The sequence below is a fragment of the Tympanuchus pallidicinctus genome, unplaced genomic scaffold (genome assembly GCF_026119805.1).
Source record: "Tympanuchus pallidicinctus isolate F22 unplaced genomic scaffold, pur_lepc_1.0 scaffold3, whole genome shotgun sequence".
Lineage (NCBI taxonomy): Eukaryota > Metazoa > Chordata > Aves > Galliformes > Phasianidae > Tympanuchus > Tympanuchus pallidicinctus.
In genome coordinates, this window is record NW_026294747.1 from 46,951,602 (window position 1) to 47,073,497 (window position 121,896).

Below are 121,896 nucleotides of genomic sequence, written 5' to 3' on the forward strand. Positions count from 1 at the left end.
GTAAATCAACAAAGCTCCTTTGATTCAGTTTTCACAAGGATGTGGCTCCAAATCTCTAAGCATTTGTTCAATAAATGCACAGTTAATGTGGAAGAAAATACACGTTATTGTTATTTTGAAGACTTAGGATTTTTATTCAAGAAATATACTGAGATAAGAGAAATCCCACAAAGAAATCCCAAGGGGGAAAAACAAAAAAGCAAATAAACATGTAACATTTAAAATTAACTTGAAGATTTATATCTTAACACAGAAAAAAAAAATCCTGCTACCATAGATTTAAGATATTAATATTTTTTTCCTTTATGCACACTAACTTGAAAAGAATACAAACATCATAATCTGGATTAAAATTCCTACTCTATTTGAGATACACATTTTATAACCAAAAACATCCAGGTTCCCCTTTCACTACCACTGCTATGTTCCCTAGGGGTTTGCCTTGCTAAAGTTAACTCATGCAGGTAGAAAATTCAGGCATAGCAAGACATAGAGCACCAGCATGCAGGGCAGGAATCTGTTTATCTGAAAAATGGATGAACTCATTTTAAAACGAAAGATGCACGCTGTTTCTTAAGGTTTGTCTCTTGCCTCTCCTGGGTTCTCAGAGTTTCAGCTCCTTACTGGATAATCACCAAGGCAGCTTTTGATAAGTATCACGCTCAGTGATGGAAGCAGTTCAGAGTTTCTGAAGGTAAATAGGCTTCTGTTAATTGGAAGGAGCACTCTAATTACTTTTCTAGTCTGGACTAGCCTATTCTAATATATATCATAATTCAGAATACAGTATACTAACTAATGTCTACAGAATTTTCATTACAGAGGGTGAAGAGCTCACTCTTTTGGAATCAAACATAGTTATATTATTGATTTTAACAAGGTCAAGAATTCACCACCGTAAGGAATGACTTTATCTACCTAGCATACAGTGCTTATGTGAGCAAGAGCAAGTTGCTTTCCAGGATCCTGCAGTCTCTCTCACAACATGTTTTACATTCAGGCCCAGGGACTCTTTTCCAGATTTGTTTGACACCAGACTTAGTATGGTGGGAAGACTGGTAAACAAAAGGTCTCAAGATGATTAAAAATAATAATAATAATAAAAACAATAAAATCAAACTAGTATAAGACAAGATTTCTAAGCTCTAAATACGAGAGGATAAAGCCATCTCTGGTTCAGCTGGCAAGCTGCCCAGCCTCTGCCTGGTGATCGATGCTAAGGAAAATAGTAGATAGAGGAGATCCAAGCCAGACAGACAGTCTTTTCTCTAGTCTACCTCCCCAGCTTGCACCAATCAGTTTTAAAGAATCTGTGAAAAGCAGTTTACTTCTGAAACAGACAGTTTAACAGCCACGGATGAACTTCAATGAATACGTCTAATCCTTTTTAACCAATTTTTACTTTTCAGTTCCAATATACTCTAGACTACATTTTGCCAGTGCAGCACACACACAAAAGACCTTGTTTTTTTCCACTTCAAATCTAAGTTTCAGTGGACTACGAAAAAGAGAGAATGATTCTTTGTTAAACCCATTCTCTCCTCCATTATAATATAGACTTCTGTCCTTTCTCTTCAGAAGCTTTTAAGACAAAGTCCAGCTATTTAGTCCATACTGCGTGCAAGTTGTTCCTAAACCTATAAAACACACCACATTTCTGTGTGCTCTTTTCATTTTATCTCTTAAGAGATAGGGTAACCATAACTGCATTCAGTATTCAAGATATAGAAAGTCCACCAATATGCATAACAACATGATGACTCATTTGATTTATTCCTCTGTTCTTCAGCTAATCATGCCTAATATTCCCTTCACCTTTTTTCAGTTGATCCTTTTGATCAATCCAAAAGGATTTCAATATCTGCATATTTATTTCATCCCGCCCATAGATATACAGACAGGAATAGAAAAGGGTTTTAGTTGGGGGGGGTGGGAGGGAGTGGAAAACTTTCCCTCTATACAACCACTCCACAGTTACCACCATTGAATTTCATTTGCAGTCTTAAAACCCAGTCTCTCAGGTTCCTGGGATCCTTCTGTCAAAGCTACTAAATGAATGATAGTCAAAAGTTAATTTTGGCAATTGAGACTTTTAATCATTTTCCTTTACAATAATTGACACTATTGTGACCACCTCAACTCCAAGTTATTCAGGAGTCTGACAAGGCTGCAGAATCTCCCTGGAGTTCCTATTGAATATAGAAAATAATATTGATAGCACAATAGATCAGACTGATGCAATCTGATAGGAGCAGACAGCGTACAAGACAACTCAGTTGATGCTCCATGTGGCAATTACAGAATTTTGCTGTAGCACTTCGGTTGAATACTTGTACCATTTCCTAATTAAATGATTCCACTTCACAGGACAGCCATACAGTCCTTTGATTGAGTAAATAAAGGACTGTACATACTTGCATCAACTTAGAAAAGTTTTTTTCCCCTTCTTTTCTTTTTGGTCTTGCATTATCCTACTGCTTCTGCATCTATCATAAAGTAACAGATGCAGGAATGAAAAATAACTGTGAAGAATGCATATTATAAGATATTATAGAACTCATCATCCCTGTGTCACAAAGAATTTAAAAGAACCATTTCAAGATTAATGAATTATAGGCTAATTCCTACTTAATTCTGATTAAGAGACATTCCATTCTTTTCCAAAAACACACACACACATATGTATATACGTGTGTGTGTATATATATATAAAATCTGGATATTTTACATATACATCTAGCATAAGAACAGCAATAAAGTGAACATTTTAGAAGACCTTGTTAGAAGTTCACCATCTTTACTAGTACATAAAATATTATACATACTAATATAATATAATACATACACTTCTATAGTGTCCATCTTCATAGGCAACTTCAATGCCCTTGTAGATAGGATCCTGGAATCACAGAACTGCCACTCACCTCACTTCAGACATTCACAGAAAGAATCTTCACTTAAGCTAGTTACTGCAAGTTCCATCTAAACATTTAAGAGGCATCTCCAAGAGTCCTTGTGTTTCTCCACTGATGACAGAAGTATCACAGGGATAAAGGGAAGGATCCACCCTACAGCATGTTGCTGAAGGTGAGACATACAAGCCCGTACTGGTCATTCTAGAATACTATCATATACTTATTTATATCTATGATATAAATTATATAGGTATTCCATAGGCCCAATATAAAAATATAGGGAATATTTTTACTATATTGTCAGGGACTAAAGGAGTTATGCCCATGGTATGCTGTTACCTAACAATTTTATAAGGAACACAGCAAATATACAACTAGTGGAAAAACATGCAGAGATCATAGCTCTTCACTTATTTGAAATACATCAACATATATAACATTCCACCTCTCTCAAGCTATTACTTTAGCATGTAAAGAGACTGAGCCAAATTCACCTCTTCCGGAACATCGCTGAATTGAATGGTACTGGATGGTGGGTGAATTCATAGATTGTCTTATGCTTAAACATCACATAGGGTTTATAATTGACTGGCAGTCTTCTTTTAAAACAAGCCTCATATTCCGCCCTCTGTAATTGCAACTTCTATTGCATAGCCTGGAACTGGCTTTTGCAAAGATGCAAGTTTACCTTGTACATGTGGAGAACCCCAAAATAAGGTTATCCTCTGTTTACAGAAGAGAAATGACACATGTGGTTTACAAAACTTTTCCCCAGAAGGAGAGTGCTAAACATCTGAGTAATGTGTAAGATTTACAAAGTAAAGCCTACTAAAGTGGTTTTCCAAGAGCAGCAATGATTAACACAGCTCAGAGCTTTATTTATTAGTTGGGCCCTCTGTGCCAACTTCAACCACAGAGTTGAAGGCATGAGCATGCATGCACTCACACACGTGTGCACACATACACACAGTGCACTTGTTGTTCCAACATGCTATTAAGATATTTCCTTCCTTTCATACAGAAAGCATTACAGAAGATTAACCTGCCCTCCCTTTTCTTCCCAGCACACTGTGTTCCTTCAAACTCAGAATTCATCTAATTCTGAAATTCAAACTGGAGAATGTTTCCCTTATTTTCTCCAGATCAAAAGAAAACAGACAAAAAAAATGAAATTATGCCTCATATACAATGCAAGGGCCTCTTCATTTCTAAGTTATGCAGATGACCCCTTCACAAAAATAACAATCTCTAGGAACTTGGAAGAAGAAACTGTAGTCCCAGTTGCTTTGACCTAAATAAAGTGTCTGTGTAATTATCTTCAACAGGGCTTGCCAAAACATCATTTCATACTGTTCAAATGCATATTCTAAGAGGGGATGGAAATTTGAGGGACAGGATGGCAAGCAAAGTACATTTTATTTCTCTGAACAATTAGAAAGATTATAATAATACAGCAAATACTGTGCATCCTGCCACTATGTGCCATCTTCCATCCCAAAGGATCTCAAAGAGACTTGTCACTAATTCCATTTTTCTTGTTCCAAAAAAAATAACATGTCAACCTTTAACTATTTTGTTCCATGGGGTGCAATACATTCTTAAATTTTCTACTTCATTTCTCTTTCCCGTAAAATAGCCAATACTCATTTGTTTGTATGATGTTCTTTTACTCAAATATTGGAGATGCTTCTGCAATTTTAGTTATGCAATAAGAAAATGAATAAGATTTTTTTGAAAGGATTTACATGGAAAAAAAAATTAAAAAGAAATCAACATACTGGGTGAAATCCTAGGAAGTAATTAGCGGAAACTCTCATTTTTTCATTAACATTTCCTTCTAAAATTACTTTCTCAAATCGAGATGTCTATTACACAGAAAAAAAAAAAAAAGAAAAAGAAAAAGATATTTTAAACTGAAAACTAAAAAACATGATTTGCAGAATGATGTAAGAGTTCAATATCATAACATTTTCTTCATGATGGAGATATAAATTGATTTGTGAGATACACATCCCAACAGCTGTGTGAAACAGAGGATATGACAAAACACTGGAGAAACACATTCAACATTCTAAAGTCTTTTCCAGACTTTTTTTCCTGTAAAAGCTGAACCTATATTTCCTCAAAAATAAGAAGAATAAAATATAATAGGGAAATAAAAAAAGAGAAAGCATCTTAGACTTTCTCCTAATTATCTTAAGCTGACATTTCCTTAACCTGTCAAATTAAATTCAAGAGTCTTTAGGACTTCACTGTTCATAACTTCAAGAGGGATTTTTATAGACAGAAAATTATTCTCTGATTTGGAATCTGGCCAGGGCACCGCAGAGAACAGCATCTTCAGAAGAGAAATGATCTGGTCAAAACAAGGGATATGCTCATGCTAAACTGTTAAATATAAAACCCTCCTCCTGGAAACTAGACAAGCTGTCAGACACCACCACAGTGACCATCCAAAACAAAGCAGTAAAGCATTTCATCACAAACATTATCCCACACTCTGTAATTGCAGACAATAGACACAAGCTTGCTCACAATGACTTTGTGCAATTTACCAGGAAATGTGAAAGCTGGTCAAGTAGAGAAAGGAAAAAATTTCCAGCCTATTACTGAAAACCTCAAGGAGAAAATAAAGTAACAAAGAGAACATCTCTCTCACATAAGGCCTTAATAGGCAGATACCTAGATGCATGCCTATATTCCTTCTAGTTTTAGAGGTTTTTCAGTCATCAGGGGTGACAAGATAAGAGAAAAAAACTGAGACTTCCAAAGTTCAAAGCATACTGTAGTTGATGAACTAGCGACATCTCTAAACTACCATCAGCAGACCCCACTGGGATCAAATCTAATCTCAGGAGAAATAGTATATTTGGGCTGAAGGTACATATGTAGATCAGATAAAGCTTCAATCACATAACACAGCAGTGGCTGGGCATATCATTCACAAATATCACAGATGCACACCTATTACAAACAAAGAACATTAATATCAAGGTGGTACTGAGGCTCAGTCAGGAGGATATGGAAAGGAACGCAGCAGACAATTAACGAGTAAAGATCAGAACAGACTTTCAAAACACCCCGCTAACAAAAGAACCGAGTACAAGTCAGTCTCTTATCATCACAAGAATAAATTGCATTGGCACCAACATCAAGTTGCCTGCAAGGTAAACATGAGACTTTGTACAATACTAGCATGGAAAAGGTAACTCTTAAACCCAGAAGAAAACACAGTAATTCTCCAAGAAAGTTATGGAAGCAAGCTTATAGAGCACATAAAAGAGAGAACTCGGCGTTCAAACACTGTTAAGTTAGATAACTGATGGGAATTTTTAGTACACGAGACATTTCTGCTAAGCACATTTAACGTGGCTATTTTAAGCACAGCAAGGAGCATAGAAGAGAAGGTGGCCTCCCAGTAAGGGATATTGTGTTTTGTGACAGGATGCTTAGGTGATACATTTCTGTTTCCTATCTAATAGAACTCTGCTTTCAATAACTACCTCATGAGAGAGGACACTACATGTAGGAAGGACTAAAACCTGAACCCTGCACTGCTTTTGTGCTCTCTCTTTTTGTGCTTGAACATCAAACACCAAGGACATCACTTCACTTAGTTCACCTTTTTAGCTTATCTGATAACCCTTAACACTTCCATTCAGGGAAGTGCAACTTCTAGCAGCTGCCTCTTCTCCTTTCTTCCCATGAGTGCAGTAACGATGAAGCTACTACTGTCCTTCAAACAAAATGACAACAGCTGTAAAAGAAAGGGCATTGTCTGGGGTTCTGAAGAGACATGTAACTTGTCACCTTCTGCGTTACCTGTTAGTGCTGTGCTGACTTATTGCTTTTTTTTCCCCCTCTTTAAAGTGGTTTTCGCATTTTTCTCTAGCAAATCCTTTGGCTTCTGCAGGCCTTTGTTTTGTTGCTTTTGTTTTTATCTGCAGGAACAATGCATGCTGTTTTTTCCATGGTGTTCTTGTACACCATGACCCAAAATCTAACACTTCAATTTCTTATTATCTACAATGGAAAATTCTGATATTTTGTATCAGCTCTTCTTTTGAGATCAACCTCCACCCAGCACAGGAACAATCAAGTAGCGCAATGTCTATACACTATGTTGTGGGTAGATGTGAACATGTTGCCAATGTATGAAGCCAACCACATTCCAAGTAGCCATAGTAAGCAAAGCATAAAGCTTGACATCATAACATGAGAACTGTAATAAGGCAGACACCCTGTCCCTCAGCTTACAATGTCCCACTTTTTACAGTTTAGCAACATTATGTTCTCCTACATGTCAAATGAACATGCAGTTCGCTCACCGTGTGAAGGCGCTCACGTCCAAGAGGAAGCCAAGTCAATGGATTCATTCTCTGTAACCACAGTTTTTTTGCAGTGAGCTAAAATACACAATCAGATTACATTTTTCCTCTGCTAAGACTCATGCTTAAGCAATTTTTCACTTCCTTTTCCAGATCACTTATACCAGGCAGACTGGATGTATGCTAGAACAGTATGTCTCATTTCAGCAGATACCTGGTTGGAGATGCCACCCAGCTACCTAGCCAATTTCTGCAAGAGAGAATGGAACACAAGGTTAGAAGAGCTAAGAATTCCATTCAAAGTCTATGTGTACACGTGGTAGGTAGATTCAAATATGCATAGCATACCTACCCAGCTGCCATGTCTAATCAGAGCCTCTGATTCTGACCCCAGGCAGAAAGGACAGCTTGCAATGGGACAGCAACTAGAGCCAGACTCAGCAATCTAAGGCCTGAAACCAGCCTGTCTCAACTCAAATTTCAGACAAGTAAAGAAGCTGCTGCAGATGCCTTAAATTGTTTTACATTGTTCTAAAAGGACAGGTCAGCATATGAAATGCACCAACTGCAGGAGGGAAAAAGACAGGCAGCTCCCCAGCTAACAAATAACCCTACTGAGCCCTGAGCCCTCCCAATAAGCTCTTCCTCAAACTTCATTGAGACAGAATTCAGAGGGACAAAAAAACTCCTTAATTATTTTCAATAGAATGTTTCACAAACATCTCTTGCTCTGTGAAAAATTGTCTCCATCATACCTCAAGAAAAAAAATCACAGTCAGATTCTAAGAATCAATAAAAAAAATATCATATTCAACAACCTCTACAACAGATTGGATGGCTCTTGTATGTAAATGGTTGTGGGCAGCAAATTCCAAAAACTCATTATCATTTCCATTTTCCCTGTGCTATTTATGTCAGACTGTATTAAATGATGGCTGTTGGTTGTCTGAAGTTTAATTTTCAGGAGGATTCTCTTCAAAGCCCCACTTCCTAAAAGCAACTGAGAAATTTGTTGTCCCTGCTGGAAAGAGTTCCTTATTTTGGGAAGTATTGGAATTGATTACAATCAATCCTTCTGTGTGAAAATAATCTCTCACAGACAAGTAGTCACTTGCACTTATGGGCTCAATGAGGTAGCAGAACTGAAGAATTTCTTCATCTGGTCACAATTTTTTTTCTTCCTATCTATAGCCTTCTCTGCACAGAAAGTGATTTTTGCTGTCATAGGTTCATCCTCACTATGTAAGTTAAAAATATGCCCTGTTTCCACTACATGATTACAGGCAGAGTTTCAACTCTGATAGTCTATGAGCTAAAGTCAAGGAACTTGCGCCAGCTGTTACAAAACAGTTTTCCTGGAAAATAGCCACCGGACCAGCAGTCAAACTAGGACATTCTACATACAAGGAAGAATAATAATAATAATAAAAAAAAAAAAAAAGCAGAGCAGTACAACACATGATTTTAATAAAGTTAGGAATGCCATGAAATGTCCAGAAGAAAACATGTCTATACTAACCAACATAAACTGATGATCCATGAACATTCACCATAAGAAGAGTACTGTGGCACTGAAGCACTCACCCCAGCATCTTCACTTTCCTTTGAAATCTCTTGTAGCAATTCAGGTGTTGGTCTGCCCTGTCGAAGCTTGGATATTTGCTCATCTGACTATTTGAGGACATCACATTATGTGGTGTGTCTCACATCCATCACATGTTCTTTGTTCTCTCATCATCTCCCCATGGAGGAGGAGGATGTGGCGCCAAGCCTCTTGTTTTTTCTAGGGATTTTTTTTTCTGGTTTTGTCTGCACATGTTGCTGCATACTGGATAAAGCAAGGTCACAAGGCAAGTTTCACACTTGGAGTGAAAGGCTGTGAGGCTTACCATGGCCCTTTGCTTCTTAGGCTTTAGTTTTTATTGACAGAGAGCTTCCCTAAGATTGTGCTTCCTGCACATTTATCCAACTGGAAGAGTGCTCCCTTGAGCCAGAAAAAAAATGAAGTCATCAGTGTCCACCACGAGAATGCTATTTATGGGACTTCCTGCAAAATTCAGTGCAAAAATCCTAGGTGTCCCCCAAAGAGTCCAAGTGAGGAACTGTGGTCTAGGCCTATTTCTGATCAGAAATGAATAAACTTAATGATCCTCATACTATGAACCATAAAAATAAGAGAAAATGCATGTATTGTAGCTTTACTTAATCCCAGAAGGCACGTCTGCAATAGATATTCACACTGTTCAACTCCAGGAGAGAGCTTTGTTGAATTAAGGCTCTGAGCTCCCCAAGCATTCAGAGGCTGCAGGTTCAGAGCTAGTAGAAAATGAGCTTGAGGACTCAGGTTCCTCTAGACCATAATGCTACAAAAACCCAAGAGGAGCAGTAACAGGATGAAGGATAATGCTTCATGGCCACGATTGCTGACATATAGCATGAAAGAAAAGAGAATGTTTAGTCAGCTTGTCCAGGATGTATTGAGAGCTGTTGGCAGCTGAGAAAGACTGTTTTGGGCAGTCATCAGGGAAATTGCAGGTGGAATAAACATTTTGGAGAGTCTGGGTATCTGAGCTACAGGCAAACAAACATCTGGGAGGAGGAGAAAGAAGAGAAGGGGATTGCGAGCACTCTCACTGCAGCTGGGATGTGCTTATATGGGACTGTCTACAGCTGACTGGCTGTCTTGATGGTAAAGCAAAGCCATTTTATCTTTCTGTTTTAGGGTGCAGAAGCCAAGGGGCACAGGAAGGCATTGTTAATCGTTTGCGTTGAGCATATCTTGGTTATTCTATTGCAAATTGTCCAAAGCTACTGGTATCCCAAGTGAATGAGGTTCAATGTGGAACTATGAATTTACATCAAAGAAAGGGAGAACTCCCATGCTTGCGTGGGTAAATACATCTATCAGTTGCCCTAAGTAATTAAAACAGTATTAAATACTTTAAAAACAGGAAAGTTCACATATAAGACAATGAAAGCAATGTCAGGCCACCAAAAAAGAAAAAAAAAAAAAAACAACACAGCCCACACATACATTCGCATGTTTAGCACGTGTATATCAAGGTTTCCAACATTATCAGGGGGGAAGTTCTTTCAAGAAATGCAAAGCATTCTGATTTGGCTTGAACAGAAATATTCCCTTAGAAATGCTAATCAATTGGGTGAACATCTATAGAAGATTATCTTGGATCTTTACAATACAGGTCTTTTGTCTTAGATTTGGATGAAACAGACATAGTTTCATGATGAGATAACCAATGCATTCCGTAAACCGGGCTCAGTATAACATCAACACTAGCTCTACCTTAATCCATGAAAACACTCCTCGTATTTTTGTTGTTAGCACAAGCATGAGCATTTTACTGAACGTCACAAGCATCATTTCAAAGCATCATTCTATACGTTATTTCTAAACATGCACAGATGTGCTTGGATGGGGCAACACGGGTTAATCGTAACTTTACCAGATAAATATTACAAACAAAACACTGCCAATAAAACAAGCGACAGAAAATCAATATAGTGTCAGACAAATTAATTATCAATGGCATATGGAGTTAAAAATAATGGAATGAGATCATCCACTTAGTTATTTTCAATGGTCTGCTTCTCTGTCAGTCTCTTCCGAGTTTAGAAAATTCTGCACAGATCTGCAAATGCAGAACAACTACCTGTTCAATCACACTCCCTTCCCCACCTGTCTCTGCAATGAAAACCAGAACACTAGCATCACTCTTAGCCCTTCACCTCAGTTCATACCACATTCTGTCTTGCTGGGACCTCTTAGTACTCTCATGGCTTATTATCCCAGCCAGGCTATGAGCACCTCCAGTTTCCAAATGTTTCCCCCTTTTCTTACTTCTCTCTCAGGTGCCTGGCATTGAAACCTCATCTAACTCAAAGTCATTCTCTTTCTCAGGGTTCCCTGCTGAAAGCCCTATTACTCTCTGTTTCTCTAGACTGCATTTCATTCCCCTGCTTCCTTCATTCTTTCCCTACTTCTTTTGTTGTATCCCATTTTATATATCTTCCATATGACTCAGATTTTCCAAATCTTTCCCTCAGTTCTCTTTGCAGGGCTTCCATAGCTCCATCCCACTTGCAGCTCATCTCCCATTATCCTCCAGACATCTCCTGCACTTTACACCTTTAGGCCATATTTCCAACTTGATGAATACTTTCCCAAGACAAAAAAACAAATATCTTTGGGCCAAATCCCAATTTGATATGCATCAGCTTGGCTCCACTGACTTCAGGGGAAATGCAATTTCAGAGCAGCCGATTCTGATGCTCAGCTTTGCCCTTGGAGATGACTGCATAGCACTGTTACTTGGGTTCTCATTACCCCATTAAAGCCTATGGTTAGTTCTGCCTAAAAGCCAAAGACAGGAGCTGGTATATTGTGTTTATATAGCTGTGGGTCATTCACAGTTCTGTTAGATGCCCAATAATCACAACAGACTTTGTTTGGCTGTTTTTAAAAACTTGGAATCGCTCAGGGGAAAAATGAGTGAAAAGCAACAAAAGGACTTAATTAAAACATATTCACTGAGGTCACCAAGTTATGACACATACATTTGGTTAAACAATTACATTTTTGTTCATTGTTGCAGGAACTGGCAGCATGGATTTACAAGGCCAGTTTCTGGCTGTGAACTCTGTGGGTCTGTCTGGAGTCTCTGTAGCATCAGCACGTGAAAGCAGTGGCCTCCCACCACCAGTATTATACACAACATGTGACTGCAGAGTCCTTCTGCATCCTAAATCACCAGCTCTAACTTACCAGGACTCAGCAGTCAGCAGTTCTTTCTGCTTTGTGAGACCCTTTAATCAACAAATTACAGTCCAGATCATGGCTTAAGGCACAGCCCAGGGACAGCAGCAGGAGATGACAGCCAGCCAGCCCAAGAGCAGCCCTAGGAGGCTAAGCAGCTCCAAGACAGCCTGTGAGGTGCACAGACCTCCTTCTTCCCTTCCCCAGGGCCAGAAAGCAGTACCCAGCAGCAGCATGCAACCTCTCTGACTGCTCCACATCCCACACACCTGTCCGTGGGAGAAGGAAGCAGCTGAGGAGCTCCACCCTTTGCTGCACACCTGGGCATGGGCAGACTCAGAACACCCTCACTCCTCTGCACGGACATAGATATCTGCCCGAACAGGTTTCTTTTCCCAGCTGCAAAATGACTGAAATATTCTGCAGATGATAGGTCTCTGAGCAAGATAAATGAATTAAAAACCAGGGCCAAACCCTCAGCTGGGGAGATTTAGAGCTGTACTGATTTGTTGCAGTATGGAGATTGGCTTTTTTAAAAAAAAAAACAAAAAACAAAAAACTCCTATTTCCTAGCAAATCAAAGGTATCATCCTGCAACAGATTCTTATGTAGTAATCTTAAGACTAGAGATGATGCTATTGCTTTGGTCATCCTTCGTCGTTCCACTCTTTTTTGCATTCTAACACAGTGTATCATTTGAATAATAATTAAAAAAAAAAAAACACGCTGCTTACATAACTTCCACTGTGTGCTTCTGACTGATGAAATCAAATCTCAGCATAACACCCATCTGAATAATGGTGCCATAAATGAAGAAATAGAGGGTGCTTAGCAGAAAGTTGCCAAGAGAGGCTGAGGAAGATGTGTCTGAGGAAACAAAGAAACTGCAGAAGATAAGAAGGCAGATATACAGATCTAAGCTCAAGAAATAAGGTTGATTATTTTAAATTGGGACAGTTATAAAGACAGAGAGAGGAAATCAGAAAAAAACAATATTGAACTTATCAAGACAACACTGAACAAACAAAACAAATCTTGAAAGTCAGTAGTAGGAAGAAAACACAAGAGAGGGAAATATTGTTTTTATTGCAGTGCCAAGAAAAAGAGAGAACTCAGTAAGTGACAGGGCAAAAATCATTAAAAGGACTGGAGTATTCTACAGAGACTCAGAGTTCCACGTTTAGAGCATCTAGTCGAGAAAAGAGTTTTTGCCTTCAAAAAGCATGTCTGAAATCACAAATGAATGAAATGCGTGGCCTGACCAAAGCGTACAGTAGGTCAAGGCACTGGCAGGCAGCTGCCTTTGATAATCCATGGAGCAGCCTGTCAGACAGCAGTGTGCCCTGTCTGATGTCTGTTTGGTGTCCTGGATAAAGAGCTGTGGGTTCCTGTTTGCAGGAGATATTTGTCTCTCTCATAACAAACACCAAGGCAGCTGGCACAACTGATTCTCTGAGCAGAGATGCTAAAATGATTGGACACAGAGAAATTATTTTTTTTTTTTAAATACTTTGAGCCATAGTAACACATTTTCTGAATGAACAAATACAACATCACAGCATCACAAATGCAAACATGCAAAGTAACCCAGACTTTCAGGGCCTTTTAAGGCTGTTTCAGAAAAATGCCATGAAGGACATACACCACTCAGTCTAATTTGAAATTTGACTATCAGCCCTCAAACATGACCACTATAATGTTAAAACATGGTGGAAAGTATTACAGTAATAACAAGGTGGCAAAGACTTTGGCTGTAGTAAATAAGAACAAGCCCAAACGCAACAGAAAAAGAAATGAAAGAAAAAAGCTTCTTACCTTTAGAAGACAGCAAGGATCTCCAATCAGAGATACTCTTCCTTTCACTGTCAAGCCTTGAATGAGGTCTGGGAAGGGGTAGATCCTGGCTCCACCTCTTGCAGTCACTCAGGTGCATTGCATGCACCTGAGCTCCCTAGGGTTGGCCCTGCCTTCCCACTGGGTGCTCAATCACTCTTTCAGGCCATGACTCAGCATTTCCTTTACAACCACAGAAGCACTGTAAGTAATTAGTTGTCTGCATTTGCTTTTTCCAACTTCAGCTAAAAACAGTTGCTCGGGAAGAGTCTAAGATTCATGTAATATGCACAATATTTCTCCAAACAGTCTTCCAGCCATTTGTGGCTCATTGACTTCCTAGCTCAGAGATGGTTTCTGTGTGTTCAGGAATCCTCAGGGGTCTTCTCTTCAATGAGCTTATAAATGCTGTCCTCTAAAGCATGTAAATCTTTATAAACATGCATCAAGGTATTCTGCAGCTTACCTGCACACAGGGTGAAGAACAACTTCTGGCTTCAGCTACTGCCATCTCACCCATCCTTACCTAGCCACACAATTTTACCAAAAACAAATTATGGCTTTCATTGTCTGAAGAGACATAATTTTATTCACTGCCTGCTTTCCACACCCTTGATCTTGCCTGTACACCTTCCCAGGGTAAGAAACATGTAGAACCACTAGAAATAGCAAGTATCACCAGTGGTCTTTGTAACTAATTTGTGGATCAATGGAAGACAGTTGGATTAATGTTTATTTTCTAGGACAGAACATAGAAGATTAGAAAACACTGGGCTGGGTGAAAGTACGTACAAGGAAATTAATTTATTTGGTACTGATGTATGTGTAGGTGTGCACTGGAGGCCTAACAGTGTGTTAGTGTAACGCAAGTGGCTTGTACAACCTAAAGGGCAGAAGAGCCTTTCTCATCCCATTTGAAGCCACGTGGTCCGGAGCAGCCCAGCAGAACAAGCAGCAGGTGCCAGACCTCAGGCCAGCCCTCCTTCCATCCTGCCTCACAAACCACTCCAGGCAGCCATGACATCCATGAGCTGAAGGCCCTTAAAATTGAAGCAAAATGGGGCATTCCTCCTACTGAACAGGAAGATATTTCTGAGCTGCCTGGGTAGCTTCATTCTGTCCCTTATTCAAAATTATTCTCAGAGGAGGTGATTTTGCACTGTTCTTCTCTTAACCTCCATTAAACTATCTTTAACCATGCAGTGGCCCTTAATCATAACGAGATCAACCACTGAGTAGGATACTATTACGTGCAGGAGTGACTCTACCTTCTATTTTTTCCACTAAGATTCTAAGCTCAGGAAAATAATTCGCAGCTGATACCTGTTACATTTCCCCCCTCCCCCCCAGCATTCAAAAGGTCTGTCTATGTGGCCATAGTTTCCACTTGTCCTAGTCTAAGCAATTAAGTCTTATCCTTATCTAGGTTGGCACAGCAACTCTGGCATTGCCCCAAGGGGCAAACCTAGAGAAAAAGAAAACCCTTGTGAACCCTTCCATCCTCTTCCAACACCACCAATAACCCTCTCACAAATTGTAATTACTAGCATGGTGGGTAAGGGCTTCAATTAGATAATATGCAGAGGGCAAACACTTGGGCCAAATCTTGGAGGCTCTGATTTTTTAGCAGCTAGAGATCTGGTCTGGGATCTGCTGTCTCCTTGAGACAAAGGTGAGAAAGAGTATGCCTTATACTTCCGTTAGCATCATTAGCATTAAGCACGTGCAAATGTGCTTAATATTAGAAGCCAGTATGCATGTGGTTGCTTAGGAATGAGAAGCATTCCTTCGATATGCCCTCCGATATGCGCTGGGTTGCTGTGGGATGTTTTTGTGCATTCTACTTGAGCAGTTACCAGGGTCTGGAGTCCACAGGAACATGACATTGTAATCTTGGTCATGTTTTATTTATGGGGAATAGTGCAGCAGATAGGGTGTGTTAACAAACAAAGATGATTGCTTCAGGGGCACTCTCTTGTCCTGAGGTAATTAAGACAAAGTAGTTTCACTGGTTGGGGGATTCATGCTGCAGACAACCTTTCCCCTGCTAAAAAGATCTGCGGCAACTCGGCCAAAAAGGCTAAATCAGAAGCAACTCGAGTAGTGCTTTATCTTTGGTTAAAGGTGCATCATTAAATGGCACTGGCATAAATTATACTTCTTAAAAACTCATACTGCAGTGAAGAAAATGTCAGGCTTAGAGTTGTACAGATTTCCAGCTGGAGAAATACCTGAAGAATTGCTGCTGCAGCCCAGCATCTTTCGTGGTCTGAACTAAAACAGTGGCTGCCACTGAGGCTGCCCTAACCACAAACCCTGAGAGATGCCAGCCTGACACAACATGTAAACTTGGAGTCAAGCTCAGCTGTCAGAGAATCTCAGCATCACAGGGGAAATCTGTTTCACCATCAAAGGTCACAACTCAGAGACTTATGGCTTCTCACATTTGTTGGTTATTTGCGAACTGTACAGCTATGATCGCAGCCCTGCAGTACTCACTCCAGAGAAATTTACAGAAATACAAACAAGGCACAGCCCATCTTTCACTAGAAAATACACTAAGATCGTCCTCCGTGTCCATCCCCTTTTCTCCCTTCTTTACCCTCTCTTTCCACCCTTTACACTGCAGCAAATCCAGAAGGAAGCCTTCCTCAGTCCCTGTTTGCCCTCTTGGTGTGTAAGGCAGTCCCAGTAATGGGCAGGGCCCTTGGCTGCCTGCAGTAAAGTTGGTCTTGTAACATCCAACGTAGTCACACAGAATCACAGTCACTCCCAGGGAAATGAAAGATGGTCTTGCCCCTTGCAGATTTTAATTTACTGTTGAGTTAAAGGGAAAATTTTCACTGATTCGGCTGGGCTTTCACTAAAGATTATATGGAAAAACATCTTATCTGGAACTTTCAGTTGTCACTTGCCATAACAGCTCATTTGCAAAAGGATGGATATTCTTTTAGGATTGAGTAACAGGACTGGAATTCACAGGAACTTCACTCAGGAAGTCTGTACAAAATTTCTGATTACTTCACAAATATATTTTTTATCATATTAAACAAACCACTTTTCTGTGCTCCTGACTCCCATTCATAAAGCCAGTTGAATGACACTTTTGTTCTCCTACTGTTTATATTTGCTGCCCTAGATGTTAAGTGTTTCACAAAGCCAGAGGTACCATGCTCTACTACTGTTTTCCTAAAACAGTTATGGAAGTATGGGCGATTTCAGAAGCACCATCAATAAAATATTTTATTGTCAGGATTCCCAGTCTTTCCTTCATAGGCTACGTTTGCTGTTTTGGGTGCTTACAACAGTACTACTGTCTTCTGTCACCATTAACCCAGAATAGTGGTCTGCTCAACTGAGAGACAATTTGAAAGGAAAGAATAAATACATTTAATGAAACGTGACAGGTACCTTTCACACCTTTCCAGGGAAAGACATTAATTGCCCCCTTTGCTTTTAACTGTCCTACGTTGATATTTTAAAATAGATCAATATAGTATAAAACCAGAACCTTGATTGCTTGAACTGTATGTTTAATTAGGCTAATTTGCATTTTTCTCGGAGTTAAATTAAGGGCTAAATTCAGGTTTGGTAGAAGAAAGAGGAACTTTTTCAAAGGTTATGTAGCACCAGCTTAAATCACATCTGAATCTGAACCACAGGTTGCTACAGACATTTGACAAACCCTGGGTTCTCCACTTCATGTGGAGGCAAGTATTGCCTTTGTTTAGTAAATATTTGAAAAAATCTTTGCTCTTTCAAGGGAGTCATGACCACTGGCTTGGGAGGAAGGGAAAGAATTGCCAGTAAAAGGATCTTACAGCTTCATAAGGTGAAAGTCCTTGTGAAGATACACTGGATGCATTTATTTTTTTCCAGGGCTATAAAAACTGGAGGGGGAGAACATGTTTACAGCGTGTTTTTGAATAATTTCCATTAGTCACTTTGGCTCCTTATTCTGTTGTTTCTTAGGGTTTGTTTGTTATTGTTTTTTGCTTGTTTGCTTGCTTGGTTTCTTTTGGTTTTGTTGTGTTTTTTTTTTGTTTGCTTGGTTTTTTGTTTGTTTTTTTTTTTTTTTTTAATGGATAAACAATCCAAATGATTTCAATACTTCCTCATCAAATGTTCGCTCTATAATTTTGATCATTTCCTTCCCTCTCCTCATTACTTCTCATTGAAACAAAGTGTTCCCGTCATGTTTTACAGTAGGTGAAGCATTATGCATCTTCTTTTCTCCCTTCTGAAATCCACACCCACAATGCACATCAGCATATCTTCTCTGTCTGAGGTCCTTGGCAAGACATGGGATTGGGAAGATATCCTAGACAGAAAGTGAACAGCACACAGGAAGTCAAACGAATGGAAATGTAATGTGAGGCTGGAAGATACAGAGGCAAGCCACACTACACTTGCAGGTACGTAGGTTGCTCATGTGTCCTTTGTGCTCAGAGGATCTGAAGTTATTTTTGCCTAAGCTCTATAAGCAGATGTTGTGTGGGAGAATTGCAGAAGCAGAACTTCAGTCCTCTGGGCCAGGAGTATTTCACAGGAACCAAGAAACTTCCTTTGAGGCACAATTATATGTACAAATTAGTTCACATAGCAGTTCAGGCAGAAAGCAAAGTACACTCTTGCACATCTGCTTACACAGTTAACAAAAGCAAGTGTCTCTGAGTGCAGAAAATCATTTGAACTCAGTGGCAAAAGATTTTAAATATCAGGACATACTTCTGGAAAAAAAATTGCTTGAGAGATTATGCCAGACTGGAATGACAGAAAAAGCTATTTAATTCTGCTGTCTGATCATTCACATACACCACAGAAGTTCCTACTTCTACATAGTCAACACGATTTACAAAGAGCTACTACTTCCCAGTACTCTTCTTCAGAATTCATCCACTGGAGAAGTCACACTCAGCATCACAAAGCAACTGATGTGATTTCATTCAAAACAGTTCTTGCTTTCAAAAATCTGGTGAAAACCTTAAATAAGACTTTCAAAAAAAAAAGAAGTATTAGAGATTACAACAGCTTACCAAGTTGCGATGGTTAATACAAAGTATAACGTGACTCTCATAATTATTTTAGATAATCAGCCATTATAAATAAGCCTGCTTGCTCTGGCACAACAGAACAATACTGATTTATACCTGACAGTGGTCTATTATGGTTTGGAGAAAAGAAGGAAAGAAACTTAGACACTAGTAGTTTGTTGTTTGTTGTTTTTTTTGTTTTTTTTTTTTAATGACTTCTTCAGGAGTTGTTGCAGTGAGACAAATTATGGATCTGAATTGGAACCTTCTGCACACAGGGAAGTTCCTACCAGGATGTCATTCTGAGAGTTTCTCCATAGGACTACTGAAACACTTATGAGCTGTATTGATCTGGAAATGACTCTGGTGCTTTTCATATCTACTGAAATCACCCTAGTTCTTGCTACCTGTTGGGTACTACAATGGGTTTCTACACCTGAAAGATGGGGATTCAGAATTTATGTTTCTCTTTGAAAGATGATAAGATAAGGCCAAGTTACAGAAAGAGAATGAGGCTGGCATACCAATTTTTCTATGTTCAAAAATGTTCAGACATTAAAAATATGGGCAGATTGATGTCTAAAGTAGGAATTTTTTATAAAATAGTATCGGACCAACACTTTATTTTCAAAAACTATTTGCAAATGCAAACCTTGTTAAAAATCTATGGGATTTACAACTCAAGTTACCTCCAAAATGGGATTTAAACTCCCATTTCACTAAGGTATTTTGAAATGTCTAACTGGCTTGATTCGCCAATGATTCTCCAACAAATTTCTTTCATCTGAACATTATTACCACGTGAAACATGATTTTCTCTCTTGTTTATATCTTTTAACATCTCCTCCCCTCTCATCTTCTAATTCTGTAATTGTGTCATTATGTTCTGTCAGTCATTGTGGGTATTTTGCAGGAATGGTGCTTTTCTCAGTGAAGCTCGTACATTATGTTACATCAGTGCTAAAAATTCAAAGTATTCTGTGATAAATGCCTGGTTTCTTATTAGATTGCTGCAGCCACATCCTGAATAGAAATCACTATTACTATTAATGTCAATTTTCCCTATTTTTGCTGATAGTTCACATTGGGAATATATCAGATAAAGATATTCTTCCTTTGGCCTTCTTCCTCACTCCAGAAATTCTTCCCACTCATGGAAGTGCCTGTTTGTTTCTTTTTTCTCTCCACATCTCACAGCAATGGGAAAATCCATGCCACATGACCCACATGAGGTGAAGCCTCACGTGACCCCAACATATGGATAGTCATATCCATCTTCTCACATAAGTTGGTAAACATAATGAGGAAAAGAATTACCAATATACCTAGCAGATGTACTTTGGTACTGTGGAAGCTTAAAATGTGCCACAGATTGGTCTGGCTTCTCACTGTATTCTGCTCTGTTGCTTTCTGGTATTAAATCCTTTGGGATTTTAATACAGCCTACTAGAATGTCAAATAGATATTGGTCACATGCATGGCTACTCCAATTGTGACTTCTGAAGGGAACACAGGTGCCTTCATTTATCACTGCAATAATCATTTTAAATCAACTTTACTAAAATAACTGGCAGTGTTGAGGGCAGAGTGCTGCGGGCTTAAATCACCTCAGTTATACTTCTGTGCTAATTAGGAGCAATTCAAATGAAATTAATATTGTACTCTAACTTTCTAGTTTCACATGAAATTTGAATTTAAAGTTATATACACTGAGTTTCTACACACATTCACGTAATTTGTTAGTCACTGGACATCCATTCTTTATGCGTTTCTGAAGAACAATATGTATTTTTTATTATTATTCTAATTCCTTGCCAGCTTACGGATGAAAGAAACCTGTAAAACATTATTGTTCTCCTTCACATGTTGTTTTTTTTTTCTTTTCTGTGATTACGCTTATGACTTTTAATTAGCACTGGCATTTGCCAGCTCTATATGAAAGTATGTACGTGGTCTTCAGTTGGAGAGGAGGTATTTCACAGGTGTCCTGATAGATTAATAAATAAATAAAACCCATATCTAACTTCTGTGTAGTAAAAGCAATCTGTAAATCAGTACAGTGTCTGCAATCGGCTTCTTACTAGTATGGGAAGTAGAAGAATTAGAACCATATTTTTTGGAACTAGCTTCATCCTCAAACTACAGTCCAATAAAGCCCTGAGGCATGTGTCCGCTTTCAATAAATGTAATACCATATTGTTATATTCCATGGTTAAATCCATGGGGGAACAGACAGTGACAAAACTGGATGAAGAATCTTTTTTACACTCCAGTGATTATTTTTTTCAATGGATAGGCAGAATATGATGTTTTATTCTATTCAGCATGAGACCATGTTTAGGAAATATCCTGAAAAGACTCATCTTTCATTCGTAGCGAATGGACAAAAGGAGAGAACACCTCCAACACGTGTGCTCCCTTACTGGAGAGCAGTCTGTCATCTCTCAGACAGTGAAATCCATGTTGTCACTGAGTAACTAAAGGTCAGCATTTAGCTGAGCTAGGAGAATAATTCAGAGCAAATCAACTATTAGGCAAATGTTGCCTCTTTTTTGCTTACAAGTTGTCTGCAAATAGATCACAATTTTCTCAAATATATTCATTATTCAGAATTATTTCCTGAATGATTTTGGTGTATAATTATTGGTCTGTTCACAAGCCTTTCATTTTGAATACTCAGTTTTCAAGCTGTTCTAATTGGACAGATGGATCACGTGGTGTCTTACAGTGCTTTGATAGGGTAAGTGTAACTCTTCAATTTCACTTTTAGGTGGAATCATCTCAATTATGAAGCTAGAGATTAATGGCCACTGCTATTGTATTATATGTTCTTGTAATTTATGTGAAGTTTTACATGTAAATCAACATATCCAGATTCAGTCTCAGGTGTACTTCCATAAATAAGGAGAAAATCTATTGAACCCAAAGAAGTAACATGGTAGAGAAATAGTATGAAGAATAAGGGCCTTGAAAAATCAAACCAGCATTATAACACATTTCTTTATTATAGTGACTATAATGCTGACTCAAAGTACTTCTCATTCTGTAACAAAGTTTGAACTCCATTGAACTGATTTTGGATTTCACAAAGGTTTTTCTAAACATTTTGCCTTTACTGGTTATAATAGAGTTCTTCTTTGGTTACACAAGCACGCATGAAACAGGAGCATCCAACTCAAGGATGATGCAAGACTCCTTCAGATTTGTTTCCAGCCTTGTTTGTGTCATTTCTTACATTTCCTCTGTCAGTAGCTCCTAATCCTGCTTTTCCCCTCATGCACAATGTGTGTGTTATAAGGGTTCTGATAGACATGCTCTACCAGATCCAACAGCAGTGACTTAAGGCATTACTACGTCCAGGCTGCCCATGATCCTCCTTGCTGGGCAGATAACACCTGCCCTTGCAGAGGCAGTGGATAGAAAGCTCTCTCATGCTCCCAAACCTGCATAGCCATGACCAGAATGAGCAGCAGGAGCCGCTGCATCGTACAACTTCAGGGCCACATCTGCAAAGCCTGCAGCACCTTCAGAACTAATGAAACAACAGAGCTGTGTAAAACTCCCTTAGAGTAAAATCCTGTTTATGGGGTGTCGAAAACACCCCTTGCAAAGGGAAACTGTACAAAATTTAGAAGAGATCTGTAACAACCTCTACAGACCACAGCAGAACACTTTCAAAAAAGTGTGACATTTGGAGTACTACAGTGTGAACTAAACACAACTGTCAGTCAGATTCTGATTTCATTTGCACTGTTTTTTCATGACTGCAACTTTCAAAGCCTGTAGCCTTTATACTGTTCTGAAACCTTGATCCAGCAAAGCGCTTACGCACATACCTAAATTTAGACTGTAGATTCAGGGAGCCTGAGATCAGGAAGGGACCATCTGTAGGAGCTTCTCTGTAGCCCAAACCACTGAACTTCCCCTCCTGACTTCTGAGTTGAGTCAAACACTTTAAAGTCCAGGAACAGTTCCTTTGAAATGAGTTTCAATTACCCACCTGCTTTGAATCACAAACTTGTTACATGGTTTGTTGGATCATCGCCTCCAGGAAATCAGAATCTGGTCTCCGGCACACCACATCTTTCCTGAGCTTTCCAGTAATGGCTTGAATACAATCCTCTCATTTAAGATTCCCATGCATTTTGCTATCAGGTTGGCTTGATAAAGAGTATCAGGACAGCAAACTGCCTGAAGCTGTCAGCTCTTAGCCTCAAACTGCAAACTGTGCACAACGCTGCCTGTGAATGTGCATGCCTTTGTCCCTCACTGAGGAGGAAGAGCAGATGGGAAGCTGAAGTTATATTTCGGTGCTGCTCACATGATGACACAGTGTGTGGCCCAAATCCAGCTCCTGGTTAAATCAGTACATATCATCCTGGTTTACATTGCCGTCAAAGAAGCTAAACACATTAACCAATGTTAGGGGCATAAGAATACTGGTAAGCACACCATTAACTTTACAGGGGTGGAAACACAAGAGTAAAGCTCTTCTCAAAAGAGCTTTGAGCTTTCTGAAGCTCAAAAGCTTCAGAAAACTGTGGTAAATGCCCCACATGTAATTTTATATGAGAAATTTGACTACTCGAAGGATTAGACTACAACCTTTTCTCAAGACCTCTACCCATGAAACTGCTTTATGTTATATTTGAGCCCAAGGGAGGCGAGTAGAATTTGAGCACATGCTTAGCATCACACAGGTGCTTACATGTCCTCCCCAAACATGACTTCTCTCCTGATGGACTACCATGAGAACTGACAGAAAACATTGCACAAGTTCTATCATCCTTACTGAAGCTCCAATTCCTCACATCCTCCTGCTCCTTTTTTCCTCTTCCCACCCCTCAATTTCAAAAAAACAGGAAAGACAAGATTTGGAGATCAAGTCAAATGTCCAATTTATTTTTATAACTTGAAACTGGAACAAACGTTGTTTTGAACGAGCGTACAAATGAAATGGTAGACACATGCTGAACTCAACATTGTGACAGTAAGGGAAAAAAAAAAAAAAAAAAAAGAGGCCAAAAATCTTGTACAGAGAATAAAAGGAACAATAAATATTTCACTAAGCCATATTGAAATGACCTCCAGCCATCTCAACATTTTATCCATAATAAAAAAAAAAAAGTGCTCTTGTTTTTTAAACAGAGCACAAATACCAAGCAATAATAAATAGTTCCAAACTTGTAGTAAAAGACAAAACCTCCAAGTAAACAACAAAAGCTCATACAATAAGTAATAGAAAAAGGTAATAAAAATATTTTGCCTTGCCGGTACAAATGCAAACAACTTAAATCAACGTTACTTTGCTTTGCAGTTCTAAAATACAAAGAGCACCATAAAAATGAGTTTGCCTGTGATAAACAAAACCTTGGACTGTCTTTTACATAGGACTGGGATGAAATGCTGATTTTTTGACCCTTTCCTTAAAAAATCAGTATTTTTCTTCCTCAAACCAGGTTCTCAAGCCTGTCCTGTTGCCAAGGGAGTCACGTGGAGATTTGTTCCAGACTTCAAAGGCATCAGGACTAGACACAATGAAAGTAATAAATTCCACCTTAAAATAATAATAATAAAATCTAGTTAAATTGTGAGAAAAGAGAACTACGGCAGCATTCTAGCTATTTTACCTCTATGCTATATTGTGCTTATGGCCTAGTAAACTACAGTTCTCCTAAGCAAGAAGAAAAGGAGAGCCATTTCGTTATCACTACAGTCTGCAGAAACACAACCCTTGTGCTTTTGGGGTGATTTACTGTTAGTTTCAGTGATCTAAGTCACAAGACTAGACAACTGCTGGTGTTGGCTATCCTGGATAAAATAAAATAGAGACCGGAGCTCCTTAGCAGCTTACACTACAATGAAAGGTGAATTCTTTCTTAAAGCAAAGAACCATGGACTGAAAACCATTGAATTATGGACTGTTAACTGCTGATCTGCATTACATTGATGCACGTCCAGGGGATTCTGCTGAGCTCTGCAACATGTCTCTGGTTTTGTACAAATGTCAGAGATCTGAATTTTCACCAAAAAGTGAAAATGTGCCTTTAAGGGATCAGATTCCAGCCTCAGCTGCGCTGGTGTAATCCAGCAGTAAGAGTGATGAATAATTCCTGATTTTTATCAGCTTGAGATCCAAAATTTGTCCAGAAGTCTTGAGGGTACGTTGCTCAAGTCAGGAAGACATATCTGGTAGCTGGACCAAATTCTCCCTGCTGTCACACCCATGCCTCTCCAATTGCTCCAGCCGTTCTGCACCGATGAAAGCTGCAGAAGAATTTGGCATGGAAATTTCTTTTGTTTGCTTTATTTTTACCGTCATTTCCTCCAAGGGTGGTGAACACTTTCTCCTTCTCCCCTTCACTAGGCATCAGTGCCTCTTCTGTCACCTGTCTTCCCTTTGACCCAACGGGGAGAGAGCGTGAGAGAGAGAGAGAAAGAACAGCAAAGAGACATCAAAAGGCACAGAATTTCATCCCAGTCCCTCAAACATTCAGAAATTTATGGAATGTACAATTCGGAGTGAACAGCAGCAAAGCAGCTAATAACATGGACTGGCAAGACCTGTACACGGAGTAGGTCCTGTTCTGACAGGGAAGAGAAGGGCTGTGCCTGGACCAATTTTACGTCAACCCAGTTACAACTGTACCGACAGCAGATCATTTTACCTGTGTCAAAGCGATGCGCCACGCTTTTTGCTATAAAATGCCTTTCTTCCAGAGGGCGGTCGGGCAGGGAGCAGTGAGTGGGGTGGCCGGGAGAGGGAAGATGTGTTGGACATCTTCTTGTTTGGAAGGGGGGGAAAAAAAAATCTCTCTCTCTCTCTCGAACCTGTGGGGAAGCTGCGGGATGTCACCTCAGACACCTTTACGGAAACTGAATTTCACTTCTCACAAATAGGTAATAACCATCAAGCCTGGTTCAACCATACCTGGTAAAACCTTGATGCAAGGGGGCCAGGCAACTTTGAAGATATTTAGAGCCCTGTGGGAACAGCACTTTTTTGTAGGCCATTTCTGACAAAAAAATATATATATATACAACTAAAATTATTTCTGAACAATGACAACAAACAAAAAAAAAAAAAAATTAAAAAAAAGTACTTAATTATTCTGTTTTGTTTCTTTTACTCAAAGGTCGTCTAACAACCCCCTTTTTTCTTTTTTTCCTGTACAATAAGGACTTCACGTACAAATTTTTTTTTTTTATTTTTGAAATATTTTATCCTGCCAAATTAAAAAAATATATTATGGCAGCCTGTTTGTTTGTTTTTATTTTTATTTCCAAATTCACTAACAAAAAAGTACATTAAATCCCTTTAAAAGGACAAGCGTACAGTTAAAAAATTACAAGCTTCAGTAAAAATACAGCAAGTGCCTACATCATATGAATCAACCAATATCAATATCCATTCCAGAAGGGGAAGGGAATGGGGATGGGGGAAGAAAAAAAGAGAAAAATAGGTACAGGTCAGAAACGTGATTTTTTTTTTCTGCAAAGCAATAACAATATTAAGCACTTTTTTCTACATACTTTTTCTACTTGGTGTAGCAATCACCTTTTAATCCCCGAATACAAGATTCTATACATTTTGGAAATAAAAATTCAACACCCAAGGCAGAAAAAAATTTACTAAAACTCAAGACTTTACAGTTACAGTGACAAGAACAAATTTATAGACCCACCATTTAAATTTTACTGCAACATTTTCAAGGAAAAAAGAAAAGGTTTTTTTTTTTTTTTTTTTTTCTTTCTGGTTTTGTAAAATGCCCAGGCATTCTCCATTATTACAAATACTGGTCCACTTTTACAGTAATCAAGAAATTTTAATATATATAATATATACTAAAACCCCGTCACCAAAAGAAAACAATATACACATGGCCATTATGGCATTTTTTTTTTAATAACCTATTAAGCAAACTTTGAAAAAAAAAAGATTGCTCAAACACACATACACACAATTTCTTTTTTACCCTTGTATGTATTCAATACTGTAAACGTATTTTAAGACAGAGTGCACTAAATTTAACTTTAAAAAAAATTAGCCGTTGTTCCTGAATTGTTTTTTCTCATTCAATGATAACAACTTGTAATTTGTGTCATTTGAGTTTTAATTCAGCAGTAAATCATTTCCATTCCATTTCCTAAGCAGCGTTGTCCTGAAAAAAAAAAAAAAGCTGAGAATAATTCAGCTAATGGATGTCCGAAGTTGTGCTGGGTATACATCTTCATTTGATTGGGTCTTATGGCATTTTCATGTCCACTATCTTCAACCAGTAATTTTTTTATTTTTTTTTTTTCTAAGTAAATGTGGCTCTTTTTTTCTAAAGAATGTACTTTTCTTGTTTTACTTTTTTTTTTTTAAAAGTCTTTTCATTTCACAAAAACATTTTGCATTTGTCTCAAGAGACTCAAATAGGAAGATCAGTTTTCAAGGCACTCACGTCAAATTGAATGGCAGTAGAAAAACTGTCCAATAAATTATTTTTATTTATTTTTCTTTATAGTGCCAGTATTGTGAATGCCATGCTTAGCAACACTGACACTTAATCTCAGCTGTTCCCTTACAGTTTAACCCACCTTTGGGCCAAATAGAAGAATATGACGTAATTTCTTGTTGAGAAGCCATTTTTGTCTTAACCACAAACAAAAGCTTTAAAGTGCGGGTCAACATAATTAAAATCTCTAACCATAATTGTCCACTGTTTGCTAATATTAGGCATAATGAGCTTTGAAAAAATTGGAAATTTGAAAGTAGAGCAGGTGCATTTTTCTGTTCTTTACTTTTTTCTGTTGTAATGCTTTTCTCAAAATACAATTAACTTCTGTTCTTAATTAAGTCAATGGGAAAATTCCTACCGACTTCAGTAGGAGCAGAATCTTGCCAAGATAAGTAGATAGACTAGAATTTATTTTTTCCTTCCTTATAATAGCATAACACCATTGTACATCATATAAGATAGTTTTGATATTTCAATCCATAAACCAAAAGACTATGAGTCAAGTCTTTTCATTGAGAAATTGCCACTTGCCCATCCTCTAGTAATTCTTTTAACTACAGCAAATTTGGACTAAAGGAGAGGCACGTACAGACATCCTAGACTCAGTTTTTTGTTAATGAGGTTTAAAATGAAAAATTTGGCTCCTCTGATGTTTGTAAAGAATATTACAATACTTGAGATGTACTTTTACTGTCTCTGGGAAGAGTGGCAGAAGAGGAAGAAGGAGGGAAAAACCCCCAAAAGTGACAGTGTGGCATCATTCTGTTGCCATAGCTTTAATAGCAGGAAGAAACTATCCAGTAATAATGCACAATTAAGAATGTTAACTGTTTTTTGAATGTAGCTGCCTTTTGCACCTATGACTTTTTAGTTGACATGACTTTAATGTTGAAATCCATCTAGAAAGGCCTCTATCATTAGTGACATTGTCAGTGCTACATATTCCATCCAATTCCAAAAGAAAGTGCTAATTTTAAAGATTGTTATCCGCTGTACAATTTTGTTTTCCCTAATCTTCAGGGTTATTTAAAAAGAGGAAAGGAAAAAAAAAGGGGGAGGATGGGTGAAAGAAAGAAAGATCTGTTAAAATGCTGGCTTCTTCACAAGAAATTACACATGCTTAGCTTAAATTTCAACAAAGCAGCGGCCCAAAAATTATAATTTAAAAAGATATGTTTCTCCCCTACAATGCAAGTAATCTCAGGCTACGACTGGGTAAAATTAAAAAGGGATACCCAACAAAATTTAAAAGAAATTTAAACAGAAAGAATAAAAAAAAGTACCTGCACATGCCAAAAAATTACAAAAACCCAATAAATACAGAAATTATTGCACAGTTAAAAGGCTCCACAATTTTTACTGCCTTAATCAACCCTCGGGTTTAATAGAACTTTGTAGACACAGGTTATATTTAAGTGCCAAAGTCTGGCACCTACCATAGTTATGCTAAGTAATGTTTACGGAGGCAAGTTAGGTCATCTTTTCTCAGTTGGCAATAGTTAAAACTGTACAAATAAAATGTTACCTAGACCCCTGAAATTTAACCTAGCGGGGGAGGGGAGGGGGGCCTTAGCTTCTTTCTGCCTGCTCAATTTTGACGTCATTTGTCAGCAAATGTTCTCCATGCCACTTTTTCATGTGTTTCTCCAGGGTGCTGTAAACACTGAAGGGCATCTGGCAAATGTCGCAGCGGTAGACCTCCTTCCCTATCTGGCCATGCGTTTTCATGTGACGCGTCAGCTTACTGCTCTGGGCACATGCATAGTTGCAGAGCTCGCATTTGTAAGGCCGCTCTCCAGTGTGGCTCCGACGGTGCACCGTCAAATTGCTGCAGTTCTTAAAGACCTTGCCACAGTACTCACATGTATCGCTCCTGCGCCCTTCCTTCGAACTGGGTCGCCCAGGACCTGGGCCGCTGATGTGAGGGGTGCTGCCTCCGGAGGCCGTGCCGCTGCGCCCTGAGAGCCCCCCGTCCAGCATGTCCCCCGGCGGGGTGGAGAAACGCAGGCTCCCATTCTCAGATGAGTGCTCGGAAGAGGTGGCGAAGGGAGATTGTCGGGAGTCTGTGAATCCTAGAAACGGATCCTTCATGAAGTGCCTCGATGCTGCGTACCCTACCAGCCACTGGGAGTAAACGTTTTCGGAAGGTATTATTGTTGCTGGTGGCAAGTCCAAATCTTTCTCAACTTTTATTCGTTTAGATGAGTTGTTTAAGCTGGGGCTTGTGATAGGTGTTGGCTTTCGGGGGAACAAGTTTGGAAAGGGCTCACCTGGGCCAAAGTTTCTTCCGTTGACCGTCCCCTCCTCGGTGCGGTCCAGCTCTCCTACCACCGAGTCTTCATCACCTGTGTCTCTTGGACAGAGGTCTCGTGGACACAGGTCTCGCTGGTCAGAAGACCTTTTCATGAAGCTACTCCTCTTCTGTTTCTCAGCTAGCATGTCATTGTATTGCTGGATGGCACCGAGACTTACATTCTCTATCACTTTTCCCAGGACGAGGGATTTCTCATCTGGCAGTGATTTGGAACCATTTTCTCGGTTACGACTCAGCTCTGAGTCCATACTGAAGCTTGACTCTGGCCTGCTCTCATTTTCCAGTTCCTCTTCCTCCTCCTCCTCCTCTTCCTCTTCCTCATTGTCATGGCCAAGGGAGGGATCGCTCTCATTCCTGAAGTCTGTCTCACTGGATTTCAGTCCCTCTCCAGTGAGCTCACTCGTGCCTGGCTCAGGAGAACTCGTGGTAGACAGTCCATCATCTGACCTGCCTGTCATGGAGCCAGCTTTATGCATATGCGTTTTCATGTGACGCTTTAGCTTGCTGGCTTGGGAGCAAGCATGGTCACATAGCTGACATTTGTAGGGCTTTTCTCCTGTGTGACTACGCCGATGGACGATAAGGTTGCTCTGGAACTTGAAGGTTTTGCCACAGAATTCACAGGACTTACTCTTGGCCTGAGGCTGGGGAGGCGTAGTGCTGCTTGGAGGCATGGGGGGCAGTGGTGGGGTGCTCAAAAAAGGTGATTTAGGACTTGGCTGGAAAGGATTCAACAGGCGATGCATAGGGTTGGTGCGACTGGGCGAGACTGGCGGAGGGGTGGAACTGTTTCCTGCCAACTCTCGAAGCCTTCTGGAGAAATCCATCGCTGGGGACTCAATTGCCATGGGGTTTAAACGCATAACTCTGTCAAAGGCACTGGGATGCTGGGCAACTAACCCCATTTCTTCGGCACTAAGGCGATGTGGATCCAGATGATGACGAGGTGGTGGGCTGAATAGCGGAGGTGTGTTTGGAAGCCGACCCTCACCAAAGCCAGGATGTTCACGCAAGATGGGTCCTGTCATCCGCAGAAGATTAAAAGGGTTGTTGTCTCCAAGGAAATTCATCAGAGGGGACTGTGCAACAGTCTCTGGTCCCAGAGGAGGAGGGATGGTGATGCGTGGAGTAAGGGAACTGTTGGAAGGGCTTGTTTCCAGGTAGATGCGGAATCCATGTGTGTTCTGGGCATGCTGAAGCAAGAACCAAGCGCTATTAAAAGGCTGCTTGCATGTTGTGCAAATATAGCTTGAAGGCTCATCTTTACCTATAAAAGAAAAACAGAAAGAACACTCAAAAAATAATACAGTGGAGAACATTCAAATACAGTTGGCATGCTCTTTATTTTGCTAACACATTTCCTCCTTGGCATTTCTGAAAGAAGGACTTAATTGCAATGTATTGACTGATATAAATTGTTGAACAGCACATTTACTCACCACACTTATTCAGTTAACATGTATGACAAATATCACACATACACATTGGTGCTGTATACGCTTATACCCTCCAACCTGCAAATAAAACCTTTTATGACGCATGAGGATCCAAATCCTTTCATGTGTTTATTCCACAAAAAAGGAATTTGTTTCAAGGGATTTATGGCTATGTATGAAAATCAAAGAAAATGCAGTATGGTAGATTTTATGGGGCACCTGCAGGAGCTTCAGTATCATTTCCACTCTTTTGTTTTGTATTTTATATACTCGGGGCAGCAGTCCACTGAGATCCTGCTGAATTTAATATATACATGCTTCAGTCATGCCAGAGCTTCCATTTTTAAAATAGTATGTAGGTATTAGCTGCTCAAGCTCTATTTGAGTCAACAGGAGCTTGGAAAACGTATCCTTGCATAAACCACTTTGACATTCTCTTTGCCAAAACACCAAGAAGCCACTCAAATGAAACATCCAGTAATCAAAGCTGACAGCAGAGCTGCAATTAACAGTAACAAATGTCGGGCCGTGCTTGAACTGGGTCCCAAGAATTTCTGAGCCTAAGCCTGTTCTCCAATGTAGAAATGCTCACTGGGGCCAAAAACATTGTTCTGTTTGCCTTTCTAGGCTCTTTGAACACTGCATAAAGGTGGAAAGCATTCCTTTAACCTTGATTCAGCTTTACATAAAGGACAGGTGTGGACAAGTCTGTGCTACAGTCATAATTTTGCTAGCTAGAAAATTCCAGTCCTGGGCACAATATAAATTATATGCTATCTTTAAAATGCACTTTTTCTCCCCCAATCCTTTTTCAATGCCTCTTCAACATTCCAATAACTTTATAAGTACATGTCTACTTGAAAGTTGTGATCTGGTGTTTGTTGTTTTTAAAAGAAGTGTGAGGTTTCCCAAAAAACAACTCTCCACTTTGAAAAATCTACAATTAATTTTTTGTTAGATGGCTTATTTGTCTGTTTGCTTGTTTATGAATTTTACCCCTCCTGCACCCAAAGGCACTGAACTTCCTGCAAGTTCTGAACCCAAACACAGCTCCCCTCAGAGCCTGTGAAATGCCCCAAGCACCCTAGCCTCCCCACTGCAGCATGAGTCTGAAGCTGGCAGCCCATTGGGGTATCGCAATCAAAGTTTGAGCTTTAAAATAGAAGAGTTTATAAGGTGAGCAGAAGCGTATCATCAAAACTACCTTTGTAAAGAGAAATGACTCATAGCAGCCAAGAAAAAAATTACATCTGGGGCACACAAGGAAAGGAAGGATTGCTGCTGGCTGAATTCCCCTCTTCTGGCTGTTGCGGGAATGGCTGCTGCTAACAAAATCTACAAAACCCTAGACAAGGAGGCTAGAGGATTATCTGCCTACCTATCAGCCTGTCAGTCTATCTAATCTTATCACCCAATGAACATCCATAAAAGCGTAAAGGAACAAGCATCTATCAGACTGGGACTTCCATACAAAGGTATGTGATAAATGTAGTGCAGTTCTTCCTGCTTCTATTGATTTTGCAAGGCTGTTGCTGTGGATAGCACTTTCAGACCCCAATTTCGGAGAATCCAGCTGTCCACAGCCAAGAAAAACTCTACCCAGCACAGCGAGTGTTTCTGACTGACACAACCCCACACCCCAGCCCTTCACACTGTGCTGCACAGGATGCGCTCAGATGCTCTGATTAATCTCTAGCAACTACTGTTGGAGAAGAAACAAGTTTGGGAGCAGTACTGTGCTTGGGAAAAAGAAAAAAAAAAAGTGCCTGTAACTGCTATTGACATTAATGAAAGCCACGTACAAACACTGAAAGGAACTGATACATTATCCCTTAAAATCTACTCAGCACTCAGGCAGTTAGGGAGTTTTATGTCAGCTCTGCAGCCAAAGCAACAGTAAATGCTCCCATTATTACTTCAAATATTTAAATTTCTGTTTCTTACAGAAATATGATGAAAATGTCTAGACGTTTAACTTTTCTTGCACAGCAACATGTGTAGTATAAAAAGTGACAGAAATCATTGAAGCAGACTAAAGTATATAACATACTCTGTCAAAAGCTTTTTTTAACAATATGTTTTACCTCAGCTCACCCTGGAATAGATTTTAATAAAACCCCTTCTGAAGTGTGATCTAATAGCAAATGAAGTGCAGCATCTTACAAGGTCATATATCTTCAAATTAAAGAGTGCTCTGCACCCTTCACCTTCATTTTATCCACTCTAATTAATCGATTTATTACCCACAGCTGTTCGATTCTTTCATTTTTAAAGTCACAGCATGCATTCTCTTTCGTTGGTTTCTTTTTCTTCCTTTAAAAAAGTGTGTGTGTGCGTGTGCGTGTGCGTGTGCGTGTGTGTGTGCGTGTGCATGCATTCTCCCTGCTTAGCTCAAGAGCTGACAGGGGGAAGAAAGCAGCTGCGCTTTAGATGACAGCAACAGCAACACGTTTACTTCAGCAAAGGCACATACGTAAAAGAGAAGAATTCCTGAGCAGGCTGAGGATCAAGGCCAATCTAAAACTGAAATGGCTGATTAAAAAAATTACCCTCAAAATGGCAGCCAGCTGGATGCTTGCTACTACGTGTTACGTGGAACTGAGATGTTTCATTTTGTTCTCCAAAACTTCACCTCCATGAAATCCAAGTGAGGAAAGAAAACTCTCTCCTTTTCACTTTTCTTTCATATAGAGCAAATTAGTGCTATTAGTGATGTAAGATTTACAAGCTGGAAGCAATAAAACAGTCTTCCCTTCCCTTCTTGTTTTGTTTAGATTTCATGTTCCTAAACACTTATCTTGAGGAGACCACTACTCAATGGCAAAATTGACTGCAGGCAATCTGTCTACCAACCTCTAACTGCTCCATATGTGTTTGCATGTCTGTGTGTATATGGATATACATATACAAGCACATGTATACATATATACATAAATTTTTGCAAAGATTCTCCCCAAACTCTCTTTTTAAAAAAATAATAAAAATAAAGTGTTCATTTCCATATTATCACTTCGTGGTTATCTTGCCTAGAAGTTGCCCTGAGCAGTGTAGATGCTCACTTTTAAGAACAGAACAATGTCAAAAAGTCTTTGAAGATCCACTCTGAACATTTTTATATTCAAAAATTCACTAAATATTTTAAACATGCCCAGAAACAGCCACGTATTGCTCAAGAATGATCCTTATATTTAATAATGCAGTGCACCTACACTATAAAACTCTTTGTTATAAGGCTACTTTTGATATATGGCTATCCTAATCCCTAGCCACCTGCACTGAAGTCTGTCTAAATACCGGTGTTATGACAACTAGCTATATAGGCTTTGCCATGTGCAGTCTTTATCACTTTAGCATGTGCTTGACTTTAAGCATGTGAGTAATCAACATCAGGGAAACTTAAGCATATTCTGAAGTGCTCTGTTGGACGGTGATGAAATTATTCATGTGCTTAGAGTAAAACACAAGCCAAGACTTCATTAATACTGTTCAATGAATTGCACATGGGTTCTGTAAAAAAGCCTGATTTTAAGGAGCAAGGGATCAAGTATAGTTTTTTACCTTTATGCTGGTTGGCTTCAAGGCTGCTCTAAATACAAACAAATACTACCACTGTGGGTTGAGCCACTTCAGGAGGGCTGAATCCTACCAAGATGCCAGCATATGGGTTCAGAAATCTTGATTTTAGTGACAGAAAGGACTGCAGAATTAAAGAATGAGAAGACTGGGTAAACCTTAAGGGTTACTCTGGTCAAATTCCTGACCCAAGAGCTGTCCATATCTTTGCATCTGTTTCTATGCATGGTAGATGCTCAATTACCCCACTTCAAAGGCCACCCTCATGGAGAGCCTGCAACCTTTTAAAGTCTATCTTATCCCTCCTCTTCTTTAAAATCATGAAGGCTGCTCAAATGCCTAACCTAAACTTTTCTTCCATCACTTTAAGATCATAATATTGTGTCCTACCCTACATGGACATCAAAAACACAGGAAACGATTTAGTTTGCACCTTACAGGCCATTTGGGCATCATCCAGCCAGGTGATTTGCAGTTGAACAAGATCAGATCTCTTAGCATGAGCTTCCCCCAGCTTGATTTGGAAATGCCAGCTGAGAAAAATCTATTGTGTATCTGGCTAGTCTGTAGCAGTGGTTGAGCATCCTCAGTGTTTAAAATATGGTCCTCTTTTCAATTGAAATTTCTGGGTTCAACTGGCAGACATTCAGTCTTATCTTGTAGATTAAAAATCTCCCCAGCATCTACCTAAGTAGATAATTATAAACAATGAAATTATTGAACACTCATCTTTTCTGAGTATTATCTCAAAAGATGGTTTTTTCACAAATATTAAAATGTGTTTCCTCTATTACTGCATGACAGATTATGCTCCATTCAAAATGTCAAAGTAATAATCAGCTTCTTTTCTATTCTTTTACATGAACAGCACAAAACAAAGTTTAATTTGCATTCTTCCTGACAAATGAGGGCACTGAGAGCACACAGGTATGTTTGCTCAACCTCTAAGAGCAGTCTGAGTCTGTGGACATTCACTGCATTGTACCAGGTAGCCTGAAATCCCGGCTTACCAGCCCTCTACTTTCTAACTTGTATCACTCAGTGAGACATGGATCTTCCTTGCTCAGTTGGTACAGACTTCCTCAGCTGAATGCTGAGTGCCTTTGCCCTGGAGATAAATTTTCCTCAAACTATCCTCAGTTATTCTGGATACCATCAAACAATAATCAGTGTAAGATAACAACTGTTGAGAATTCATTATTTTCTGCTGGGCTACAGTGACATCCAGTGCCTTGCAAACTCTCCCCTCAGCATGTCTAAATAATTGCATTAGCTGTAACAGAGAATGAATTCCCCTCTGTTTTTAATCACCCATAATCACCAATCTATAGCCCCTGCTAGGACTGCAGTGAGTACCAAGTCAGGTCCACATAACTACTGCCATTCTTTACCTCTAGCAATACTTTCTAGATAATGTTTCTGGTTCCCTTTACAAAGTTACTACAGTAGCAATAAAAATGGTAAGGAATTTAAATGCTGCTTTACAGCACCTTTAGAAGTTCGGGAAAAGTAGAAACTTGGAAGCTTTAAAGAAAGGACATTTTTTATTGGAGCACTCAGGAACAGACGTGTATCAGGTTCCCACAGTCTTTCTACCAATGTTACTTTCTTCTCCACCACTCGATTTTTAATGAGCATTTAAATAATTACTCCTTGTTATTATGACAGTTATTCTAATAATACCAATAAAGGCAGCATAGATGCTCCATAAAAAACACACCTCTAATTGAATTATTATTAAATTAAAATGTCGTAATTGGGAATACTAGTTTAACAAGTCTCCTTATAAGATCGACTGACATTAAAGAGAAGTGCGTTAAATACTGGAAAGATTTAGTGTTTCACAGTGAACAAAATTTATGGTTCTGTGTGGTTTGACAGGTCACCTAGAGAAGGGCCAAATATTTTCCAAGTGTCTGTAGTGTGGAATATACTGATTCATAACTGATGCATCATTGGGTATGCAAAGACACTATAATTGAGTGCAACTATAGATGAACGCTCCTGATTTTGAGAGTTTTGCCCTCCCTGCACTCCCTGGAGTGTTAGGATGTGCTGCTACCTCCATTTCACACAGCAACTGGCAGTCTTCCCAAGAGACCAGGGTGTTAAGCAGAGCCCATGTCTGAATGGAGATCACAGCTCTCAGTTCTATGACAGTCATTAGTTTTAAACATCAAATGCAAAGGAACCATTTTGCTTTATACTTCTCTTCATTTTAATTTTGTTTTGATGGCAGTACAAGCTGAAGATATAAAACAAGCGCAACTCCTCTATTCATCCCCAGAGCTAACACAGTGCATCCATCTCTTCACTGCCTTCTCTAAGAAAAGGGCTCAAGAACATCTTGCAGCACTTTCTGGTGAGGGTGACAGGGACTATCACCAACAATCCATAAAAAAAGCATCAACTGGTGGCAGAAGTTGGTGTTTTATAACTTAGCAAGACGCCTGCAGTCTCACAACCTAAGCACCTCCAATTCTCCACTCAGATAAGCAGCCACATTCTCTTGTAAAGCTCAGCAGACCTCAGCAGACCTCCTCAGTCAAGGAGAGGATAGAAAGGTTTTAGGTGCAAGACCCTGAGCTGAGGGGCCATAGAGCCTGTCATCATCTGGAAATGGGGAATCTCAAGGCACAGTTGGTGAAAGGCAAGAATGTGACAGGGAAAAAAAAGTGAAATGTTTTTAAGAGGTGGATGGAAAAATAAATGTCTGAAAGAGGAGAAGTAATGAGAAGTTCTGTTCTTCTCAGTAACAGAATCCTGTCTTATCCCATATTGCCCCTGTTTTCTTGCTTTGACTTTAATAGCCTATCTCTTCCAGTGCCATCTTCAAGGAGAAAAAAAAAAGCATGACTTCTTGCAGTGTTCTTCTCCCACACACTGCCTATGTGCTTTGCAGCTTTCCCCATCCTGTTTCTTCCTTGACTACTGGGACTGCAAGTTCTCTACAGAGATTATGCAAAAGCTTTATGCCAAGAGCACCTACAAATCTCACAAGACCCTCTTATTCCCGGCACTAATTTTAATTAGCACTGTGAATATTCTTGAGAGCATTTTCCACCTGTTGAAAAAGATCTACAATGTCACAGGTTGACACCCATATGGATATATACTAATATTGCATTAATATTAGTAATATGCTTATGTAACTATTTCTGTGCTAAGGCCAACTGCCAAGTTCTTTGCTGGATTAAATATTGTCCCGGTTTGGAGAGCCTTTTTTTCCTGAAACCATTTGTGTTTTTTTAGCATTGAGGGCAGTGCTGACCATATTTAGGCAGAACAGAAAATTTTCTATTTATCATTCTTGTAATAACAAATATCTTTTTGTCAAATACGCTATTTTATCAGCAGAAAACCCAAAAGATTAATTGCCAATTGCATTGTTGAGAAGTTACACTGCCGTGCTGTTTATCTACAGCCAATCCTCTCACAATTCCAAGAACAAAGAACATGAATCCTTGAAAGACTGAGATATCAACCTGATGCCTGAATGCTATACTCTTAGCCAAACTCTGATTTGAATTATCCTGCTGTGAATTCAAAGTAGCTCTGATGACCACCACTGCAGACATCTAAGTTTCTCCTCATAAGTTATACTAGGTTATCACAAACAGGCATCTTATCTAGGCTTATGTGAATATACTAACTTGTGATTTTGTTTTCATTTAACTTTCCCCAGAAACATCTTACATGTCCTCTCCAGCATCTATACTTACAAAAAGGGAGGAAGCTGCAGACTACAGCCATGCATAACTCAAACAGATGCTTCCTGCTTCTTAATGGACACAGGCGACCTTTGGCTGAAGATGTAGCTTGTGTTCAATAGCCCATTTTGTATGAGACTTAATCATACCCCAGAACCATACTGCCAGAGTCACATAAGTGAGCCAAATGCACAGCTTGGTTTAATGTCTAGTGCATTGCAAAATGGCACTATTATATTTTTAGGTATAAAATGTCAATAGTCATTTTGGGCGACTTCCTTCTGGATGTCCAATTTCTCATTCCTTAAAAGGGCTCATGGCTTACTGGAAGTTCAGCCTACAGACACATAAGAAGTGCTTTTATTTAGTGCAGAAAGAGAGCTGTATAGCAAAAAAAACTGGAACTCTCAACACAGGGATTTTGGCTCAGAAGGGCTATTAAAAAGGAAGATAAACATTTTTGTCATCTCAGAACAACTTCTTCTAATTGGTGTTAAATTCCAAACTACAAGGGCAATTTATAAAACAGAGAAAGAGAGAAGTGTGAAAAGTAAGGAGCAAACAGGAAAATCAATATCAAAAGATCAATAGTGAATGAGTTAACTTTTAAATAGCCCTTTGTGATACAGCTGTTTCAATTGACTCCACCTTTAGCATCTAAACAGCTTTGTGTCTTTCAGTTAGTTTCTTTGAACCTCAGACATTAGCTAGTTGATTGTGAGGATGCTTTACAAACCTACCGCATAAAATAGTGAAAACGATCAGTGAAAATGGGGAACATAATACAGAGGGGGAAATGTACCCACTGTACAGATGAAAAGACCATGGGAATACTCCTGGCTGGTGGATTTATATATAGGATCCCATTTACAGCATTCATGAAAAACCCTTGTACTGCTCAAGGACACTTTTAGGCCTTTTCTTTGCATAAGGTATTCAAATGTATTTGAAATAATGTCAGTCTTTTCTACAACATATGAAATATGCCAGCAGCTTGCCTTTAAATCGGTTTCCTGTAAGTAGTTTTGTTTGAAAACTGGCAAGTGCAGGGATTTCTTTCTTTTTTTTCCACAGACTTTTCTAAGGTGCCATTTTCTCATCTTACAAGCAGGAATTCTGAGTAATCTGAATAAGGGCTTAAAGGAGGATACATAAAGGAAATTGTCTATGTCATACACTGGAAAAATAAAGAGTAAATTAGGAAACAATAAAAAAATATATAGGGTGAAAACAAATTTTCCCTTTTTTTTTTTTTTTATTTGTTTGTTTTGTTTTTTTTCCCCCAGGAGTACTTCAGTCTGTTTTACTACAACTATTTCTTAAGGGTATTAGGTGTCTATTCATAGTTAGTAAATGAAATAGCATTTTTGTTTTAATTCATTGCTTCTTTAACAAATGCTTACTCCCATCTCTGCTTCTTTAAATCCACAAAATCTCCATGTTCAATCCTAAGAAGTATTATAAAGGCTGTAAATCTTGTTTTAATGGAATGTACATTTAGCTATGAGGAGATAATTGACGTTATGGAGGGCCTAGATGCTGAATTATATAGGTTATCTAATACAAAGGGGACTCATTACTGAAGCACTACAAACAAGTAGTAATATATGTATATTGTTCTGAGTGGCGTTATAGCAAAAGTGTTCAGGTCTGCAGGGATTTATAAAACACAAGAAAACAGCAGACATGCACTTGTAAATTTGTCTCATTTGTCTCTGAAGTTAAAGGTTATTCCCTTGATCTGAATTTGTAATAAAAACATGCTAGACTAAGGTTTGTAGAGAATGTTTGAATATGTAAATTGTGTATAATGATAGGCAATTATAGGGTAAAAACTGGACCTTATGAATGTTACAGAATTGCATGGAGCATCAAAGTATTTTCCTTCAGATGAAATATTTATCTTTTATGCATGTTATAAGCACTTTTTCAAAGGTATTCAGCAACCTATTTGAGCAGAGAGTTGACAAAAATCAAACCATTACAACCGAGTAAGACTGTGGGCTTATGCACAGGAGAAGCCACAGCTTTTTACAAAATATACATAATAAATCTCTTGAACTAATGGTTCCAGAGATGGATCCTCAAGGACAAGTTCCACTGATTTTCACTCCCTTAGATGAAAGCTGGTCAGATGTTTCTGCATTATTTTTTTTTTTTTTAAGATGTGGGGATGGAAGCATGGGGAGGGAGAATAACTAGGTAAGAATGAGCATTTGCCTGGACTGAAGCAATGAAACCCCATTTCCCCGTCAGTTAGTTGGCTGCTGTTTTTAGGGAATAAAGAAAAAAAAGAAAAAAAAAAGAAAAAAAAAAAAGATGCTGCATCAAGATAGGCAGGAGTAAAGGCGGGAGATGATACTGTAGTTTATGCTACTGAAGATAAGGTTTTCTCCTTCTCTGAGCACGACAGTCTGTTCAGGTTAACCAACTGCAGTGTTAGAATAACTCCAGCCGACTTGTCACAGAGTACAAAAGTCATCAGCAACTGAATGTTCTTTTCTGCACCGCAATTAAGACGAATCAATACGACGTGCCACAAATGGTATTTTACTCTCAATAAGAACTCGGGCTGAGTTTATTCAGAATATTTTAGCGCTTCCCCAGGGGATTTTGGTCCGACGCAGATGGCAAATAAAGTACTCAGCCTAGGGCTAGAGCACATTATGCTAATTCTAATGTCAGATGTACTTTAATATACAGCTCTATTTAATCACCCCATTATTTCACATTTCCATATGAAAAACCTGCGGCACTTCTGCAGAGCTTTCACTCTGCGACAATGCCAGCTTCCTTCAACTAGCTCACTGCGGAACAGAAAAGGAGACTGGTCATTCTCGCCAGTCAAAATGTTACAGTTTCAAAGTTTCAGTATTCCTGAATTTAAAGTGGGTCTTCCAGCGCAATTAGCAAATCGCTCTGCTAGAATGCTGATACGCACAAAATGCTAAGGAGGTGTGATTTAAAAAATAAAATCACAGCCTTCCCTCCACACCTTATCCGCTTGCGCACACAGACGTACACAGCACACATCTCAAATCTGCTTGAAGAGTAGGGATAATAAAAATAATGACAATATTTTCCCAGTGCGATTCAACCAATATTCTCAGCTTTTGTCACCAAAATAGTGCTATTCCTGGCTGGACGGCTTTCCTTACTTAGAAGAGCAGACATGCCTGGCACAGCTGCTAACCTACAGATGTCTCCGAATAAAACCTTCCTTGTGTATCAATAATTTTTTGCCTGTAACAAACTACACCTCTAATTAGATCTAGAAGCCATGCACCTTCAGCGTGGGCCACTATTCAAATTATCTGCAAATTCACCTTTATGTCACATCTCTTGTGATCACAGAATTTAGTGATGGATTTGAAGGTAAAATGAAACCTTTCCTATGGAGCTGGTTTTGGAGTTTTTTTGTTTGTTTGTTTTATGTTGCTGTTCTTTTTCAAGCTATCAAGGCATTACATGAGCAGGCAGAGAAAGCAGAAGCAATCTTTGGAGCACCTCTTCAGCATCCCAGCTTTCCCTTTCTAACAGTGCTGAGAAGGTCCCTTAATACAGTCCTTGTGTACAATTACAATTGATCTGAGTTGCACAGTCTCAATAAAACTTTCCTCCAGTTTGGTATAACTGGGCCTCCATGATAACCAGTACCGTACATTGTGAGAAGCCAGGTCAAGGCTGGATTATGCCAAGATGCTGTTTGAGGACTGCATGAAGCTTAAGTCAATTAGTTTTCTAATCATGGCACTAACCTACAACATATTTCACACACACACACAAATCTATTTAGAAAAAAGACCTACTTTTTCCTCCTTCAACCACCCAATCTGAATCCTTTAAAAATTGTTCAGCAAAGCATGCAGTAGCCAGCACCTGGGGCCAGACCTCACCTGGTTTCACTGCTATGCATCAACATTTAAAGATACAGAACTGCACTGCTGTGCCTTGACACGACATATGTCACAACTGCCATGTCCTAATTTGATCACGGTGGATGATATCCTCCACATTCAAGGCAGAAATTATTACATTTTAAATAATAATAATGAGATAATATATAAATGTGTTTTATAAATATACATATATATCTACATGTATACCAATGAGTCTGTGATATAAATGTAGGTAACAGATGATACATGATAGAAGATAAATATAGATATAGATGTAAAAGTGATTTGCTCTGTGTAAGAATGGCTATGAATATTGCACTGTGCCTAAAGGAAAGAGAAGGGCTGAGTATAGGGCACAGATGCATCCTTCTCTAGCTATTCCAACTGGACTTTCATATACATAGCTTGATCCTGAGGGAAGCAGATACAACAGTTGGGAAGTTTTACTTCAATAGGAAATACAGCACAAGCTAATTTAGTAAATTAGGCCAGCTTGAAGGTTTGTTAAATAGCGAATATCTCATCCTGAATATGAGCAGTTAGATTCCAAAGAGGAAGAGGAAACAAATGTTTCATATCCTAATACAAAGCCCACTAAAGTCAATGTGAATCTTTCCACTAACTTCAATGGGCCCCACATGAGGGTCTTCTTCCTCACTGGGATTTGTTAGTCTCAAGACACCATCTTCAGTGTAGGGATAAATCTGGTTTGTGGTGGTGGAGTTAAAAGAAGAAAACTGATTTCACAGCAGCTGTAAGCCTAAGGAAGGCAGATGTAAATATATTAGAGGAATAAATGGAGACACAGCCAGTAAAGTATCTTTTGTATCTTTAGTTAAAACAAACAACAAAAAAAAAGTTGAAATACAAAAAATACATAAACTGAAATTAATCCTTGACAACTTGGCTGCTTTTTCTTATGCTGATATTAAGGTTTTTGGAATTAAAAAAAAAAAAAAAAAAAAAAAAAAAAAAAAAAAAAGAATAATAATAATTCTCTGCATATCTATCCTATTTCTGTACCTCAACTTAGATAAAGTAACTGCATTTTTAAGCTCTGTTATTAAGAATTCTCTGCAAAAATGTTCTTTGCAGAACACCTATTTAATATCATATTTATTCTTGGCAATAAACAAATGCGTGAAATCCCATTCAATTATGGGATTTTTTTGAGTGCCAGAATGTCTGCACACACATCTTGCACTAAAGGGCTACAACAGAACTCAGAGTCCCATAAAAAAAAAAAAATCCAGACAGGGTGAACAAAGGAGAAAAACGTGTAGAAGCTTTTGAAGTCTAAATATTAAGGGAGGGTAGTGATGTCATGGGGGCACTGCTGGAGAAAGAGAAGTATGAAATAATACTTCATATGAAGAGTAAAACTCATCCCTTACAGAGCAGGTATCTTGGGGATTACTCTAGATGAAGCGGTTAAAATGCAATCTATGGCTATGAAGTTACAGAAGATGAATATACGATCGTAGTTCTGAAACATACAGATAAAAATACAATTTTTGCTCCTTAAATAGATGGTGGTTTATGCCACTGTAACATTGCGCAAAATAATACCAATATTGGCATAAAAGAAGATGCTAAAAACTTCACATTTTATTTCTATACAATTCAGATTGATCACCTATGAGAAGTGTAATTAAACAATGCTAAGCATCCCAACCCCTCTGAGAATGCACTGCCTAGAAAATATTTTTAGAACAATCACTGTAGTAATTCTTCTTAGTTGTAGAAACACTCCAAATCAGAAAGTCAATTTTTCCTCTATTTGCAGAAGTGTGCTGGTTTTCACTGGAAAGGCGCCTGTGTTTTGTTTGGCTGCTGTTCATATACTGCCTTGGCAGGATTTCCTTGGATTGCTTACAGTGAACATTGCTCTTGCATACAGTAGCACTCCCATTTTAACCGTCCCAGCCACACGTTTTCTAATAACACGCGGAGAGCTGCAAAATCCCTGTAAGCACAGCTCTTTAAAGCAGCAACAGAAGGGAGTGGGGGCGGAGGGCTGGAGGGGCGAGGCTCTGCCCGTTCGAAATGCAGCGCTGCAAACAGAGGATAGTCCTTTTTAAAACAACCAATGCAAATTGTGTTTAAGGAGTAGCTTTCCAGGAAAAGAAAAAAAAACATCTTCGAGAAGAGGGCCTGATTCAGCTGATTCACCAAATCTGAGCCGCACTGGCTGGCCTTCGTGCTGCGCTGACTTGGGTCCTGAGTGATGTTTACTTTCCTTCTTTTTAACATTTTCTCTTCTCTTCTGAGGGGGAGAGAACTTACTAAATACCGCATGTTGGAGCCCCCAGACCTAAGCATCTTTCTGACATGGCCAAATTTTGCACCCCATTGGGAGCATTGTGGGAACCAAAGGAGTGGCCAAGGCAGGGCATCTACATGGCCAAAGCAGTCTGGAAGAACAAACAGAGCATTTCTACCTATGGCTAGTGGAGTGAAAGCTGGTAACAAGCCCGTTATTCAGCTCCGTGCCCTTTACAAATAGGGCTGACTTGTTCGGGGCCAGCTGCAGCGTGGCCCCCCCACACCATTCCTGATCACCACACTCGCAGCCCTGCTCCGATTTGCATCTCCATGCATCTCATTTCTCGTTAAGTAAGTTGATTAATTTGGGCAAGGGAAGTTGCCATTCAAAAAAAAAAAAAAAAAAAAGAAAAGAAAGAAAGAAAAAAAAAGAAATTTCCACTGGCATTATTTGCACCTTTCAAAACTCATCGACCCCCGCCCCCACTTCACACCTCGCTTTCATCCATCCCTTTCTCCCCCTCGTTGCCCTCCCACTCTCCCTCTTTCTCCCCGTTGTTTACAAAGGTTTCATTATGTTTTCAACTAATCAGAAAGACCTACTAATACACAATTAACATGTGACTACAAAAAAAAAAAAAAAATAGCTTCCAGAAGTAGGAAAAGTAATTAAGTAGAGAATGCTTTTCAGTAAGTGCTCGCTTTAACCCATCGTCAGAGAACAGACTCTAGGTTAGTCCACAATGGATGGAACAGATGCCAAGGGCGAAATGTTAAAAGCAAATAAAAAAGGACATTATTTTCTTTGGGAATAATAACTATCCGTGCCACAAAAACGAACATCAGACTGCAGTTGTTTTTATCTGACCTCCTCCTTTTTTCTCTACTTTTCCAAAGTGCATTTTCTGCACATTTCTTTAGAATAAATAGACAAATAAAGGCATCATTAATAGCATCTTTGCTTCCAAGGTGACAGGAAGCCAAAAAATCAGGATTGTCATCAAAATGACACAACAGTGAATTAGAAAGATTTTAGGCTTAATCATACACATAAGCTAAGCTCATGGAAAAGTCAGGAATCCTGCCCAAGCAATGATGAGGGGCATCAAACTGTCTGCAAGTGGTGCTGGGTTATCACAACATAGAAACACCCTGGGAGAGAGATTTACGGGTTGTAGTGTTTGCAGCATCTCGGTTATTAAATCTACATCTACCTTCTGACACAGTCCTCAGTGTGAGAGCTGCCACACAGATTGGAAGCCTGATGATGCTTGCATATATAGAATTTACATCATATACAGTAGGTTGCTCCAAAAGTAGTGCCTCCTGTTTATTACCATGAAAAACTGTAGCAGATACAAAGACTACAATAACACTATGTGATAAGGCAAATTCTCAGCTACAAAATACTATTTTTCAACACAATCACCACCATTAGCTGTGCATTTTCACTAGCTACGAACAGGAGCCTGCATGCTGCACTCCTTAAAATCTGCACCAGCAGAGGTTGACCCACTGTCAACATCACCACTGCTGAAACACACCACCTACCACCTCACTGTTTGGTCTCCATAAGCATTAAGCAGGAGACAGTGAATGCCAATAGGTGCCATTTTTTCTGCATGGAGGAATTCAGTGACACACCTTTGCTTCATATGCACTTCCATGTCAGACACCGTTCTGTCAAACTGCACCTCTGCTGCCATCTGTTACACAGCAACAAAATGGAATGGAATACTTGTGGGAAGGTTCAGCCTCTATTGCCAATCCACCAACATCTGCCTTTGATGTTGTGGGTCAATTTAATAACATAGGAGGCATCACTTTTGGAGCAGCACTCATACATAATGCATATATATATATGCACATGTATACAGAGAGAGAGTAAACAGAAATGTTATCTAAATAGTTACAACTTATTTTATTTTAATCCAAGTATTGTCAAAGTACATCCAAGTATTCCCTGGGTTCTTGATGCATTCAGCCAACTTCCATGGCAATTTTTTTTTTCTCCTTTGGAAAAAAATATATAATTTTTCAAAATGTCTGTCCTTGGAGCGGAGCATTTGGGATATTTTTTATTTCTGCTCCCCTCCCCCAAGTAAATTCTTAAACAAATGGACACTTAGTTGAGTATCTTGAAAGCCAAATTCAGCAAGGAGCTTCAAACAGGACTTTGGTCCCACTGAAATCGTGGAGAAACTGCAGGGTGCTGGGAGGAACAGGTCCACCAAAGCCACAAAGGAGCACATGAAATAACAGCTCCTTTTCCTTAAATTCCCCATCCCAATGAATTTCTATTCCAAACTACATATCACATACAGAGAATTTTTTACTATCCAAAATCCCATTAGTTTCATTGGCACTTTAGGTAATAAGATTTGCATGGTAAAAATTCCATTTCTATTAGATTGGGTCCATAGGACTCACCAGCCTGATATGATTGTCAGAGGAAACGGAGGATCTGTGGGTTTGTTACAATATGAGGATTTGTCCACGCAGAATTTGGCACCAGTTTAATCAAAAGGACTCACTTTAACCAGTACAAACCCCAGTGTAGCCTCTATTTCTGTCAGCTTAAAACTGGCTGTATTTGGAAATTTCTCACAGTAAATTTATATAGATAGACTGAAACAGGTCAGCTAAACTGAGGTGACAATCAATTAAAACAGTCTGTACCCAGAAGTATTCTGGATTATCTGTCTGAAAGACCCGTTTAGTTAAACTACAAGCTAGAAAAGTTCACAGGCTTTCCTTACTCAGCCTCCCACCTTCAAGCAAACAATGATTTAGAGCCCTGCAGTGCCAGGGATTGATCAGACCAGATCAACCACCCACCAACCTATCTCTTTTGTCCATTCCCTTTCTGAAGCTGCCACCTTTACCCTCTGCAAGATCCTGTGGCCATGAGTTTGACGTCTTGGCGAGGTGAGAGAGAAAAGCTAGCTCAATCTTAAAATCCTTAAATCTGCTGCAAGTCTCCTGGAGCACTTAATGAGAACATTTGCAATGCCAAGAGGAACCCAGTCTCGACAGCAAACCAGCACAAAATACTACCTAGCAATAAGAGCAGCAAGATCCAACTCTGCTTTTACTCAGCTTGTTCTTCAACCAAAGTCTTACCAATTCCACAGATGCCTATCTTCTAACTAACAGCTGAAGGAAAAATTTGGGGTTAGGAACAAGCCAGATATGGCAGCTCCTTCTCAAATCATCCTTCCTTGAACTTCCTTATTCTTGATTTCTGACCTACTAAATGGATTCCTGCCCAGTTCCTAATATAGGTTTAATGTCTAATCCAGGTTTAACTATCTCAGACAAAGCAGATATATTCACCAAATGCTGGAAGATGGGTTTACAAGAACATTGCTGAAACAGTCTTCCATCTTTTAAGAATACTATACAACCTGAAAATCAGTCATGGTCTGGAAGTATTTCCTAATGCTCATTTCACACACCATTCAGTTTATCCTGTATTCACAGCTGCATCTTGTATTCTGAACATGCACCTGGAGCTTAGCATCAGGTGCATCATGAAGCCCCACCACCTTCATTGGTATCCTAATCTCATAGAATCACAGAATCATAGAATGGCCTGGGTTAAAAAGGACCATAAAGATCATCTGGTTTCAACCCCCTGCCATGGGCAGGGTTGCCAACCATCAGACCAGGCTGCCCGGAGCCACATCCAGCCTGGCTTTGAACGCCTCCAGAGGGGGGGGCATCCACAACCTCCTTGGGCAACCTGTTCCAGTGTTTCACCACCTTCGGAGTGAAAAAATTCCTCCTAGTATCTAACCTAAACCTCCCTTGTCTCAGTTTAAAACTATTCCCCCTTGTCCTATCACTATCTAGCCTCATAAACAGCCATTCCCCCTTCTGTTTATATTCTTCCTTCAAGCATTGGAAGGCCACAAATAAGGTTCCCCCAGAGTCTTCTCTTCTCCAAGCTAAACAATCCCAGTTCCCTCAACTTTCTTCATAGGAGACGTTCTCCAGCCCTTACTCCAAACTTTCTGGAAATGGAAGGCTGAAGGGAATGTCAGGCTCCTGAATTACTCCTAATATTCATTGTTATGTGAATCATACCCATCTACTTACTCCTTATTTATCTTGCTCATATATTTTTAGTTCTTTTCATCTTTCCCTGTGAAATGATCTTGCCAGCATTTTAATCACTTTTGTTGTTCTTCTCTGAATTACCTCCAATTTGACAACACCATCCAATTAGCAAGGTGCACAGAATTATTCTGTCTTGGGTCATTATTTTGTGTCAGAACAGTTTTCTATTTAATGTCTTGCTGTAGATCATTCTGACTTCAGGCATGCTCTAGGACTGAATCTGGCCTATAGCTAGGTCTGACAGAAGTCTTTGAATGGGGCAATGAGGGCATTTTCCACAAATTAGTGTTGTTGTCTCTGGATCAAATAGTAATCAAGAGCATTGTCTAGCTGCCACCCCTGAGACAGGCAGAGAGAGCCAGGTGACAGAGGGCTTAATTGACCACCTTCAGTCTGGACTGTTTTGCCTTTATCAGTCTCAGGCAGATGCTTAACTTTACTGAGAAGTTATTTTCTAATCAAAATATCACAGCACAATGGATTTACAGAAAATGTCCAGAAAAGTTTGGAGATATAGGATGTAAAACAAGAAGTGCCTCAACAGGCAAGGAGCAGAAAGCATCAGGCTGACTTGCCATCAGGCCAGAGTTTCATGGAAGGCACCAGATTAGCATCCAGGAGGGTATGACAGGGACAGACAGTTAGGATATCAAGGAGCTGTTTGGGGTACCTCCCTGGGGTACAACAGGAAGCAATGGGATTTAACTGGAGGAATGATGGTGTAGGGTGATTATCAGAAAAATGCATCCTAATTTTAAGGCTGACAAATCCTTAAGAGAAGGACCAATTTTCTATTGTCTCAGATGAGGAGAAGCACTTGATAGCACAGAACAGAAATTATGTTGCACCCCCAGAGTTGAAGCAGCGTTATATAACCAACATTCTGTGCTTTTCAAATTCATGGGCATGAATCACAAAATGAATTGGGGTGCTTCAAGCATCAGCGTGAGTTCCACACTTATGAACAGACTTCAGCAGATTCTGTGCCATATGAAAACCGCAGCATTCTAGAAATAGGTGTTATCAATATCAGTCACTAAGCGACCGGGTCAGAACTGTTAACATCTCATCAGTCATGCAAACTGCACATCTTTCCTAACACCCACCTATGGATTTACTGCTAGGGTACTTCAGTTCTTTTGTATTTTTAAACCAAGCTAATTCACATACTTTAGCATTTATTGTCTGATTAAAAATAAATGGCATTAAAAATGTTTTTCTAACTTATTACAAAATACATATAATTTCTATTTATGTAGGTCACTCCAAAAGTAATGCCTCTTATTTATTACCATGGAAATTGTAACAGATACAAAGATTACAATAACACTATCTGATAAAGCAAATTCTCAGCTACTAAACACTATTTTTCAACACAGTCACCACCATTAGCTGTGGTGCATTTTCGCCAGCCATGAACAAGAGCCTGCATGCCACATTTGTAAAAATCTGCACCAGCAGAGTGACCCACTGTCAATATCATCACTGCTGTAATGTACCACCCACAGTCTCACTGTGCTCACATCCACTGTTTGGTCACATAGCAACAAAATGCAATGGTATATTGGTAGGAAGGTTCAGCCCCTACTGCTGTACCACCAATATCCACCGACGTAATAACATAGAAGGAACTACTTTTGGAGCAGCCTTCTCATATAGTGCTTGTTATCATCTTTTTAGATCTAATTATGTGTCCTTTCTCAGACAGATGACTTGTTATGAAGACTAATTGATTCAATATCATACCTACAATCACAAGGTATTTTTACTTAAGCTTGGTCATTTGGACCTATCCACAAAACATGTTCATTGGGTTTTGCTGGAAGGGACAGGGATAAAGGAGATGGTTGAACACTTGAGTGTTCAATATTTATACCTTTGTCAAGATGGATGAGGAATAGATTTGCTTTGTCTACTGAACTTAGCCACATGGACTGTGCTCAACAGACCCATCAAATTCAAGAAACACACACCCAATTAACTAACAGTGCATGCAGTGTAACAGGCATGCAGACAAGTGCTGAGTTTTTGGGTGAAAAATGTGAGCTTTAATGGTGACAAAATGAGCCACACTACCCATTACCCCAAAGAAGTGAGGTAAGCACTAAGGGTCATTGAAGTATTGAAGAGATAGTAAAATGATTTTTGAGAAGCAGATTGAGAATATTGGTTTCTAAAGCCAGTTCCTCCTCTCAGGAAGACCCCCTTGCATTTAGAGGCCTTCAACTCTTCCAATCCCAAATGCATGCACAATTGTTCTGAGCTGCGCTTTTGTATTTGAAAAAAAAACCACAACCTGGAGCACTGCATAAACCTTTGCAAAGAATAAAGTGGGACAGAAGCATGAAAGATCCCCTAATTCTCTAGCCCTCAAGTCATGAAAGGGGACTTGCATCTTTTCATTCGTCAAATCAAAGAGGACTTAAATCAAAGTGGTCACTCCTGCTTCAGCCTACAGCCCTGACCTTCCTCAGAGGTTCTGAGTGATTTGTCACATCTCTGGCACAGTGTGGGGTGCTCTGAGAACACAAAGTACAGCTGGTGAGAGCTGGAGCAGTATTTCACATGGCTCTTCGCTGCCACTTCTCCCTCCCCTGGTTCCACCAAGGCGTTTGTGTCAGGCTGTGGGGCTGGCAACTGACGGAAGGCAGATCAAGTCCTGCTCTACCCCTTTCACCTACTCTGACGCTGCAGGGAGGACAGGCTGTGCTCACAGCATGCAGGATTCCGGCAGAATAGGGAGGAGCTGGGAAGTGGCACAGGACGGAGAACAATAACCAGAGAAAAGGACCATGAATTTCCACTGAAGCTGTAGTGAATCAGAGATCTGAATGCCTCCCAGCATTACCAGCTATTGAGGTGTATAAATGCACACTCTAGTTTCAAATCTCTATTTGGGTTTCCTATCTATTCCTAATTATAAATTAAAATATTCTTCCCTCCTTTGCCAACTACCCCCTTTTTATCAATCTCTCTTCAGGTGGCTTCTGTTTAATTTCCACTGCTGAAGTACCATTCAGAAACTAAGCAGACCAAATTTTGCCCTACAGTAAATCTGCTAGAGGCTTTTAGCAGAGATAAATGTAGCCCTGCAGACACAATATGGTGCAACAGAGTGATGTGAGGAGAGATCTGATTTTCATTACTATAAGGATACAGACAGTGTAGTTATGTGGTGATTATTATATAACCCACATCTCTATAATGGATAAACAGGAGTTAAACTTGTGCACTTAAGTAGTAAAAGGTTTACGAATGGGCCTCTTCTATTAATGTAAATAGTCTCCTCTATTTTATTAAGATCCATTTATTGTAAGGTGTACGGAGCTAATAAGCAATCTTCAGTTGCCACCTCGTGTGTCTGCATTGCATAGTGTAATTCCTCCTAGATAAATATCTCAAGAGAAGCAGGAAAACAATTAAAACTAGAAGGTAATAAATGATGAAGAAGCCTATGAACAGCATGCTGGCCCTCTTCCCAGTCTTCATTCATGCATCAAAAAATCCCATAGCTCTGAGTCTTTGAGAGGGCAGCTGGTCAGTAGGGATGTCCACAGTAATATAAATGGGAATTAGATATGATCAAATGTGCTCATTGCATTTTCAACAGCACATGTAATCTTCTCCCCCTTCGCTCCAGTTCCCCCACCTCTCACCCTGCTACCAGAATAGATGACAAATGATCCCGTAACCAAGCAACTGAGCAATTGAAAAGTTTCAAAGTTTCAGTACATGATAATTTAGCTATGATCATTTGGCTGATCAGCCTCTGACTGAAGACGCCATCCCTGTTTTCTGTGTTAAACACTTTTTCTGTTTCCATCAAATAGCTGTACCTTGGCAAGGGTTTGCAAGGGTTGGTGGAGTCAGAATGTTGTCCTCTGAGCTTAGCAGCTCTGTTCATTACTTCTGCTCCCTGACACATGCAAGAGGGTGATGACTGCAGAGGAAATGAAGATACATCTACTTGACAGTCACCTGCATGGCAGCAATGGAGTCAGCCCAGTTAATACAGCCCTGGTGGATACTCCATCAATGATACATACTCCAGTGACACTTCACCCCCCTCGTGAGCACTCATGCAGAGTCCAGTGGAAGCTACACTCAGCACAGCTTAATCCACCACCACTATTTTATTTCTTTGCATACTGCAATAGCACTATTTAAAAGAATTAACTAATGAAAACATTTTAAAATATCTAAATCTTTTTCATGAGTCTATTCAAACTGCAGTAGCATTTTACACTGGGGGAGGATTGTGAGATAATTGATTTTGATGCCACCACGTGTGCCTTTGCTTCAGACACAAGACATATAACTCACATGGAGGTCAATTATCTTATAGTACAATCCCCAGTGCCAGTGTCTATGGTTTAAAAAGATTCTTTGCTAAATAAAGTATATCACTACCACAAGCTGGCATTTGTTTCCAAACAAAATTTAGTGGTAAAATTGAGTTAATTGCCTCCTCCCAGATAAATGGGAATACATGAATGTATATAATAAATACGGTACTTTTTGTAGTTTTAGTACAAAAGTAGTATACTGAATGCATACCTATTTGTACAGGTCTGTCTGTAACACTCACCACTATAGTATCTTTGATATAGATGTGGAAAAAGGTATAGCAAAGGTTTTTAACTCTTGCACTGCAAAGTGTAGAAATTGGCAGATAAATGAATCCTTGCTAAAGGCATTCAGTTGAACACTTTTGAGTAAACAGGAAAATAAATGTCTTTAAAATAAATGCAGCCTAGAATATCTATATATATATAATTCTGAGCTATATTAAGCCTTTTCAAATCCTTGCATATCCTGGTGATATTTACGTAACATTCACATATCATCCATGATTGTTAACTAGCCACTGTGGATGAAAACTATCAGTAATAAAACTTAACCCTATTAGGTTGACCTTGGATTAAGTTTTCTGGCTGATCACTGAATGGGGGTGGTCAGACAAGCATTTGTACATCTCCATTTAGCAACAAGAGCCCAGAAGAAAGTGGCATTATTCTAAAGAAAACTAGTCATAGGTAACTAAACCCCCCACAAAAGACTTGGCAAGTCACCCTGAGATCGTGCTGCCAAATTCCAAAGAGAGGTGAATGCATTCCAGTCCCCAGAAAGCTTTTGGGATATGCTCTTTGTTGAGATAGAAGTCTACTATCAGGCAGAGAAAACTGGTGAAAACAATGACATCCTTACCAGGCTGGTGTTCTGAGCTGTGCATACAGGTAAGGGGATATGGCAGGAAAATCAGTCAGCTTATCACGTCCTTTTTTTGGGCCCACATCCTTGGTACCTCATATGCATGCACACTCCTCCAGTCTCCATTTCTAACCTCTATTTCTGACGCAGGTGAAGTTGATCTTACAGCTTATTTTAAGCTTCCATTGTTTTTTTTACCACAAACCCACAGAACATAGCCTCATCCATTTGAATACCAAGCTTCCTGTCACAGCCCCACTGAGCGATTTGCCTGTGGGACCAAGATGTGCCTCAAAGTGAAGACAATGAAAGACATTAGGAAAATTATCTTGAACATGTGCATCACTGGAACTCCTTAAAGCAAAATGAAGCCTGTGTTCCTTTTCTAAGTCAGGCTTAAAATCAAAGAGCTTCAAGTATGAAAACACACACTTCGGGAAATTAAGAGGTTAGTACAGCTGGAATTTTTCATCACTGCTTCTTAATGTAGGTTTATTGAGCACTTTTAAGTAGAGAAAAGAATGTCTATCAAAGATCATCTCCAGTACGTAGGGCTTCAAACCTGGAACTGTTGCCATGCTCTTCAGGCTGAATAATTACAATTAATAAAAATTGTCCTCTTCATCCGTGTTAGAATTACTGTGGTCACAGATAGTGCACATATGCTGGAGGGGTTTCAGGAGCTCATCAACTCTTCCAAGAGTAGCCCTTCCCAGTGCACTGCTCTCACTGAATTTACATCTCATTGCACGGGGCAGCAATTAACAGAAACAAAAAGACAAAAAAAAAAAAAAAAGAAGAAAAAAAAAAGGCAAAAAGAGAAAACCCCCCTCCAGATCTTGTGAACTAAGAGAGTGCAGGAGGCCAGGTCCCTGTAGAGTCTGGCTGGTTTAATAATACTGGTAAGAAAACAAGAGTGGTAAAAAGAACGATCAGAGTGTTCAAGAGTAGCGAACGGAATATCAATCACAGTGCAACTGCCAAAACACCACCCGTTCTCCTCCTCACAGAGCCACTAACCCGAACACTTTGCTGCAGCAAAGGAGCAGCTTTAATGAACAGCACGGCCAGGAGCATTGCCACGGCAGGACTCCTGCAGACCCTGCTCTGCAGCAACCAGCTCCCCAGTGAGATGGCAGCCTCAAAGCAGTGCTTGCAAGAGGCAGAGTCATGAGTCCACCCACTCCTGTTCGCTCTGCTCTTCTTTCCCTGGAGGAATCCCCAAGCTGAACTGGGGGAGAAATGGAGGATGCCCTCCTGCTTGCACGGTGGTGCTGGCAGAGGCTTCACCTTCCTTATAAAAACAATTCGGAGGCCTCCATGGATGCTGACTTTGCTCCCCGAGACACCTTGCTGACCCTCAGGAAGATTGTCAAAAAAACTGCCCCTTGGCAGGAGCCACAGTGCAAGGATTTGGGGCCAGAGAAGCACCTCAGTGTGGGTCACCTGGAACTTCCAGCACCTCAGGTTTTGCTCCAAAATATGTCTTCCTCAGTTTGAAAGCAGGTTACCAGTGTGCCCTGCATTTGCTGTATGATGCTTGATTTACGAGCTGCTCAGCGTCCCTGAGCAGCCCTGTGAGCTGCAGGCTGAGCATCAAGGCGCTGTCAATTCAGTGTAACACAAATTCTCACTGTCAAAAGATATTTTGCATTGGGCTATTGTTCACAAAACATTATTTGTCAAAAAAAAAAAAAAATCAAAAACAAACAAACAAAAAAAAAAACAACAAAATGAGAACATTGGAGATACTTTTACGTGATATTTTTCTGGTTCCTGAAAATGGGAGATAATGAATAAAAATGTTCATTACAAAATTATTCACTTTTCTCCATGATTCACGTCCTAGTAATTACTGTGACCAGCCTAATAAAAACTGCTACAAAACGAAGGTCAACTAGCAGTTAGAAGTGTTCATTTTCATTTCAATGTATTCATCTCTGGCTCCTAATGGCCTCATTTTCTCCTATGCTCTTTAATAAATACCACTGAATTACAGGTTAAATAGCTAAATTAAATTATTGCAATTACAACGTGCGGAGCACTGAAACTGGTTTACCTTTCCCAGTTCAATTAGAGGGGAAGTTTCAACAGCCTGAAACTCCTGATTGCTGTCAATATTCTGAATTGCTAGGAGTCTTCGCTGAAGGCCAGGCTATTTGGATACAGATCAGCTAATTTCTGCACTCCTCTTCCTCCCCTTATAGAGGGGAATGACTTGAGCGCTCTCAGCTAAAACAAAATCAAGCAATCAACGTATTTTTGGGAAAAGCCACCACAATGCATAATTAATTCTTTTCGACTGAAAAGAAGGAAGACTTGAAGTAGCTCAGGCTGAGGGAGAGGATAGGAAACGACAACCTTCTTCCTCTAAAGGAAAGGCAAGTACATTTTAATAAATACGAATGTTTAACCTGCCATCGACCCACAGTTATTTTACATGTACAAATTAAAGATGTTCTTTATTATTTAAATATATTCCAGCATTTGTTGATGTTGCCCCTTCCACAGGCTTAATTATTTAACATCCTGTTATAAGAATGAATATCTTAATAATAAGGACTGTAGGAAGTGAAATTAAAAAAAAAAAAAAAAAAAAAAAAAAAAAGGTTTGTTTCCAAAAGATCCCAGAGCATGCAATGATATTTGTTGTGGAAGAGCTCCCCCTTACTTCTTCACTCTTGTGTTTGCAAAAAGCACCAAAAAAAAAAAAAGCTATTGAGGATGGGTGATTCTTTCCTGCAGTGATAACAGGACATGAGACACAGGCACACTCACACACAGATAGAACAAGACAGAAATATTCTGACTTCTCAGGGCTATTGCCATTTCTAGCATGAAGGGAGGAGAGAGTCTGTTTGACTTCCACCAGAATCCACATGTTCAAAACTACATGTTCTGCACTGCACTTAAACAGAGAAATGATGCAGACTCTGTGAGGAAAGCAAGGTGGACCATGCAGCTAAATCACCCTCAGGCTTTGATTTTTTCCTCCTTAGGACACCTAAGGGAAGCTGTGAGAAAGGGAGTCACTTTTTGAGGAGCCACATTAAAATGTCTCTCTAGACAAAGTAAAAATATATATACTCACTAAGGTAATTGAGAGCATATACAGAACTGTATTCTTTTATTATCCCATCTCTAATAAGGCTTGACATTAAAAGCATTTAATTCCTGGTAATGTCAAGTGGGTGGAAGCAAGAACAGAATATGGCCACTACGCTGAACCACAGTGGGGGATTGACACGATTTCTCGAGAAATAGACACTGATATGGACACAACTGATTTCAAAATGCCACCAAATACTCACACAACTGCATCAAAGCAGTGAAGTATAAATACAATTTTGCCCACTGTATTTTGGGCTGGTGCTTTTTGGATGCAGATCCTGCTACAATTAGCATTAAGACTCACAATATTGCACAGGTGTTTGTTCTCAACAGCTTGACCTGAACTGAATCCCTATCAGATTTTCTACAAATGACAGACCTCACTTCTCATGAACCTGAGTGGACTGACACGTGTGAATTACTAACAGAAGATTAAATTTGCAAGGATGTAACTTACAGTACAGAGCATTGTTATGAACATACTTAAAACAATGCAAGAGGTAATTAGTGACGGCACCTAGAGTCTTGAAGGATGGGAAAGTACTCTGCAGAACTTTGGTGCTCTCAGCAGAGAGGCAGAAGCACAAACAGAGAGAAGGAATTAGCATCAACACTATGAAGTCTTAATTAAGGAGAACTAAAAGGCTCAGTGTGAAAAGAGGAAGAAGACAAGGAGTTCTGAAAGTGTGAATTTATCAGACTCGTGCTTCTAAGCAAACCTGAAAGGTTTGATTCTCCACCCACCCTTCCTCAACCTGAGAGCAGGGTTCATTTCACATACAACCTTGTGAACTGAACACTGCAGGGCTTGAACAGTTCTAGCCAAAACTGTAGCAATGGAAATGAAATGAGTGTTTCGTGATAGCTGACAAATTACGTTACATCTCTCCAACTGTGAAGTGCATTCACTCTGCAAGGTATGTTTGCACTGCATTCCTCCCAGGGCTAAGAGGGTACCCGTAGGACCTCAGGGCTGAGTGACCCTTATCTGGACTTTCAGATCCTATTTGGAATCCATTTGGAACACACAGGGCATGAAAGAGATAACTGGAAGGCTTTTTTATGCCCTTTACATTAGAAAAGCTCTTGGAGATAACTGTACCAAGCAAGTAACATAATCAATGTACAAATCCCATTCCTTTCTGCTGGATACTTTTGATTCTATCTAACAGATTTGACTTATATGGTTAAAGTTAGAACAAGTTGGATGACTGGATTAGACCTGCTCAGAGCACTTGTAGCAAAGCTTGACAGCTAAGCTGACCCAATTCAAGAGCTGAGTTTCAGTGAAGTTTCATCAGAAAGACTGTGCAAGAGAGAAAAAGAGAGTTGTCTAGTGATCAAGGACATGTTCTGACAGTCATGAGACCAATATTCAGACCAACTGAAATTAATATGGAACAAAGATGCTGAAACAGCATTGATATCCACTCAGAAGCCATAGGGACCAAACAAAAATGTCATGATTTTGCCTAACAAACACAAAATTCCATTCTCAAAAATTTGTAAGTTTAGGTTTCATTCCAGGAGAAAGAAAAGCACCATTTGAAATTGTAATTAATGATGCAAAGCAAATATATTCTATTCTTCTCAGTTCTTAGGATACAAATCCACAACAGAAACCTGACAGAAGTCACCATGGAATTTTCAGTGAGTCATATAAGCCACAATTTCACACTCAGATCATTCATGTTTTGTTGTGCTTTTCTTCCTCAGAGCCCCAGCATTAGCAAGTGAGAAAGTAAAGGTATGTGAATATTTCTGAGCAATTTCAAGCTTTCATATCACTAAAAAGTTCAAGTTTACTCAGCTAGAAGACAAGCAGAAAGGAATAATAGTGCACTAGTAGAAATAGGCAATAAAACAAAATAATGTAAGATATATTTCTGTAATTCTTTTAACTGTAGAAACCAAGAAAGCACAGACAACTTGGAAGCACCAGCTAGTGTTATCTTCCTTTACACCATTTTTGCTTCACTCTGCAAAGCACAGTTTCTGCTAAATTAGTGTGAAGCTTCTATTACACTGCCCAGTTATAAAGATATCAGCTTACTAAAAGTCACTCCTCCTCTGATGGATGAATTGCCACTCCTTTCCTCGGGGGGAAAGGAAAGGGCAATATCACCATACTTCACTATTGAGATCTCTGCAACCTTCAGGAGACTCCAAACCAGCCTCTCAAGGCCAGTGGCAAACTGCATCGCCTGAGGGATTGGTAGTGATATAGTCAAGAGACTTCTCCAGGGTTGACAACTGTATCACGGAAGTCAGATGCAATTATGGACTGGAGCAGCTAGCAGCAAGGGGGATTGGTGTTGACCAAGAGAATGGAAAGAACTATGAGAAAGCAGACCAAACATTAGTAATGCAAAGTCCATGCCTCAATTGCTAAATCTATGCGTTACACAAAGGACCTCCTTTGGCAACCGTTACTCAAGATGAGTAACATTTGCTCATGCTGACTTCAACAAAAATTAAGTGCCTGAGAAACTGCTACCTATGGTGAGGAAGGGTACATCTGCATGAAATCTGGCAGGCTGACAAAGGCTCACCCTGCCTACACTCCAGCCTGGCCAGATTCAAGCCAGCACCGATGCAAAAGACACGTAGTTGTGGTTACAACGCTGAACCCGAGCTAACAAGCCCTGCAGAGAAACAGGGCTTGGGCTCCGCATCCTCACTCACACAGCTGTATAGCTTCCGCTGTAGGGCTGGCGTGCACCCAGTTGGCTTGAAGCATGGGCAGAACAAGCTCATGTCTGCTTGCAAAATACCGCGCACACCTACCTTAACACAGCCTTGACTTTCGCCAAGAGGTTGAAGAAGTGAAGAAATCCCACATAAAGCAGCCGTTCTGAATTCTTGGCTTCTTCAGAAAACAGAGATTCACACTGTAGAGCCAATCCTGGTTTGCTTTCCTAGCGGGTTCCAGATATCAAGTGCTTTATCTCAATAAGATAAAATAAATTGTACTTAAATCTTTTACTTTCCCCTTTTTTTTATAAGATATTTCACATGTTTTCAGCTACAGTAGAAGTTAAAAGCTGAGCAGATCCCATGCTTTGATCGGAAATGCTCCAGTACCTCCATTCACATGTTTTAGCCCTCCTAAGTAGTGGAATTTTAGATGTACTTTGCTATTTATTTCAATTCTGACTACCTTGGGCCAAAATAGTCTTATTTCCTCCAAGATAACTTCATGACTGCTGACCTAGATTATAGGGCTAACCTAAAACAAAAGCAAATCACTTTCAACCATATAGTCATTTTTTGCCTATTGTTCATGTAGCAACGTGACCACAGGAGACGTCTGAAGGCTGGGAACTTACTAATCAAGTCTGTGCCCCAGCCCTGTTTTTTCCCTGCCTGCAAAATGTTCATATTTACCTGTGAGGGCTGATTAGGAGAAACCACAAAGGTGAACTACGTTACATAATCTCGGACAAGTTGTAGCATTTTTAAGGATCGCTGATGCATTTCCAAGCTAGGAAGAAACTGCACCTCACAGAGCAGAACAGTGAGAAAACAACAGTCTTTCTGACCTTTGCACAGCTTTACTTCTTAGGAATCTACTTGTCAATGTGATGGTCACTCATCATAAGCAACAAACCTGGCCGGTGTACCCTGGTTCTTTCCAGTCAGTCCAGATTGCTACACCCATTGCCAAAAATAATGACTAATGTAAAGATTAAGAGGGATGGGTAGTTGAAAAGCAGAGACTGCAAAAGGAGTGACACAATACTGTGAAGTATTAATTCTGTCAGGCAGCCTGGCACTGATTTAAGCTTTTCTCTTAGGAAACACAGTGCCAATCCAGCCTGGTCATTTGATTACACAGGAGAGGGAATACCTCCTTGTAGCAAATACTTCATCACTGTGCAGGAAAAAGTTAAAGACATCCAGAGGAACAACAGCAAAACAATAAAATGAGTTTGTGTATTAGAGCTTGAAAGTGGAACCCAGGCAGCAAATTACAACTGAACGAGAAATCCACTCTTGCTACTTGCGGTATGTAGGCATAAGAAAAGAGAGAAGTGAGGCAGGAGCATGGCAATGGCAAAAAAGTACTGGACTGTGCCAAACCACCTCTTACAACCCTTGCCAAAATGCCTTCCTGTCTCCTGAAATACAACTTAATGGCAGTCAGGGAGCAAGAAGCCTGATCTATTGCCCACAGAATCAATAGCAATTGATTTTTCTGATAACTCCCATGGACTTCGTCTAGGTCTTGCCCTGAAGGAGTTCATTTCTTCCCCAGCTATTCGATCATATTTCTTCCTAGAGCGGATCTCCAAGGGCTGAATTTCTCTGAATATATAAGTCTATTCACAGTAATCCTGTTTAGGCTTTTGCATTGCTTTCTTTATCTGCATACCTGTTCGCCTGAGATTAAGCCTCACGTGTTATTAGCCCTTACACATCCCCACCATGGAGACACACTGGAGGAAAGGCAGCTGACCTCGTACATAGAGGGACAGTGTGGTGAGGGCAGCAGCAAGAAGCCCCAATTCCGCTTTCTTCCCAATTCAGCATTTGAACTGCAGAGCTATTCTTGCTGTAATGACTCAGATTTTATTGTTTATTGTTTGCCTGCTCTTCAAATTAGAAGTGCTCTGGGCTCCCTGGGATGAAAGGTTCCAGCTAAGTGCATATTGCTGTTGTTGTTATCATTAAGATTATTCACAAATAGAAGTGTCAAGGTAGATTCAGAACAACTTCTGCTGAGGCTCATATATCTTCCAGGCATCTAACCGTGCTGTTACAGAGTATTAAGATGGGAATGGGGAAGACCATGTACCCAGTGAAAGCTGTGTTTAAGTGGCCTGCCAATTCCAGCTAATCACCAAGTTATTTACTTGCAGTTTATTAGGCCGAAACTGCCACTAGCTGTTGGCAACTTCTAATATTTACACCTTACTTTCCTGGGGTCTCTTCAAGCACTGCTGTAATAAAAAAGCCATTTCTTCCAGGTTTAGATGAGAGAATTAACACATAGAGCACCATGCAAGGCCAAACCAAATTCTGATCTCAGCTACAAATGTGCAACCTCATTGATTTCCAGTGGCTTAATTTGCAGTGGTCTTAAGCTGCTGTACCTGAGAGCACTACTGCATCTTCAGCTTTCTCAGAGAGCAGTAAAAGCAGTATTTCCTGTACATTTGTGAGGGTTTCCAATACTCACAATAATGGTTGGACAAACATCATTCAACATCAATGGCCCTCAGTCTCATCTCCATCCAAGAAAAATCAAGAGTAATTACTCTAAAAATTAACCTAAATTATTCACTTTATATGTTTCTGTAAGTTTATATTATTTTAGTACTTGAATGCCAGAGAAAATTCCACAAATTTATCCTTGTAATACTCCCATTAGAGAGAGAAGAGTGGGAATTCATTACTGAATTGGTATGGAGAAATTAAGGGATTTTTCCAAGATCCTGGTGGAAACTCAATGGAGAAACAAGGTTTGGATTTGCATTTCCCAAGTCACAGAGAATCGGACTTTTGACACAAGAATCTCCTTCTCTTATGTAATAAAAGCACACAGCAAATTCTCAAATCTGCTCATAACAGTGGGATTTTTTTTTTTTTTTTTTAATTTTTTTAGCAAGCTACAGGGTTGTTTTATTGATATCAGTGGAAATGCCTGGACAGGAACGCTTTCCTTTCTCCCAGCTGTAAAAAGAGGCTGCTGCTGTTCTCTTAAAGCTGCCTTTTCAAGGGACATTCTGTGTGTGTAGTGTTCCCCTTTGATTTTTGATGTATGATTACAACTACAGCCATACCCTTGGTTGAGCAAGGCCAACAGGGTATATACCTGAGCAGAGATTTGAGATTCTTCAGATGTGCAGTGAGCTTCACGTGAAGTTCCCAAACCCTTTGCACCTTTTGGCTCCCAACACAAGGGAGTTCCACAATTTGCTTACGGCCAGACACACCTTTATTCATAGGAAAACCTGCTAAGGAACAGCCAGAGCAAACCAATACTGACTCATAGCACATGTGTGCTCACACAAATGACCACTTCCAGAAACAGTAAAAAACTATAGACAAGTCCTGTCCTGCAAAATATACACATTCACAGCTCTGTACAGTGGGCTGGGTTCACTCCAATTGGAGAAAGCCACCATGTTAGAAAGGTTAACTTGCTTCACACGTTTTCTCAAGGATTTTTTTTCTAACCCCAAATAAGGATGTAAGAACAACCAGACAGGAGTCCACATCTAGAGACATTGCAACAGATACTGCTGACTGAACTGAAAGCTGTACCCCACTTCTTGTAGGTGAAGTCCTGGATTCCACCCACAGAAATGCAGTTTACTATGCACTGTGCACAGACCACTGCCACTACCAGCCACATAAGTATGGTAATCTCACCACCTTAATTTAGGACAAGCATGTTCACATCAATTACGTCTGTCTTACAAGCTAAGAGGACAATGAAGAGAGAAATAGAAGTAAAAGAAGACATAAAACAAGTTTTGCTTTTTAATAATCTGGAAGTATTATCTTCTCAGAGAGAGACCTATCATATATTTACTTAGTTCACCCTCTGATCTCCACTCACAGTAGATCAGTTGGGAACTATTTGCATTATAGCACAGTCAGATAGATACAGGTCCAGAAAAAAATCATTCAAAATCATCTAGAAGGCCAAGTTTTATCTCAGTTAAGTATGGTTGCTTTAATGCAGAAAATCTAGCTATTTAGTTTAGCATTAGCTGTGGAAAAAAAAAACAAAATCAAAAACAAAATCAACAAGGATTTTAAGAAATAATTATACTTGATATGAATGTCATTATATCTACTTCCCAAACAGAAAAGCCAGTCAGCTACATGTAAAACAGACCTCTCCCATTCTCTACTGCCTGCTGCATTACAGTCCTATTCACGTGCCAGGGAAGCAGAAGGTCACACTGCAAGTACTCTTCTTTGCTGCAGCTTTTACATTACCACAAAATAGAAGTTGATATAGCCAGACCTTTGGGATGTTGGAACCTGCCTTTTTCCATGGCTCCAAGTCCTTTCTCTGTCCCTTTTATCCACCGTCTCCCCTTCTCTTTCTTTCCGTCTCCTGCCACACACATATCCCAAATCAGCTGATTTATAGGCAGCAAGGAAGATTTGTGTTGGGCTTTGCATCTCTGTCTGTCCATCTGTGAAATAGTTTTCTAGTCATAGACGTTGTCTGAATGGTGATTTAACATAAAATAAAAAAGGGCATTTCACAAAAATAAAAATAAAACAAAGTGACTAAATCTGTTAAGCTAATTATTTTTTCTCTTTTGTTAACAGTAATACTAACATTTAAAAAGAGTCCAGGAAAAAATTTTAAAAGAGGATTTAAAAAACAAGCACTTCTTGTTTTTCGGAAACACTGAAAATCACACTGCCATCATCAGACACGTCTGCCTTTGGCCAAAATTTCTCCTCCTCTGGTCTGACACGCATTGGTTGCTGACCTACTGTTACACACTGGCTGGGGTGGCATACTCAGACGTCCAAGAGAGCACTGCTGGTGAAAAGACTGAAAAGCATCACACATTACTAGAGTCCATGTGAAGAGATCCTGTTCATACCTGCATTTATCTAAAAAGCTGTTGCCCTCATTGTGTGCAGATGCACTGCGAATTGGCTGAACACTACAAAAACCGATCTTGCGCCCAGGTTAATTCAGTCCTTTGCTCCTTCACTGTATGCTCTCCACAGATCTTCACAAATTCAAGCTTGAAAACTTTGAAAAGCACTTGGCCTTGCTTGCCAAGCACCTAGCCCGTCCACTGATAGAAAACAGAATAGCACCAGCTTCTTCTGTTAAGTGTTGAATTTACTTCAGAATCAGAGCCTTGCAAGCAATAGCACTGGAAACTGAATTTGCCTGCCCTTGCACAACAAATGAACACAGCTTGGTGAGTGAAAACCCAGAATCAGAAACCTGGCTGTAATCAATTCACATTGCATTTTCCTGAACTGGAGTTTGTCAAAGACTTCTGACAATTTGAGGATAACACTGTCTTGTGTTTAGATATTTCACAAGCAGAGAAAAAAAGTACCCAGGATATATTATTTGTTAACTGTTCACTCAGCTCATGATAGGTGTGCGACTCTCAACTGTATTTGGCATCTAACATCTCTCTTTTGATAGATAGTGATATCTCAGCAGCTTGCTCTCTGAGCCACTGCAGACAAGAAATGGGCAGCGCATTTTCATCAAACCAACATCTGCTTTCAATTCTCATTTAGAGATGTGGAATCCTTTCAACTGGACATTAATCATTCTCTACAGCAGCAATTAGATACTTGAGACAGATCAGAACACATCAAATTAGCCTTATTTATTAAACAAAAAATTCCTAAGGAGTAAATAAAAAAGACACCAGATCATCCTGTGTGCTAAACATAAAAAGAATATTAAGATACTGAAAATCAGAGCCTAAAAGCTTTCAGGTGCTATTTTCAAAGCCTTAACTGTAACCAAATAGCAGAGGGCTCTACTGCAGAATGCCTCATGGATTATTTTAGCAATAAGGTATAATTGAAAGGATTAACATGAATATAATGTTTCCCTTCCAAAAATTCCAGGAATGCAGAAATGACTCTCATCTGCACTGTATGACTCATAGTTTTAGTGCTAGAACTTCATTTTCACTTCTGAGGAATTCAAGCTCAGGGAAACATTACACAGAAATACTCAGTCTATTGACAAAGGCAAATCTCTCCTTCTCTTCTGCAGTTACACAAACCTTAAAATCCGTATCTTGTCAGTCTGGCTTGGTTCAGCTTCGGGCAGCGGACATCCTGCACACCCAGGGGAGAAGGTGCTCACTGAGGGATCCAGGGGATCAGCCAAGAGGCAAACTTCACCAAACCAGCTTGAGCCTAGCAAAGCGGCTTCTTCTTGCTGGGTTCCCCTGGTTTAACATGGCAGACAGCTTTCAGCAAGCAAGAAGGGGAGAACTGCCACTATGACATGGAAATGCATAGCAAAACATCCACAGACCTCCAGACAAATCTGGACTAGTTTAGTGGAAGGTACGCAGCTGCGCACCAAAGATGTGATGCTCACTTTCTCTACTGTTCCTTCAGTGTGAGAAAAAAAAAAAAATTGTTTTTTAATGAGGAAACAATGTCATGTGTTTGTTACAGCATCTAAGAGGAGAACAGCTCTCATCATCTAGATTCCATGTATCAGCAACACTTCAGGGCTTTTTATAATGGAAGCTAAATGTTAAGCAGATGAGAAGTTTTATGAAAGAGTAGGTCTGAGAACGGCAGCAGGGCTTGGCCTTCTGCATGAAGCAATCTCCCGTCTGCCTGTGCAATATATCACCAAGCTCACTGTCTGCTCCTCTGCAAAAAGCCCATCCCTGGCAAGCACCGTAGCTGGGTGAACAACTCCATATAGTTGCAGCCTCACCTGCTAATTCTTCACAATCTCTTCCGCAGCTCCACATACACCTGACTGCAATAACGGTGAAGATAGCATCTGGGGTTAGCTCGTTACATGTTTATTACCCTTTTGTTTATTTCTTCATAAATATAAACTGTTGTTACCTGTGCAAACCTGCTCATCCAGCTCAGTTCTGGTGAGCCTTAGAAGCCCCAAATTGAAAATAGCCTAAAGATGTGAAGAATCACAGCACCGCAGTCCAAAAGGCAACCAGCTAGCTGAGGTGTTTAGAGAGAACCATTGCAACACACAGCATGTATGTATGGTTTTATATTTAAGATTTCCTGGCTCGGAGGTACTAGGTTAGCTAGTTAGCTGTGGTTATAAATAGAAGTGCCTGCTGACTCCAATCACCACTATTTGGCTTTTAGGCTACCAGTATAAAAGTACAGAAGGGACTGGTACTTTGCAGAACTGTGCTCAGTTTATCAATGGCCAGATCGTTCCTCAGCCAGGGAAAATAACCTTTTCTCCACGTCCTGTGATCTCATGCAAACAGAAATCTGAGCAAGAGAGGGAGGAAGGGGCCTTGGATTTAGATTTGATCTGATTTTTCATTTGGTTCAGTGTAACTTTAAGAAATATTAATCTGCTCCTTCGTTTAATTTGATCTGTACCACTGGCCAAGAGAGATGCACTAATTTATAAGTTGAAGCAAGCCTTGAGATAATGTCACCCACCATTCATCCAAATTTGTCACTAGCATCCCATTAAAGCTGTAATTATTTTTTAATTAAAACTAAGGAAGCTGGCATGCGTGTGCCTACTTTATACATCTGTTATGGGTTAAAATAGCTTTTAAAAAATGTTTTTTTAGACCGCAGTCTTTTGTGGCCATGGCCTATGCCAAAGAAAACGCAAACTTGCTTATTTTCTCCATGGGGCGCAACACTGCCTATGTGTGCCTGAACAGATTCGACTGGCCGTGAAAAGAATTCTAAATAAAACACAAACATGGAATTTGGCAACGCCACAGAAGCGAGCTTAAGACTAATTCCAGCATGCGGACGGCTCTCACACAGCAAGTCTGGCTCCACTATAAATGAAACCAGGCTCTGTAAAATCGCCAGTAAAGTTTGAGTTAGGATTTAAAGCGACAGCACGCTTATTGCACAGTTTAAGGGGGAAAAACACACGCACGCGCGCACACATATCCCAGCTTATTAAGGAAATTCATGCTGGCCCAATAAGTCTGCATGTTACAAGCTGTGTTTACTTTCAGCAGTCATTTCCATTAAAAAAAAAAAAAAAAAAAAAAAAAAAAAAGAAAGAAAGTTAAGTGAAAAAAAGAAAAAAAAAAGTATATTCACTTTGGACTTGATTTTAAAAAGGAACATTTTAAAAAATGTTGTAACTATTACTGTAGGGACCGGTGGCAGAGACAGCAAGGGATTGAAGACTTACTTGGTGGCACAGCTGAAATGCTGAGTTAAGAGAGACAGAAGCATAAGGTCTGGGGCAGTGCAGGGGACGGGAAAGGTGTGGCAATGCAGCAGCCAGGCGAGCAGGGCGGCTGCGGGCAGAGCAGCCCTTTACCATCAGCTCTCCGCTCCCATCAGATAGCCCAGCTGTGGGACAGTGACTCACTGGGGCTTGCTGGAAGCAAGCTGTACCCAAGGCACTGCCAGGAGAGGAGCAGAGATAACCAGGATCTGCATGCCCCTGGCACCCCCCCTGGCAGCCCTAGTCACCCCAGGGGGCAAAGGCATCTGCGTAGGAAGAGTGAGAGTGAGGAGACAGCACAAGCATTTGCTCGTCTTTACCTTTAAAGGATAAAACAAATTTAAGAAATCCCAGTTTACAATCACAAGGCATAGCCTGGCAAACTTAAGAGAAAAGGGCAAGGAGCAAATTATTTAAGGCAGGGATGGCAGTGTCTCCCACATACCCTTACTCTCCCTTACAGAGCTGATGATATCAGGACACAAAATTAAACTAAACCTCACATGCCCACCCCAAACCCTGACCATCGGGCTTTCCCTCACAATGGGGAGAGCAGGAAGGGAGGCTAGCTGGCTGGAGGCCTCCAAACACTGCAAGAGCTCAGACATTTATGAGTGCACCCAACTGCACTAATGAACTTTGACAGTGGTGGTGGAGGCAGGGGTGAACACCGCCTTAGCTTTCACACTGCTCCTCCTGGAAAATGCACAGAGAAAGTAAGAAGGCAACTGGGGGCTTCACAGCCATTTCACAGGATTATTTCACAGCTATTCTACTTATCTACTGATTATGGTAGAGAAGGGTTTATCTTCAATGGGCTGCAGAGTTCTGAAGGCTGCATTGACTCCTGCAATGGAGGCATCAGTTCAGTTTCAAGAGAAACCAGAAAAAGCAGAGAAAGAACTTCACTTTTTTATTAAATTTTATGCAGCTCTGCAGAAAGTTACTTACTAATCTTGTCCTGACCACAGGCAAAACCACAATGATCCTATTCCCAGTTTAATCAACGGTTCACACATTTTTATAAAGGATTTAGATTAATCAATCCGTAAACACTCAGACCTAATTTTGGGACAGAATTTGCATTTTAAACCTGCCTCTGCCATAATAAATGAACTTCCTTGTTCAACCAGAGGAGAGAATACTCCAAATCTCTTTCAGAAGAAGCATATGGAAAAAATAGTTCCCCCTCAGGCAAAGGGCTCTACTGCCATGCTGAGGTCTTTCCACATTCCATTTACTTTTATTTTATTTTCATCTTGATCCTATGACCACTTTTAAAGAGTACATCTTTCCCAAAAATGCTCCGATTCTCACTCAATTCTTCCCAGAATTCCACAGCCCAGATTCACTGCTGGTGTAAGAGTACAACAAAAATTGAAGTCAGAAAATGTATCGTGGAAAGATGCTTGGCTAAGCACCCGTATGTCACAGCAGTCCTTAGCTCATCCCTTGGGCTGTTCCAGGCAGAGTGCCCTGGGAGCATCACACAGCTGAGAAGGAGATGTAAGGATCAGTTTTAGATCAGGGCCTCATGTGAAACAATCTAGGTCAATACAGGAGATGTAAGGAGACAGTCTGACACACAGAGAGAATGGGATGCTCTCCTCACGTTTACAGGGAATGGGCTGAACACAATGCATCGACAGTTGGCTCCAAATGGACATTTAAACAGACATAAAAGCTGCAGATACATTGTGTAAACTGGCCTCTCTCTAACCTGTGGTTCCTTATGTTATTAGTACAGACAATAATTTAAAAAGCACTGTGTTCATGGTGTGGTTGCAGCGCCTTTGCCTCCCCACCGCTTCGCTTAGTGCCTGCATTAACCTCATTTCGTAAGTCCCAGGACCTCTGACTCTTACAGCTGAATTCATAAAAAATGTAAGCCCTTGCTATATGGGATTTTTGCCCGCTTTCTTCCAAGTGCATGTTTTACTGACTCACAGAGCCTGGCTTCCCCAACTTGTGCTATAGAAGGTTGCATTAGCTACAATAGACACCCATGGAAATGAATTGAATAAGATAAGAAAGGAAAAAAAATAGCAGGGGGACACGACATGCTCTAGCCTACCAGACTCCTGTATGTACTGCAAAAATGCTTGGAAAAAGCCTGTCCAAAAGAAAGCAAACAGCATAAAAACGTATGTTGCTAGCAGTTGCTCAGCTGTTTATAGCTCAGCAGAAAGAAGGACCAACATGCAGCACAGAGAAGCCCAGTCGGGCACGCACAAGGTGTACCAGCATGGCTTCTTTTACTCAGATCCCTTTCTGAACATAAAGCATCCCATCTGAGCACAGATCTCTTTCTTTCATCTATTTTTATGAAGCATTCTGAAAAGAAAAAAAGAATGCAGTTCCTCTGAAAAAGGCAGCTCTGGAGGGATGGGGGAGTAATTTTTTTTGCAGAACCATTCTCTGCCCTAAACATGAACCATGCCAGGAATACATGATCCAATTCCTCCATAAGTAAATAAAAAAAGTAAATGAAATAAAAAGTAAAGTATAGTCATTTCACATACACTGCCTCTTTCTTGCCTCCATCTTTCCAGCTGGCTCATGAATTGAAGAGCAGTTCTCATCACAACTACCACCATACACCATGGCTTGCCCTACTTCCTCTGACGCTGAGTGTTATATTTGTGCACAAGAGATCTATCTCTGTTCACACAAACTGAACAGCCCAGTTCACTTCCTGGCACAGGCGAGTACGCAAACACTTCCGCACATATCTGACAGCAAGTGATAAAAGAGACGATGACAAAAAATCTACTGCTGAAGGGACAGAAGACGACTCCATCCTGAATACGCCAGGTGAGGCTGTACAAGTGAACTGTTTAGCATATGTTATGTACGAGTGAATGGCAATTTACTGAGGGAAAGAAAGAATAATTGCAAACATTTATGCCTTGTACACATATATAAAAAACCAAGCTCTCAGAAAGAAGTGCATTGCCCAACCAAAAGGCAAGGCACCTGATGAACGCTACCTCTAATTTTGTTGCTTTGTAGGTGATTGCTTCCTCCCTTCTCTTCCTGCATTTGATTTCTTATCTTCTTAGGAAGTGTTCACCAAGAGGCATGCAGAAAACTGCTTGAAAAGGAACAGAGAACACAGTGGAACAGAGGCTGGTCCTATCCTGCAAACACAAAAGTGATACCTTGCCCTTTGCTGAGTTATAAAGACACATCACATATTACCACAACTTCAAAGACTGGTCTGCTCTTCCCTTGGACAGTTGAGGTGTTTCTGGATGCACTAATAGCCACGGAGGTGCCCAAGCCTTGTCTACCATGCGTGATTAAAGAAGTCTTTATTTTTGCTGGTGTTTTCTGGAAAGTACTGCATATGTGCCAAGAAAAGAGAAGGCCGTGATTTGTTTGGGTCTTCTGTCAGAGCAGCAGGCAACTTGCCATCAGTGGTGCCTCTTTGTAACCAAAGCTACTCTCTCCCTTCCAAAGTACCAATATAGCCAAATAGTTCATGAATCCTGAGAAAAAAACAGGGGGTTATTACTAATGTGAACAACAAAGCACAAGAAAGGAGCCCTGTAAAAATAACTGCTCTGTGAGAGCAAACAGGAATGCCTTTCCTTTGCTTTCTCCCAGCCTCACCTTTTGCCTCACCTCCCACCTGATGGCAGCGAAGCGTTTGAGCTTTAACGAAGATGGATCAGTTGCTGTGCAGTCCCCTGGTGCTTACCCAACCTCTGAAGTCACCAAGCCTAAACCCACCATCCCTCAGCAAACTACAAGGAAATAAATTCATCCATAGCAATAAGTAAATTATAAGAGCGCTTTCATCCATCTTGTTCCTATATTTTTTAAATTTGATTGTGACCAGAGAACTGCTGGCTGGGAATTACCCTTCCCCCAGCTCGCACATACACCTTTTAAAAATGCAAAATCTAGCCCTCTATTTCAATATTTCTGATGTCAGTGACCGGTGTCGGCTCTCCCCATACAGTAACTGCTTTAAAGCGCTGCATACAGCACTGCATTAAAAATTAATTACACATGCTATTTTATTGATAGTGCATAATGTAATGAGCACCAGCTGTGCTAAACATCCAAACTCCTTTTTAAGACAGCTATAAAAAAAGAAAGAAACTGCACTTCCAAATGCTTCTCCTGTCAGAGGAGAAAAACAGCAACATCTTGGATGGATTTGAAACAGGATTCTTTGATTTAGCTCTCCATTTGGAGCGTTTGAAGAGTTCAGACTCTCGGGCTCAGCATAGTGGTATGCGATCGAGTTAACTCTCTGTTGGAGCCATTGTCTTTACTGCAGGCAATGTTTTCTTGCACCCTTTTGTCTTGAGACTACCAGATTCAGTTCCCCCCATTAATATTGCAATTAAAAGCTTTTCATTTTCTGTGGATGTCTGGAAATTACAGGCATCTACTTTAAAGCACCTTTAAATATCACTATTGCCCCTGCTGGTTCTTAACTTCCCATAATTAGGACTTACAAAGTTAGAGTGATAGGGAGCCTGTCTGGAACAAAGCCTCAGCCATGCTTAAATTGCCAGCATTGCTGCCCCATGCAGCACCCTAATTTTGTCTGCCTCTTCATTCCCTTAAGGTCCCTTCGTTGCCTCTTGACAAACACACCATCAAGTCAAAAAAGAAGTTTGTGATTAGATCAATCTATTTTGAGTTTAGATCTGAGTTTAATATCTGGTGAGACAGAGAGCTGCACAGACAGACAGGTCACATATGATTTTAATACTCAGATAGATGGATGAACACAGAGATTGATAGATCGATGAGAAGATAGATGCATACTCACAGACTGATGCATAACAGTTCTTAGCATATACATCTCTCACACAGCCCTGCACTCTGTAAGTACTGTGCAGAAAGTCAATTCTACTACAGCACGCACTAAATATTTCACTAAAATAAATAAATAGACGTAACCATGACTAATAGGGACATCTCTCCTGAATGTTAGCCAGTACTTTAAGCAAACCTTTTTTTATGCAGTAAAACGAAACTATCCATTTATAAAGGGCGTCGGGGAAGCTGCCCTCAGTCTTTGTCTGACCTCAGACACATTCACCTAAAATTCCTCTTTCTCTTCTTGAAAAATCACCCACAGCCAATCAGAAATTAAATTTTGAGTTTGTTTTTTTTTTTTCCTAAAGATTCCGCTCAGCAAAAAATGAAGAGTAATGGATCATTCATTGCCATGGGACTAGATGAGTTAGGAGGTTGTTGTCGGATGAGTTTGTGTTCTCTGCTGTGACTGCTGTTTTATTTTCCACTGACCGTCCTGTGTTAATAAAGCCCAGTCTGGAGAGAATAAAAGTTTGCTTCTTGTCGTAGTAAATAATGTGCCAAGTACATATCTTATCATTAACACAAAAGTTACTGAAATAATACTGCTTTCTAGAAAGCCTGTATTAATTGCAGCAAGCTTTATACAGCAAGGTGGTCTAATCTAGCTTTTCTTATTGGCTAATTCCAGTTATAAAATGAACACAAAATGAATTCTGAAATATACTTGAAGGAGGGGAAAATATTATTTTAAACCTATTATTTACTAACAGGTATTTCTTTTATCTTTACTGTTGCCTTAACCTTTGCTAAGAAAACAGAAATATAGCAGTCAGTTGGATTTCAGTAGCCAAATAAATTGATATTAGCTTTACAACATGATTGTGTGATTTTCAGAATGTCCTAATGACTAACACAGCTGACTCCTTTAATTAAAAGGAGCTTGTTTCACTTTTCTGAGCTATGGCCCCATGCCTTCCCCTGTTTTAGATCTTCAGCTTCACAGCCCCGTCCATTAATCACCACTGCCTATGCCCACTTGCTGTTTTTATGTATGCAACTGAGTATCGTAATTGCTTTCCATCTCCTTCCATCAGCCTGCATGTGGGAAGGAAGCAGTTTCACTGGTTGGCTGAATGTTTGTGTACTGGGCAGATTTAATTATCTTTACGGAGTTATATAAAACCCTTGCATATGTGCCCAGATCCAAAGATTTTGGATCAGGTATGTATCTGAGTGCAGGCAGAAGTGATAAAGTATCTGCATCACCGAGATTCACTTCATCTTATGCCGATCCAAATTCCTCTCATGGGGCTTTTGCACTGTAGGATCTTCAGGGCAGAGGCTTTTTTTCTTAGGAGAATACAATGTAAAGTGCCATGCACTTCTGTGCTGAGATTTGCAAAGCTCGTTTCTCGTTAACTTTAATGGGAAACGGGCATCCAAATCTCTTAGGCAGCTTTGACAATTTAAGACTTAATGTACAATATTAATAAATCAGCATCATAGAAAGAGCCTTATGAAGATGTATTGTGAAAAAATAGCCCCACAAAAGCCATAGCAGTGTATGTGTGCACACATACAGGCATACACTTTTCTTTACATAATTACGTCTCTCAACAATCATTTGCATGTCTCTGTTGTGCAAAAAAAACCTGTGTGCATTTTACAGTTACTCTTAGCAGTTGCAATTCATTGAAATGAAATAAAAAGCAGACTCAGAAAAGAACCCTAATCTGGCAAGGGGTAAAGCAAAAACGAATGCTTTGCCCATTTATATTTTAGATCCAAGCTACACAACCCCGTGAATTTCATGACTCTATTCCAACTTCTAATTAAATAGGCACTAAAAACACTTAAACAGGAGAACCCAGTTCAGCAGACAGAAGTCGCTGATGCAAAAATAAATAAATAAATAAATAAGGAGACTGAGAGAGAAAATATTCCAGTGGCAGGTATTTTAAAAATCACAGAACACACAGGTCTTTACCTGCAAATTCCTCACTCTGTGGTGCCTTGAACACAAAGAGAGGTACAAAGACAGAAGGGACTACAACCAACACCCACAGGAGAAATGCTGGACATCCAAGAAGACTTTGCAGCATTATCTACAATGACTGAAGTAGCTACCAGCAGCCCCATTCCCTACAAAACACAAACTGCTCTGAGGCAAAGGTCTTTCCTCCTGTCTGCACAGCTAAATGCTACTCAGCTCACTGCACAATCCTGTGTCCTGGTCCAAGATTGCAAAATGCAGCTTTTACACTTGCAGACCCCAAACTCCACTGGCAGCCTTTGTCTTGGGTTCCCCAGCACAAAATGGCTAGGACACGAGGGCCTGATCCGGGGATACCTGCAACTTCCAGCCTTCAGGTTCATAGCCTGCTTGAGAGCTGCACTGAAAAACTCCAGGTCCTGAATTAAATGAATGCTGAAAAACAGGAAAGGTAAGAAATGATGAAGGAGGAGGAGAGGCGGGCACTGTTGATGGCTTTTGTTAAAAGGAGGAAACAATTCCTCAGAAGCAAGAACGGGGCTGACAGAATAAAAGGCTAATCAAGTCAGAGAGACAAGCAGATCTCTAAAGCTGCAGCAAGTGACTATTGTAAATGGCTATATTAAAAAAGGGGGCACAATGCAGGGATCATCCCTAGATTACTAGTCAATACAAAGAACTCACTTTTTTTTTCATTTCCACAAAACATTTCAAGTGCTAGAAGGATCTTGCAACTCCTACTGCAGAGTTTAAAACCTACCTTGGCTCATTTACTGAGGGAGCTAAGAAAGAGTTAAAAAGATATAATCTCTTTTTCAAGGGAAGAAAATGCTTCTTTCAAGCAGAGATTGACCAACTACTGTCATAAACATGTAGCATGCACTTTGATAAAACCTATTCTCTAAGTGCCACAGACTGCAGCAGTAATTACAGGAAGCCATGATAACAGGTCTCTCTCTCCGCAGAGCTGGCATCCTTCTCCTAGCAAACACACTACTGAAAACTAGCTCCAAAGCGAGAACTGAAAGTCTGTAACATACCAAAGCCTCGCCTTCCCACCTCCTTTAATCAGTTATTCCTTCCTTCCTTTTTAATTTTGCTTCCTTCCCTCCCCACTGGCTATTGGCAGCAGGAGCAGTGGGAAGCCAGCTCACTCTTACAGCTACCTGCCTGCCTGCAGTTTGCTTCTGTGAAGGTAGAACAGAAAAGCAGATCAGTACCGGTTTGTTTCATCAGCTGGGGAGAGCAATGCACCTATTCACTCAGTGCCCATCACCCAGAAGAGCCTATCTCCACACCCGTCTCAGGTCAGTTGGTCAGTCTGCTGAGGTCAATGAAGCGGAGCCCGGCGAAAACACACATACCGACGCACTGTATATGGCAGCATGACGAAGTCAGACGAGGTCCTTGGGACATGCTGGTCATGTCACACCATGCCACACATTGCTGTCAGGTCAGCACAAATGTCTGGGTCTCTGTCAGGAGGCACAGGAGCCTGCTTCATGCAGGCCATGTTAGGGGGAACAGGAGGAGCCATTTGACAAAGATTTTACATGTGACCTGCCATATCTCTAAATCCTTTGGTCCTCAGACACAATTTTTCCGTTATTTTTTGAGCTCTCTATTAAAACTCCATGCACATCAGCATGAATCAGGGCTGTAAGGGCTGGCCCACCACAGTTAGTCTCCCTCATAAACGCTTGTAGATTTTGCCACAGCTGTATTTTCATTTAAGCCTTCCCCATTTTCACCTCTCCAGCCTGCAGTTCACCACAGACCCAATCCTACAACTGAGCCATGCTCAGAAACACCCACTGATTTCAAAGAGATCACTGGGTCTGAAATGACGGGGTCTGGCAACAATATGTCCCCATCCTCTCCAGCGAGCTGAGCATGCCCTCATTTCCACATCACTTTCCCCTCCTCACAGTGACAAAAGTCAGGCATCCAAAAGGAATAAAGGAAAGAAAAAGCTGATGCGGGAGAGGGGAGGGATGCGTGGCAAGTTACCAAGGAGCATTTTCTCAAAGCAAAGGAGAAAACTGCATGGAGCACATACATCCTGCGTGCACATGGATGTGGAGGAAAGCCTTTAAATACAAATGATTAGGGGGAGAAAAAAAAAAAAGAGGGGATAGGAGAAAGACTTCAGATGTTTAATGTTATCCAATTAAGCTTAAAATAAACAGCCCAGAGAGATGAAATCTTGATACCAGGCTATCACATTCTGTGAAGAGTTTCAGACATTTGTTCACAATGTGACACAAATGGCCCAGCAGCCACTGGTGACATCTGATGGTGGCAGGCAGGAGGGGAGGGACGGGGGAAAGGAGGGAGTGCGCACCCCTTCCCATTCCCATCCTCTGCCGGGGTGCAGGGGGCAAGAGGGAAGGCAAGGGGTGTTTGGGACTCTTCCAGTGCCTTCCCCATACAACCCAGAGAAGGCAGTTCTCCCATAGCAAAGATGACATCACTTGGCAGCACTACTGACCTTCAGATAGCAACAACAAAATAAATGTTTCTATTACCTGACAACTGACAATGACATCCAAATGTACCTGACGTCTCAGTCTGAATCTCAGTCTGAGTCCCGCCAACTGAGACTGCACGTGCACCACAGCAGGGCAGGCTAAGGCAGGGCGGGAGAGAGGCCAGTGCGCGGAGAGGTGACGTGATGACGGATGTGTGAGGGTGGGAGGAGGCAGCTATTGGAGCCCCCGGCAGGTTTGCAGGCCTGGACGGCCCTGGAGAAAAAACAATAGAAAAAACTGTCAGTCGGACCTAAGTTTGAAGGGACAGAGGAGGCATCATCAGGGGGAGAAGGCGAGGTGGGGGCTGGCTGCCTAACATGCTACACTCTCGCTCTGACCTCTGCCTCAGCCGGGCTGAGGCATGCAAGCCTGCAGCAAACTGGGAGGGTGCAAGAAGTGGCCCCATGAGCCCAGACTGGGCCTGCCTGGGCACGGAGAGGGACGAAGCAAGGGCAAAGCCAGTCCCAGCACAGGGAGAGCCAGAGGCGGCAAGCGTCACCACCAGCACTACTCAGGGACCAAATCAAAAGGGGGATTATTGTTTTACGGCTGTGTTAATGCATTTAGCTGACACAAAACCAGGCAGGCTCTCTGCCGAGCTGCTGCTGAAGCGGTCTCGACACGGCAGCGCAGACAAAGTGCAGTGACTCTGAGCTCAAATGGCTTCGGAGGGACGCCAGGAGCAGAGCTCCTGGAATGAAGCATTCACGGGCCGCTGTGCTGCCTGCCCGCCTGACCCGCAGCCAGTTATGCATTCTGCACGCTCCCATTATGCACACTGCTTCCCTGTTGAGCCTGCAAAGAATGGAGCAATCTTTTTCCCGACAGCTAAAAAACAGTATTGTAACTTCCAGAAGTATTATTTATTTTTAACCCCTCTAGGAATCACCTGCCATTTCAAAGCTGTCTTTAGACCTCTCTCCTGCTCCACTGGAAATGCTCGCTGCTCCTGGCACTACTCCAGGTGGAGCTCCGCGGCTTAGAAAACCCAGACACAAGCCTTAAATATCAGTGTACACCTGCATAAATACAGACAGGCACAAACAGACATACACGCACAGAGTCAGGAAGACCCACATCTTTGGCCACTGCAGAAGCAGCAGAAGTTAGAGGAAAGCTGCGAGTACAGCGCTGCTCTGTACCCTACCCCATTTATTTAAAACTGCGCCTTCCACTTAATTGTTATATAAAGCGAGGCTACTAATCAAGGGCAGTTTCTAAATGAAGATATGTGGTGGAGTGGTCACCATTAAAAAGCTGGCATATGCTAGCAGTTACCACACAGTGGTAGATCATAAACAATAGTTTCCTTCGCATTTACATTGGGAAATACATGTGTTAATGGGTATCTTTTAGCAAACATTCTCCTTTTCTGAGGGGTGGCAATTTTGTTTGCACACATGTGCACCTTGCATACACATGCAGTGCCATGGCAACAAGAAGAAATACTTTTACCCATGCTTCTTCCAGCCCTAGAAAGGCAACACTTGGAAGGGAAGCTGTCTACCTCGAGAATCCTGGTTCAGATACCGAGCGTACGTGTTGATCTGACAGCTACACATGTGAGGCAAACAGGAATAGTTCATCCTTGGCACAGCATCCAGCGCTCTACTCTGCAAGGACTGCATTTGATTTTGCCATTTATCTTAAATGGCTAAGAGACCACCAGTGCAAAACATTTGTGTGAAGCTTTTGCCAAAACCACAAGTGAAGAGTCTAAATTCCCTGTGTAAATACTTGGGCTTCAAGCATCAAGGATAAAATTTGTGCTTTTTTGTGAGCACTGGCTTTAAATAGAAGCCATCTCTGTGGCACATGGGGCAAGGGAGGATCTTTTATTCTGGGGCTCAGTTGCCTGGCTTTTACAACTGTTTTGATCTCACTGCAAATATTATCCAGGCAGGTAGTGATAACTACCATCTAGCTTGTACATTTTGGGCAGAACTGTATGCTAGGTACATGCAAATTGATATCAGACATGAATTTCTGTATCTACAGAAGCCACTCTAACATATATGAATAACGTTACCTTCCACGAAGCAAAGAAAACATAACAAAAATTCCTAACAATTACCTAACAATCGCATCTTGTCTTCCTAACATTACAAAAATAACTAGGCTAGTACAGGCTGAGCTGAGCTTCATAGGTACTCATCCTTGCCATGAAAGCTGTGATTTTGAAATCTGGATTAGTGTAGGAGCACAGAGCACCTACATCTTCTGTAGCACCTAGGCATGTCTGTGACTAAGGGCACAGATCCTGCAGTCACTCAGCCCTTCTTACATTGAAGTGCCATACAACAGCTTCCACTGGAGTTTGGAGCCATCATACAGAGGAATCTTATGAAGCCCACCAAGCACACCATCAACCACAACTAAAAGTGGTTTTAATGCACAGGTCCTAGCATATAACACTACCCTGAATGTCACTTTATCTCCTCTAGTCCTGGTGGGTCCCATCTTTCTGTTAGCAATGGATTTTATGCAATCTACTCAGCATGGCGATATCTAAGATGCCTATACTTCCATGATTCTATGCCAAAAGCTCACCAAGAGAGGCTCTCCCTGCTCTTAACCAATACATTTCCTCTAGAATAGAACAGAAATTAAGGTTTCAGACAGGTTTTTAATCCTCTGGGGAAAGGAATCATAGAATCATTTCACTTGGAAGGGACCTTCAAAGGTCATCTAGTGTAACTCCCTTTCAGTGAATCCTGTTAAGATCCTTCCAACAGAGGTAGTGGGTGCAAGCCAGCCAGCCATTAACAAATTTATAGGAAGAACCCACATAATCAGGTTTCCAGTGAAGGGATGGAACTGAAGATGTCACTCAGAAGGCCTTTTACTGTCCTTAGAATTATATATCAGGGAATTTAAAATGTGCTAATCTAGTGTGAGAAAGGAGATGAGAAGAAAGGGAGAAGAAGAAGAATAGACAACGACTCTGGAAGACTTTCAGGGAGTTCTACCACCAATCATAGACAATGATCCTGGGACTGCCAGACCAGAGGGATAAGTCTTCCCCCAGAAGTAAAATAGACAATTCCTTTTTTTCTTTGCTACCACTTTAGGGTTAGCTTCTTTGTCGCATATAACAGTATAGTCTTCTAGAAACAGAGTGAGTGGCAAACCATGAAGAGTGAGATTGTATCCACTTCCCTCAAGGAAACTAACAGAGAAAATGAGCACTCCGTCATTAGGTGTGTAACACCTCTTTATAGCTATCATAACAGTGGTACTCAGCTTATGTTTGCTAAGAACATGTCCGTGTTTTATCTAACCAGCTCCTCTTCTGTGGTATTTTTCCCCACAGAAGCTCTATTTAAAGCCAAAAATGAACACATTGTTCTCTGTGCTTCCTCAACTTAACTGCTGTAGGTAATGGGCATACACAAAATGCGCAAACAGATAACACACACACAGATATAGGTAGACAGATAGATGCTATCCTAAGAAGGTGCTAAGAGTTTTCTGCTCAATCCACACAGGACCAAGGGGTGGATTGCAGAGTCTCTGAGACCCTACAGCCAATTGACCACATCACATTGCACACTGATTTCAAAAATCAAACACTCCTGCAAGTCCTTGGCTGTCACAAAGGGAAGAACCACAATCTGCAAGACGAGAAAGCACACTACAAGGACAGTAGTGCTGATTTAGGGGCTGATTTGGAAAATCTGGACCAGCTAGTGTGAGTGCGCACACAGGTGCAGCTCTGCTTCTCTCCATACACACAGACATGGTGGATGAGATTTGAGTCTCCTCCTGGGTCAGCATTGGGAAATTGCTCACCTGCACTGCAGATCTCAATTATATATTCTGCAATCATTCTGCATGGATGCAAGGGGAATTTTGCACGTACCATGAGTGTGGAACATGCACAGAGGCTGTCACAGCACAAATAAAAGACCTGCATTGCTGATAGTAAAGCAGGATTTTGTTCTTATACTTTAAAAAGGCTCAGCAAATACTGCCTGCACATGGCACCAGCTCCCAGGTTGTGTTGTCTTCCCAGTGCTGCTAAGAGAAATTCTTTGCTCTCTGCTATTTCTAAACTTGTGAAGAAGAAAATAAGGTAAATTGGACATGACCCCAGAAGATGGAAATGAGCATAAGAGCCTAGCTGAACACGACAAAAGGCACAATCAAGGCACAAATTGCATCCTTTTGTTGTCCCTTTCCCTGAGCCTAGGCACGACTGGCCATATGACATGGTATACGTAAAACACCACACTCCTCTGGCACATCTGCAGAAAAGTCCCCAGGCAAAGCACAAAGATGGAGCTGCAAACAGAATTCACAATATCCCATGTCAGAGTAGGGACCTGATCTTAATTTTAAGGATGTTTCTTTGCATCTCCCGTTGCATGTAAATGCAGCCACAGGTAGCTATGGTGCTGCTGCATCCCTCAGGGTGCTGCGTGCTTGCTGGGAGGGTGGCTGCCTGTATGCACATGCAGACATGTAAGCCTTTTTGGTTTTTGTGTGCCTCCACGTGCCTGTCTGGCAATGGAAAATCAATAGCTGGTTAGAGACTAAAGATCAGTTCCATTATTTAAAAACTCTCTTTTAATAAAAAGAAAAACATCTGTTCAGGCAGTGAACAGCTACAAATTCAGATTGCAGGCTGCAGCCTCATCTCTGCCCTGTGCCCATCGTGTTCAAGGAGACTATTGCAGATGCTCTGAGATGGGTTTTACATGTACCATTGCAGCAGCCTTGAACAGACACATCCAGAAGCATGAGATCCATTCACCAATCTTTCCAACAGATTTTTTCCAAGCTTTTTCTAAAACAAGTTGTCTTATCTGTATTACACCACTACGGACTGTTCCCACATGATATCTTTTTACTATGCCTTTCCTTACAATCACCAACAGGACTGACAGAACTAAACATGCACACGCATACACATACACACACGTATCAGTGAGACACAAAGACATGAACATTTCTATCAGGAACCAGGAGTGCAGTGCATGCACACCCTACAAGTCCAAACACACAGTGTCCCCAGAGAGGGCAGAAAGCCTGCAATACACGCAGACACGCTGTTATACACACTCACACGCAGAGCACGGCTCTCAGACACAGACACCTGCACACCAGCACCCGATGCTCTGCTAAGACGAAAACTTTACACAAGCTGAAAAGGGAAAGGCTCATGGGGGAGAGAAGAAGCAGGGCAGTGAAGGGATTTTCGGGTACATTTTGCTCAGGGAATTTTTTTTTTTTTTTTTGGCAGACAAGGATTCCCTTTGAATTGATACATTTCTTTCTCCCAAGAATTTCCAATGATAATGCATAAATGAGTCACAGATCAAGAACAGTGACGTGGTGAACAAGAAGGAGAAAGAGCGTGTGTGAGGGGCACTGGCACAGAAATTTGACAGTACCCCAACTCGCCCCCCCCCTCCCTCCCCCCCATGCCAAGACATTAATTCTCACAAGTCGGAGAAAATTACTATGCATGAATGCAAAAAGCATGATCAGGAGTAATTAACATGGCTTCATATGCAAATTTTATTAATGCAGAAGTACAAAGTCATTATGCAAATGAAACTTACGTCAACTCTCTTGACAAATATTCATCTCTAAAGCTCAAGTTTCTCCTTCCGAATTTTTTTTTTTTTTAATTTTTGGTGTAAAACAAAAAAAAAAGAAAAAAAGTGACAAAGACTGTTTGACAAGTTTGCAAAGTTGTTTTTCAACCGGAGAAATTTATTCTTGCATTGTTGATATTTTTTTGTTGTTGTTGGCAGGTACACGACAGCTCATGGAGGAGAGCGGGAGGATGGGGGACGCGGGCTACCAGCAGCAGGCAGCCAATCAAAACGCCAGCGGCTGTAATGAGCGCGATTGATGACTGTTTGGCTTTACTGCAGGGTAATGAACTAGAATCCAGTCTGAGGAGGAAAAAAATATGAATATTCATGAAGCTGTGCTCCTGCCTTTGATGATTAAAGAAATTTTTAATATTCAAATAAGCGCTTGCCAAGTGATTAACAAAGAACAAGCACGCAGGAATATGGAAATGGAGCTGTGGAAGATTTGGGAGTCACAGTCTGTGCAGAAAAGACAGCACAAAAATTCATAAACAAGATAGGCAGATAACCCAATTCAAATCTGAGCAAATAAAGGGGAAAAAAATCCCATTCTTTTTCATCAGTTTGGATATTGTATCAGTCACTTGTTTTAAAGCACGAAGGAGAATAACAGCAACCAGTGCAATAAGACCAGGGAAGAATATCCAAACCCTGAGAAACCCAACCCGGCAATTACAAAGTAAGAAACCTGGGTGAGAAACTGATAGGAAAATGATGGCTAAGTCCACTGTCTGCTGTGGGTATTGCTTTTCAAAAGCAGGAGCCTGCCTGATGCTGAGAGCCTAGCAGCTCCCATAAACCACCAACTTGTTGTATGTGACTGGCAGGAGCCAAAAGTATCCTGAATAACCCAGCCGGTCCCTGCCGATAAATCCCTGCCCTCGGCTACAGGGTGGATGGCAGGGCTCGGCTGCTGCATGCAAGAGGAGGGAGGGAGCGCAGCACAAAGCAGAAACGAAATTGGTATTGCCAGGAGACGAAAGAGGGGAAAAGTACAAAAAGAAGGTGCAGGAAGGTCTCGGCTGCCCACCCTGGTAATCAGCTGGCAAGAAATGCGCTCTGTGCCGGAGTGAGAAAGGTCCTCCCCTCCCCACAGGTTTCTGAATAAGGATACAAAAATCCAGCCACGTTACAAAATGTCTGATAAGTTCAGGCTCTCACAGTTTAATAGCTTCACTAAGGATTCACACTGAAGCACATAATAACAATATTAGCTGCTAAAATGACTTTGCAGTTAAAATACATCTAATTAGCAGCCAGCGACATCCCTTTTTTTTTTTTTTCTTTTTAGGAAAAAAAAAAACCAACACCAGTTAACTTCATGGCTACCTTCAGCTACAAGGCAGAAATGTGGCTGAGCTCTTTCTATTACTCAGAAAACAGTGAGGATAAGAATGTCTTCAAACTCTTAGGATGTTGGAAAACCGACTCACCTGCTTTGTTATTAGATCCTGGGGTTTCACAGGCCTGTTGGCTTTTCTGCAGAGCTTTAAAACCTCTGGTTAATTACTTCCTATTTAAAAACCTAAAGAAAGCACAGTCTAGGTACCATTTAACAATTAGCTGATGTCTTCAGAATGTAACACTTCTACTCTGCTCAAAAAAATACTAACAATACAACAGCATGAGGACAATGATACAAAATGCACAAAACGGCCATGACCGGAACATTCAGAGTCACCATGAAAACACATCATGGAGCTAATGGGATTTCTTCCTCCTTATCTGCTCCATTTTTAGAGATACAAAAATACCCACTACTGCTGCACTACATGAAAGAAACGAGGAAAAAGAAGAAGGGGAAAATAATAAGAAAGAAATGGTGAAATGTAAGTAAAGATAAGGTTAAACGCACACAGAGGTATTGCTTGGAGTCTTTCCTCTGCATAATGCCAAGACCTTTAGAAGATGCCTGTTGTCTCTAGGTGCGTGTGGGAGGGAGAAGTGTGATATTACATAACACACATGCTGCAGTGGCTGTGCAGAGCCATGGTGATTAAAAAGCTTGACTGTGAAGCTCAGCTTTCCTTTTCTTGGGCTTTCCGAAGCTTTGTGCCAGACCCTTGAACACCGTAAATGTTATCCTTTGTCTCTGAGGTTCCTTGTCTTTATTTTAATCAATTCATTTTCTTTCTTAATGATACAGAAGCAACTAACAGCTCATGCAGTCAGTTGCTTTGAAGCCTTTCTTAAATGGCAGTTGAGTTCTACCACATAAATGTGAATACTTAATATTTATGCCACATTTTCTTTCTTTCTTTAAAAGCCCCCCATTTACATATTTCTGGGGAATAATGATACTTCAGCAGGGCAGGTGAACATACATTTCAGCATACAGAGTCAATGGGAAAAAGTATTTAGAGTCAATATTGTAAAAATCAGCCCTAAATTTAAGTGGCTTGAATTGAGCATGCAGCTGCGGTTGCCTGTCAGTGGTTAGATGCTGTAATAATAATAATAACAACAACAATAATAACAATAATAATAATAATACGCCTTTCATTTCTCTAGTGCCTTCCACGCAAAGATCTGGAAGCACTTTACAAAGATAAATAAATGGAGCTTGGAACACCCCGTGTGGTTAATAAATATCCTAATATATCTAAATATCCTGTTCCGAGCATGTAACTCTTCTCACTGCATAAAATTCCACATCTTAGATCATCCACACATTTGCACATAGTGTTTTACAGGCTCAGCCACTGTGGGCAGGCTGTGGGGATTTGCACTTACCTAAGAGATCGGGTGCTTTTCCAGGAGCAGCCAGCTAGCACAGTACCAAAACCTGTCCTTTAGGCAACAGAGGTGTCAGTTGTGGCTGGACGTGCTCTGAGGTTTGGATGCTGCGGTATATATAAAAGCTGGGTCCCCAAGGAGCTCCTCTACCATGCTTGACACCATTCAAGGCTTTGCCCAGGGACAATGGTAATCCCTCAATATGGAGAGCAACCAAGAGGGTGAGAAGGGGAAATGAGGGCAGAACTGGGCCTGAAATGTCCTAAACAGTAAGTAAAACACTGGAGATCAACAGATGCGATGTGAATATAACAGAGGAAAATGGAGTTTTTTCTCAGCTCAGAGGGTACTCTTGAAGACAGGATCTGGGTGGGTATACGCCCCAGGGCAAGAGCCACATCCTTTCCTGAAGCTCTGGTTTCCCTTTCCTACCCTCTCATGCCTGCCCTCCTCAGCCACACAATGCCTCCAAGCAGAGCCCGGCTCTCGCTGTGGGGCCTCCAAGTGCCTCACACAATGGTGCCCCAATCTGAGCTGCAATGTCCAGAAGCTACCACAATAAACTAACAAATAACAATAATCACCCTAATCTGGGGAGTTTGTTTTCCAAAAGGCATAAAGGGTTGACAATAAACAGTTCATCAATTTTCCCAACTTTTTTCCCCAACTCTTATAATTAAGTCCCAGGGAGTTTCAATGGTCATAAAAATCTTTGTGGGGATTAAAGTTTTTAGTTCCGATTACAACGTATTTCTGTATGCCAGCAAATATTCCTGATGTAATTAAAACATACAACCACACCAACAGATGATCACAGCAATGGAACAGGCCCTGGAATTAATAAAGGAACTTGGTGGATTGGAAAGAGCTGTTTCACACAACAGTTATAAAGGCAAAATAATATAGAAAATGTCACTATGCATAAACTGAGCACTTCACCTTGGGAGCATATACACAGGAGGCTAAAGCCCTCCAGGAGCCATTAACACTGGTGGACATCACCTCTGTCTTGGCTGTCTGGGTGCATGCCCTGCTCACAGCTGCAAACACTGCACCACACATGAGTGTCCTTAGGCAGAATATCAATGATGGAGTCAGGCAGGAGTGAGACCTTGGCAGGTCTTCAGTTGTTTGGTCACAGAAATATTTCCTGGAAGGAGAGGGAGTCTGCGAAAAGTAATGCAGGTGAAGTCACTCTTCTACTCTGTGCCTCAGTCTCCCCATCTGTGAAAATCAACTACTGACATCTACCTGATTTTGTTCAGTGTTCTGGAAACCAAAAGCACTCTGTAACAGCAATATGTTAAGCAGCAGCACCATTAACTGTTTCACTGCTGGACCATCAGGTGATGCCAATGCCCCTGCAAAGCACAGATGGACAAACTTCATACACAGACACAGTTTTGGGAAAGATTCACAGATCTTGTTTTTATGGCTCAGCCCTTGCCAAAAACGATGTAAGTAAAGGCACCTTATAAGTGCTGAATTTCAATGTGAAGGATAGTCTACCTGTCCAGTGTGAATGAATATATGACACTTCAAGTGATTTCACAGTGTGTGGGGGGGGAGACACATTAATGTGCGTATTCATAATTTGCTATTTTGCTCTTATGCACTGAGCACAAATGCAGTCTGCAGAGCATATTGCTAGCACCAGACAAATTTAAAAAGGCAGATCAGGACGAGCGATCATAAGGGGAAAAACAAGCAACGGAGATGTTTAAAATGAGGAATTCCTCTGAGTTTTGGATCTCTCTGGAGAAAAGCATTCCTGCTGTATGTGTGTAAGTGGGCCCAAATTTCATAACTGAAACTGTCAAATTAAATGAGTAGAGCAATCAATTGGAGATGGCAAAACAACCCATCAAACTAGGGGAAACCTAAGGATGTAAAGCTACAGTCCTCAATTTAGTGGACAACAGCACAGCTGAGTAAAGAAAGAACACTCTCTGAACGGAAAAGATGCTAGAAAATTAAACAAATAACATGGTCTTGATCAATAAAAGAAAGCAGACAAATAAACCAGAACTCAGAGGGTCTAGTTCAGACTACTATGTAAGTTAAAAAGTGAGAATAATCTAGAAAAAGACACATTTCGTTTTCATGAGGACAGACGCTGCAAACCTATCCCACTCCTGCTACTGAAAAGCACAATGAAAAGTTTCACTCAAAGACTGAGACAACCACAATTCAGTTAAGTGCTATTCAGATAGGATTACCGAACCCTACCTGAAGAAGTCAAATACAAGTACAGTAAAACAACCCCTGACTCCTTTCAATATGACACGAAACTGCCAAGATCAAAGCCAGTTTCAGGAAAGCATGAACCATTCTCAGTAGAGGACATTTTCTTATAGGTGTATTTTTTCTGGGCTGAATTCCCTCATAACTCCCAAATCATCAATTTATTCGCACAGAACAGTATATTTCTCCAGAAGATAAAAGTGTAAGACAGAAAAAGGTTCTCTTATCAGAAATGGAAGTGCAAGTTGATTACCTAGGAAAGTGTATTCAAAAAATAAACGAGAACAGAACACAGATGGCATAGCGTAAGAACTGAGGTGAAGCAAAATAATTCCTTAAAATATCCACATTAGGAACAAGGAAGTTATATTAAATAATATCTATCACTCTGGTAAAATAAAGGCTGTTAGGTTTTTGTTTTGCTTTTGATGAAAATGTCAATACACTCAGATATCACGGCAGCTCGTTGCTGTACATCACAGCCTAACCAAATCTTTCTGTAACCTCTTGCTTTACAAGCAAAAGCTCTAAAATGTCACCGACTAAAAAATTGAACTAGCCTGTAATTAGTTTCAACAAAGTAGTCCTTTTAACCCTAATTTTCTAGATGTAGATGGCATTTCCAAACTAAGTGTTACGAACCTTCCTTGAGGACAAGCACAATCAAATTGTAAAATCACAGGCAGCGATCTAATAGTTCTTCCTCTAAGCAACTCTTTTATTTCCCTGTAATAAATTCAAATCCAGTCTTCAATCTCTTAATAGGTGATCAGAGAAAATATGCATGCACACCTAAACCACCACAACAAACTATGTTTTAAATAACACTCCAATTGCTAATATAATAAAGGCTGTTGTAACACGTTAGCACTGGTATCATTATTCGTTATGATTCAATATTGTAATGACTGGCTGTAACAGAGGTTTATGTTCTACCGAGGTTTATACCACTATTTAATGTAATTAAGCAAACCGGCAGCCAAAGCCTCTATGGAAATATCATTTCTATCGCAGAGAATTCCCACCAGAAATTCACAGGAATCACAACATGCAAACTTTGATTCTGTTTATTTTTTCTCCTGTTCTGAAACTGATCTGGCATTTCTTGGACTTAGTAGAGAGGAAGAAGGAATTAATTTAGCTTCTAAAGACATTATTATTGACAGCACTAATAATGTACAGCTATTGGGCCATCCCCATCCCTCTCGCTGGGCATCGCTGCCTGCACCAGCTTTGCAAAACCCCAGAGCCGGACTTCCCTGTGCTGGAGCCTGGAGAGCAGAGCAGCAGTGGTTTTAAGCAAGCCATTAAAATGCTAATGTTCAGCACGGACCACATCTCTGCTACTACTGAAAGCTGAACTAAAGCTCCTCTGGAGACAGGATAAGGCCCTTCCAACGTGATCAAAGGGTAAATACATGCAAAGCTCTGATGGGAAAAACAATTTTTTTTTCCTTTAATTTTTAAACCGAACAGGGAGAGTCCACCAGGTTCACCATATGCATTGGACTTATCTGGAAGCACTGATACCTGAGATCACAACAAAAAGGAGGACAAGAGCAGGCTAAAAAGTTGCTACCTGATGTCAAAGAGGAGCCCTTAGAGTTCAGGACAGGTTCCATCGCTTGGCATGAAGCTACATTTTGGTCATACTCTCTGCCACTCTGTTTACTGCCGCAGATGTTTCACAAAACATCTGTATGAACAGATTTCACTAAGTTTCCCTTTCGCCCCCCACCACTAAGGGAGCTCAAGCTGCTTCCCCAACTGTGCTCAAGCAATAATCCTACACAGGCCTCACTAACGAGCAGTGCCCAGGGAATAGGAGCTGGCCAGCTCACCTAAAAATAAGTCTTGGTTACCTCTCACTCCCAGGTGCAGAAAATAAAAAAATCACTGAAACAAAATCCACACCCATTTGTGGGGGGGGAGGACACGGAATGGTAATAAGAAAGGGAAAATGTCTGGTTCTGATTAGTGCTATCTCCAGTGTTTTCACCTCCACAACAGCTTTAAGAGGGCTTCTGTAGTAAAAGTTCAGCATTCCCTAATCTGGGCTCTTAAACCGCTGGGATCTAGTTACATTTTCTCCTTCTCCAGATTTTAATACTTTTATTTTGTATCCTAATGTTGGGGGGAACGATCTCAGTGTCACCGTAAGAAAGAAGTCACCAGGTTTTGCAATCCAGCAGCTTCCTTGGCAGAGGGAACTGCTGCTTGGCATCATCCGCTCGTTTGACAAAACTACTATTTCTGGGCACACGCTCAAAAACAGGTAGGAAGCAAATGCTGAGAAATAAGGAAGTAAAAACAGCTAACAGATTTTTCACTACCAAGAACGCCAAGAGTAAACATGATTTATTTAGCTGTGTTTAACATGTCTCTTCTGCACTAGACTGCAGAAATCTGCTTGCATTTAGAGCAGGAGGAGGCAGGGGGAGGGGATGAAAAGGGAATCCATTACGGCGCTCGGCTGGTACTTTCTGAATTGTTCAGTCACACAGTTTTATTGAGTACAAGTATTTTCTAGCCCAAAATACATTCATGTGTCAGAAGAAAGCAGCACTAATCTGCTGTTAATTAACAAGCTGCTGCTAACAAAAGATGAAGGACCCAATTCATACAAGCAATATTTACGTGGGTGTCGCATGATTTTGTCACAGATCTTTTCTTTTCTTCCCTCTCCCCCCCCCTCCCCCCCCCCCCCGGCTTGCCTCCTCCTCTTCCTCAGCAGTGAGTGGTGGGGATGCAATGCCAGAAGACCCAGGTCCTTCTGGTGCACCCTGGCAGAGGGTCCTGGCTGGGCTCCCCATACCTCAGACAGACTCTCACCCAAGGCACTGGCTCCAGGGGTTCCTTTCTCCCCTATCGCACACTCGCAAGTGAAATTTCCTTAAGATCCTTATTCAATTAGGAGGCAGAAGCCATCTTCTGGCACCGTGCCCATGGCAGCAACACTGCTGAGGCTTAGGAAAGTGGCACGAATTCTCCCATCCTCCATCCTTCCTCATGAGTGGAGTGTGGGCCGGGAAAGGGAATAGCAGCATCTTGGCCCTCACTGGTACTTTCCCTGTGATTTCACTTTGTTTAATCCAACCATTTTTTCTGAGGAATTTGGGTAGAAGGGATGACTTGCCAATGGCACCGAGACCTGAAGAGATCTGGGCTTGTTCATGGTCCTCCGGACACAGCCAGGCACTTTGGAAAATGAAAGCCATCCACATCTTCCTGCCTCATCTGAGAAATGAGAGCTCCTACCTGCATGTCGCCTGTGGGCTGTTTAAAGCTGGCACTGGCAAAGAGATGGGAGGGTTAAAACCAACATCAGTGAGCCAGATGAGTACTACAAATCCTTGGGCTTGCTTTACTCTCAGGAACAAAGATGGGATGGTAGGTTTAGGGAAAGAGCTGATGATCTCTCTGCTGCACCTGTCAACCACCAAGAACTGCCTCAAGAAGGGTTACAGAGACAGAGGTAAGCTCTATTCAGCACTGCCATCACCAAGCCAGGGCTGGAAGAAGTGCAGGGACTGAGCAGGGCCTGAGTGGAAAACAAAAATACTGGAGCACAGTTTTAGAAATGCCAAGTTTCTTCCATAATAGTGCGCCAGAGTGGTATTTCTGCTAGCACAGTGCTCTGCACACCTAGATTACTGTCTCACCCCACCAACCAGGCTTCCTTCAGTAAAAAACAAAACTCCCCAAAGTATGTAACATTCATTCCCAGTCACACCTCACCCCAGTCATCCCCATGCTGCCTGCTCCAGGCAAAACCTGGTCTAGGCTCTGTGCTGCAAAGGGATCCACCCCTAGATGTGAACCAGCACCAATCACCCTACAACAACATCCAGAGTCACCTCTGCCACTTCAGGACCAGAATTTTAACAAAGTCCAACCTTTTTTTTTTCTTTTCTTTTTAACAGTGATATTTGAATCATTGACATTTACCTTTTGAAAAGCAAACTGAATGCATTTAAACAAGCACTTTAAAAGAGCTAATGAAAGAGAGAAACATATCCATCTGTATTGCATTCTCCACCCACTATCACTCAAAAAATAAACCTTTCCAGACAACAGCAAAGCCTCCCAACAGTGAGGACAATAGGAGTTCCCAAGCTTCCCGCAGAGGAATAGCCTGCATGCTGATGCAACACCCCACCTGGGTAAGGGTCAGGTTTACTGCTGTGTGCCCCTCACCCTGAACGAATCCCAGCCGCAGCAAAGCTGCAGTGCTAATGGAGACTTCATCCAACCCACCACTCCTTCTAACATAAGCAGGTGCCCCTACCAGAGATCTCTTACAGACAGTGATGCATCTGTGTCCTGCCCCCATTTAAATATTTCTTCTTGAATGAAGAACTTTGCAAAAAAAAAAAAAAGGCATTCTGCCGTGGAGTCTGAGGGGACTGCAGTGGGGGCTTGGGTTTTTTTAGAGGGTTTTGGGGTTTACTGCTTTATCTTCTTTCCACAAAGAGGCCCTGTACCATAAACATTAATCACACGCTATATTCTGCCTTTTAGTCTTGAACAATTATGAGTACAGTTTTGTGATCTTTAGCCATATTTACTGATACTCAAAGGCAGATTCTATCTTGTTAGATTGTTATAAATGGGACCCCGGGGAATCGGCACACAGGCTGAGGCAGATGTGAGAGCCTTCTCAGAGCTCGCCTGCCTTTCAGCTTTCCACAGCCAAAATTATGAATGTTTTTTTTTTGGGGGGGGGAAACAACCTTTAGATTCCTCTGCCAGATCTTTACAAAGAGTTGTCCATGGACTTAAAAAGTTGCATTCTGCTGAACTTAAGACTTTTTAAGGTTAGCTGTTCAATTTCAAAATGTGGCTTACATGTGCTAGCCATTTGTATCACAAACGTTTCAGACAGACATAGCAGAGGTCTCTGGTTATAAACCATTAAAGAGTAAAAAAGAAACCCACAAATTCTATCTCATTCTCTCTTAGTTAAATATATTGTTTCTGGTCCAGACCTGTTTCACAATACCATAAAATAGAGGCATGTTTCCGACACTAGATTTGAGAAGCTGTCACATTAAAGGTAAACTTTTAATCTGCTGTAGACAAACAGCACACATTTTTATTTCCTGAGTAACAGCTTTGGAGAAATGTTTAAACAAGAATTTAAGAGCTTTGTGGTAAAGCCACATATAGAGGTCTCAGACAGCTACTAGGTTTGAGCTTCTTTTCTTTGTTGTTGCTCATTTTTAATTCTCTAAATAACCTACTTAGAAGTAGACTTCCAGGAGCAGAATAACCAAGACTCACGGTAAGGTGAACCTCTTGGCTTGCTTTAATTTCTACTTCATAGAAAATAACTGTTTGAACTGAAACACAGGCCTGAATCTCTAGCCATTCATCCTCATCTTTTTATTTTCTCGGGACTTGCAATCGAATGCTCTAAAGAAGATAATTGTCACACAATTAGTAACACATTAGTCCTCCGATATTTTTAATAGCAACCTAGGTTTTTCCCCAAGGCACTTAAAAATGGCAGGCTCAGCTACACTCTCCTTTTTTAAAACTCCCATGCACTTTCTTCTTTAAAAACCTCCCACATGCGTTTCACTTGGTCTGAAAGTACCAGCGCAGATTTTCAGCCTGCCAACGTTTACAGGCGTGCTTAATTTTCTGCTCATCAGTAATCCTGCTGAACGCAAGAGGACCATCTGAATACCTACAGCTCGGAGCAGGCAGAGAGTGAATCTACGCCTTTGCTGAAACCAGTGGCAGAACCCTCACTGCTGCCAATAAGGTTGTGATTTGACATTGAGTTTGTTGCAGGATTGGGACTGTCCTCATTTTAAGGTACTTTCCCGAACTCTTTTTGATTTTTCTCCTTTTTTCTTCCTGCTGTTTTTCCCCCTCACCTCCCACACTCACTCTTGTGGGGCCCCATATTGAGACCACTTGAAAACTTCTGCCTTTCAAATCCCTCCACCAGGGAAACCCCCTCGCTGAGACAGGAAACATCCTTTGCAGGTAAAGCTGAAAGAAACTATTTTGCCCCGCTGTGTGCGTTTGAGTAAACTAATTAAAACCTGGGAACTTTGGTTCCAAACGATGCCAAGAAGCAATTGTTAATATGAGCTGAAGTGAAATGGGAAGCTCCAGACGTTTAAAATTAGCTGTAGGGAAAAGAAGAAAAAAAAAGAAAAAAGAAGAAAAAAAAAAAACAGTCAAAGAATTTTTTAATTTTACTATAAAGCTGATGCAGTGCAACTTGGACTGCGTGGGGTTAAAATGAGTTTGGGAATAGCAAAGGGGGAAATCGCTGCTGAAAAGCAGAGGAGGGGGAGCAGCAGCAGCCGCCTCGGAATCGATGCAGCGCTGTGAAGAGGAGGCAGAAGTGAGCAAACCAGCTGAACTGCTTGCAGAATTAATCAGTAACAAAGAGACCGGAGCTGTTGGCGGGCTTCAGCCCTTGAACCTAGACTCTGCTCTATAAATTTCAACTTGGAATGGCTCTCTACTTGTTGAAAGACAGGTTGGCTCCAGGCCAAGCCATAGGGGGAAAAAAAAAAAAAAGAAAAAAAAAAGAAAAAAAAAAGCTAAAAAAGATTCTTTCTTGCTCAGGAAACTTCCCTTCAGTTTCTAACTCTTTTTATGAGCTAGTAATAGGGCACTCCAGAAAACGGGAAACGGAAGGCGAGTATTGAAAGCAAAAAAATGAGCTAGGAGTTTTAATAAAGAAAATAAAACAAGTAGGTGCTAAATGCAAACCTGGATCTTGCCTGCACGCAAGTACATCAGTCCAAACAGAAGACTCCGGAGCACTCTGCCAATAATTCAAAGAAGACTTTTACAGTTATATTAGCTGGCTACAGGTTTGACTGAAAATAATAAATGTCTTAAAGGAAGAACAGGGCTGTTCAATCCCCATCTGCTGCCTTGTCTTGTTCTCTCATCCCCCACCACCCTGCCTTGTTTAAATGACCGTCACAAAAGCAGTGGGTATTAAACAAATGTAGATCCATCGTTTATTCACCAGCATATCTTTTTTTCCTTTTCTCCCTTCAAACAGGAAAATGCAGGAGAACTGATGCTCTCCTCTGCTTCTGCTCATTGCAGCTGCAGTCACCAGTACCTTCCCAACACAGTGCTTTTCCAGCATGAGCAGACAGGGAGTGGGCTGGGGCTGAGTGAGGGGATGGTGTGTGGAGGGGGGAGCTGTCAAAGTGGAAAGAAAGAAGGCAAACATCTATTCAGAGGCCAGACACACTGAGCAAGGTCAGCTGCAGAGGCACAGCCCCTTGCAGTAGCTCTGCAATTACATCCAAAGTCTGCTTAGCACCAAGAGTCCCAGGATCTGCATGCAGCAGCCGGATCGGAGGATCTAGGGCAGCTGGAAGAAGGTGTACAATGATTTTAATTGCTCTTCCGAGATGCTAAAGAGTAGATGAGATGCTCTTTAGCTAGAGCAGGGGGCTGATGCTCTGTACTGCTTGCAAGAATATGCACAGATAAAATACACTAATGAGAGAGTGGAGAGAGAAACGTGGTAAGTGCTAGCCGTGATCAAAAGGTGAAAAAAAAAATTGAAATAAAATGTAGCCTAATCAGAGCATGGAAGACAGGGAAACACAATCTCTCCACCAAAAGTGGCTGTTAAGTTAAATTAGATTAATCACTCCCACCTCCCTTCCTCCCCAAACACCCTTATTTTTAATGAAGGGGCTTACTCCTGTAATGCTGAATGCTGGCCAAGCTGCTGGACATTTAAAGCTAAATATGTAACATGCCCGCTACACACACATATCCTGTGCTTCACCTTTCCAAGAAAACTGGGGTCTGCTACTTGGTAGGTCTTTTTCCATCAGCATCTTTTTCATGACCCTGCTGAGAGACCGCTGCGCAGTATCCCCCACATCTCACTCCAGAAACAAATGACCAAATGCCAGAACAGAGGAGTAAGAAGGAGTGAGTTTAAGAGCTGTTGGGCTTAGTAGTGGTTTGTGCTGATCACACTTGAATCTTTCTGCAAAGGCATACATGCAAAGAGGAAAAAACAACAACCACTAAGTAACCACTTCACATCTGCCATTAAGATTATTAAACTTCTTACAAGCGGTATTTACCCCACCTTCTCCACTACACACAAACATACACACACACCCCAGCTCTCCAACGTGGCAACTGAGAGCCAAGAAAGCTCTCCTCTCCCTGCTGCAGCAACCGCATTTATTCCTGTTAAGGGGTTAACGATTCGTTTCCACTACTTCTCTCGAGAAAACCTACAATGAAAACATTGGCTCACGAAAGTGTTCTCACTGCCAGAATGCCACAGCGCGAGTGAAAAGTCCGTTTTGTTTTCATTACATCTCTGGGATTTCCGGCTTAACTCCTGAGCTTAGACACCAAATCCCTAGATACCCCACCCACCCACTTTTTAAAAAAAACACACTTATGCTGCACAGCCCACCAATTACCATTTGGAGGGTGGAAGGGAGTGGGGAGAAGGAGCCATGCAGAAAATGGTGCTCTCATTGGAGCAAACGTGTGTTTCTCCCAAGCTCTGAGAGCTACCCAGTGTCTCCAGGCATGTAGTGCTGTCTCCTGAAAATGCAGTTTTATTTCCATACCTGGCCTCTCTCCTGTGTTTCTCACCCCCATCTTTGACTCTGACACAGACTTGGATCTCAGCCCCAAATCTATGCCCTCACAAGTGATGTGGCGTGACATAGAAATCCAAGCATTTCTTGTACAAAAGGTATGATTACTTCACAAGGTTGTTGTTTTTTTTTTCTTTTTTCCTCCAGTTATGATAGAAAAATGTTCCAATCTCAAAAAAATACCAGAAAAGTTCAGCCTTTATGTCACAGCTGATTTGGTCACTGTGTGTATAGGCAGCGCAGTTCAAACATGGGCTGAGAAAGAAAAACAATCGATGGAAAAGGCACGAAGGGAGGCTACCTCACTCCATAGCAGCGTTCTGTCTTGCTGAAGCAAAGGAGCCTTTTCTGTACCTTTATGTACTTATTCACCACAGGAGAGTTCCAGCAACTTTTTGCATCTAGCTTTTCTGTTTTATAATGCTTCCATGCAACCAGCTTTCTTTTCTCTATATTCCAGTGCAAAATTCCCCTGCAAAATCATGCAACCTCCTTTCTTGTAGGCAGTGCTCCTCTGAGCACACAAGCCTATTATTATTAGTCACATCAAAACAAATGCCAAAACAGTCTATATGATTATCAGTACTACTTTTACTTTGCTTCTGACAGCTCCTGGCGAAATTGTCAGGAAAAATGACTAATGACTGGCTGACCAGTGCCTTTTCATCACTCACCGTTAGTGTTTTCAAAAATCTACCGATCTTTCCATGCTAATAATGATCAAAGAAATGCAGTTTCTGGTCTCCCACATACGGCCTAAGTCATTTCACAAGAGGTCCCAAAGAAAAGCAACAAAACATTTTGCTGGCTGACATTTTGTCTGGACTCTACCTCTGAATAAGTCTAGAATCAGAAGAGGGAAATGGCAGTGCAAATTTGATGTAAATGAGCAAATTTTGCTCTTACTGAGTTACTCCAGACACATGTCCACTTCAGAACAAATGGACCAAATGACCTTCTTAAAATCTCTCATCAGCCTGCAAAATGACACTTGTGTTATAAAGGTTTTGCTTAGCCTTGTCACAAGTACAGCCTAAGTAAGATGACTGTAAGTGGGTGTGATTAGAAAGAAAAAACACCAGCAGTGAGCTCCTTTTTTCCAGTCCGGCACCCTGTGCTGGGGGCAGGTCTCTGCCCACATGACTCAGCCGATCTGGTAGCGCACCACTGCTTGCAGGGAAATTAACCAAGGGGAACCGAGGCAGCACGGGGCCAGTGGGACTCAATGGGCAGCTGCTCCACTCCTGCACCATTACTCACCCTCCCTGCCCATGGGAGCTCTGCTAACCACGTGCAGAAGGCATAAAATAACTTTGAAAAACAGGATGGTGAGAGGAACAAAACAAAACAAAAACTGGCAGGGAGAACTGAGGGCAAAATATTCCTCAATGCCTTTTTTTTTTTTTTTTTTTTTTTTAGCCTGTTTTTAAAACTCGATGTGATTAATTTCACACTTGGCTATCACAGATGCTGGGAAAGCCTTTGCCAGACCCCTGGTGCACTGCGAGTCTGGACCCCAGGCAGGACACAACTGATGGCACCGTGGTGACAAATGTCATGGAGGGCGGCCAATGGGCCCTGGGCAACCGCAGCAGAGAAGATGAGAAGACAGTATTGGAGCAGTGCCTCATGGGCGCGGTGAAGTTCAAGCAAGGGGAAATAAGTTTCGTAAGAAGCAGGTTTCTCACCTTCAGCTATTCCCCAGATTAAAGTGGTGCTCACCGGTGCCTGCGCGGGACACACTGGGCAGCATCAAGCTGCCATATCCGTGATTCAGAGAGGCTGCGATGGGGCAGCGGCTGCCTGTGCAGGACTGCTTGTGAGACAGAGCCTTTATGGGGATACACATGTGACCTTCAGCACCAGCACATCCCCACACAGGCTGATGGGCCATCATCAGGCATATTTCCCTTTCCCCTTCCTTTCTCCTAGCCCGCCAACCCACTGCATACAGGGGAAACACCACAGAGGGGTGCTGAGTTCTCTCCAGGGATCCCCCACAGGGACCACATCCCTCCTCAAAGGCTCTGCTCCTACCACAGACCCACGTACAGCCTGTGGCTTGCACAGTCCCCCAGCCCATCTCCTGCTTCAGCACTGGCACCACAGGAAGGCCCCTTGCTGTGTCCTGACTGGCCCCACAGGCAGCCTGAGGGCTTCATGCTATCAACATTTCAGCAGCCCCTTGTCATGCTTGAAGCGCACCCCTGGAAGTCACCCAAGGGGAGGGTGGCCAGAGCCACCAATACCACACCTGGGCAGGGGGCCCTGGAGGAGATTCAGGCTCCCCCAGCACGGCCCCCGCGCTGCCTCTGGCGCAAGCAGGGCTATGGATGAGATCAGCTGCCTTGTTTTTCTCCCTGTCACCCAAAGCAGAAGCTCAGCTGAGGCCTCTGGGGGCAGGAGGTTTGTTCATTAACCCGCTGCCAGCCCCGTTGTGCCTGACACCTTCACACACCCCCTGCCCTCAAGCGTCCCTAGTGCTGCTCAGAGGCACCAATTAGCAAAACACGTTGCTAAACACCTGACAGAGCCACAGAGGAGTAGGAGGAGGAGGCCAGGTAACTCCTCTGCCACCAGGGAATGCCTGGCAGGCGCAAGGGAAGGAACAAGCCTGGAAAAGCCTCACGAAGGGGATTTCAGCTGCAGCCCAGGTTTCTCAGGCTCTGTTACCACACGTTTCTGGAAGCCTCTTCTTCCCTGCATGGCATTTTTCCTTGCCTGGCTTGGACAGGACACTCCTGCCAGACCCATGAGACTGGAGAGGGGCTGAAAGCAGAACTCAGTGCCACAGCGGCCCTGGGAAGGGCAGTAGGGCACTAAGGATGGCCCTCATGCCCTTCAGTGTCTGGGACACTCTTTCCAACCTGCCCAGTATTGCTGCTGTCAGCTGTGAATTTCTTTCAGTTAGTGGTTTCCTCCCCTCGTGTGTGAAGGCATCATGATGGCTGCCTGAGTCCTATGGCTAATATGGGTGCATGGGTCCATAATGGTACATTGTAAGTGAATGTCTCAGAGTAGACAGCAATAATAATTAGCTGTCATGATTTGAAAAAAGGATAATCCATGCCATTGAGTTAACAATCACTCACACAACACACATGGATTTAACTAATCTTAATTTGGAGAAAAATAACAATTCTAAATATATCAAATAGCCTATTTCATGGCAACCTGCAGCGGTGTTTATCTCTGGCTTCCAGCACATGCGAGTTATTTAGTTTCTCTCACTGGCAGTTTTACCATTCAAAAGCCTGAAATGAACATTCATGGAGCAGGGGTTGCAGTTAAATCCTGCCTCTGACAGGGAGCCTTTTTTTCATGATGCACATCCAGTTCAAGTACATAATGTATGGAGACTAGCATTGGCGGCTGGGACAGGATGAATGAGGAATTCAAATCCACTCCCATCTCTTTCCTTGCACTGTCTTTGCAGAAATTAACACTATCTTAATGAACCTCTGCTGCTGGCGTTGTCATGTGTCTGTGGCGGTACACTGCCCAGAGCACAGAAAAGAGAGAGACAGTCAGTCACAGGACACCTGCATTTCCAGGTCCCTCTTCAGCAAGAACTGCTCATCTAGTCATGCCTAAAATCTCATAAACATGAAAGCTAGGAAGAGGTACAAAACACAGCAGTGATCAAACTTTTCCAGAATACCTGCTATTGGTGAAGTGAAAGAAGTGGTGGCTGATAACTCCAAACTAACTCATTGGCCTTGCTTTGTTTTGCTGCACAACAATCTGCTACATCTGCTTGATGCTATCACATCCTCCGTATGAGAGGCAGAACTGATCTTCAACCAGGTCAGCCGATTTGAAAAAAGCTTTACAGGACAACCTGCTCCTGAGCAAGGCACATCCTCACAGTGGCAGCTAACATGTTAGCACATACCTTACGGATGGGGGGGGGGGGGGGTTAACTACATGAAAGTCCCTTGAAAAGCTTGGATTTGCAAGTTACCAGTCCAGGAAAGATTACAGAGTTCATTATCAGAAGGTCTGATAAAAGCTGATTGCAGAGATAAAGTTGCCATGATCTCTACTGAAATGGCGGTTAGAGATTTGCATTGCATGCATGCAAAGTCTTGCACATTCCTGAGCTCTACCTGTCTCCCTGTAAGCGGCAAAAGGTCTGTTATGTGGTTGGGAGGGATTTAGTGACCAGAACGAATGGAGTTACCAAGAAATAAAGAAAGAAAAGCAAAAAGAAAAAGGGAAGTGAAGACCTCACAGCTAGGGAGCACCCCACATCAGAATTAGTAGTTGGTGAGGTGCTGCATCCCAGCACCTTTGTGCCCAGAGGGAAGAAAGGTGCAAGGGGCAGAACCACGCTCAGCGCTTGATGTACGCTGGCTGCGCTCAGCTCTGGGAAGCTGAGTAACATTTTGCGGCTTAGTCACACAGAAGAAGGCCGCACAAATCATTTCAACCAAATAAGAAGGTCTACAAAAATAACACGAGATCAAGGAGAGGAGCTGAAACGTATTTGAGGGCAGCAGCGGTGGCAGCATATTTCAGGGAGCCGAAGAGGCGAGAGGGTGATTTCTGGTTTCCCTCTTCAAATATAAAGACTCAATTATCTTTGAACAGCTTGCTTTACACATGAATTGACACATTTATTTTACAATAAATAACTGAAAGTTATCTATGTTTCCTTTACTGTTAATCTACACAAAGAAATAATAAACAGAGCTTGTCTACAAAAATGCAACTACTGCAGTCCTCAGAATTCAATTAAGCTAAAATAATTAATGCTTCCACCATATTAAATTACTTTATACATTTGAGCCACTGAAGTTTTTTCATTCTTTAATCTTTTTCGCCTTTTTATTTAATAAAAAAAAAAAAAAAAAGTTATTTTCAAAGGGGGGGGGGCTTGTCTAGGAGGGGGAAAAAGAGCATGATTTGCTGTTAAAATGTAATGGTCTCCTTTAGCTGACACAGCATGTAGAGTGTTTTGTGCCTTTGATTAAAATAACATTTTAAATGCTTTGAACAAACATATCTCCCCATACTTCTAAGGGATTATTTTACATATTTCTTGGTGGAATAAAGAAATTCATTCTTCCTGTCGCAGTACAGAAAGGCTAAGAATATCTTTCGTCACATATAAAGTAAAAATACTGTAGGCTGTTGCATTATTAACAAAAAAATAAAAAAATAAAGGGAGGGGGTGGCGAGGTGGGAGAAAGCTGCCTTAGAGATTAAGTTTCCCTTTTATGAAATCGTATTTAGTCTCTTTTTTTAACAAATCTAACAACAATGCTCTACAGCCGCTCACTGGGAAATACCTTTAATGTTAAATGCAGATTCTGATTTTCTTGGCTAATGCAGAAAGCCTTTCTATTGAAATATAAATAAGGGGTTTGGTATATCCCACTAAAGCCTTTCCAGTGAATGACTTCTGTGGGTTTTTCATGGCTACCCTCCATGGCTGTAATGTGAGGCTTTTATCCTACTATTGAAAACTATCCGTTGCTATTAAAAAAAATATGGAAGGACACTGCATCTTTTATCTCAGAACTGGGCTCCTAATTGAGAAAGCATTATTACTGCACTATTTAGTGGATGTCCCTATCTCCATGCACTGCTGAGAAAATGCCAATCAAAAGATAAACTCTTTTATTTTTCTCAATTCAAAATCTTTCATACGTATTTTCATTTGATATTCAGTTTAGTCTGAAAGAGATTAGGTGCTCCAGATTGGCTTTTAATTTTTATTATTATTTTTTTTTTTTAATGACTTTTCTGCACGTGAATAAAACCTTCACCCCTCTCTCCCTGCAGATTTTCTACATGGCAAAAGTTCTGCTTGCATCGATGCTGACCCCCAGGAGCTGGAGAGGACAGCACCCTCTGAGCTGAGCATGCCCATTAAAGTACTTTGTTTCAGACTGAACTTGGGCACAGACTGGTAAAAGGTGAGATCTGGAGTGCAGCTACAGTGTAGTTTTCCTGGACCAGCCTTACTAAGCACTGGGTTCCCACTGCAAGCAGCTGAGCACAACCAGCTTGCAGGTATTGGGAGTGCTCAGCACCACTCAGGAGGCCTTCAGCAGGCAGGAGGAGAAGCAGTTCCTGAATACTTCTCCCATCAGTTGTGAAGGAAATCTAGCCCTCAGAAAGCTGTTACACCACGAGGGATTCATCTCTGCCAGGAAATGCATTTACAGCTTCTAAAGGATAGGGTAAGAATGAGGTCAGGACTTACGGTAGTGATGCTTTCAGTGCTACAGCAGAGGCTGCCTCTCTTATTGCCCCCTCAAAGCTACCAGCTGCCCTGAATTGAGGTGATGTCTGCACCCTTAAAGATTCCTGGAAGATGAGGTAGTCAATGGGTAGGATATGCCCCTTTCTACAAGGCAGATCACCTGGAGGTCTGAGGACTGCAGCAGTTCAAAGTCCACATCCCCGTTTACACAATGACCAAACTGTTCTGAGGTGCTGGGGAGGGACTCACACACCTCCAGTGCTAAAAGAGGGAAAGCTGAAGCTTTGATTGTAAAGATAGGAGCTTAGTACTACTCTGCTGGGAATCCCCTCGTGGGAACATCTCTACTACAGTCAGGTTTCTGGACTGTCAGATCTAATCCTGTAGGACACTTCCTAGAGAAACTGGGATAGTGGCAGCAATGACAATTTGACACTGGTCTTCTGCACTGGATGCAGTCAATTTGAACACAAAGGCCAGTTTGAGGGGAGCTCCTGCTGCATAACACAAAAAACCCACTTTCCAGCAAGGAGCACAGCCCTTCCTTTCAGTGTGGCAAGCAGCGTGTGCTGTGCTGCAAAGAGAAGAAACACCCTGTGCTCCAAGCTGCCCCACATCATGCACTCTCCAGCAGTCATTCGTTTCCCAGCAGTTCACCCATGTGGATGCCATTGCTGCCTGTCCACCACCAAGCCAGGGGGATCTGCCAAGAAAATGCTAACTGCTAAATCCTATCTGAGCACCACGGCTGAGGGGGTTAGGAAAAGGAAATGCCTGCAATCTGCTCATCTGGGTCAGTCTCTTTCAAAAATCCCATTTGGGGATGTGTATGCAAATTGAGGTGTCCCCCACCCAGTTCCGGCCATTTCAGAGGCCCAAGACAGGCAGCACAGTCAATAACTCAAATCAGAAAGCTGAAATCCACCCCAGCAGAAGGAACGAGCAAGGACTTGATGAAACCCTGCTCAGCCCTCACAGACAAGTCTTCTCCCCACTAGCACCAGCGGAAAGAGCATTTTTCCATTGACTTCACTATCAGGAATTGACCTTTCCCAGTGGGTCTGCATGTTAGGAAGCACATTTGAACTGGACTAAACTGAGCATCTCACCAAAGTCCCCCTTCCTACACCACTGCTACCTGCCTTAGGACATTCCTGAATTCCTCCACCCCCAACATTATCCTTTTTCCTTTGTGTGTGCAAACCATCCGTTGGTTCTCTCCAGGGGGATAAAGAGCCCCCGGTGTCAGAGAGCTGATCCTGTGCAGAGATGTATACTGGACCACATGTGGGGCACACAGCCCCTCTGAGCACCCCAGAGCCACAAGGGACCTCCAGGCTGATGGATCCTACGAAGACCTGTGGCTGAAGCCTCCATTCCATGGCACATTCTACAGGGCTTTTGTCAAAAGATTACCTAGGCGGTTGATTGAGTGTAAAACATGCTGTACCTGCAATGTTCTCCTGCTTGGGGCAAATTCCTTTTGTAGGCGTGAGAAGACGGTCTTCTTCATCGGGTGTGACTTGGATCCCGATTTCCACTGGCTCTGACACTTTCCTGAGCTCGGCGCGTGAGGAGGGGGGAGGGCTGCTCTTATCCATGCTCTTTTCATAGCAGACACCACCAGTGCCATTGCACTGTTTTCTCTTGTGCTCTATAAAAACCAAGATGTCTCCCAGCGGGAAGTTCATCTGACACTGTCCACAGGTTAACAAGTCGGGGTCTGTCCCACCTGCAGCGATGCTGATGCCACCTGGCTCTGCTATTGCCAGGCTCTCATCCTCGTCGGCGAGTGCCGGTTCCACATGGTCAGCCTCTGCTTTATATGGACAAGGAGAAAGAGGGAGGAAAAGGGCAAGGGAAGAAGAGAAAGAAATTGCTTTGAGTGTTCACAGACTCTGACAGATGCATCGCAAGAGGCCCAGCCACCCCCCCACACACACCCAAAAGAAGCCAAGACTGATTAGATCTTTCTTTCATTTTTCAGCTTTTCCACTCTCCCAGAATGATTTCAATATATTTTGCAACCAAGCCTGCCTGAAACAAAATGGAAAGGCTGACCTGGCATAGCTTTCCTGACAGCTCCTTCCCACTGCTGCCAGCACTGTAAGGAGATCAGCAAAGAGCCATTTTGCAAACATTTGAGCCCTGAGTCACTTTCTGAAACGGTTCCCCTCTTTTTAACCCACCTTCTCATTCCCACTGCATCTCCCAGCCATCTGGCCAAGACCCCATCCAGCAAGTCTTACACACCCGAGCCTCCTCTTTCATTTCAGTGTGGAGAAAAAGCAGGGAGTGAAACACTGGGCAGGCAGGGTCAGGCACATGACATCAGTACCACCACCTTGTCCCATTACAGACATCAGCAATGTGAAATGACTGCCCATTGGCACGGTGGGACAGAAAACTGTTTGCTGGAAGGCAAGCAAGATGTATTCTCATGAAAAGTGAAGATGTTTCGAAAGTGTGTACAGTGGGAAAGAGAGTAACATATTGGAATATTGGCTCAGCCCAAAATCTTCCACTTATTTTACCACTGCCAAATACCTGTGCAGTTGCTATTTAGCTTAGTAAATGTTTTTATAGAAATCTTGACCATGGACCTTGTGGTCTTCATGCCATTACCCTCAAAACACTCCAAAAGCATTTCTGAATGACCTGAATCTGTTTTTAGGAAATAAGCAATTTCTCATTTCACCATTAATAAAATGCAGCATATTTTAATGAGCATTTTGAAGATAATTCTTACATGATAAAGTAATTATAGATCACAATCCACTTCTGGGGCAATACTTGTTTTTTGTTTTATTTTCTCTTGTTCTGCTGCGTAACTGCCAAATCATACAAACCTTGGTCTTTACTTGGGCAGAATTTCCACTGACTTTTGCCTAAGGCTGTTTTGCCTCTATGAGGACTATAGGATTTGGGCAGAACAAAACAGAGGAGCTAACAGTATGTAAATCAGCAAGTGAGACCTCTAATCGAATCAGGATTAAAGGAATAGTAGGAGAAATGTTCTTTATTGGCCTGAGTGGCTTGCTTATGGATTTCCCGGGGAAAGCAAGTTACACAAATAGCTCAGAGAAGTGAGACCGAGATAAGCAGATGTCATAATCCAGATCTGGATTCTCTTCCTGGCCAAAGACAAAAGGAGTTTTGTCTCGTTCTTCAGCAAATCGGGGAAAAAAAAATAAACAAGGATCATAGAAAAGGGACAGGAGGTAGAAGGTGAAATGTATCATCTGACAACAAAAATGGTTGAGCCTCAAAAAGGACAGGTTAGAAAAAGAATCATTCCTGTTTTCCCCTTCCAGAATAAATAATTGATTAGTGTATCTACCAGCTGTACTGCAAGTTGCATCAGAGCAGCAAAACAGAGAGAACTGAGGGAACGGAAGGACTGAGATCCCAGCAAAGGACTCAAGCACACCGCATCCCATGAGCCAACAATGGGCACAGGAAGGCTTTGGCTTCCCAGCTCACCCCAAGGTTACCAAAAAGCACCATCCTAAAAACCCATAATTACTTTTCTCCCTTTAATCTAAGTTGAAAGGGAGTTTGAAGACAACGTTACATAATTAATTCATCAATTTATGTTATGAAAAGGTGCCTCCTTGACTCAGTGAAAATGTAACCATAACCCTGTGCCGAACAGGGACTGCCAGGAAGAGAGCGGATGGCTGTGAAAAGTGTGTCACAATGCAAAAGGTAATTATTTAGTGCTGCGGTTCCCTTTAATGATCTAACATTGAGCAATATTGTTTATATTGAAGAGAGCTTGCACCTTTAATTACCAATTACATATACATCATTTTAGAGCCAAAAGAAAAGGACTGTGAAAAGGGTCCTTTAGAAACGCGCACGCTACTTCTAGGAAGAATTCCTATTAAGGGGGAGCAGAGTGTCAAAATATTAAAAAAAAAAACTCACAGAGAGATATACACGCACATACACAGACAGGAGATGGGACAAAGAGCTGGAAAAGACAACAGGAAAACAGGAACTGAACCTAAGGTGGTAAGGAAAAAGGTGGCAGAGGGGGAAATGTTTGTTACAAGTTTCATGTAACGTTCCTATAAAGCTTTCAGATTAAAGTCGGTCTCTCAAATTACAAAGGCTGAATTTTGGCATATATATAACAAATAAAAAGAAAAGCACAGGTCTCAACTTTATTATCTTTTTGATGTGAGGATTTTTTTTTCCCTGTGATTTAAATTGTGCTCTTCAGAAAATGTAGCGAAACTGCTGCATTTGATAAGGGTCCTGACCACGCAGCTCTGCAAACATGAAGGAGGTTTTAGCAGCTAAACTGTTGAGAATTCTTTCCTTTCAGATCCACAGTTCATTTGAATATTAGTTAAATCCACATATGCCTATTCACTTACACTCTCTCACTCTCTCTTTCCAAGGACTCTGCAATGGCACTTTTTTAAAATAACATCTGGTATTCCTTCATATTTTGGCAGTCGTCACATTTACCGAAATTCAGCTTTTCGTTTGCTCGGTGAGGGGAGCCCTCGTGATCCGTAGTAATTGGGTTTCAAACTACCAAAATTTTATTTGCCTCAACTCTGTGTCTGATTTCAGCTTAACAAATCATCAAGCAGGAGACTGGCCGTAAACCTAACAATGCAGGAGCTATATTACAATCCCTTATTCAGAACATGGACAACAGACATAAAAGAACGAAAAACAAAATACTGAATAGAACTTCAAATGCATTTTATCCATGTCAATTTGCATTTTTTTTTTTTTTTTACTCAGAATAATAATAATAATAATAAAAAGGCTTCCTATGGACAACTCAATTAAGCCATTAAAAACCTACATTCAAGTAACATTACAGGAGAGATTTAAAACCCACAAAGGAAAAGAGAAAAAAGCCTGAAGTCCAGCCCATAACGCACCAGGTCACGCCTGGTTAATACAGCAGCAGAGATCTTCTGCCAGGAGTCCTTTAATAGCAGTGGGGCAATTTAGGCCAGTCTCAATCTAAGTTCTGACTCCACTTGTGTCTGTGGGTTTCAAATGAGTCGCTTCACATTATTTGAATTTAACTCTGTGGTTTTATTTCTGTTTGTTGGTAGCTGGGTTTGGGGGGAGGAGGGTGTTTCCTCGGGAGTATTTTATTTCATTTATTTATTTTTTTAAGAAGGAAATGTCGAGCCACACAAAAAAAGGAGAATGGAAAACATCTCATCTCCCTTACGTGGGAAAAGGGGAAAAAAATGCAAACGAGTTATTTCCAGGCAGGACTTGTGCCCAGGTTCTTCCAGGTGTGTTAAGGTGTGCCTAGCATTATCCCTGTGCCCAGAGGCTCCTCCAAAAGGCCCTACACCACCTCCCAGGTGAGCATAGCGATAGGGACGAGCGATCTGCAGGGACATTAGCAACACCGCTGTCATTCGGTGGCTTCATGAAATCAATGCAACAAGACGATCTAAATCAATTTCTTTACTTTGAAAAGCATTATGCTTACTGTCTGGATTCCGAACAGCGTCTCAAAGCCTACAGTGCCAAAATGCAGCAGACAATTTTCTTAATTCCACAAAGGCACTGTCGCAAAACCACCAGCACTCCTCTTGTAGCGTGGTGACATCATTACAGCATACGCGCCCCATGCAAACAATACTCTTATGCCCAACATTAAAGCAAATGCACATGCTAACTACTTTCTGCCTGTCAAATGTCTCAAAACCATGCCCATTAGCAGTGAAAAAGACTGCTACTCAAAATCATCTCAACGGCCTCAGAGGACAGTCCTGTAGATGCTTGTTCACAGGCTTTGCACGAGGCAGGGTCCAGCCACCAGTGATTTATTTTCTTGTGTTTTTATTGCACTGCAGAGTGGAAGGTGCAAAGGAGTCAGAAAGTGGGCTCCTATCTTCTTTGTTTTTTGTTTTTTTTTTTTTTCCATCCCCTGGTCATCAAAGTGATGCATAGGAAGGGGAAAGAGAGACGTTTTGGCACTGGGCACTGCGTGTTGAACTCCCTCGCTACATTCCATTTCTGCAGTGGGGTCACAAACCTATACCAGGGGGGATGGATAAGCACTGTTAAAGCCCCGTTTCTGAGTCAGGGTGCTCCCTTGGGATGAGCTGGGGCTGCCTTGGGGCCAGGAGCCCACACGCAACTATCGCTGGCTTCGAAGAGAAGCAGGAGAGAGCACAAATAAGTGACTGCTCGTCAGGGTGTTGCCCAAAGCGGGCCTGAAAACGATGTCCCTTCCATCAACACCCACATGTCACATTTACTGTAACATCAACAGGCTTAGTGGAAATAGCTCGGATCACGCGTTCCCGAGCTGGGTTATCGCAGAAATCGGTGTCGGGATCCTCACTGCACAATGACTAACACCGCATAGCAGGCGATGCAGCCCCTCACCGCCCGACTTTATCAGTAACCCACTCCAGGTCCCCTCACAGCTGCAGAGTGCAGGGTTGAGTCCACAGCTGCACCTTGCGCCAGCATCACAGTAAGCAGTACCAGGTGCAGCTTAGCTGCCACCAATTCTTCATTTTTCCGAGGACAGAAAAACAATTATTCAAATAAATTAAAAATAAAAATAACAACAACAAGCGCGAGGCTGAGTTGGCCGAAAGAGGCAACCTGTGGGGAAGCCCCAGAAACAAATGGGTCGGCTGCTCCCTGCTACTTTTCAAGAGACTCAGCCGCATGCCAAGTGCACAAAGGCGGCTGGAAGGGCTGAGAGGCTCCGCCGTGCAGAGCCGCGCCGTGCAGAGCCGCGCACCGGAGCGCAGCGCGGAGCAGCCGGAGGCGGCCGGGGGCACCTGTGGGGCCGGAGCCTCAGCACCCAAAACCGCGGAGCTCCCCATTGCGCGGGGCCGTGCGGGGCCAGGGGATGGGGGCCCCCCGTTAACTCCCGCACGGGTTCCCGAGGGTCGGCCGGCTTTGCAAAAGTGTCCCGAGTCACTACGAGAGCGGTTCGGGCCGCCGCGCACACCTGGGTCGGAGCGAGCCCGGCCGTAAGGAGCAGAGCAAGGCACGGGACTTGGGAAAAACGAGGAGGGAAACGGTACGGTAACCCCGCGGAACCAAAAGGGAACAAAAGCCACGAACATTCAAGGGTCTGCACGGATCTCAGCGTTTGTCAGATGGCATTTCACCAGGAGCTCCACGCGCTGTTGAAGAAGGGAGTGGTGTGCCTCCTCCTAAGTAAACTATACGTTCACCAAAAAATATTTACTGCTTTCGAGAGCGTAAAATGCAGAGGGACTTCTATAGACTGCAGAAGCTGTAAATCGTCACAGATAAAATGGGATGTGATGATGGGATCTAAAAGCATGCTTTGTTCCCCAGTGAATAGATTTGTTTTATTTAAAACTCAACGACAGCCAAGGAGAGAAAGGAGCGCTCGGTGCCACAAAGGCAGAAGGAGCAGTGTTTTGGTGCAGGCTTTGAGCTGCCTTAGAAAGGGATACGTGGAGCGCGGGGTTCTTACCGAAAGGTTGAAAAGGCGTGATCAAAATTCCGTAATTAGTTCTGAACGCGTATTAAACACACGGCCACTCTGTTCTTTTTTAGAAATATCAGTCTCAAAAGAGCCTGCTTCTCAACTGTGTATGGAACACTGTTGCTCATATACAATTTCCTTAAGCCTTTTTTTTTTTCTTTTTTTCTTTTTTTTTTTTTGCTCTCATTGAAGCGTATTCATTATAACATTCGGCGAATTTATGGCTTATTCCAGTGGCTTAGTAAAAGGGGTCATAAAAAAGTTAAGTAAACCAGTGTTTTTTTTCCTTCCCCTTAACTTTGGATTCCTTTTCTACCCTGCACTGTCTGCTGCTTAGTCTTTGGAAAGTACCTTGGGCATATCCAGCACATACAAATTATCAACTGCTCCAGGAAAAAAAAAAAAATTAAAAAAAATGGAATTTCTTGCACTGAGACAACTACACAAAAGACTTGCATATGTCAAAAACAGAGAACTAAGTCCCTGTGAATGCTGCACCATTAATCAAATCCCCGATCTAGTGTCACTTTTGCCAGTGAAATGATGATATTCTTCTAACCCCCTTCTACTGGCGCGTGCCTGCAACGCATGAAGTGTGTCCCTCTGCTTTAATTTGTTTTCGAGCAGCCTGCTTTAGGCATTTTTTATATATTCCTTCAGAAGGAAAGGAAAAAAAAAAAAAAGAAGAAGGAAAAAAAAAGAAGTAGAAGAAAAAGCTGTTACTTAAAGCTCCAGCAAAGGTCTACAGCACAGAGCAGGCATCAGTTGTGGGGAGGGAGAGCAGGGAGCAGATTGAGCTGATGTTTGGGGCTGAGCACACGGCTGGATTGAGGCTTGCAGCTGTGGGTGCAGAGGAACGGTGTGCAGCCTGCCCAGCTACAATCTAAGAAAGTAAATAAACACCAAAGAGGAAGGTGCTGTAGTAGAAACAGCTGAATGAATCACGCGTTTATCAATGTGTGCCGTTATTGATGGCTTTTCCCTCCCTCATTAAAAAGGCACACATATATAAATCTATCTGCAGCCAATGCTGATACTTCACCAAGTGCTTTTATGGCATCAGTAACTTTCAGGCAGGCAGGGAGCCCAGCCGCCGTTTGTTTTTCCACGCGCTTCTCTCAAGGCTGCTACCAAGACAGGACCAGGGCTGTCGACATCTGCACTGCGGCCCTGGAGAAGTCATTGCCCCAAGAGGAAATCCTGGGCAGAGAAGCAGAAGCCATCTTGGTGCTGGGAGGCTGCTGCTGGGCTCCAGCACAGAGAATGGGATGGGAGGGAGGCAGAGGAAAGATGGGAGGAAAGACAGCGTGCACGTACATGTGCGTGTGCCGGGGGGCAGAGGCACCGAGGTGGAGGAGAGGGAGATTCTTGTTCCTCTTCTTAAAAGTTAGCAGTTGTGGAATGGAAGCAAAGCTGCGATCAGCAAAGTTTGAGGGGCTTGGGCGAGGAGAAGGGAAGGTTTCCTGTCGCTGGGTGCCGTTCTCTCAGTGTCAATGGTTTGTCAGATGGGCTGTGGGCTTCCAACAGGCTCGATTCAAACATTAAATGAAGTAGAGAAATCATCAGATAAATTGCTGGCCCTCACTACGCAAGAGTGAAGGGTTTTTGTACAGTTGATGACAGCCCTGATCTTTCGTCTGACCTAATTTACTTCTCTCAGGTTAGAATAGAGCGTGCCTTCCTGTCTCAGGATAATCTTCATCCCTATACCAAGTACTAAAAATAAGACTCTGTTGCACTATGCTAACCATATCATCTTCTGATTAATTTCTCATATTGGGCAAAGTGAGAACTCTACTCCGACATCCAGTGATTGAAGCTTCTCATGTGCACACCATGAAATTACACGTTGGAGCAAGGAATGTCCCGCTAAAGTCCACCTATGGTGGACAGTCAGGCAGGCAGAGAAGAGCTTGGAAGAGCTGCAACTTCTACACAGTCTACGTGGGTTTGTGCTTCTCTTTAGGAAAGAAACACTTCATTTTGTTTATTTTCACTTGCTAGAGCTGCAGATTTTTTTGTTATAAGGGCCTGAGCTACACTACACATCAGTAGAGCCTCTGGGCAGGGGTATGTGTGGCTTTTGTAGATGTGATCAACCCCCAACTCAGCGTAGCTCCAGCTCCTGTGCTCACTATGTGCCCACTGGAAAAACAAATGTGGGTTTCCCTTCGCGAACGGAGCCTCACTGGTGTACATGTAGCATTATCCTGATCTCTATCCAACAGCAACAAATTGAGAATTAAAACATCGCACACTGACAAGAAAAAGAAGGGGAAAAAAAAAAAAAAAGAAAAAAAAAGAAAAAAAGAAAAAAAGCATTGTTAAAAACTAATTTTAATTTAAAAATAAAAAATAAAATAAAAACAACAACAACTAAAAAAAACCTCCCTTAATCCCGAGTCGATTAGCCGCGATTTAGCTAAAAATAGCTGCGCCTGCCTCGCAGCCCCTCTCACCGAGCGCCGGGAAGATCTGCGCGTGAAAATCGATCCTCCAAGTTGAGGCTGCGAACACCGCGCTGCTGCCGCCGCTCCCGGCGCGGCGCATCCCGCAGCCCAGCGCACATCGGCGGGCTCCGAGCTCCCCCTAGTCGTCAGCAGCCGCCACTGGCGCGAGGCGGCCCGGCGGCACGGCTGCCAGCCAGCAAAGTTTATTTTGGAAAGTGTTTTCTATCAACAAACAGCGCGGAGCGCGAAGCGATGGAGGTAGGAAATGGGGAACAGGAAGCAACGTTGTGTGCGAAGGGTTTTTTGTAGGCGAGAAAGGTTCGCTAGCCGAGGAGGTGGCAACTGGAGTCGGGAACTGATGGCGATAATTTGTATGACTTCTACCAGCGCGTACTCCTCTAAGTCATAATTATTGTCAAATCTGCCACCAGACAACCCTTTGTTCTGCAAAGAAACAGACGTTTTGCACAAGACTGGGGCTCTGGCTGCTCCCATTAGATGCAACTGGATTGTAAAACCTTGAAGACTTTTGGTTCTCAATATTTAAAGCAGCCTGACTAAATATGCTCTTCATCTGCCGAGCGGCAAACAAATGCGAAATGATTTCTCACCCGCTGAACATCCATCTCAGCCACTGAGCACATCAACCAAAAGGACGAAGCAGCCCAGATTCACCATCACTGCACAGCACTTTTATCAAAATATTTTAAAAGCTCAGAAACTATGAACATACGCCGCTATTTTTTCTAATCTCACGTCAAATACAAATAGATCTAAATGAAAAGCAACCTGGAAATCAACAGCACACGGCCCCTTTCTTTCCTGCCCTATTTAGAGACGACACATGTAACGTCTTTCTAAGACACGTTCTGTGCACACTGTGCGAGTATCACGGCCAAGGCAGCCATCACCAAAACTATTTCCTCTCTAACCCTTCAGTCTCTTTGCATGAGAGTTGGTTGCACTACTGTGTTTCTTTCCACGAGATAAAGCTCACTCATGACACTGACTCTAAACATGCTTTAAGAGAAGCTACTTGAAGCAATTTGCAGAACTTTGACATGCAAAAAAATCGGAGTGCTTTTTGTTATTATTTTTAATGTAAAATGTTACAGGAAATTATTACTTTTTCTAGGGAACCTGTTGACCAGGCAGGAAGAACCTTCTTGAGAACTGGCCCTGCACCTGCAGCCATACAATCTCATTGTGCCTCTCCCTCCCAACCTTCACAGCTGCTCCGCATAAAGGTTCTCGCTTTGCCGCCTCCTGCAAACCTGCACTCAGCAAGCTCTGCACATGCTCTCGCCTTTTGCATTTCCTTGAAACCCAAATGCAGAGCTGGTTTGAAGGCAGATTTCTCAAGTTCAAAAGCAAAAGAAAAAAAAAAAAAAAAAAAAAGACAGAAAAAAAAATCAGATCCGAAGCTGGAAAATCAGCAGTTAGAATCAAACCAAACTAACGTTTCTTTGCACAGAGCAGCTCTACAGCTCCGTTTCCTCTCCTCTTCTCTACCTCATTGCCTCTCTTGTTTTGCCCACCCATCTAAGTGAGCTCAACCACCAAGTTTGCTCTGTTCACCGGCACCGTGTTCTGGAGCTGCTCTGTGCTCTCCATGTGTTTCCCCTTTTTGTGCAGCACATGCATGCACTGCGGGGCTGCCTGGGTGAGCCTGGCCAGGATGAACAGGCCGCTTTACTTTACAGTGTTGAGGACCAAGGTACTAATGAGACACTGCAACTCTGGAGCACAGCTCCACTGCAGCCTCTCTGCTTTTTGTGTTTGTTTGTTTGCCTTACATTCAGAGTCTAAACATTTCTTTGAACACCAAGAGCATGAAACCCAATCAACTCCAGCTAAGCGGTGTCAGAAAACCCTTCTCTTCTTTTCTCTCATCTCTCTCCCCATCTCCCTTTCCTTGCCTGGCACAGACCTCCAATCCATCCTGAAATGCAACTCTCCTGACAGATGCCAAAACCAGAGAGCAGGGGGGGAGGGAAACAGAAGCCCAAGCTAAACATGACATAAATGCGAGATTTCAGAAAGCAGTTCTCAATCCATCCTGGCTTTAGAGGCTTGGCTTGGGGTTGAGTTTGTTCTGCTGCAAGTGTTTCGCTTTCCTGCTGCCCACTACTTTCCCAATACCGTTCTCAGAGCTCGATCTCCTGGTTGCAAACTGCACCTCTACCAGAGCAGGGTAAGATCATGCGATCACCCTCCTGCAGCCCGCAGCTGGGGCTCAGTGCGCTGCAATGCCTCCGTTCCCCCCAGCATCAACCCAACGCAGCCCCCCCTGGCTCCCACCCCCTCCTCTCCTGGATACCTTCCTTTTTTTCTGCCACTGCTCAGTATGCAGCATGATTTCTCCGCCAGCTTCCTTAGGATGGAGAGAGAGATAAACACAGAAGGGAGGGAGGGAAGCTGTGTACTGCTCTGCTCTCCATTCCTCCCCAGCCTCCCCGCTAAACCCATTGTACACGCAGCTCCTCAGCACCTCTCTATGCTCTCCTGCTTCATTATTTACTTTCAAGTAAAGCGATCAGAAAATGAGATCAAATTAGAAGAACAAACCTACCTGGCTCTCTTCTCCAACACCAGCACCCCCACCCCAGCACCCCAAGCAGCGACAGCAGTGAGAAAAGAAATATTTCACTCCTTTAAACAAATTCAGACGTGCGCAACAAACCCAATTTTCCGCACTCCCCCCTCCTCCCCTACACCCCCCATCTCCTCTCAACTTGGAAGAAATGGCACGGGGTGATCTGTTGTGTTTGGGTTGATGATGCTTTTTCTTAAATTTAAAATAAAAATAAAGGTAGTGGAGGGGGTGGGGATAAGGAAAGGGGAAATGCATTTTCCAAACCGGATGGTTAATAACAAAAATGTGATTAATGAAGAAGTGGGGGGGAATCCACCTTTTATGGTGATGCAAATCTGGTTCCAAAATAACAATGAATTAAAAACAACTCCCCACCCCCCACGCCCCCCCGAAAGAGAGCTGATACCCAGACGCATCTTCATTTGTGTTCCACCAGCTGATGGGCTGGGGGGGAGGTGGGGGAGGAATAGGTTAAAAAAAAAAAAAAAAAAGGAAACACAGAAAGAGCGAAAGAAATTGAAATTTCCGAGCCCCAAACATCCCTTCCAAACCATTCCCTACGAAAAGAAAAAAGATCTCACGGGAGCTGGAAAAATCATATACACATCTATCTATCGTTTCATGGGGAAATCTTACAAACAGAAATTTATCACCGGTAACAAAGAAAGAGAGGAGCTCGCAAGCACCAAATGCTCCTGGCAGATGGCTCCTATTCTTGGCTTTCAGGGGAGGGGAGAGAAGCCGGGGGAATATTTTATTTATTTAAATTTTTTAAAATCTGAACATAAATATTCGGATCCGCCGCGGCTCAGGCTCAGCCCCGGGCTGCCTCCGTGCGCGCCGCCGCCCCCCGCAGCACTGCAACTTGCGGATACCTCAGGGAGGAAGTGGGGGTAACGGGTGGGGGGTCCGGCCTTCCCAGCGGGGTGCGGAGACTCAATCCGGCCACCCCCCTCCCTTCAACCTCTCCACTGCGTGCGCGGCTTTTTCTGATCCCCCCCTCCTCTACTCCCCCCCCCTCAAGCGGGTCCGATGCTTTCGGAGAGAAACGTAGAAGCCACCCCCCTGAACCCCCCGCCCCCACTCCTGCAAGCTTTGTATCCCTGTGTCCGGTGCAGCGGAGGGCACTGGGGACCTGGCCGACCCCTCCACCCGTGGCACAAACCCGGTGGGGTTCTGGGCGGCCGGCGGAGACGCGGCCCGGCGCTGCCTGCGGACGCTCGCTCACCCCTCTCGCTGTGCTGCGAGGCTGGGAACGGAGAGGAGGGGGGATGCTGCCGGGGGGGGAGGGGGGGAGAGGGGGGGCGAAGGGAGGCTAGCTCCTTCCCTCTCCTCGCTTTTTAGCTTTTTTATTATTATTATTATTTGAGGGGGGAGGGGGGTGGAGGGAGGCGGTGTGTGTTTTCATTTCACAATGGGAGCTTCGGGAAAGTGCACCCTCCGCTCCTGCTCCGGCCCTGAACCGCTGTTCGGCCGCATTCCGTGCCCTGCAGCCCCCCAGCATCTCGGGGCAGCCCCTCTCTTGCCGGCCCCTTCGCAGCCCCGGCCAAGCCTAACGTTCCTCCCCCCGCGTTCGGAGCAGAGTTCTCTCCGCCGGCGGTGCACCTGGGGCGGCCAGCGCTGCCGCCTGCCCATCTACCTGCCCCGCGCCGCTTCCCCGGCCGGCCCGCCGCCTCCCAGATCAATTTCCCCCGGCCGCTCCTCTTCCCCAGCCCCGTCCCTGCTGCCCACCTTGGTTCTCACCCCCCCGGACCGGCTGTCACGCCGATGCAAGGCGCTCGGCCAACTTTTCCCCGGAGCGGGCGGAGAGGAGCGGGGCCGGGGGGCGAGCTGAGGAGCCCCCGGGGGGCGGCCCGGTTCATCCCGGCCCGGCTCAATCTGACCCGACCCGCCCTGGCCCCGCGTCCCCGCATCCGCCGCTCCCCGCACTCTCTCCGCCGACAGCGCCTTCCCCGCACCGCTCCGCGCTGCAGCCCGCCCGCCTCACCTCCGCACCGCTGCAAACGCACGGCAAACTTCGGGCTTCTCCCCCCCTCCACCCCCAGCCCATCCCCCCTAGCCACACACACCCCCCCCTCCCCTCTTTAATTCCCTTCTCCTCTCCCTCTCTCTGAAGTCATTTCGAAGCTTTGGTTCCTCCTGGAGACCCCCCCCCCCCAGCCCCCCCCCACCAAACCGCTTCCTCCCCTTCCCTAATTTCGCTCCTCGATTTCGGCTCGATCCGATTCCAAGTCGAAACTTACGTGTGATAATCTCTCTTTGTGACAAGTGCTGCGGGTTTCCCTGCTTGCGACGGGACATTGCCCTGGCATTTACACTGGCATCGCCTGGAGAGCTGCACTGGTCTGGGGGCTGCGTTGGGGGCCGGTCCTCCTCCTCTGCTTTTTTGCGTCTTTTCTTCTTCTTCTTGATCGAGTTCTTCGTTCAAAAAAATAAAAAAATAAAAATAAAAATAAAAAACACCTTTTGCTGCTGTTGTGGTGCACTGGATGGGATCTCCTTTCAATTAAAAATCATCATCATCATCGGGAAAAGCTCTCTCGCTCTTTTTTTTCTCTTTCACACTCTGTCTTTTCTCCACTGCTTCTGCCACTCGGACTTCCAAACCTCTTCTTGAACTTGGGAGGATGTGCACCGCCAGTACACTTTTCTTTTTCCCCTCTTTCCAGAGTGCTTGGCAAATTGGCAAGTGCGCTTTTCCACCAGGAGGGTTAAAAAAAAAAAAAAAAAAAAAAAAAAAAAAAAAAAATTAAAAAGCAAAAAAAAAAAAAAAAAAAAATCAGGAATAAAAAAGATTTTTTAAAAAAGTACTGAAATTGGGTTTTGCCCAAACAGCCAAAAATTGCCCAAAAAAGAAAAAAAAAAAAAATGTTTCTCAGAGATTGACCCTTGCTGGGTAGATATCTAGAGAGAATTTGTTTGAAAAGGGGCAGCCAAAACTGTGTCTCCTCTTTCCCAGTTCAAGTGGCACTGCTCTGCCCTGGTGCTTTAGGATTGCCCGTGCTCCTGCACCACTTTGCACTCTTCCCCCCTCGCCTGGCGCTGGGACTGGAAGGAAGGAAGCCCCCAGTGCAGCTGGGCTGGTGCTGGCTATTACTATTATATATTGCAATGTGAAGATGGCGGAGTCCTGGTTCTCTGGGAGCGCTCTGTCTCTCTATGGCTGGGGCTGCCTCTGTACAATGGGATAAAATTCAAGTTCAAGTGCGGACGTGACGTTTAATCTGCACTAGAGACAAAAAGACCCAGAGAGTAGGAGCACTGGGGGCGACTAGCGGTGGCTTTTTAACATTGTACCCTGCAAGAGAACAAGAAACGCCACTCGCACACACCGCACTCACACACACGCACACACACACACACACACACAAACTAAAGCACATGCACGGATCGGGAGCAGCTCCGGGCTTTGTGCGCTGCTGCTTTCTCGGGTATGCGGAGCTCTGGGAGCAAAGCAAAGGGCATTTGAGGGGGGGGACACACAAAGCCGCATCCTCACGCGGGGCCAAACTTCCTCGCGTCGCGGCGGGGGCGGCTGAGCCGGAGGCGGCTGCCGGGGGCCGCTCGGGGCCGGGGGAGGCACGGACGGGGGCTGCGGTGGGGCCGCTCCGGTACCCATCGCCCCCGGCGCAGCCGTGCGCTCCCCGCGAAGGGGCTCGGGCCGCCCGTCTCCGCGGACGCCGCGGCAGCTCCTCGTGTCCCTGCGTTTCTTCCCGACAGTTTTACAACACTACCACTATCTGTGTGGGTTGGGGAGAGTTGGGTTTGGGTTTTTTTTTCTTTTCCTTTTTTTTTTTTTCTTTTCTTTTTTTTTTTTTTTCTCCTCTTTCCCTAAAGCGAAGCGTGATGGCAGCGGGACACGAGCTCACATACTCCCGCGCTGCACACGCACACACGCTCCGACCCTCCTTTCCCACCCCTTTTCCTTACATCCCGGCGGCAAGGGTTTCTCTGGAAGGAATTCACTCTCCGCCACGAATCGGGAGACGCTGGGCTCCCGGGGAGCAGACCTCGGGTACTTTCCCCGTTTCCCACGCAGGTAAATGCGCGCAGCTGCGTGCGCTCACACTTGGGAGATTCTGGGAACCAACTTTTTTCCCCTCCACTCTACCTGCTCCTCCGATTGTTGTTATTTCACTTTCCTGACCAAACAAATGTCCGTGCAAAAAGCTTTCAGCACCGGCTCTGGACAGGGCGAGGGGAGCGTGGAGGGCCGGGGGCTGAAGGCGGGTGCAGGAGAGACCCGAGGAGCCCAACTCGCACCCGGAGAGCGCTCTGCAGCGCGTCACTCAGTTTCTGTGTTAAGTGAATGTTTTGGTGTGAAATCGCTGGAGAGCCCTAGTGGAGCAGAACTCAGCTCGATGCCCTTAATCAGCTTTGAGTAGAATTTGGCTTACCGGCGAGGCTCCGTCCTCCTCCAGTAAATCTGCCCGCACACCGCTCCCACCGCCCCGGCCCCCTAGCCCCGGCCATGGGCTCTCTCAACCGCTCGGCCCCCTCTGCTATCATGTCAGCACGCGGCCGGTACCCCAACAGCACTTCAGCTGTTGAGCTCTCCGCCGTTTTCCCTCGGCTTTGGGTTTCACGAAGCCAAACGAGAGCGCTGAGAGCGGCGGCCCCGCAGCACCACGCACGGACAGATGGAATGTGGGTACCCACGGGACCGGGCCCCGCGGTTCCGAGCAAGGCATTTTCAGCCTTCGAGCGTGCAATGGGCGGCCCGCAGCGAGCGTGGCCGCTCCTGGGCGAGCTGCGGGCGGCTGCACCCCTGGGGAGCGCGGTGCCGGGAAGTTAGCGGGCAGCATCTGTTGATTAACCAGCGGCTCGCAGCGGGGCTCGGAGCGGGAGATAAGGGCCGGCAATGATTGACCGCCTGCCTCTCCCGCCCCGGCTGCGGGCAGGGCTGCGGGGGAGCCTCCAGCTGCCGCCTCCTCCTCCTTCTCCGAAAATACATCCCAATAGGAAAAAAAAAAAAAAAATTCCAAAGTGATTTCTCAGTCTCCTCTTTCCTCCCCTGTCTGGCACTTGTGATCATTAGCACTGAAAGCTGTTAATGTCTTGTCTCACAGCTCCCCCTTTAGTCTCTCTGCTCTCCCTGTCTCGCGTTCAAAGCCAGATCAATAGCAGCCTCTCTCTAACCTTGACCTGTCCCCCGACCTGCATCCAGCTGCAGCTGCCCGACGCTGTGCTTTCCCCCCACTCTCCCCCCCCCCCCCCCCCCCCTCCCGCCGCAAAGGGGCAGGGTCTCTAGGGGCTTCCCCGGGCATCGTCCCGCTCTGTACCGCCGTGGGCGCCGGGCACGAACCGGAGCCGGGAAAGGGCCGTCCGCTATGCACCAGCACTGCTGCTTGTCCAAAGCAGGAGTTGCTGCTCCTTACTTTAAAAAAAAAAATCAAAAATTAAAAAAAAATAAAGGTGAAAAAAAGCAAAGAAGAAAAAGAGAGCATAACGAGAGCATAACCTGCAAGAAGAGAGCAAGCTTTGGGCTATCTCTCAGAGTGCTATTTGCTGTTTGTGCCTTGTTTTAAATTAAAAAGGAAAAACACCAGCATGCACAAAATTGTATTAAGGTGATGATTGTATTGAAGCAATCTCCTCTGTCTGCCCAATACACCAAGGGTTTGAAGAGTTTCCATCGAGGAGCACCGCCCTTGTCATAGGGGAAAACAGGCTGATGCGATGTGGAATAACTCCATTCCACCCCACACATGGGGCGTGCTGAGTCAAGAGCCCTCTGCACACACACGCTCAGCTTCCTGCTTTTTCTTTCCCTTATTTTATTTATTTATTTATTTATTTTTGGAATCGTGCAACGTCTTTAGCTAAAATTTGGCACGGATATAGATATGTAAATAGCAGCGTGAAGAGGAAGTCCCGATATCCTCGCAAAGGATAAGCTGGTTGTGGCACTTGGGCGCATTTCGAATGCATTTCCACTTTCTCCCCATTTTCTCAAATAACTTTTCAGTGGAAGAGAAATTGGAGCTGCAGATTCTGTGTGATGTGATTTGAGTTTCTTCCCGACCCATGCTAAGTTGGAAGCAAATTGTTTTTGATACTGATCTGGGAGTTGGGGGGAGAAGAGAGAGGGAAGGAAGGAAGGAGGATTGAGACAATCTGACATAAATGAGGCTGCTATCCTCATTCTCTTTGAATCTTTAAATGTTGCTGCTTGAGAAAAAGGAGAGAGAGAGAGAGAGAAAGAATAAACACGGGGTGCGGATGTGATCAGCTTCGTTAGCCGCTCCACCTTGTGAAAAGACACAGAAGCACAGGATCCAACCAGATCATATTTACATACATATTAATAAAGCTCCCGAGGTGGCAGTTCAGCCTTCACACACAGCGCAAGGATCTCTGCGAGTTCTCATCTTAGACCCATAAAAAAAAAGATAAAAAGAGGTCTTTTGGGCTTCCCTGAATATTTTTCTGCAATGGTTTTATATCATTTCTGAAAATTACATAGTTAAGTGGCATCAAATTTCTGGGTGATACAATAACTCAAAATGTGTAATTCTTTTTTTGTATCAAATCGCTTTGCAGCCATAAACAGAGCTTCAGAACCTCAATCAGAGCAATGATTTGGTGGGGTTTTTTTTTCATTTATGGCAAACAGTAAAATTGTTCTCGTTACCTATTCAAATATATGTAACTTGGGACGTTTATTCACTTGATTTTCTTTTCCATGACAATGGTATATTTTAGGGTGGCACAAAAT

General features: G+C 42.3%; 1 protein-coding gene across 4 annotated transcripts; it reads right to left on the reverse strand.

The window, feature by feature from the left end:
- Positions 1 to 23,764: 23,764 nt before the first annotated feature.
- On the reverse strand, positions 23,765 to 118,338 carry BCL11B (BCL11 transcription factor B). Of its 4 annotated transcripts, none has more exons than XM_052693341.1 (4): positions 117,422 to 118,338; positions 104,109 to 104,474; positions 77,229 to 77,444; positions 23,765 to 30,968 (listed from the first exon to the last, which is right to left on the reverse strand). In XM_052693341.1, the coding sequence occupies exons 1-4, from the start codon at positions 117,477 to 117,479 to the stop codon at positions 28,957 to 28,959; spliced, it is 2,652 nt and encodes an 883-aa protein (XP_052549301.1). In that variant the 5' UTR covers positions 117,480 to 118,338; the 3' UTR covers positions 23,765 to 28,956. The 4 variants fall into 4 exon arrangements, with proteins under 4 accessions (XP_052549301.1, XP_052549300.1, XP_052549305.1 ...); XM_052693340.1 differs by having other exon boundaries at positions 104,109 to 104,477; XM_052693345.1 differs by lacking the exon at positions 77,229 to 77,444.
- Positions 118,339 to 121,896: the final 3,558 nt, after the last annotated feature.

Coding starts and splice junctions, on each gene's coding strand:
- BCL11B (XM_052693340.1), bottom strand. CDS start 117,479: ATGTCCCGTCGCAAGCAGGGAAACCCGCAGCACTTGTCACAAAGAGAG. Junction 104,478..117,421: donor ACAAAGAGAGATTATCACAC/GTAAGTTTCGAC, acceptor GTCCATATAAAG/CAGAGGCTGACCATGTGGAA. Junction 30,969..77,228: donor ATGTCATTGTCAGTTGTCAG/GTAATAGAAACA, acceptor TTTCTTTTATAG/GTAAAGATGAGCCTTCAAGC.